At 38.0% G+C, this 132,841-nt stretch overlaps 1 protein-coding gene across 1 annotated transcript; it reads left to right on the top strand.

The window, feature by feature from the left end:
• Window positions 1–21,023: 21,023 nt before the first annotated feature.
• Window positions 21,024–119,262, top strand: LOC124796127 (protein scarlet-like). The gene is made up of 14 exons (XM_047260218.1): window positions 21,024–21,144; window positions 33,419–33,467; window positions 33,559–33,608; window positions 34,965–35,098; window positions 35,215–35,367; window positions 41,137–41,375; window positions 53,089–53,266; window positions 59,247–59,278; window positions 84,502–84,607; window positions 88,849–89,070; window positions 96,767–96,905; window positions 104,142–104,247; window positions 116,312–116,412; window positions 119,081–119,262. The coding sequence occupies exons 1-14, from the start codon at window positions 21,024–21,026 to the stop codon at window positions 119,260–119,262; spliced, it is 1,812 nt and encodes a 603-aa protein (XP_047116174.1).
• Window positions 119,263–132,841: the final 13,579 nt, after the last annotated feature.

Raw genomic sequence — 132,841 nt, 5'->3', positions numbered from 1 at the left:
GGTGGCACGTGCATGGTGAACAGCTTGTGCCTGCATGGGACGATAAATAGTGGCAGTGACAGCTGGGCAGCTAGATGGCCTAGGCTCAAACACTGGTCCACCAGGAAGGTGGCCAACAGCAGATGAGAGTCACTCGGCTGGTGGTCTCTTTGTGAAAAGATGCAGAGTTGGTAGCATCCGAACTTAGCACAGGCAGCGGGCTCTGGCTAGTGAAGAAGGAATCTGGCACTGCCCACCTGGTGACTCATCTTAGCCTGAAGATCACCATGGGCCTCCCATCATGCCCAGTAGCTGGCAATGACTGTATAATGCTTGTTTAAACTGGATGGTATATATGCAAGCCTGACCTGCAAGTGTTTCTGAGATGGCAACATTCCTGGTTTCTAAGCTACAACATGCTGGAAGTGCTGGATGTAATTGTTGGGCAACTGTGACATCACTGGCCTAGCTTTCCCACACGTCAGTGCCTCCAGAAGCACTGTCAGTGGTGTAATGTGGTGGCAACTCCTCCTTACAGAGGTCCTGATTGTCATATTTTGCCCTGTCAGCTTACTAAATAATTTTTACTTGTGTCAGTGTGCCTAGTTACTTAGGTGTATTGTGACACCCTCATGTGATGTCATTTTGCTGAGTTGGTCACAGCAACCATCTGCTTTGTCAGATGAAACCATGGTGCAAAAAAGCATTTTAGTAGTTCTGTTGTATTTCTTTCCCACCTGTATTTATTATCAAGTTATAATTCCAAGAAGTTAACACTGTCAGTCTCTCTTATCTGCATGCCCTCACATTTTATGCATGTGAAATGCTTGTCCTGAACTGTGTATAGTGATCTTTTTCAAAGTTTAATGACAGTGATTGGCTAGAAAACATCTATTAATGCCCATGTAAAATCAATTTGCAGCTATTTTGATAACTACACTTGTTTTGCTGATTGTTATCCAGACTGTTAATTTTCAGAAACAACAGAGGTCTTGAAAGATGATTCCAAAGATTTATTTTGTCTTCACTTGGAGACTTCTTCACTGCTATCTACAATATCTTGGGAGTGGGTTGATCTCTCTTCCTGGGCTTTATCAGATTGGGTGCACAGAAGTGCCTCTAGTAGGCAGCTCTCTAAATTTCAACGTCTTTGTCGCAACAATTGATATCAGGAAATGATACTTTTCAACGGACTGTGATTAATCTTACATGTAAGGAACTGGATGATGCCATGGTTTCAGTGTTGGAAAAACGTTTAAAGTTTGCACCCACACCTAGATGCATTCCCACCATGGAATTCATTTCTTCTGTTGAACAAGCTGTGTTTCGTCTTCCGGAAGAACAGGTGAAAGAGATTAGACAGGAGGTTTCTCACCTTTTGCGTCAGGTTTGCCCTCCTATTGTTTCTAATTTGGGTGCACCAACTTATGACTTGTCAAAATGTTTAGCGTCAGCTCTCAGCCCTCATGTCGGTAAATGTGAACATAATATTTTCAATTCCATGGATTGTATTCAGTGTTTAAAGTTGCTTCATCTTGGTCCCTCTGATTTACTTGTTAGTTTTGATGTGGTGTCACTTTTCACTCAGGTCCCTCTAGAAGAGTCACTCATTTTAATTCATGAAAAACTTGACATGAAAATGACAAAGCTCTGCTGTCATGTTCTGATGTCCACCTGTTTGTGATTTGATCACAAATATTTTGAACAAACCGATGGTGTGACTATGGGAAGTCCTTTATCCCCCATAGTCACCAATCTTTTTATGGAGGACTTTGAGGATATGGCCCTGAATACATTTTTTTTAAGCCTTCATGTTTTCTGAGATATGTTGATGATATGTTTCTTGTTTGGCCCCATGGAATAAACTCTTTGCTCTGGTTATTGGACCATTTTAACTGTCTTCATCTGAGCATCAAATTCACAACAGAAATTGAAAAGGAGGGAAAGTTACCTTTTTTGGATGTACTAGTTTATAGAAAAGAAGACGGAACTCTTGGACATAGCGTTTACAGAAAATCGACTCAAACTGACAGGTATTTACATGCCATCCACCATTTCAATGTATAGGAGTCCTTTGAACTTTGGTTAAATGACCATATGCTGTCTCAGATGCTGAGAATTTACCCCAGGAGCTGCAACATCTTAAGGACATGTTCAATAATAACGGCAATATGGACCGACAAATTCGACATGCTTTTGAGTTTGGACCTCTACCTGAACCTTCTGAAGACACATTTAGGTCTGTGTCTTTTCTTCCATATGCTGGGAATGTGTCTGCCAAGATAGGTAGACTTTTGAAGAAATATGAGATCAGATATATTTTTCATCTGCCAGCCAAGATTTGAGCACTTCTTGGCTCGGTTAAAGATGATTTAGGTCTGAGGAAGTCTGGCGTTTACAAAATACCATGTGAGTGTGGGAAAATTTACGTTGGCCAAACTATTTGTACCATCAACGACAGGTGTATTGAACATCATCACCATATGTGATTATTACAGCTAGATAAATCTGCGGTGGCTGAGCATTGCCTTACAGAGGGACACAGGATGCTATACAACAAGTTACAAGTAGTTGCAAATTGATTCATGGTACTGGGATTGTGTTTTAAAAGAATCTGTCGAAATCAGACTAGCAGCTAATATCATTGATCGTGGTAATGGATACCCGCTAAGTAACACCTGGAATCCTGCTTTATCAAATATGAAGAAACAACGGCATCTGAATCAGCCGGCTATGAACAATCATTTGTAATGATATATCATTTTCAACAGTATTCACCACCACAGGCGCTGAACTCTTTTTGCGCCAGAGGGCAGCAGGAATGATTGAGCGTGTGCATACTGTATCTAGCACATGAGCTGTTGTACTTATGATGCATATAAAGGTGCAGTCATTTGCGAGTGGAATCAGTTATCAATGAGAGCAGCGTAGCTTTTCTCACCTGATGATGGCAGCCAGAGGACCACTGAAATATTGTGTTCAGATGACAGTTTGATCTGGAAGGAAACCCAACAAGAATTTGATAAACAGAACCACTGCTACAGTTTAAAATTAGTTTAAAGCAGCATACCTATGCATCAGTCATGAAAAAATACAGGCTCTAGATACTGCGTGGAATCTTAAAGTGCTAATTGGACCAATGTTGGTAGTGTTAATTTCTTTTTGATAAAAACTGATTCTTAACTGTCTTGAGATATAGAAAAATGATTTATAAAAACAGTAAGGGAATACTATTTCAGTGCTCAGTTGAGTATTGTGCATTGACTGTAGAGAGCAAGCAATTAATATTTTTCAGTTACAAAAGAAGGCTATGAGAGAATAATATGCTGCAATAGCTTGTTGTAGGCACAGCTTTGGACACACACACACACACACACACACACACACACACACACACACACACACACAAACACACACATTCTCTCTCTCTTTTTTAAATAAGTTATTTGTGGATTCTAACCTACAATAAAACTGAAAAATTAAAGAATTTAAGAAGTAACATAGTACAATAAATAAAAGTGGATCGCTGATCACTCTCTAAAAAAGAATGATTAAGGTACTTGTCAATACACAGAAGCCTCCTGCTAGCTTTGGCCAGAGTCCGATACTATATAAATTTTTTGAAGTTTTACCACTTGTCTCATTGGCAGTTAAAATAGAAAGCATATCCTCATGTATTGATTGCTTCTGACCTCCCATCAAAATATAAGATAAACTCAGTGAAAATGTCACACAGAGTGATTCATGTGCCACAGGCACCACAAATGGAGTGGTCCTCCTTCTGGAACATGGAGCAATGTGTAAAAGGACAGTGTCATATTTGAAGGAAAATCAAAATGTTTTCATCCTACTGGAGAGAACAGTGAGAGGTACATCACACTGGATAGCTGGTTTTACCAAACCAAATTTATTGTCCCTCAGTGCTTGTCTTTCTACTTTCCATATTTGCATGGCTCTTTGACTCAGTAATTTGATGACGGAAGAAGGATCTGGAAGGTAGCAATTTTATGCTTTTCTATACATTTCCATCTGCTGTTGCTTCCTTGGGTAGATTTTTCTTTACTAAAAATCCTCGCAACACTAATTACTTTCATCAATATTTTCTTTTTTTCGTAAGTTTTGCCTGTCACTAACTCTTATCATTAGTTTTCTGTCAGTGAAAGCCTCAGTGGATTTTGACTACTCTTTTGTTTTTAGGTGAGTGCAATACTTAATTCCATGAACTGAGTAATTTCTTTTTGTACATTTTTTAAGTTTTTTACTTGATAATAATTACTTTTAAATGGAATTACTTACTTAAATTGTTTTATACTCTTTACTATGAAACACAGTGTAAAAATAAATGAATGAATTAAAGAGTGCACTATCTACAGTTTTGATTGAAATATTTTCACAGTCACAATAACATGTATACTTGCATTGTATGTGACAAAGTTATACAAAATTTATGCAAAGTGCATAACATTCTTGTAAAGCCTCATCCTTAGATAAGTCAATGGTAAGTAAATTTATTTTCTCTTATAGTGTCTACTGATATTGGCTATAAGTCCCAATATTTCAGAAATATTGTGTTCACACTTGTCTCTAAATTTCTTGATTTAATGATTAAGATAAAAATATTCTTCTTCTGAAGAGGAGTAATGTAACTGAACAGTGTGGCCCCAACATGGCTTGTTGCTCAACACTGCTTGAAGTTCATCAAACAGTACCTATCTTATCTTGAGGTTTACATTTTATCTGACAGCATAAGTATGCAGCATTCTTCAGACAATGTCACTCATCTCACAGCAAGTTAGCTGTGCTTCATGAGTGTTAACTTAGTGTATTTGAAACCCACAGCATCTATCTATACCTGACAAAAGTGCATGCATGTCATTTATTGTAGAGTTTCAACATTTTAACCACTTTTAAAGACTGAAAGGAGGCATAGAAGGGGGGACTCTTCACTCCTCAAATTATTTAAACAAGTAAAATTCTTTTTAAAAAATGCATCTCAATCCTACACAGCAAGTCAGCAGGGCACAGTGCAGTGAAGCAGTTGTTGTCACTGTAAGTTAAATCTAACTAAATGTAGAAACCAAAACATTCACTGTTATTTTATTTCTTTGGTGCCCATCTGCTTAGAACAACTGAATTTCACATGATAAACTGATGTATATGTATGTGCTTTGATTGTAATACACATAACATTTAAAAGACTTTATAAGACTGTATTCTAGAGCTTTTTTTTAGCTTCAAATCTTAGTTATGGTAAAGTGACAGAGAAATCTCTGTTGCTGTTGTGAGACATGAAATGTTCTAGAAGGCTTCATTGATGACACAACACTCCATTCTTTGACACCAAGTGTTCATATTTATATGAAGGCAACACTAAGGCAACATAAAATTCCATCAGGATAACTGTTCTTGGTTCATCTATGCACGAATACATCTACAGTGTCAAATATATTTTCCTAAGAATCTTAAAAAAATCCAAACTGGAAGTTGATTATAAATTAGTTCTAGTATCTGAATAATACTACATACTTGCTCTACATACTTGTTTCCTTAATACACAATAATGGCTTGTCATTGCTGGTCCATAAGCCTGTATTCCTGGCAACACTAATGTCAGATCAGTCATTATAAATGTATCCACCAAAAATTCAGTTTGAGACTTTAAAAGAAAAACAGACACTGCAGTGCACACTATATGAGTATATCAATATTACAAAACTGTATTAAAATGCAATATACTTCATCTCTCACAAATAATATATTATAATACTTACCCTACTATTTCATAATGAGCAAGTATTAAGTGGCTGAATAGCTCTGATTCTTCTAAATTATGAGAGGCAGGACATTACACTAAAAGTCAGAGTTCCAAAATCACCTACATCAGCTTAATAATGCTATTTTCTGTCAAACAATGTCTCAAGTCAGTGACTATAGTACGTAAAATTGTACACTTTACATTTTCCTTTTACTAATTTTAGACAAAAACTTACTAAATCTTAATTATGGTACTTCACATAGGACATATTTAACATCAAAGCAAGCCACAGGACCACTGCATGGTATTCGTCCATGGTTTCAGAATACAGTCTTAGCAGATTTGGTACTGTTACACTAATACAAACACTATCATGTTATTTGTGACCAAAAACAGTTATTCTATGTTTATTTAGAAAATTGAGGAAAAACAATGGAAGATTTTCACTTTGCTGCTGCTTCTCTCCATATCCATCTCCCTCTTCCTCTCCATCTCCCTGTTTATACACATTCCATGAACAGCAGTTCTGGCACAACAGTAACAGAAATTTGTCTGTCACCTTACCATGAGAGTAAAATTAACTGCAGTATAAAGAGAAATTTAGAGTGTAATGATTCATCACCAGCAAGATCTTTGAAAATGAAACACTAGCCTAAGTGGCCAAGGACAGGAAATCAGCCATTTCATTATTGATGCAACTATTCCAGAAGTTGCTGGAAGTGGTTTACAGAAACCACAGAAAACCTAAATTAGGTTAATTGAATAGGAATTTTAATCCTATTTCTTTCTAAATAGCAATTCAGTGTTAAACTCTGCCCCACCTTACTAAGTAAAACAGGGTAATGGAAAACAGCAGGTGAGGTGCCTCATCCTTGACTACCTTTAGTTTCAGTTACATAACTGATTCCCTAAATATGTTAAATTTCATTTTTAAAACTGTAATGATGACTTTTGTGTAATGACCACTGAGTTAACTCAAGTATATCATAGTCAGACATGATAGTAAGCATAGAGGCTAATAACTAATTCACAATTATCTAGGCTTCAGAATTGACTTTTATTTTGTGATGCAAAAGTCTGTAGCTGACTATCAGTAGACATCAGGTAAGATATTGGAAGTCTCAGACATTCAGAAACAATGTAAAAGAACACTTAATTAACCACTCCTTCTACAATTATCATTACTTTAAGTTCTATGTCATTCACCAGCCATGGCTGGATGGACAGCATTAAGCTTATGATAAAATTTAAAAAGTAAAAAAAGCTAAACTCCTCCCGAACAGGCCATGAAGGCCCAATTGTACCGACCGGCCGTCATGTTAACCTCAGCCCATAGGCGTCACTGGATGCGGGTATAGAGGAGCATGTGGTCAGCACACTGCTCTCCCAGCTGTATGTCAGTTTCCAAGACTGGAATGATGAAATTACAACAATAAAATTAATACAGAACTGCAGACAATCAACATTAGAAGAGAGTGTAGTAAAATAATAGTTACCACTGTTTACATTGGCTCTGAGTTGCTGCCTAGGTAAACACTATTCTATCACCAGAGAAGTATTGTTCAGTATTAAACTAAGTATATGGACTCATGAATGTAAATTCTGCATAACTCTAATTTTGTATTAAACAGGTTTTGACTTTTCCAGCATATTGACAACTGATAGTCTTTTGAGTGAAGTTATGTAAATGCTTTGTTTGAAGTATCAGAACTAAAGTATCTTTAACCCTTTATGTAGATTTTTCTTGCTCATAGTACTGATTTTGCAAACTGAGCTGTTTGGAGGAAAAGAGATATATTTTTTACAACAAATTTTGTTGTAAAATAAATAATTGAGAAGCAATAGTTAGCATATCAAGATTTTTGAACAGTTTTCTACATGAGGTTCATGAATGCACATGACAAATGATGTGTGTGACATGCTTTTAGACTCTGAAAATTTTTGTTTGACTAAATGTATAATGTGATTCATTCCACATCCCTGAAAGCTCCTATCATGATGAGATTCATGGAATAATGTGTGTTAACAAATGAATATATGAATGAGTGAATGCAAGCATATTATTTCTTGATATCAGCAGAAATGTTAATTTTCTGATAGGTGACAGAAATATAATACTGATTATGAAACACAATGGCTGTTCAGCAATCACTGAAGCAACACAAGCAGTTAGACACAGAAATATGCATTGAATCTGAGGGTTTATTTTTCGTTTTTTAAAGCCTTAATAAATTCAGAAACAGTAAAAACAGTGATTAAGTAGACATTCATTTATATACAGCTAATAAATTACAATAAATTCATATGCAAGAAGAATTAAAATGCAGCAAATATAGTTATCATCTTACGACCTAATAATCAGTGTACATAGGAATACTAAGTAAGATCATGACTATAATTATTATATTGCAAACTGATATTCGTATTGCTCAGCTCACAGAATTCTTTTATATGATTTAGATTGATTGAATGTTAATCAGTTTTTCAGTTTTACTTTATGAAAATTTAATGGGATGGTCTGAGCAGATTTGTGGCAATTTATTGTAAGTTTCAAAAAGATTTAGCAGCAAGGTCAAATGCACTGCAAAGCTCTAGCAGCAAGGTTAAATGCAGTGAACAATTAAGTTGTGATATTCAGTTGATTGAAAATTTATCAATGTAATCTGAAACCATAAGTGCTACAGGAGAGCCACAGGACACTTGTAAAGTATTGGAGACATAAAAACCATTGAAGGCACTTGATAAAATTAGGTGAAACCTGTTTGGTTAAAATAACAATAAATGTTTTGTTGCAAAAGATGAATTGACTGGCATAAGTCAGTCAGTGTATATTATGACGGAAGACCCACTGATATCAAACTCAAACCATTGTTTTGTTCATCTTGTATGTAAAAAGAAGAAAAAATATGTAAAGTGTAATCAAGAAAATGTTAAAGTGTACAGGTAATTAAGAAAATGTTATTTCCCTTAATGGAATCTTTTTTGTATACACCTTTATATAAACCTTCTTTTTTTATTCATTTTCATGTAAAAAGGAGACAAAATGTGTGAAGTGTAATCAAGAAAATGTTATAGTGTAATTAAGAAAATGTTATTTCCTTAATTGTTAAAAATATAATTTGTGCTTTCTTTCTCTCTCTCTCTCTCTCTCTCTCTCTCTCTCTCTCTCTCTCTTTCTCTTTCCATATGACAATTCCTGTGTCTTGCTATGATAAAATGGATGATAATAAATTGAATTGAATTGAATTGAATTGAACTGAATTGTTCTGTTGTGGCATGCTACATATGGATCATCATAAAGTGGCTGGAAACGTTTTTGAATAGTGTTGTGTTCTTCAAAAATCTGTTTGCATGACTGTAAGCTATAGAAAATGAACTCTCTTTGCATAGAATGTTCTTTTGAAACAATTGGGCAGGCTTACAAATCTGTGAGCATAGATACTGTGCAAAGTCTGAGGCAGCAGTATTATTATTTTACATGTAATGATGAACTCTCCAGGCAGTTGAAATGTCTTTTCATACACTAAGGTTGAAATCTAGTAAGATAGTAGAGGGGCTGCAAGTCCAATGCACTGCAGCATGGCATCCAAGTGAGGTGTTAAACTGTCGGTAGAGCCATTCCAAGGCAGCATGGTTGTAGGAACAGTTTCAAATTCAGTTCATGACAAGTAATGCTGAAACTGATTTAAAGAGGTATAGCTTGAACTGTTTGTCTTTTTTTATATTGCTGGAGAGGGGATGCCAATGTGGGCAATCCACTCACCAAAGAAGTAGGGTTTGGTAATTATGGTGTGTTTATTGTTGTAATTTGACTCCAATGGCAGTTGATGATGCATCCACCATAACTGAAAGAGTTGTGTCAGGATGAGGATGAACTAATGACGCAGCCTCTGAAATAGCAGCTTTCACTCTGATGACAGATGTTTTCTGTTTATCAGTTCCCTTCAAAGTGTCTCCACGTTTACATGAACCTTTCAGCATTTTGTGGGGAGCCAGTACCAACAAAGCATGATTGTGCACAAAATGTCAATAAAAATTTGGAAAGCCCAAGAAACTGTGTAATTCACCTATTAAAGTTACAGGCAATGTACAATGTAGCTCTTTACATACAATGCACTTAGCTTTTCACTCCTCTTAACTAGTTTACAATGTTTTAATAGTAATCTCTGTCTTCCATATTATCCTGTCTTCCACCTGAGAAGGTTTTCAAATCTCGTCCAGTGCAGTCCCAACAATCAGCCTTTCCTTTTCATCCCATCCAGTAAGTCTCCCCTGACCTGGGACTCTGGGTGACTTTTCTGAATTGTACCCCTTTCCCTAAACCTCTCCAGTCCTTTTCCTTCACTCCTCTTCCTTTCCCTTCAACTCTTTTGCCAGAAGAAGGAGCCACTGGCTCTGAAAGCTTGTAAAAGTTAAATCCCTTTGTGTGTGTGTTCCCCTCCCGCCTCTTAGTGGATACATTTTACATCTATCTATTTACATTTCATTATTTCATTTGTTTTGTACACATACCTTCATTAATTCATCATGTTATACAAACCTCATCATGAAGAAGAACCTTGAGGGATGAATAATGAATCAAGGAAAATTATCTGAGGGTAACATTTATCAGAAACATTTAATTAGATACACTATTATTCACAAAAATGCCATACTCATTTAGGTTTCCCTAAATAATTTCAGGCAAATGCTAGGATGATTCCTTCAGAAAGTTCATGGGTGGCTACCTGTACTATCATTGCAAAAACATACTTATATAATCCATGCATACCTATATCGCTATTGTGTGAGTAGACTGCTGTGACATGTAGGAAGTTTGGGACATTGAAATCCACTTACCATCCTTAAAGAACATCGCTAATGACACACCTGACCTGTTAAACACCCATGGCATTACATCTGTGTGTGGAAAGACTGGTAAAGACACATAATGTAGCACTGCATCGATCATTGCTGACACAAAGTAAAGCAATTCAGCATGACGATGCTGTAAATAGGGAGACATGATGGTCCACTGACAACAAAGAGTTCAGTAACAGAGTTTAGCAGAGCCATGCATCATGTGGGACAGCCTCTTCCAGCCAGCCACTGGACACATTATTTGGGGTCCAAGGACTGATGCTACTGCATTACCCAAGGAATCCTAGGAGCCTATAGCAGGTTGCTGCTGGCTATTGTAACTGCAGTCAACCTGCATGAACGCTACAATAGCTTCAGTTGGCCACTGCCAGCACTACTCAATGCTTTGCCAATGTGCTGCCTCCCAGCAGCATGCAATGCCTTCAGGGATAGCTGCCACCACCACACCCATAAGAAGATACTGTAAATCAATTCCAGGCTGTACTGGCAAAATGAGAGTGTGCATCTGTATCTTACCTGGATTGATAAAGCAATAAAGAGTTTTCCTGGACTCCATCTATTTTGCTATGGCTATCCTTATCTTTGACAGGTGCCTGTCTGTCTTGCCTGCCAATTAAACCCACAGTGCCTAGGTTGGAGAGCAGGTATGATATCCTGACACCAGAAGTATGGCTCTCCCCACCCCTCAGTAACAATCATATCACAGATGATCATTAGAATATACTGAACTATCAGGGTTCATTGTATTTTGATGACAAATGCTTATCATTGTGAGATAATCTCTGGATGAATAAATAAATACTAACAATTTGGCTGTGATACAACTGCTTCAACTGAAACTTTTACTTAATTAATTAAATATATGCTGTTTATTAATGAAATAGTATAAAATTAATTTAGTTTCATTTTGTAAGAGTTTCCTTGAAATTTAACACTATGTATTCTGTTTTTATTTCTGTTTGTCATATTTTACTTCATGGTGTTCAACAATTGCAGCATTCTTTTGTGTATAACTTAAAACGTGTTGTTTCATCGATAAGACCGGCACTTGTATTCTTTTTGTTCTAGGAAGCCACAGGATTACTCAAACAAGAATCTACTGAGTCCTTTGATTTAGCTTGGTACAACATCAATGTCAAATACAAGAAAGATATTGCTGACAGTAAGACATACATTAAAAATCTAATCCCCTGGAGGAAGAGCATAAACGATTATACTTGTGTGTTGAATAATGGTGAGGCACATATATGTGATTTTATTTCATATCTTTATTACACTACCGAAAAGTCTTTGGTGGACTGTAAATAATGGCTGAGATAATATGCCACACTCATCTTGTAGGCATGGCAGCAAACATCACATAAGCACATAACAAGCAGTGATAGATTGGAATCTCTTTTCTTCAGACCAGAGACCACTTTTATACACACATACTTTTTGATGCTGTGGTGTAGCTGTATTATTACACTGCAGCATTAATTCATTATGTTACATAGGTCCAACCACAAAGGAAACTCTCCAGGGAAAGGGAACGAATCAAAATGTACGTTAACATGTAACATATTTTTCTTATCCTCCTTCTAGAAATTATTTGAATACCTAGATTCAGGGACTGAAAGTTTCTGTTACCAACATGGAAAGTAACAATATTTGTTGTAAAGCTAGGTGACAGGTAGTAACATACTGTAAATAGGATCCATTATTTATAAATGCAAAAAATATTTCTTTGAAAAAATAACATTGTAAGGAAGTAAATATTAACTACTAATAGGAGATAAACAAAAACTATACAGGGTGATTCTTATTAACGTTTAAAACTGCAGAAGCAATGTAGATGATGCTGCGATACTTACTTTAATACAAGACACATGTGGTTGCAATTGTTGGGAAATACCCCAAAAGTGGATGACAAATGTTGAAGCTTTTCTTTTTATCACAAGTCAAGTATTTTATCACAAGTCAAGTATTTTGTCACAAGTCAAGTAAGTATTTCTTCTTGACTTGGGTTGCAAGGATCAGGTGTGGCAGACCAAAAGTTTCAACTGAGGCATGTATGGCGGTGTGGCTCTGAGCTCACATGTCCAACATTAGCACGTGTGGCTTAAGGTTCAAGTCTTTTATCTGGCAGGCAGTATTTTTCTCAATGTGTTAAATAGCTACATGTTTATATTGTGCTAAGATTTATTATTTTATTTATTGCTCTCATGGTATCCATTGTCTTATTGCAAAGTACAGCACAACAAAAATCTACCATACTGTATCATAAATATACTAACATAAGCTTTTGAATTGCATCACCCGTTAAATGACATATGTTTTCTTTGCTAAATGATATTTGTAAATAAAAATAAGGTATAAAAGGAAAGAAACACAAAATAAGAAGAACTTTTTCTTGATTACAGTGAGGACAATCATTTTGCAACTTCTTTATTTAAAACAGATCACATTTAAAGAAGGTGTTCAAAATTTGCACTGTTTGCTCAAATGCAAGTATTGCATCACTCAGTCACTCCAAACCCAACCACTCCATGTGTGGTGAGGTGTGTCATCTAGTGACATCACATGTTCAACATTTCTCATCCATTTTTGGGGTATTTCTAGACATTGGTGACTCCATGCATCTTGCATTAAATTGTCTCACCGTCATCTATGTCACTTCAAGGATTTTTAAACAATAATGAGAATCACCCTGCATAATAAAACTGATGAGACAGCAGCTATTTTCAAAGTAGCAACTTCTGTACTAATTTATTTGATTATATTTAGATGGCATAAGCGTGCACAGAATAAAGTACTCTAGTGATAGTTTATTGTTAATATTGTGTACAGACTAAATTTCTATGATATCTGTGTCTTATGTTAACATATAACTTGACTTGCTCCATATCTATAAAGATTCTCCTTCTTAAGGGGATCTGTGGGAATACAATGAGTGAATAAATAAAATGAGGTACACAGTCAGTAGAATCACTAATTGACCGTCCCCTTTGGATTAAGTTCTTATTATTAGTTCATAAGCAACTTTAAAAAGTGGATGAACTAGGTGAAATGTAGTAGTTCTTACTATTCAAAGAAAATAGTCATAAATGAAATAACTAGCTCAAAAACTAGAGCAAAACTAACAGTGTAGTCAGGATATGTTCCTACACATATGTACAGTGTGTGTGTAATGCTCATAAAGTTGAACACAGAGGGTTGAAAAGTGCAGGAAACATTGACACAGCTTAACAGCACTACCACATAAAATGTTATATAAAAGAAAACACCTGATGAAGACTGACACTGATCACAGGGGTAAGAAGACAGCAGAAAGACATCAGGCACAGAGCATCTGAAAACATCCTTTAGAAACTCCCAGAGGAGAAGGCACACTAGGACGTACAAATATTTCAATTACTATTCTGCCACACTGCCAATCGAAACATCTTTGTGTGCTTCATATTACAAGGAAAATAGTTAGATACAACTGCAGTCATTGTGTAAGAATTTTTTGTCATACAGATTACATTGATGAGACCAGATCAGTGGCCCTTTGTGTGAATTTTGTATTTTGAAAACAAGAGTTTTAGAGCATTGTAGACTACTCTGAGATGTCTTAAGCTGTTTTTAAAGACAGTTAAAAGATGTTTTACAAGAGTTCATACCTTTTAGGTATGCGATTAGTTCTCACACCATTAACTCATTCAATGTATTTAGGAAATGTAATATTCATAAAGGTTTAACTCTAGAATTATATCTCAGATCACATGTTTCAACTTCTGAATATCAGTCACCTTCAGAAAAGACCTTTTACAACTGATTTGTAGAATTTCATCATGGTATTATTTATGTCAATGATGAATTTCACAAGTGTCACCCAAAATAATTTGTGCACATCATGAAATGGATCACTGCTTGCCTTACTATGGTTCAGACATATGAGCATGTCAAAGTTTATGGTACATTTGCTTCTGAATTCTTATTTAGCTGTGAAAAAGAGTTATGTGTATGAGCCACAAACTAAGAAGCACTTGGGTATTCCAACATGAAGTAAGCCCACTTGTATCTTTGTTTCATCGAGCATGTTACTGCCATTGGTTTAGAAGGTTGAAGCTAGATAATATACAACAATTTCTTTGTCCTAAGTCATCAATGAAATTAGCTAAACTAACTGAAAATGTTGCAGCATTCTTTGTCTTGACAATGGCACTTGTCCATGTGACATCTCTGACAACTGACTAATTGATGGAGAAAGTATAAATGCCTCATGCCCTGTATTCAACTGTTTTATTGCCTAATGACCTCCTATTGTTCCCTTATGTCAAACAAATAATAGAAACTGTGTGGATGAACCATGGACCTTGCTGTTGGTGGGGAGGCTTGCGTGCCTCAACGATACAGATAGCCGTACCATAGGTGCAACCACAACGGAGGGGTATCTGTTGAGAGGCCAGACAAACGTGTGGTTCCTGAAGAGGGGCAGCAGCCTTTTCAGTAGTTGCAGGGGTAACAGTCTGGATGATTGACTGTTCTGGCCTTGTAACACTAACCAAAATGGCCTTGATGTTCTGGTACTGCTAACCGCTGAAAGCAAGGGGAAACTACAGCCGTAATTTTTCCCAAGGGCATGCAGCTTTACTGTATGATTAAATGATGATGGCATACTCTCGGGTAAAATATTCTGGAGGTAAAATAGTCCCCCATTCGGATCTCTGGCCAGGGACTACTCAAGAGGACATTGTTATCAGGAGAAAGAAAACAGGTGTTCTACGGATTGGAGCGTGGAATGTCAGATCCCTTAATTGGGCAGGCAGGTTAGAAAATTTAAAAAGGGAAATGGATAGATTAGAGTTAGATATAGTGGGAATAAGTGAAGTTCAGTGGCAGGAGAACAAGACTTTTGGTCAGGTGAATACAGGGTTATAAATACAAAATCAAATAGGGGTAATGCAGGAGTAGGTTTAATAATGAATAAAAAAATAGGAGTACGGGTAAGCTACTACAAACAGCATAGTGAATGCATTATTGTGGCCAAGATAGACATGAAGCCCATGCCTACTACAGTAGTACAAGTTTATATGCCAACTAGCTCTGCAGATGACAAAGAAATTGGTGAAATGTATGATGAAATAAAAGAAATTATTCAAGTAGTGAAGGGAGACGAAAATTGAATAGGGTGAATATGGATTAGGGCTAAGAAATGAAAGAGGAAGCCGCCTGGTAGAATTTTGCATAGAGCATAACTTAATCATAGCTAACACTTGGTTTAAGAATCATGAAAGAAGGTTGTATACATGGAAGAATGCTGGAGATACTAAAAGGTATCAAATAGATTATATAATGGTAAGACAGAGATTTAGGAACCAGGTTTTAAATTGTAAGACATTTCCACGAGCAGATGTGGATTCTGACCACAATCTATTGGTTATGAACTGTAGATTAAAACTGAAGAAACTGCAAAAAGGTGGGAATTTAAGGAGATGGGACCTGAATAAACTGAAAGAACCAGAGGTTGTACAGAGTTTCAGGGGGAGCATAAGGGAACAATTGACAAGAATGGGGGAAAGAAATACAGTAGAAGAAGAATGGGTAGCTTTGAGGGATGAAATAGTGAAGGCAGCAGAGAATGAAATAGATAAAAAGACAAGAGCTAGTAGAAACCCTTGGGTAACAGAAGAAATATTGAATTTAACTGATGAAAGGAGAAAATATAAAAATGCAGTAAATGAAGCAGGCAAAAGGAATACAAACATCTCAAAAATGATATTGACAGGAAGTGCAAAATGGCTATCCAGGGATGGCTAGAGGAAAATTGTAAGGATGTAGAGACTTATCTCACTAGGAGTAAGACAGATACTGCCTACAGGAAAATTAAAGAGACCTTTGGAGAAAGGAGAACCACTTGCATGAATATCAAGAGCTTTGATGGAAACCCAGTTCAAAGCAAAGAAGGGAAAGCAGAAAGGTGGAAGGAGTATATAAAGGGTCTATACAAGGGCGATGTACTTGAGGACAATATTATGGAAATGGAAGAGGATGTAGATGAAGATGCAATGGGAGATATGATATTGCGTGAAGAGTTTGACAGAGCACTGAAAGACCTGAGTTGAAACAAGGCCCCTGGAGTAGACAACATTATATTGGAACTACTGACAGCCTTGGGAGAGCCAGTCCTGACAAAACTCTACCATCTGGTGAGCAAGATGTATGAGACAGGCGAAATACCCTCAGACTTCAAGAAGAATATAATAATCCCAATTCCAAAGAAAGCAGGTGTTGACAGATGTGAAAATTACTGAACTATCAGTTCAATAAGTCACAGCTGCAAAATACTAATGCGAATTATTTGCAGACGAATGGAAAAACTGATAGAAGCCGACCTCGGGGAAGATCAGTTTGGATTCCGTACACATGTTGGAACACGTGAGGCAATACTGACCCTATCACTTATCTTAGAAGAAAAATTAAGGAAAGGCAAACCTACATTTATAGCATTTGTAGACTTAGAGAAAGCTTTTGACAATGTTGATTGGAATACTCTCTTTCAAATTCTGAAGGTGGCGGGGATAAAATACAGAGAGTGAAAGGCTATTTACAATTTGTACAGAAACCAGATGGCAGCTATAAGAGTCGAGGGGTATGAAAGGGAAGCAGTGGTTGGGAAGGGAGTGAGACAGGGTTGTAGCCTCTCCCCGATGTTATTCTGTCTGTATATTGAGCAAGCAATAAAGGAAACAAAAGAAAAATTCGGAGTAGGTATTAAAATCCATGGAGAAGAAATAAAAACTTTGAGGTTCGCTGATGACATTGTAATTCTGTCAGAGACAGCAAAGGACTTGTAAGAGCAGTTGAATGGAATCTACAGTGTCTTGAAAGGAGGGTATAAGATGAACATCAACAAAAGCAAAACGAGGATAATGGAATGTAGTCAAATTAAGTCAGGTGATGCTGAGGGAATTAGATTAGGAAATGAGACACTTAAAGTAGTAAAGGAGTTTTGCTATTTGAGGAGCAGGATAACTGATGATGGTTGAAGTAGAGAGGATATAAAATATTGGCTGGCAATGGCAAGGAAAGCATTTTTGAAGAAGAAAAATTTGTTAAAATTGAGTATAGATTTAAATGTCAGGAAGTCGTTTCTGAAAGTATTTATATGGAGTGTAGCCATGTATGGAAGTGAAACATGGATGATAAATAGCTTAGAAAAGAAGAGAATAGAAGCTTTCAAAATGTGGTGCTACAGAAGGACGCTGAAGATCAGATGGGTAGATCACAATACTAATGAGGAGGTATTGAATAGAATTGGGGAGAAGAGAAATTTGTGGCACAACTTGACTAGAAGAAGGGATCGATTGGTAGGACATATCCCGAGGCATCAAGGGATCCCCAATTTAGTATTGGCGGGCCATGTGGAGGGCAAAAATTGTAGAGGGAGACCAAGAGATGAATACACTAAGCAGATTCAGAAGGATGTAGGTTGCAGTAAGTACTGGGAGATGAAGAAGCTTGCACAGGATAGAGTAGGATGGAGAGCTGCATCAAACCAGTCTCAGGACAACAAAGTGTGGATGTTTATTTTTCACCCCATCAAAAAGCTTTTTTATCTTTCCAAAAGCATATTTTCCAGGAATCAACATCACATGGGAAAACATTTACAGAATTAATTCTGATGCATGCAAAAGTGGGAAAATTTTAAAGGCAAATAATTGTTCGTACTACACAAAATTTTAGTTGTTTTTGTAAAAACTTAAAAGGTTGCTCTCACATAACTATAAACACTATTATAACATTAAACGTTTTTCTATTTTAGTGATTTAATTTGTATTTTTTGTTATGTCCTGTAGCCATTATTTTGGCATAAAATTACTTAACAAGCTACAAACGAATACAAAGTGCATAACCAGAAGCCATAAATATTCCGGTATAAATTTAAGGTATACTTTATTAAATATCATTAAAGGTAGTAGAGATATTAGACAGTTAAAGAAAAATGTGTCTACTGTGTCTACTGTGACCATAAACACGTACAACAAAATAAGAAACAACAAAAATACAAACAATACCATGGACAAAGACATCTGATCACTATATGTGGAGAGAGAGAGAGAGAGAGAGAGAGAGAGAGAGAGAGAGAGTTGAGCAAATAATACAATGAACAATATACACACATCAAAAAAATTTTTGCATCATCCCGGTTCCCAGAACTCCTGAAGATAAATGTTAACTATGGATGTTGCATCACAGGCGCAGTCCCTTTGACTGCTCAGAGATGTCACTAAATCCACCCAAAGATGTAAACAACCATGCATGAGCAGTGCCTACTAGATGGAGGGGGTCTGACAGCTGATCAGTTCCAGTCATTCCACCAGGAAGGAGGTACATGGCTCATGTTGTCTGAAGTTCAACCATGCCTAGACAGTCATTACCGCAGTTCAATTGCATCTGCATTGTTACTTTGTGCCAGGAATGGCTCTCAATAAGGGAAGTGTCCAGGTGTCTTGGAGTGAATCAAAGTGATTTTTATCAGACATGGAGGAGATACAGAGATACAGGAATTGTTGATGAAATGCCTCGCTCAGGCCACCCAAGGGCAACTACTGCAATGGATGACTGCTACCTACAGAGTATGGCTCAGAGGAACCTGACAGCAATGCCACTGTTTTGAATAATGCTTTCCATGCGGCCACAGGACATTGTGTTATGACTCAAACTGTTCGCAACAAGCTGCATGATGCACAACTTCACTCCCAACATCCATGGTGTGGTCCATCTTTGCAACCATGACACCGTACAGAGTGGTACAGATGGGCGCAACAACATGCCAAATGGACCCCTCAGGATTGGCATCACATTCTCTTCACCAGTGAGTGTCACATATGCCTTCAACCAGACACTCATCGGATACGTGTTTGGAGGCAATCCAGTCAGGCTGAACACCTTAGACACACTATCCAGTGAGTGCAGCAAGGTGGAGGTTCCCTGCTGTTTTTGGGTGGCATTATGTGGGGCCAATGTATGCTGCTGGTGGCCATGGAAGGTGCTGTAATGTCTGTACTATATGTGAATGCCATCCTCCAACCAATAGTGCAACCTTGTTGGCAGCATATTGGTGAGGCATTCGTCTTCATGGACGGCAATTCACGCCCCTATCATGCACATTTTGTGAATGACTTCCTTCAGGATAATGACATCATTATAGTGGCCAGCATGCTCTCCAGACACAAACCCTATTGAACATGCCTGGGATAGATTGAAAAGAGATGTTTATGGAGGATGTGACCCAGCAACCACTCTGAAGGATCTACACCAAATCGCCATTGAGGAGTGGGACAATCTGAACTAACAGTACCTTGATGAACATGTGGATAGCAAGCCGCAATGAATACAGGCATGCATCATGGAAGAGGACGTGCTACTGGGTACGAGAGGTGCAGGTGTGTACAGCAATCTGGACCACCATCTCTGAAGTTCTCGCTGTATGGTGGCACAACATGCAATGTGTGGTTTTTATGAGCAGTAAAAAGAGTGGAAGTGATGTTTATGTTGATCTCTATTCCAATTTTCTGTACAGGTTCTGGAAACCTCGGAACTGAGGTGATACAAAACTTTTTTTGAAGTGTGTAAATGCAGGACTCTGACTACACATGTCTGGTTTTGCTGCTAATGAGACAGATGGCATGCCAAAGAAGAAAAAAATGTGGACTCATCAGAGAGTAATGAGAGATAAGTATTAGCAGTATGATCACATGTAAAAAACAAGTTACGAGGTCCATTTTTTTTCAACCTCAGATAGGCTATAAATAAAAGACATGTTCATAAAAAGCAATTATTTTTTTACCAAAAGTGTGGTACACTTATGGTTACTTTTCAACATTATCACCGAAAAGATTGAGACATTTAACGTACCTGTGGACAAGCTTTGCAATACCCTCTCCAAAAAATGTTGCCACCAATGATTGCAAATGAGCATTGACATTGTTTTGAAGATCTTCGTTGGTTTGAAAGTGCTCAGTCAGTTCTGAATGTGATTCCAGTGTGCTAATCACTGAGCCACCTTGCTCAGTGGTGACTATGATACTAAGAAATTATTTATCTTTTATTTTCATATGTTTTTCTATACAAACACTCAAGAATTTTGTGATGCTGTAACTGGTTTTGAGCAGCATACCATCTTCAAACTAAATGCACATGCTGCAGAAGTTTCCATTGTGACATGTGCCTTTAGTCTGAAGATGACCACTTTCCAATGAAAATCTGTCGCAACAGTGTGAAATGCTTATGTGTTTGTATCCCAAAACCTATCTTTATTTTATCTTCAAGGCACTATGTCATTTTTCAGATACTGACTTTGGAGCTATTGAAGTATATAATATATAGATACTAGAACAAATAATTAAATCACTGGCAAAATTTGTAACTATGTATGCAGTACAGAAAACTTGCAGTGAAAATGAATGATGATATAGATTGTGAAGAAAATGATAATGAGGATGCTACCCATAAGATTAATGATGCAACATTCAGGTTACTAATGGGGAAAAAAGATTTGGGTTCAGAAAAAAATGATAAAAGTAAATAACAATGCAAATTTTCGCTATCATTTCATGACACTGAGAGCACTGTTATGTTGTTTAGGGTGATATCAGTAGAGATACAGTTGGAAATTAGATCTTTCTGGGAAGACAGCATTTTTTAATGGTGCGAAAACAAGAGCTGATGGCTGGGACAGCCTCTTTCTTCAGTGAAAGAAGGATCTTATACAGTGGGCTGCACTTAAGAAAGCTTTGCAAGATGAATTTGACATGAAGATTAGTGCTGTAGTATTCACAGACTTTAGTCTCTGTGAAAGAAGAAAAGAGAAGTTATTCAAGAGTATTTTCTATAATGAAATGAACTGCCAGTTAAGGCAATATTGACTATGATACTATTCCAGTATGAGAAAGATGACAATTTGAAAACAGAAGTTCTGTTTTATAGCATAGAAATGTGAAATAATTTCAGCAAAAGCAAAAATTCTGTGGAATAATTGGAAAAAATTGTTGGCACAGATTGGGAGTTGTGCCTGGATAGCTGAATCAGTGGAACACATGCTTGCAAAAGGTAAGGTTTCAGGTTTGAATCCCAGTCTGTTACACAATTTTAATTTGCCAGAAAGCTTCAAGAAAATCACAGTTTGTGGGATCCAAACTGAAAGATTTTAAACTTTAGTGTGCATGTCCATAAGTCAATTGGTTATAACAAGAAGAGCAAGGGTAAGTGAGACATCATTTGCTACAAAATTGCCCATATCCCAAATGAATACATGAAGAAGCCAAGCGGTGAAAATGCTCATTTACTTTGGAAACCAACTTTATTACAAGTATTTTACAAAACAGCAGGTGCTTGATGGTTCTGGGGTACAGATTTAGGTAGGATAAGGGAAAAAAACTTTTAGGAAGCTGAAAGGGGAAGTTCATCTCATGCATCTCTATAACAAAAAGACTATAATTAGCTATTGAAAGCTCAGTTAGTGAGAATACAAAGGAACATGTTCAAAGTTTAATGACTAATTACTTTCTTGCAAAGGTAAAGTCTACCAATGCGAGACCCAGAATATTCTCACCACGAGGGAAAGAAAGACAACAAATAAGGGAACATTTTCAAGTGTAAAAGGTTATCTTCATGAAACTTGGTTTGTATATAGAGTGGACAAAATAATGCAGTATTAAGGGGTAAAACAGATACTGAACTGTAATTTGGCATATTTGGTTCAGAGGGAATGTCTTAAAAATGGTGACATACAAAAAATAATTTTTGCATAAAAGTTGATACCCAGTCAATGTTTCTGAAAACTGTATAATCAGCTTTTGTGATGATTTGAAATTTTGCAAAATAACCCACCACCATCAATTCATTTTGAAAAATGAACACAATGTTACAACTTAAATCAAAGAAGCTTTTAAGCCACATACATCCATGTGTAATAAAGGTGGTTTCTGAAACATTATTTTTGGAAAATAAGCTGTACACAAAAAAATGAATGTTTAAATATTTTAATGAGTTGTACTAAAAATACTCTGACAGCATATTGTGTACAGCTTGTTTTCCAAAAATGGTGTATAGAAACTAGCCTAATTACAGGTGGCTGTATGTACAAGGGCAGTTCAATAAGTAATGCAACACATTTTTTTTCTCGGCCAATTTTGGTTGAAAAAACCGGAAATTTCTTGTGGAATATTTTCAAACATTCCTGCTTTGTCTCGTATAGTTTCATTGACTTCTGACAGGTGGCAGCGCTGTACGGAGCTGTTAAAATGGCGTCTGTAAGGGATGTGCGTTGCCAACAACGGGCAGTGATCGAGTTTCTTTTGGCGGAAAACCAGGGCATCTCAGATATTCATAGGCGCTTGCAGAATGTCTACGGTGATCTGGCAGTGGACAAAAGCACGGTGAGTCATTGGGCAAAGCGTGTGTCATCATCGCCGCAATGTCAAGCAAGACTGACTGATCTCCCGCGTGCGGGCCGGCCGTGCACAGCTGTGACTCCTGCAATGGCGGACCGTGCGAACACACTCGTTCGAGATGATCGACGGATGACCATCAAACAACTCAGTGCTCAACTTGACTTCTCTGTTGGTAGTGCTGTCACAATTGTTCACCAGTTGGGATATTCAAAGGTTTGTTCCCGCTGGGTCCCTCGTTGTCTAACCGAACACCATAAAGAGCAAAGGAGAACCATCTCTGCGGAATTGCTTGCTCGTCATGTGGCTGAGGGTGACAATTTCTTGTCAAAGATTGTTACAGGCAATGAGACATGGGTTCATCACTTCGAACCTGAAACAAAACGGCAATCAATGGAGTGGCGCCACACCCACTCCCCTACTAAGAAAAAGTTTAAAGCCATACCCTCAGCCGGTAAAGTCATGGTTACAGTCTTCTGGGACGCTGAAGGGGTTATTCTGTTCGATGTCCTTCCCCATGGTCAAACGATCAACTCTGAAGTGTATTGTGCTACTCTTCAGAAATTGAAGAAACGACTTCAGCGTGTTTGTAGGCACAAAAATCTGAACGAACTTCTCCTTCTTTATGACAACGCAAGACCTCACACAAGTCTTCGCACCGGAGAGGAGCTCACAAAACTTCAGTGGACTGTTCTTCCTCATGCACCCTACAGCCCCGATCTCGCACCATCGGATTTCCATATGTTTGGCCCAATGAAGGACGCAATCCATGGGAGGCACTACGCGGATGATGAAGAAGTTATTGATGCAGTACGACGTTGGCTCCGACATCGACCAGTGAAATGGTACCGTTCAGGCATACAGGCCCTCATTTCATGGCGCAAGGCCGTAGCATTGAATGGAGATTACGTTGAAAAATAGTGTTGTGTAGCTGAAAGATTGGGGAATAACCTGGTGTATTTCAATGCTGAATAAAACAACCCCTCTTTCAGAAAAAAAATGTGTTGCATTACTTATTGAACTGCCCTCGTACCTTCAACACTTCTTTAAGTTTTACTATAACAAAGGTTTTCATTTATCAAAGTTAATTAATAATGGAGAGGTATTTTGCAAAGTTACTGATAAGCAAAAAATTGATTTTATATAGTTTTGAAAAATGTTAATTACACATCAACTTTTATATGAAAACATTTTTTATGTACCATTGTTCCAATGATATTTCCTCCAAATATAATATGTCAAATTATCTTTCAGTGTGAGTTTTACCCCTTAGAAGTGAAATTGTGCTCAAACAAAAAAATACATGTCGCATTATTTTACCCCTTCTACACACTCACCAAGTTCCATCAAGATCATTCATTTACACTTAGGAATGTTCCCTTGTAAGTCTAGGTGCAACTTGATAAAAGAATTATTGAACCAAATTCATTTGAATACATTACTTAAGTTGGAGGAAAAAAAAAGAGATAGAGAGAGAGAGAGAGAGAGAACATTGTGTCTCTATGCACTATAGAAAATTAATCAGAACTATGATCCACTGCCCCATAAACAGTAGGACGAGTGTTTTTCACACTAGATCTCAAGAACAGCTTCTTTGACATTGATGTTGAAGAGAAATCCCAAAAGCATACTTCATTTATGACAAATCTGGAACAGCTTCACGTTTAGAAAGATCCATTTGGATTATCAAATTGCCTGCAGTTTCCCAGTACTTTATAAATGCTGTTTCTTAGACATTATCTCCCGAGAAATTTATATTTAATTACATGTTGAAAGCTGCAGCAGAATGTGGCTAGTAGATTAGATTAGATTAATACTTGTTCCATAGAACATGAATACGACACTTCGTAATGATGTGGAACGTGTCGGTTAATAAAAGATGTCTGTACAAGATATTACATTACACAAAATATTGCATGACACTAATGTTTTTTTTTTTTTTTTTTTTTTTTTTTTTTTGCCCCATTAATTTATATCTAAAAATTCAGCCAATGAGTAGAAGGAGTTGTCATCTAGAAATTCTTTTAACTTATTTTTAAATGTTAGTTGGCTATCTGTCAGGCTTTTGTTGCTGTTTGGTAGGTGACCAAAGACTTTTGTGGCAGCATAATTTACCCCTTTCTGTGCCAAAGTCAGATTTAACCCTGCGTAGTGAAGATCATCCTTTCAGTAAATTAACTGTGCAAAATGCCAGTTCTGGGAGGAAACAGTTGAATTTTTCACATATGTCACACAACATGGACCAATTTGACTTCTGAGATAGCAAGATTTATTCAGACTTTCCAGACCAAAGCCTATCACAGCAATACAAGTTTCCTAGGATGAATAGGATACTTTCAGAAGTATATCTTGAATGTGTCTACAACTGGCAAACTCTTGAGTGTTTTACTGTGGAGTAATCAGGTATATAAGTTCCAGGGAAAGAAGAAATGAGTGTTTGAGGCATTCGAAGACATAATCTATCTGCCCCATTTTTAAAAATATACAAGAAAAAATATGAAACTAAACTGCAAAATGATGAAGACAAAGAAGGCCTTGGAGCTGTGTTTTACAAAAATCTCCAGATCATGATAGATTTCAATTAACCTCTTATGTGAATAAATAAACAATCCCTGTAGATGAAAATTACAGAAGTTACCATCTCAAAGTCATTATCATTGTTAATGCCTTAAAGAAATTTTGTGTATATTTACTTTGTTTGTATTTTAAAATTGTAACCAACTAAGCTGTGTTCCAAAAGACCATGAATGTTCTCAGCAAGAATTGCTAGATGAACTTTAATCTCAGAAGAGTATTCCTATGAAATCAAGCACCGTTCTGACACTAGGAAGAAACATGTAGAGCTTTATGTTGCTTTGTAAATATGGTATTTGGTTTCACAGATGGTTCAATAGCTAGAATCAGAAAACCCCAAGAGCAATTAACAGAGTACTGCAGGGTGGGAGGTATTGAATAAATTTTAACAATTACAGAACTCTAAGATTATTATTTACAATCCAATTACACGATACAAAATGGTGCAATGTGCTACCATTTCAATGAGACACAGACACTTCAAGAAAACATCATTTACACTTTTGATTAGAGTAAGAATGCTTACAGAAAATGACCATCACTCTGGGAAATTACTAGAAGAAGAGACTATTAATCCATTTGGAGAGAGACACAACAAAACGAGGGACAGTAATAAATGAAAAATCATTGAGGATTAAGATGAAAACTGCACTAGCCCAACTAATGTCATTTCCTAGTACAAACCTGCTGATTTTGTGCTGATACAATGAACACAAACTGGATTATACTTATACCTATGAGCCAAGAATCTTGACTTCGCCGACTAGATGATAATCATAAAGGTCCCATAACAGCCTAGTTCAGAAAAAAATGTGTTGTGTGTGTGTGTGTGTGTGTGAGAGAGAGAGAGAGAGAGAGAGAGAGAGAGAGAGAGAGAGAGAGAGAGAGAGAGAGAGTATATGTGCAGAGCCATACTGAGGGAATTGATTCTCTACCCTTGGTAGCCTTAGCAGAATTGCAAAAAGCTTCATTTATTTTCAAGCACTCCACTTAAACTGTTTCACTACAGTCTTCAGTGGGGAGAAACTGGCAAAATTCAAAAGCCTTTGTCAAAAAGCACACTTACTTCAGTGCCAGCTCACCAACCTTTGAGACCCTACAGTACTGTGGCCAAGTAGCAGCAAGAACTCAATTGTCGAGCATGAGCTACCTGCATAGTCAGCAGCTGTGCATTGTTGACACACAACCCAAGTGGTGCACCTGTTCAGTTGTAGCCATGTCTTTAAAATGCTACTTGGAAAAAAATGGCCATGACAACAGCATGAGTTTAGAGTCTTGGGTTGTCAGGCTGAGAGAAACGTCTCCTCTCTATGGCAGAAATCAGTTATAGCCTAAACGTGCTCAGGAGAACTAATGTACCTCTGGGTGTTAATTCTTAAATCATTTTTTCTTCTTGTCATACTTTGCAATCCTCTGGGCTGCACCCCTTGGCAGGGCCCCATCTCATCATGGTCTCGGTATAGCACTATATATATATATATATATATATATATATATATATATATATATATATATATATATATATATATATATATACAGGGTGGTCCATTGATAGTGACCGGGCCAAATATTTCATGAAATAAGCATCAAACGGAAAACTACAAAGAACGAAACTCGTCTAGCTTGAAGGAGGAAACCAGATGGAGCCATGGTTGGCCCACTAGAAGGCACTGCCATAGGTTAAATGGATATCAACTGCATTTTTTAAAATAGGAACCCCCATTTTTTATTACATATTCGTGTAGTACATAAAGAAATATGAATGTTTTAGTTGGACCACTTTTTGTCGCTTTGTGATAGATGACACTGTAATAGTCACAAATGTGTAAGTAAGTGGTATCATGTAATATTCCGCCAGTGCAGACGGTATTTGCTCTGTGATACACTGGACCATTTACCAATTGCGGCAAAGATTGATATTGTGTTGACGAATGGCTATTGTGATCAAAATGCCCAATGGGTGTGTGCTATGTATGCTGCTCGGTATCCTGGATGACATCATCCAAGTGTCCGGACCATTCGCTGGATAGTTACATTATCTAAGGAAACAGAAAGTGTTCAGCCACATGTGAAACATCAACCACAACCTGCAACAAATGATGATGCCCAAGTAGGTGCTTTAGTTGCTGTCGCGGTTAATCCACACATCAGTAGCAGACAAATTGCGTGAGAATCAGGAACCTTGAAATTGTTGGTGTTGAGAATGCTACATGAACATTGATTGCACCTGTACCATATTTCTATGCACCAGGAATTGCATGGCGACGACTTTGAACGTCGTGTACAGTTCTGCCACTGGGGACAAGAGAAATTGTGGGACGATGACAGATTTTTTGAACACATTCTATTTAGCAACGAAGCATCATTCACCAACAGTGGTAACATAACTCGGCATAATATGCACTATTGGGCAATGGAAAATCCACGATGGCTGCTACAAGTGGAACATCAGGGACTTTGGCGGGTTAATGTATGGTGCAGCATTATGGGAGGAAGGATAATTGGCTCCCATTTTATTGATGGCAATCTAAATGGTGCAATGTATGCTGATTTCCTATGTAATGCTCTACCAATGTTACTACAGGATGTTTCACTGCATGACATAATGGCGATGTACTTCCAACATGATGGATGTCCGGCATATAGCTCACGTGCGGTTGAAGCGGTATTGAATAGCATATTTCATGACAGGTGGATTGGTCATCGAAGCACCATACTATGGCTCACACATGGGGAAAGTTGAAAGATATTTGCTACCATGATCCACCAACAACACCTGACAACATGCGTCAGTGCATTGTCAATGCATCTGTGAACATTACGGAAGGCGAACCACTCGCTGTTGAGAGGAATGTCGTTACACGTATTGCCAAATGCATTGAGGTTCATGGACATCATTGTCAGCATTTATTGCATTAATGTGGTATTTACAGGTAATCACGCTGTAACAGCATGCATTCTCTGAAATGATAAGTTCACTAAGGTACATGTATCACATTGGAACAACTGAAATAAAGTGTTCAAACGTATCTACATTCTGTATTTCAATTTAAAAAACCTACCTGTTACCAACTGTTCATCGAACACTGTGAGCCATATGTTTGTGATTATTACAGTGACATCTATCACAAAGCAAAAAAAGTGGTCCAACCAAAACATTGATATTTCTTCACGTACTACACGAATATGTAATAAAAAATGGGGGTCCCTATTAAAAAAAAACCAGTTGATATCCATTTGACCTATGGCAGCAACATTTAGTGAGCCAACCATAGTGCCATCTTGTTTCCCCTTCAAGGTAGACAAGTTTTGTTCTTTGCAGTTTTTTTGTTTGACACTTATTTCGTGAGGTATTTGGCCCGGTCATGATCAATGGACCACCCTGTATACAAGGAAAAATGTCTGCTTGTGTCTGTATATGTGCAGATGGATATGTGTGTGTGAGTGTGTATGAGTGTATACCTGTCCTTTTTTCCCCCTAAGGTAAGTCTTTCAGCTCCCGCAATTGGGATGACTCCTTACCCTCTCCCTTAAAACCCACATCCTTTCGTCTTTCCCTCTCCTTCCCGCTTTTCTGATGAAGCAACCATGGGTTGCGAAAGCTTGAATTTTGTGTGTGTGCTTGTGTTTATTTGTGTGTCTATCAACATACCAATGCTTTCGTTTGGTAAGTCACATCATGTTTCCCTCTATAAAAACAAAGATGATGTGAATTACAAAACGAAAGCGCTGGCACGTCGATAGACACACAAATATACACACAAAATTCTAGCTTTCGCTACCAATGGTTGCCTCGTCAGGAAAGAGGGAAGGAGAGGGAAAGGATTTGGGTTTTAAGGGAGAGGGTAAGGAGTCATTAAATCCCGGGAGCGGAAAGACTTACCTTAGGGGGAAAAAAGGACAGGTATACACTCGCACACACACACACATATCCATCCACACATATACAGACACAAGCAGACATATACAGAGGCTAAGAGTTTGGGCAGAGATGTCAGTCGAGGCGGAAGTGCAGAAGCAAAGATGTTGTTGAATGACAGGTGAGGTATGAGTGGTGGCAAATTGAAATTAGTGGAGATTGAGGCCTGGTGGATAACGGGAAGAGAGGATATATTGAAGAGCAAGTTCCCATCTCCGGAGTTTGGATAGGTTGGTGTTAGTGGGATGTATCCAGATAACCCGGACGGTGTAACACTGTGCCAAGGTGTGCTGGCCATGCACCAAGACATGTTTAGCCACAGGGTGATCCTCATTACCAACAAACACTGTCTGCCTGTGTCCATTCATGCGAATGGACAGTTTGTTGCTGGTCATTCCTACATAGAATGCGTCACAGTGTAGGCAGGTCAGTTGGTAGATCACGTGGGTGCTTTCACACGTGGCTCTGCCTTTGATCGTGTACACCTTCCGGGTTACAGGACTGGAGTAGGTGGTGGTGGGAGGGTGAATGGGACAGGTTTTACACCAGGGGCGGTTACAAGGGTAGGAGCCAGAGGGTAGGGAAGGTGGTTCGGGGATTTCATAGGGATGAACTAAGAGGTTACGAAGGTTAGGTGGATGGCGGAAAGACACTCTTGGTGGAGTGGGGAGGATTTCATGAAGGATGGATCTCATTTCAGGGCAGGATTTGAGGAAGTCGTATCCCTGCTGGAGAGCCACATTCAGAGTCTGATCCAGTCCCGGAAAGTATCCTGTCACAAGTGGGGCACTTTTGTGGTTCTTCTGTGGAAGGTTCCAGGTTTGAGAGGATGAGGAAGTGGCTCTGGTTATTTGCTTCTGTACCAGGTCGTGAGGGTAGTTGCGGGATGCGAAAGCTGTTGTCAGGTTGTTGGTGTAATGGTTCAGGGATTCCGGACTGGAGCAGATTCGTTTGCCACGAAGACCTAGGCTGTAGGGAAGGGACCGTTTGATGTGGAATGGGTGGCAACTGTCATAATGGAGGTACTGTTGCTTGTTGGTGGGTTTGATGTGGACGGACTTGTGAAGCTGGCCATTGGACAGGTGGAGGTCAACATCAAGGAAAGTGGCATGGGATTTTGAGTAGGACCAGGTGAATCTGATGGAACCAAAGGAGTTGAGGTTGGAGAGGAAATTCTGGAGTTCTTCTTCACTGTGAGTCCAGATCATGAAGATGTCATCAATAAATCTGTACCAAACTTTGGGTTGGCAGGCCTGGGTAACCAAGAAGGCTTCCTCTAAGCGACCCATGAATAGGTTGGCGTACGAAGGGACCATCCTGGTAACCACGGCTGTTCCCTTTAGTTGTTGGTATGTCTGGTCTTCAAAAGTGAAGAAGTTGTGGTTCAGGATGAAGCTGGCTAAGGTAATGAGGAAAGAGGTTTTAGGTAGGGTGGCAGGTGATCGGTGTGAAAGGAAGTGCTCCATTGCAGCGAGGCCCTCGACGTGTGGGATATTTGTGTATAAGGAAGTGGCATCAATGGTTACAAGGATGGTTTCCGGGGGTAACAGATTGGGTAAGGATTCCAGGCATTCGAGAAAGTGGTTGGTGTCTTTGATGAAGGATGGGAGACTGCATGTAATGGGTTGAAGGTGTTGATCTATGTAGGCAGAGATACGTTCTGTGGGGGCTTGGTAACCAGCTACAATGGGGCGGCCGGGATGATTGGGTTTGTGAATTTTAGGGAGAAGGTGGAAGGTAGGAGTGCGGGGTGTCGGTGGGGTCAGGAGGTTGATGGAGTCAGGTGAAAGATTTTGTAGGAGGCCTAAGGTTCTGAGGATTCCTTGAAGCTCCACCTGGACATCAGGAATGGGATTACCTTGGCAAACTTTGTATGTGGTGTTGTCTGAAAGCTGACGCAGTCCCTCAGCCACATACTCCCGACGATCAAGTACCACGGTTGTGGAACCCTTGTCCGCCGGAAGAATGACGATGGACCGGTCAGCCTTCAGATCATGGATAGCCTGGGCTTCAGCAGTGGTGATGTTGGGAGTAGGATTAAGGTTTTTTAAGAAGGATTGAGAGGCAAGGCTGGAAGTCAGAAATTCCTGGAAGGTTTGGGGAGGGTGACCCACCAACAAGCAACAGTACCTCCATTATGACAGTTGCCACCCATTCCACATCAAACGGTCCCTTCCCTACAGCCCAGGTCTTCGTGGCAAATGAATCTGCTCCAGTCCGGAATCCCTGAACCATTACACCAACAACCTGACAACAGCTTTTGCATCCCGCAACTACCCTCATGACCTGGTACAGAAGCAAATAACCAGAGCCACTTCCTCAGCCCCTCAAACCCAGAACCTCCCACAGAAGAACCACAAAAGTGCCCCACTTGTGACAGGATACTTTCCCGGACTGGATCAGACTCTGAATGTGGCTCTCCAGCAGGGATACGACTTCCTCAAATCCTGCCCTGAAATGAGATCCATCCTTCATGAAATCCTCCCCACTCCACCAAGAGTGTCTTTCCGATATCCACCTAACCTTTGTAACCTCTTAGTTCATCCCTATGAAATCTCCGAATCACCTTCCCTACCCTCTGGCTCCTACCCTTGTAACCGCCCCTGGTGTAAAACCTGTCCCATGCACCCTCCCACCACCACCTACTCCAGTCCTGTAACCCGGAAGGTGTACACAATCAAAGGCAGAGCCACATGTGAAAGCACCCATGTGATCTACCAACTGACCTGCCTACACTGTGATGCATTCTATGTGGGAATGACCAGCAACAAACTGTCCATTCGCATGAATGGACACAGGCAGACAGTGTTTGTTGGTAATGAGGATCACCCTGTGGCTAAACATGGCTTGGTGCATGGCCAGCACATCTTGGCACAGTGTTACACCGTCCGGGTTATCTGGATACATCCCACTAACACCAACCTATCCGAACTCTGGAGATGGGAACTTGCTCTTCAATATATCCTCTCTTCCCGTTATCCACCAGGCCTCAATCTCCGCTAATTTCAATTTGCCGCCACTCATACCTCACCTGTCATTCAACAACATCTTTGCCTCTGCACTTCCGCCTCGACTGACATCTCTGTCCAAACTCTTTTTTCCCCCCAAGGTAAGTCTTTCCGCTCCCGGGATTTAATGACTCCTTACCCTCTCCCTTAAAACCCAAATCCTTTCCCTCTCCTTCCCTCTTTCCTGACGAGGCAACCGTTGGTTGTGAAAGCTAGAATTTTGTGTGTATGTTTGTGTGTCTATCGACGTGCCAGCGCTTTTTTTATATATATATATATCTGTGTGTGTGTGTGTGTGTGTGTGTGTGTGTGTGTGTGTGTGTGTGTGTGTGACTGTGACTGTGACTGTGTGTGTGTGTGTGTGTGTGTGTGTGTATTATGTATCTCTGTGTCTAGTGTGCAATAACCACTGCCTGCAACATGGAAAGACCCATCTGTATCTGTCCTTTATTTCTAAACCCTTTTGCTCCTGTCCCTTCCGCTCGATACAGCCAATCCCCCTCCCCCCCCCCCCCCCTCCCCGTCTGCTCTTTCACTTAACACTTTAGTGCACATAGCTTTGGCCAAGATGACTACTTACTTTAGTTGGGTCACAGAATTAGGAGAATGTAGCTCTGTGGGTGTGTAGGAGTCATAGCTTTGTGCCCTGCAAAAGAATATCACTTCAGATATTGAGCTGTAGTTTATATATTAGTTTGACATGTGTTTGTGAAAATAAATGTACTTAGCAGGATAAATCATGTCAAATAAAAGCTTGATTAATTTAAATAGAAAAGTAGGCACTTTGTCTGATAAGTAACATGTTACAGTGTACATTTTTGAGTACAAAAGAAGTTATCAACTCTAAAATAACTTGAATTTTACAGGAAAAAAATTTGAAGTGTGTATTTATTCTTGTGTTCAGTTACAGGCAAAGCTGAGGGAGGACACTTAATTGCTCTGATGGGTGCAAGGTATGCAATTTGTTATCTAATTCTACTGAAATATTCTGATATTGAATTACCATAAGAATGGTTTCAAATATTTCTTTTAAATTCTTAACAGTGGAGGTGGGAAAACAACATTACTTGCAGCAATAGGAAATCGCCTAAAAGGTAAGAAACTCTATGAAAAAATTCCACTCACATTATCCATCAGTAGCAAACATAAAGTACAGTGAAAGGATAATAGTTTGGTGTTCATACACTGCAAGTTATTAGTTTCACATAAAATTGAAGTTTCACAGACATTGTCCTAGTAAGATAAAGTGTTGGTCATTTGACACAGTGTTTAATGTCCATTGGTGACCTCAGACTCTTGACAGCATTGACATGTGAAAGATGCAAGTTCTCCATGACAGAGGTGGAGAATGGTTGAAATCCATGTCCCGCCATCCTGGTTATGTATTCAATGTTCATATAAATCGTTTTATGCATATGCCACAGTAGTTCCTTCCTATACAGTGTTCATTTCATGTTTGTGCTCTGTCTTCAGTTACCTCAATGACTGAAGCATTTAAAACCTCATCTCCCTTTTTATTCAAAAATCCGCTCCTAAGGCAGTGAAATCTGGAATGAAAGGCCCTTTGAAAATATGTCACTACTAAGGCAATTTTGAAGACAGAACTACAGAAAATGGTATTTGGTTTCTCTTCACAAATAAAAATTATGTGTTCCTGCATTTTTGGAAATTCAGCCACTAAGGAGTGAAATGTGGGTGAAAGATTTTTTGAAAACAAATCATTATTAAAGAACTACTCAAGTATTTTAAAGCTGCATCTATGAAAACTGATATTTGACTACTTGGTTAGCGTTTTTGGGAATTCAACTCCTAAGGGAGTGAAATAGAGGATGCAATACTTTATGAAAATATTATTTTGTTATGAAAGCGTTTACAAAGCTAACTCTATAAAAATTTGTTTTTGCTTTTCTGTTAGAAATAAAGAAAATACATGTTTCACTGTTTTTGGAAATTTACACCCTAAGGGAGTGAAATGAGGGTTGAAAATTTTTAAGAAAAAATTTCGTTCTATTAAAAATTTTTAAAGCTAAGTTTCTGAAATCTGGTATTTCACTTCTCTGTTTGCTATAAAGAAATTTGTGTTAGGGGATGAAAGTCTGTGGAAATGAGAAGGCATCATTAACAAAAGCCTTGGACTCCAGCTATCAGAACTGCTCTTTGGTCAGAGGTACATTCAGAATAAACCTTACTTCAAGGGCCTTAACTAATCTAAAAAGTTTAGAAAGTGGTGAACAGCTTAAAAATTTGCTTAAAGGAAAACAAAAAAACTCATTGCTTACCATACAGTCTACATCAGTGAAGTGGTGGGTGCTAAACTAGTTAGTTAAATATATATACTTAGAGTGTGGACATCTTCTTCTTTCTTCCTTTACCTGAGAAACTTTTATACGTGAAGGAAGTGCTGCTTACCACCTGATGATGATGATCTACTGTGGGCTTGAATGTTGCAGGTCAGATCAGTGGGGAAGTTTATCTAAATGGTCATTTGGTTACCAGATCACTGATGATGAAAGTTTCTGGTTTTGTCCCACAAAATAATATTGCTTTTAACACACTAACTGTGAACGAGCATCTGTTATTCATGGTATGTAAAAGTACTTAATCTACCATTACAATAATATTTTTAAGTTTATTTATGAACCACAAGCAAAGCAACATGAGAAAAATATTTAAGAAACATTGTTAAATTCTTTTGATAAGGCACGTATGCGAATGGACAGCAAAATTAGTGCAAGTTCTCGAAAGACATGGATAAACAGTCTTGTCAGTGAGTTAGGCCTTTCCACTTGTGCTGATACTGTACTCAGCAAGATATCTGGAGGAGAGCTCAAAAGACTGATGCTGGCTATTGAGGTAAGTTTTCAAGTGTTATGTGTTGTCCTGATTGGAACATTACAAATTGTGTAGCTGGATCGTACTGTCTATTGATATAAATTATCAAATCTTGTAGATACTGAAATAATTCTGATACTTAAAAGTAATGAATAACTGATCTGCATGTAATGTACTGATAGATGTAAGATTAAAACATTTAAAAAAGGTGCAGCTTAATAATTACACTTTTGATTGTTCATGAAATCACTTTTTCATGTGGCAAGTGGAATTAAGTCTTTTACTAAAACCAATACTTACAGTGATGTTATAGGAGGGAATAATGGTATATCAATGGAACTGGTTAAAGTAGGGGGAAAATGATACAAAAGGCACTTGCAAGATAACTTAAAGAATTTCTATGGGCAATGTTATGAAAAGGAGGTATTTCTGCTCATCAGATAAGGGAGACGTTGAGTCACAGGCAGGCATAAAGACTGCTATGCATTCAAGAATTTCAGCCAAAAGACCTTCTTCTAAAGTAGAAAACATGCACACATTCACAAAAACACAATTGACACACACATAACCACTGTCTCTGGACACTGAAGCCATACAACAATCTTTTCAGTGTGCTGTCTGCAACTCAACATCTCTTCTAAACAGTTAGCAGCCATCTGTCCTTTTCATAACACTGTCATGATTCCATCCTGGATTTTACATTGTTAGAATTTCTATAGAGTAACACCATTCTGAAGTGGAAAACTATTATGATTACTGTTGATGAAGAAAGAGTACAAATAAGACATAAATACCTACAGACTTACCAGACTAATCTCCATAATTTATTAGATATGGACAAAAATCATTGGCAGCTATGTAGAAGAAATGTATTGGATGTTAGTCAAAGAAAGAAATATGCTGGGTTTAGATGAAGATAGGTACAATGCATAAACTGCAAGCTTTGAAGGTTCATAGAAACAGTCAAACTATTTTTCTTTTAACAAGTAATTACAAAACCTAACACTAACTGCTAGGGACAAGAAATAACTGTTAAAATACATTTCCATCTGTAAACTTTCTTGCTGATCACATAGACAACAAATTGAAATAAAATCAGTACATTGATAAGATTATATAAAAAAATTGGTATACTTTGTATATAACAGCATATCTCATTGGGCTGATCAGAATCATCCAATATTCTCTTCATATACAAAATCAACCAGACCTTGAAAAACTCAACTACTGCCTATGACAGGGCATTGCAGACCTGCCGACATACTCCAATGAGGTATATTCTGTGTAACATCCTGTTTTCACATCGAAAATAGTAACCTATCATCCACTCATGCATAAAATTTCTCTACACACCAGCTACTGTTTTATACTTAACAGAATAATCAATAAAGAGTATCCAATTCATACCTCATGCAACATTGGCCACAAAATGATGTTTGCTTCATGTTTCTTTTTGGTGTAGGGTCTCTAGCTCCAACCCCACTGTTGTTTCTACTGTTTTAGTTTTTGGGAGGAAGTAATTAACTTTCGTTTCATTCCTATAGCAATTAATTTTCACATTAGCTTCTGACCATTTCATAAACATACTGCTCATCTTCCATAAGCATTTGCCTGTATAATTTGCTGTACTTTCCTTCAATAGGCCTTAGTGGTAAGCAATTTTACACACTTTTAATCACTGATCATTCAATATGATGTTGTGCATTTTCTTGGTATTTTCACTTGTGGTTGCAGTTTTGTCAAGCCCTTAATGAAGATTTGAACCAATTTTGAGTGTATTTCTCTTGGCTGTAAGTAAACCAGAACAAAGTATTTTATGACAACATATTAGTTTTTGATAGGGAGGATGCAGCAAGTTACCTTGGATGTAGACTCACTGACATACGTAGAAGTAACGTCAGGTGTGTCCCAGGGAAAAGTGTCGGGACCCTTGCTGTTCATGTTGTGTATTAATGACCTTGTGGGCAATATTAATAATATCAGACTTTTTGCCAATGATGGCTATCTATAATGAAGTACTGTCTGAAAGGAGCTGCATAAATATTCCAATCAGATATTGATAAGATTTCAAAGTGACGCAAATATTGGCGACTTCCTTTACCTTTCAGAAATTTAAAATTGTACACTGTCTGCAATGGAAAAAAATTTAGTATTCTGTGACTATAATACCAATGAGTCATGGTTGGAATTACCCAATTCACGCAAATACCTGTGTGTAACATTTTGTAAGGAGATAAACTGGAATAGGCTCAGTCATGGGTAAACCAAGTGGCAGACTTCAGTTTATTGGTAGCATACTCGGGAAATGCAATCAGTCTAGAAAGGAGATTGCTTCGAAATCATTTGTGCAACCTGCTCTAGAACATTGCTTAATTGTGTAGGGCCCATACCAAACAGGACATGTATGGAGAAGGATAGCAAGAATGACCACAGGTGTGTTTGACCCATGGGAGAGTGTACAAAGATGCTGCAGAAACTGAATGGGCAGACTCTTGAAGATAGATGTGAACTATCCTCAGAGAGACTACTTGCTTTCAAGAACCCACTCTAAATTATGACTCTAGGAATATATTACAACCCCCTGCATATTGCACACACAGGGATTGTGAGGACAAGACTGGATTAATTACAGCACACAGAGGCATTTAATCAATCCCTATTCCGATGCTTCATACATGAACTGAATGGGAAAACACTTAATAACTGGTAAAATGGGACATACCCTCTGCCATGCACTTCACAATGGTTTGCAGAATGTAGATGTGTATGTTTATTTTATTTATTTTGTTTATTTCTTACTCCATTGATCCAACTGTGATCAACTCACAAGGACATAGAGTGTGTAAATGCAAATATTCCAGTGTGCCTCTGCCATGCACTTCACATTGGTTTGCAGAATATAGAGGTGTATGTAAATGCAAATATTCCAGTGTGGGCTTAACAAACAGATGGAAAGACTGACCAGAGAGAGAGATCAACTTGTGAGAACAATCAAGATACACCTTGAGTGAAATGTGATCCAAATAAAATGCAATGTTGAAGTCTCAGAGAAAATTATATTTACAGTTTGAGCTCTCTAAGGTGACCCTATGAGTCCAGTGCTGTTTAACATCCATAAAGCAGATGAGACAAACATAATAAAGGGATTCTGTATGCAGAGGATATGGTGATAGGATCAACAGTAAGAGAGGAGGCACAGAAGACGCTACAAGAACTAGACACTTGGTCAAATGAAAATGATCTAAAAGTAAACAAGGGAAAGACAGTTCAAATGACATTCAGGAAAGGTGGGAAAACATTACCAAAAGCTAATATAGTCCTATACAATGAACCAATACAAATAAGAGTGTGACATAAGTACTTGTGAATTATGTTATGAATAACAGGAACATCTTTCAGCATGCATATTCAGGAAAGAGCATCAGCAGTCATAAAGCATCAAACAGTATTCAGAACATAACCAGTCTGTCTTCTATTGATAAAAAGAAGGAGACAGACCTAGAGTTCCACAACATGCCAGCCATGCTGGATGACATCTGGACCAAAGAATGTAGGAAACAGAGGCAATTAATAAGACTCACAATGCATGCGTTTCATCATAATATGTTTGTCAACAATAAATTCAACAGACTGACCTAAGAGTGTAAATCTGGCTATGTGGGTAAGAGCATAAAATATTCCACATCATAATATGTATGAAGAGAATGAAAACCATAATTGGTTACAGCAGAGACTAAAAGAAACTTGTTAAAACTTGTACATTAATGCTCAATCTGGCACACATTTCTCACTAACAAATTGTTCCAGTTTATCCATAAAAACAAAACACACAAACTGGGACTGCTAAAAAAAGCTCTGTAAGCAAACCAAATTGACACTAGTTAGGCAAAACTTAACAATGTGGAGAAAAAGTATTCACTGATCTCAGTGCTGAGTCATTTTCTCCTTGTCCTTATATATGGGGTGTCACAAAAAGGTATGGCCAAACTTTCAGGAAACATTCCTCACACACAAAGAAAGAAAATATGTTATGTGGACATGTGTCCGGAAACACTTACTTTCCATGTTAGAGCTCATTTTATTACTTCTCCTCAAATCACATTAATCATGGAATGGAAACACACAGCAACAGAACGTACCAGCATGACTTCAAACACTTTGTTACAGAAAATGTTCAAAATGTCCTCCGTTAGTGAGGATAGATGTATCCACCCTCTGTTGCATGTAATCCCTGATGCGCTGATGCAGCCCTGGAGAATGGCATATTGTATCGCAGCCGTCCACAATACAAGCACGAAGAGTCTCTACATTTGGTGCCGGTGTTGTGTAGACAAGAGCTTTCAAAGGCCCCCATAAATGAAAGTCAAGAGGGTTGAGGTCAGAAGAGCATGGAGGGCATGGAATTGGTCTGCCTCTACCAATCCATCGGTCACCGAATCTGTTGTTGAGAAGCGTACGAACAATTTGACTGAAATGTGCAGGAGTTCCATCATGCATGAACCACATGTTGTGTCGTACTTGTAAAGGCACATGTTCTAGCAGCACAGGTAGAGTATCCCGTATGAAATCATGATAACATGCTCCATTGAGCGTAGGTGGAAGAACATGGGGCCCAATCAAGACATCACCAACAATGCCTGCACAAACATTGACAGAAAATCAGTGTTGATGATGTGATTGCACAATTGCATGTGGATTCTCGTCAGCCCACACATGTTGATCGTGAAAATTTACAATTTGATCACGTTGGAATGAAGCCTCATCCATAAAGAGAACATTTGCACGGAAATGAGGATTGACACATTGTTGGATGAACCATTCGCAGAAGTGTACCCATGGAGGCCAATCAACTGCTGATAGTGCCTGTGCGCGCTGTACATGGTACGGAAACAACTGGTTCTCCCGTAGCACTCTCCATACAGTGAAGTGGTCAACGTTACCTTGTACAGCAGCAACTTCTCTGACGCTGACATTAGGGTTATCGTCAACTGCACGAAGAATTGCCTCGTCCATTGCAGGTGTCCTCGTCGTTCTAGGTCTTCCCCAGTTGCAAATCATAGGATGGAATGTTCCGTGCTCCCTAAGATGCCAATCAATTGCTTCGAATGTCTTCCTGTTGGGACACCTTCATTCTGGAAATCTGTCTCAATACAAACGTACCGTGCCAGAGCTATTGCCCCATGATAATCCATACATCAAATGGGCATCTGCCAACTCCACATTTGTAAACAATGCACTGACTGCAAAACCACGTTCGTGATGAACACTAACCTGTTGATGCTACGTACTGATGTGCTTGATGTTAGTACTGCAGAACAATGAGTCACGTCTCAACACAAGCACCGAAGTCAACATTACCTTCCTTCAATTGGGCCAACTGGTGGTGAATCGAGGAAGTACACCACATACTGACGAAACTAAAATGAGCTCTAACATGGAAATTAAGCGTTTCCAGACACATGTCCACATAACATCTTTTCTTTGTTTGTGTGTGAGGAATATTTCCTGAAAGTTTGGCCGTACCTTTCTGTAACACCCTGTATATCTCAGTATATACTATTTTTCTTGTTATCAATATGTAGGATGAAAGAAAAGCAGATATTTATTTGTGGTTATATTGTTGCCCGTATTGGTGCTTCTTCTGTAACCTAAGCATTTCTACAGTTTTACCCTTTTTGAGGTGTTACAAATTTGATAACTGTTTAAATTATTTTGCTATTTAAAATGATAATGGTCATTCAGTAACAATGTGAAATTAGTTTTTTAAACTTAAATTGGCATTGTTTCAAGTTGTTAACAGATCCACCTATACTTCTTTGTGATGAACCTACCACTGGGCTTGACAGCTACAATGCTCAACTAATGATACAGAAGCTGAAATCTCTTGCAGCAAGAGGCAAGATAGTTATCTGTTCTGTCCATCAGCCTTCTTCAGAAGTATTCAGATTCTTTGATCACTTAATACTCCTGGCAGAAGGGAGAGTTGCATTTCAAGGAACTCTTTCTGAAGCAGCTGAATTTTTTAAAAGGTTGGTTTTATCAAGTTTTCTGCAGTGTAGTTGGAATAATATGTTTACTGGAGAAAAAGAAAAATCCATCACATTCAAGAAAAATCCACAAAGGAAAATCCAAGATGTAATGTAACAATATTACGAAAAGGATAGTTTCTCCTCATCCTAAAGCGGAGATGTTGAGTCGTAGATAGGCACAACAAAAAGACTGTCAGAAGTGAGCTTTTCGCCATTGAGGCCTTTTTTGGAAACACACACACACACACACACACACACACACATGACTGCAGTCTGGTTGCTGAGACCTCAGCAACCATAGATTGCAGTCATATGTGTGTATTTGTGTGAGTGTGTTTGTGTGTGTATGTTGTCTATTTAAGATAAAAGGCTTGTTGGCTGAAAGTCTTTTTGTTATGACTATCTGCAACTCAGCATCTCCCCTGTATGATGAGTAGTGACTACCATTTTCAAGAAAAATCAGGCATTAAGAAAGGAAAAAAGTAAATTTATTATATATGGTACACAAAAATGACTGACGCTAACATATGTGCTCCGAAGTGCAGTTGAAGTAAAATGTTTATGGGAGAAAAATATGATATATTCTAGAAAATTTAGGAAAAAAGAGAATTTATTATACATGGTACACAAAAATGGATGTTGATAACATACTGAATAAGGAGATTGGTTGAACAGAAATACATGATGTAAACTACTCTAAAAAAACTGACTACAATTTACTCTAGTGCACTGAAAAGAATTAGTTCATCAGGGAAGTGATCAAAATGTATCATAGTCTACAAAGCAAGAAATAAACAAGAAAAAATACACTATTGTGGAGCTGACAGGTTTGAAAAACAACACAGTTGTATCAACATAAGAGTATATTCATTAAACTTGCTGGACATATTGTTGGGTCAAACTGAGCACTCTTCATTAATGTTAGGCAGCAAACATGTTTTTAACATGTTAAAAAGTATTTGTCCTTCCATTCCATCATAATTTCTTCTTGAATGTTACCTGCTGCCTTTCACTATATTATGCCAATTTTTTAAAATCTAGACCTCTGTTTTTAGTGTGTCCTAACCATATCCCTCTGCTACCAGCTACTTCTTAGTTTCCACATTTTCAGATCTCATCTATTTCTAGAAATTTTTTGTTACTTTCCTTCTCATTGTGTTCAACTATTTCTTTCTTTACCTGTGGCTGAGGATGAATTTCGCTAAAAATTCATGAATGGCTTTACGCCTAGGACTATTTCCTCTCTTTTGTCTGACAAAGGAAGCTCTCTCTGGTTCTGAAAATATCTACTTGTGCGGCTGTTTGTCCTTTTGTTTACTGTCACCATTAAAAAGAATTTTCTTTTTGGCTGATTTTACTGCCCAGTCCACACAATTGCAGAGGGTGGATATGCTTCAATGTAAGCCTACCAGGGAAATAGTAGGCAGTTTGGGAAAGAATGCCAGTGTGCACTTGGTATGTTTGCTGGGAGTCTCACATGAGATGTGAATCAGGCTCCACCAGTGGCTGTGGAGCAGGCTCCGCTGGTGGCTGTCGAGCACTGTGGGTACAATTGGCTGCAAATTGTGTCTGATTTTGGCATGAATGATGCTTTCCACTTGGGTTCTGAGGCCGTCATTGGTTCCTTTTGGTGGATGTCTGAACTGTTGTAGAAAGCCACCATCACACACAGAACGCAGGCTAAGTTCGCTACTTGTAACATCATACTCAGGGCTAATTGAAGGTGTCTGACTTACAGCAGAATGGAAGGTCTAAACCAAAGAATCAGATGATTCTGCTATGGTATTGTTTGCAAATTTCTTGACCTCCACTATTGGGTGGAGAGTTTTAGGGTCCCTCTTAATAGAACTGTATGTAGGAAGCAATTAATAGGGTGACAGAGTACATATGATGTGAACATGGGGGTTCTCAGGTTCATCCACTTGGGATCACTGATGAATTGGCTGCTGAAACTGAAGACAGATCAGTGACATTGTTCAAAGTGAAATTCATACTCACAGATCAGAAATAGAAAGGTTTAATATGATGATAGTAAACAGCTGGAGCATCCTTGGGAAGGTCTAGAATTAATATCATTTATTAAAATAGTAATAATGCTCAGATAATGTTAGGAACAGAAAGTTGGTTGAGACTGGAAGTGAACAGCAATGAAATCATAATTCACATTGGAATGTTTATGGTAAGAATTGGTTAGGCATCAATGGTGGTAGTGTATTTACCGCAGTAGTGAATTTGGTAATATCTGGTGAGGCTATTATTGATTCTAAATGTGAATTAAGCATTAAAAATGGGTCAAAAATGGTAACTAGATGCTTTCATACATCATCTGTATCAGATGATGTAGTGCTACACCACTTCACAGAGTACTTGCAGAATTTTGTGAGTAGGTTTCCTAATTATTCTACTGTCAAGGGGGGGGGGGGGGTACTGCAAGTTTCCAAGTATAGAGTGGGAAAGATATGCAATCAAAACTTGTGCCAGAGACAAGGATTCATGTGATATTGTTCTGAATTTTTTTCCCACAAATTACTTCAAGCAGATAACCAGCTCATCAAGGTAATGTCTTAGACCTTCTAGTGATAAACAGACCTGAAATTTTCAAACCAGCTAACACAGAGGAGGCATCAGTGATCATAGGTCACTGGTAGAATCAGTGACTGCAGGTGTTACAAGGACTGTTAAGAAAGGTAGGAATATGGTTTTGCTTTACAAGAGTGACAGGATACAAATTGCTGAGTATCTTAGTAGTCAGAACAAAATATTTGGTGCTGAGGATGAAGATATAGAACACAACTGGAGGGAATTAGAAATTATTGTTCACTATGTCTCAGACAAGGACATTCTGTGCAAGGTGTTAAAGGGAAGGGAAAGGCACACCAGGGTTTTTATAGCCATTAGAAAACTTCTCCATAACCAAAGAGAGCTTCATCACAAATTTAAGAGACATCAAAATGTAAATGTCAAACAAAAGCTAGAAGAAGTGACAATGAGATAAGTGATCAATAATTTGAAAAGTGCAAATTTGCCAACAAAGAGGTTTTGGTCTTATGTGGAATCAGTAATAGGTTTGAAATCATCTGTTCAGCACACAGTGTCCATACCAGTGCCGAAACAGAATACAGAATTCAATCTTCCAAAATTGTTTCACCATGAAAAATCATAATACAAACCCTCCCTTTAATCATCAAATGAATGCTGAAATGGCAGATATTGAGATAACTGATCACAGAATACAAAAGCAACTACAGCTGGTTTCATTTGATTTTATCAGGGAAGCAAAAACAACATTGATCAAGCCCGCTGCTGCCTGCACCGAAACAGAGCTTATTATGCAGTATCATTCCTTGTGTCTCTAGTAAAGCCACCCAATGCCCTTGAACAGTGCAAGGAGATCTTTTACCAGTGCTTTGCTAGACAGAATTTCTTCAAGTCTGTTGATCCAAATATTCTGTATCTTTTAATCTCCAATGCCTTGCATTTAAAGATCAACTGTGATGCAGTTCCCTTGCCACATCACATATCCTACATTTGGGGTCTTCTATTATCCCCAATAGATGTAGGTGTTTTTTGAAATTCCCATGGCCTGTCAATAGTCCAACCAAGAGTTTCATTTCTCTCCTGTTCAAGCCCGGGATTGAGAGACTTCTCTTAGAACATGGCTTCAACATCAATACATTGCCAAGTTTTTGCCTTTGGACCTTAGTCCAATTTTCTATGTGCGGTCTCCTTGTCCAGTTTCATAGTTTTATTTTTATCATCACTTTGGTGGTTGTCAGGATAGGATTCAGTCCAATAAATGGTGTCATTGCCCCTATCCTGACCAACCTATTGGCTTACTCATTACCACTAATTCCTGAGTGACCAGGGACCCACAATAGGCTTACCCTACTGTATTCCCCTAGCTCCACAAGGACTTTGTGGTATTCTGCCATGATCTTTGATCTTGTTGCAGAGGCTGCCAGTGCTTTCAGAGCTGCTTGGATGTCTGAATAAATGAAATTGCAATGACCTCTGTAGCACCTCCGCAAATTCTCACACACCTTGATAACAGATATTTCTGCTTGAACCACTGTGGCCATCTTCCCTAGAGAGATTGCATTTTCTAGCCTTGGCTACACTCTGTATACCCCAGCCCCAACACCTTGGTCTGTTTTTGAACCATCAGTGACCCAGACTATGTCCCCAGTATGATGTCAAAATTTGTTCTCCCAGAGCTCTCTACTTCCAATTACTACATTGAAAGGCTTATTGAAGCAGCTGGGAGTTATTACATAGTTGGCTGGGATTTCCCCAACCATATCTATGTCTACCTCACTCAGTATTTTAGTGTGAGATCCTGGATACCCTAGTGAGTTCCAGTTTTTGTCAGTCTTTAACCTCTGTGCTCCAGCTGCTGCCTCCATCTTTACCCACAGGTGTAATGGGGGCATGTCCAGCATGGTTCCCATCCCAGCAGTGGGTGTGTTGCTAATTCCACCTGTAATGGCTAAGCAGGCCAATCTCTGCACCTTAGCAAGCTACTTAGCAGCTGCCTGCTGCTCTACCTTTTTTCACCACACTGTAGCTCCATAAATGATTACAGGTCTTACTACTATGGTGTGTATCCAGTACATCCTCTTGGAGCTTAAGCCCCAGTTTTTACCACAAGCTCTCCTGGTACTCATTAGAGTACCTTTTGCCTTGGAACCGGTGCTCCTTACATGAGGGGTCCGCAAAAGTTTCTCATCCAAGGTTCTCCCTAGATATTTCACTATCCCCTTCACTGATAGAGTTTCATTGAGAAGCTCAAGATTCCAATATGTGTGTTGGATCTGATTCCTCGTAAATGGTACTACAACAGCCTTCTTAGGATTGATCCTTAGATCCTGTTTCCTGCACCAGTTTTGCACAATATTCAATGCTCCTTGTGCCCTAGCTATGACTGTATTTGAAAATTTGCGAAGTATTACTACAACAAGTTTGTTTCCATATCTCTGAAAAAAAATACTGTCTAGAGTTTAATTCTACAATGAGTGCATTCACTACAAGGTTCTGCACTAGAGGAGACAGGGCCCCTCCTTGTGGACAGCCTCTGGTGGTGTGGATTATCATTTTTCCTAGCATCATGGTGGCTTCTACCTTTCTACCACTAAGCCTGGCTCTAATCCTCCTGCAAATGGTGGTCTCCAAGCCATGCACCTCTGCTCCCTTAATCATGGATTTGAAGGTCATGTTGCTAAAAGCCCCTTCAAAGTCCATGAAGATGCAGAGGGTTATTTCCTGAAAGTGTAGTGCTTTCTCCACCTTCCCACCAAGTTGGTGGAGTGCTGTTTCACACTGTTTTCCTGGTTGGTATGCATGTTGGTGCATGCACACTGAGCAGTTTTTCTCAATTCTCCCTGGATTTGGAATGAAGACAAACTTCACTGCCCCCCAGACATTAGGAAGGATTCCTACTGCTAGGATAACCCTCAATAATCTGCATAGGAATCATATTAAATTCACTCCTGCCCTTGTTGCAGGAGCACTGGAAAAATTCCAGTTGGACCATTTGACTTGAATGGTTGGAATGTTCCCACCAACCGCTGGATTTTACTATGGTCAACACATTCTCTGGCAGATTCACAGTTCTCTCTTGAAATACCTGAAAACCGATACCTTACGGGGATCTCATCCTGGTCTATGTTGTCTGTCAGAGTACATTGAGGAAAATGAGTCTTGAGGAGTAGTCCCAGCATTTCATGTGCTGCCCTTGTATACTCCCCATCCTCTTTCCTTAAAGTTCCTTCTGGATTAGTAGGTATCATAGTGAGGATTTTGTGAGGTCAGGTCTGAACAGCCATACCCTCTACCTCCTCACAGAATACCTTCCAGGACGCCTGCTTTGCTTGCTTGGTTGCAAGATTGTATTTGACAAGAGCCTCCCAATATTCTGCCCATTGTCCTTTCCTTCTCGCAAGGTTAAACAGTCTTCATACCTGTTTCCTCTGTGTTTCCAGGCTGTTGTTCCACCAAGATACGTTCCTCTTTGTGCACTTCTTGGTGCTGTTGGTTAGTAGTGAAAAGGCTTCTGGACTAGACAATATTCCTATAGGATTCTACAAAGATTACTTGAAACAACTTACTTCCCTTCTAGTACCAGTTTATTATGAGTCTCCAGAGCAGTTAAGGGTATCTAGCAAGTGGAAAAAAGCATAGGTCATTCCTATTTTCAAGAAGAATTGCAGGAAAGACACTCATAATTGTAGGCCTTTATCACTGACATCAGTCTACTATCGAATTCTGAAACATGTTTTATGTTAATATATTATGAAGCTTTTGCAGAAAGAAATCTCCTCTAGTAAAATCAACATGGATTCCACAAACACAAAGATCTCACACAATTCAGCTTGCTCTATTTCTCATGATATGCAGCACATTACAGCAGTGTAGACAGCGGCACTCAGGTTGATGCCATGTTCTTGACTTCAGGAAGGCATTTGGTAAAAAAGTATGAGCTTACTGATTATTGGACCAGATTTTTAACTGGATTTAAAAGTTATTTGCTGATAAAAACTAAACACATCACGCTTAACAGAACAGAACTGACAGATGTAAAGGTAATTTCAGGAATATCCCAAGGAAGTGTGTTTGGGCTATTTCTGTTTACAATATATGTAAATGATCTGGTAGATAATGGCCATAAGGCTGTTTGCAGATGATGCAGTTATCTATAAGAAGGTTGTAATGCCAGAAGACTGTATTGGTTTGTAGGAGGACCTGGACCTGCAGTGCATTGATGAATGGTGCAGGGATTGGCAGTTGACCCTGAACATAAATAAATGTAACACATTGTGCATATGTAGGAGGAGAAATCCACTGCTGTACAACTGTACTATTGACAACAAATTGCTGAACACAGTATATACTGTAAAGTATTTATCAGTAACCTTCCAAAGTGACCTTAAATGAATTGACCACATAAAACAAACAGCAGGAAAAGCAGATGCTAGTCTGAGATTCATAGGGAGAATCTTAAGGAAATGTAACTCATCCATGATAGAAGTGGCTTATAAAACATTTGTCTGACTGATTGTTGATACTGCTCATCTGTCTGATACCCATGCCAAATAGGGTTAATAGAAGAGATGCAGAAGATCCAGCAAAGTGCAGCACATTTCATCAAAGGGTCATTTAGTCAGAATGAGAGCATTACAGAGATTCTTAACAAAGTCCAGTGGAAGATGTTGCTAAGAGGCATTGCACATTATGAAAAGGTTGACTATCAAAATTCCAAAAGAGAATGTTCCATGAAAAGTTGGACAACATATTACTCATCCTTCATACAGCTCACAAAATGATCATAGCATGAAAATTTGTGTCATTAGTGCTAATACAGAGGTTAACTGACAATCATTCTTTCCACACACCACTCACAAATGGAACAGGGCAGGGATGATCAGTTACTGGTTCTGGAAGTACCCTTCATGAGATACCATCAGATGGGTTGCGAAGTATTGATGTAGATGTTCAGAAACTTTCCTTTGAAATGGAAAGGCTGCAAGGTCTGAAGGGATATTTGAGGAACTACACAAATACTCAAATACTGTGGATCTGCCACTAAATGCTGGATTGCTTCTTTTTATAGCTGCATGTTGGAATGGGAACAGACTATAGTCAATCTTCAGGAAAACTGAAATTACTGTAATGCTCAAAGCAGGGAAGAGACCCAGACCTTCCACAAAGCTACAAACCAATGGCACTGATCTCCATCACATTCCCATTGTTTGAACTACAGTATTGATATTGTACAGAACAAGACTGGCAACTGATGCACTAACTCTAGTGCAATGAGTTAGATTCCACCCCAATTATAACTAAAATGATCATGTCCTGTCCTTAATTCCTTATTTAGAAACCGATTTAAGAAGAAAGAAAAAATATGTTTTCTTTATAGGCTACCCTATAGCATATGACAACATCTGTAGTGAGGGATTGTAGTGAAGTGCCCTTCCATACATAAAGATCATCTCAGCAGTGTTAAGTGTATAGCAGCACAACCACATGCTAGGGTTTCTTCCTGTTCCAGTTGTATATATGGTGCAAAGAGAAGGACTTCTTAAAAGCCATATGTTTGCTGAACTTAGTCTAATCTTGTCTTCACAGTCCCTGTGGGAGTGATAGGCAAGAATCTGAAGAATATTCTGCACTTATCACTTAAAGTTGGTTCTTGAAACACTGTAAGTAGATTCTCTTGGGGTAGTTTGCATCTGTACTAAGCATCTGTCATATCAGTTTTTTTAGGCATCTCTGTGATGCTCTCCCATTGATGAAACAAACCTATCACCAGTCATGCTGCTTTCTTTGTGTACATTGAACATCCATCTGTTAGTCCTATTTGGTATGCTTCCCACACATTTGAGCAATATTTTAAGATGTAATGCAGTCTTCTGGAAAAAATGAAGTCAATCTGTAGACTGAATGTTTTCCAGTATCTTGCCAGTGAACCAAAGTTTGCTAACTGCCTTACCTACAATTGAAATTATGTGATCATTCCATCTCATAACCTATGAATTGTCACATCCAGGTATTTGTGTGACTTGACTGATTTCAATTGTGACTCACTGATGCTACAGTCAAAGGCTACTAATTTTCTGTGTTTTGTGAAGCATACAATTTTACATTCCTGAAAATTTAAAACAAAATTGTCAGGCTTTTCACCACATTTTAATCTTATTAAGATCTGACTGGGTATCTGTACAGCATTTTTGGGATATTATTTCATCATAGTTAATTGTATCATCCACAAAAATGCTTGAGTTTACTATTATTGTTTGCACATCATTAACATACAACATAAACAACAAAGGTCCCATACACTTTCCTAGAGCATGCCTGGAGTTACATCTTCTTCTGTTTATCATTTGCTAGAAATCTCCTATCCAGTCACAAACATTAGTGGGGCACTGAGTGACACACTTTTTGCAAGTCAAAAAATACTGTATCCACCTGATTTCTTGATCCATGGCTACCAGGCTGCCATGTGAAAAAAGTGCAAGTTGGATTTGGTGCGACTGATGTTTTCAGATTCCAGGCTCATTGATATAGAGTGGAGCAGTCTGTTTCAAATAGTTCATTATATTTTAGCTCCGAATATGTTCTAAGGTTCTACAAAAGATGAGATTTGGCAGTAGTTTTGTGGATCACTTCCGCTATCTTTGTTATTCTTGATTTTGATTTGTGCTTCCTTCCAATCACTGGGCATAGTTTTTTATTTGAGAGATCTGGGGTTTATTATTGTTAAAATGGGAGATAACTCAGCTGCAAATTCCATATACACTGGTGTCCAAAATTAAAGCTACAGTAGAAATTTTGCAAGGTTGCTTTTATTCTGCCACAAAACACTATAAAAAGGTGATATCAATGCAGAAACAATTTAAAGAATACAGAACGTAAACAATGGCAATATGCACAATGGTAGGACAAAATGTTCTTCATTTTTTCCAACTTAACTGGTTTGAACACACTTTACCACGACTGGTTAATCAGCTTGATATGCAGTGTGACCACCTCTGGCAGCAGTACAGGTCTGACAACAAAAGAGCATACTGTATATGATGTCATCAGTCTTATGTTGAGGCAATAAGGTCAATTCTTCTTGCAGAGCTGCTCACAAGTCTTGGAGAGTGGTTGGTGGATGCTGACATGACACAGCTATGGGAGTCAAATCAGGAGAGCAATCAGACCATGCCAGTAACACAATATCTTTGATTTCCAAGAAAATATCAACCACCCATGCTGTATGAGGTCAAGCATTATTCTTCTTCAGTATGAAGTCTGAGCCCACAGCACCTTACAACAACTGTACATGAGGTCACAAGATTTCATCACAATACCTGGTAGCAATCAAACCTTGCCAAGAGATGTTAGAGTGGCTAGCATAATCCGTGCCCATACCATTAAGGATGCTCCTCGATATCGGTATCTTTGCACAAAGTTTGGGTCCCAAAATTATTTCCATGTTCCCTCCAGATGCAAATCCATTGAGAATCACTCACAACACCAAATTGGGACCCATCTGTGAAAAGAATGTTGGCCTTCTGTTCAACCATCCAGATGGCATGTTGACAACTCCACTATAAACGTTCCTTCTGTGAAGATGTGTCAAAGGTACACATACAGCAGATCTCTGACAATAAAGGCTACTATGTCAAAGTCTTGCATGCACCATTTTGCCTTGATACAACATGTCAAGTGGGTGGTGTGAGGTAAAATGCCAGTTGCTGTGTAGTACTAAGGTGGTATCATTGTGCCCTTACAGCCAAATAATGCCCCTCTCAACCATGCCCTGGTCTCTGGGACACAGTTTTGATCTCTGTAAACTATAGATGTATCTGAGAAATAACAGAATGATTCACATTAAGCCATTGGGCCATATCAGTTTGAGACTGTCCTGCTTCCATTCTTCCTATAGCCCTCCATTGCAGAGTGTCCGGTAGGTGTCTCCTCTGTGCCATACTGCACCATCTGTGACTGTGCACACAGGGATTATGACTGTGGGATTACCCAGCAAACACTACCCCATTTGATAGGTGCCCCAACATCATGGTTGGCATGGTTGTCTGTTGACTGGAATACTATCTTCCGTAGTATAGAACATGATGATACAGACATCTGCTGACAGTTTGTGTGATTATATCATGCATAGGATGGGAAAATAGTGGTTTGTTGCTTTAATTTTGGACACCAGTGTAGAATTTTGAAGGAATTCCATTGGGTCCTGCAGCATTGTTTACTTTTAGAAATTTCAGCTGTTTCTCACCATCACTGACACTAATATCTATATCACTCATATATGTAGTGGTGAGAGGAGTAAACTGTGATTAACTGTGAAATTCAAGATAGAACACTAGTGCTTCAGAAAAATTTCCACCAAAGGATTTTGTGCTTTAAATGTAAGTAAATATAATAGTTACACAAATGCTAAATGTGAGCAAAAATATCAATTTACAAAAGGTGATTACCAGTTGTGCCAAAAACTTACAAAGGAGAATTGTACAAATGAGATCATCGCAGTGTAAGTACATAAGATCATATGCCTGAAACATGAACATAAATACTATGAAAGGAATAAGAAGATAGTGAAATGAGGCTCACAAAATGTGTACAACAAACAAAGCATGTAAAGGGAAAAACTGGCCATGCATCTCTCAAAAATACTGCTTTCAATCTCTTTGTCAAAACTGTATAGAAGTATGAAGAATTAAGTATAAACAGTTCAGCAATAATAATCCTCAATATATAACTTATTGATCATTTCCAAATATGCCAGGAGATGTTCTTTACCCCTTCCAGCCTAAAGTGCTGTTCTTCTTCCAACAGATTTTGATTTTCTCTAACACTTACAGAAATTTTCTGTCTACTCAACATCTTCACAGGAGATGCAGATGTTTATCACAATTCAAGGTTGTAGACATTTATGATAAAAGAATATAAAAATTGATATCACAGTATAACTATTATTTAAATACCAATGGTGAATGTACTGAAACATAACTCAACAATTTCTGTATATATTTCAAAAAATGTTTCTGTAAATAGCGCAAAGGAATCTTAGTTTCTAAATGAATCTAAGATATCTTTTTGTAATTTTTGCTGTATTTGTCTGTGCATGTTGTACCATCTAATGTGTAATAATGGCTCATTACCATCAGTACACATGCTTCACTAACTAAATTCATGTATTTCTTTACAGATTAGGGTACATGTGCCCAGACTCTTTCAATCCAGCAGATTTCTACATAAAACAGCTCTCTGTAATTACTGATTATGAGGAAGAATGCTTGAAAAACATCAGAAAAATTTGTACTGCATTTTTACAATCAGATTATTCTAAGGCCTTGGAAAAGAAACCTGACACTACCCCAGCAGAGGTAAGAAATCAGTGTTAATGTAAAAATTATCACTACATGAAAAGAATCTAATGTATGTTTAACTAGCCTCCATACCCTCAAAAAATCAATTTAGCAAGTACAATCTGTTGAACATTACATTCCAAACAGAGAAGTAAGGTAGTAATTTAGAGTCTAATTGTCTCCACACATAATGTATTGTAGTTAAATTAAGAAAAAACAGGGACAACTAAGCAAATTATTTCAAGCAGATAACCCAAAGCACTTTGTATATTAATATGCAGTATCTAGGCATAAAGTCAACAAACTTCCATGCTCATTGGATCACTTTAATTTCAGTGGTAGTATGACTGTATAGAATGGTAGTGCATCTGCTGAAGTTAAGAGAAGTGTGATTCTATCCATAAAGGTAAAATTAGAAGCTGCAGATACAAGGCTACCAAGAAAAGATATTCCAACTGCTTTGTATCATTTGTAAAACTGCTGAAGAAGCTGATACTCTTGCTGCTTAAACATAAAGACTGTAGAGTATTAATATTTGATGATATCAATATGGATAATATATTTAAGAGTAAAATGTCAACTATCTGCTAAATACATTAAGATTTCTTAACTTTTATTACACAAACAAAAATTCTACATGGCAGTTAGGGTACCTGGATAGTGTAATACAAATTTTCTTTTTAACAAAACACAACTTGCTATAGTCAAACTGTGCATATAGCAAATTTGGAAAAACTAGGAGACTGGTTAATGATTTAAGCATAAACTAATTGTTAAACATAATGAACCCAATTAAACATGCATAAATAAGAAATATCAAAAAGCTGGGCAATGGCGGATAGTTCCAAATGAAGTGGTATACAGAGAACTGGAGCCCATACGAAAGAAAAGGATCTCTTTTTGTGGTCACATTCTGAGGACACCAGAAACCAGATTATCAAGGAAAATTATTGAGAAACTCTGGAATTTGAAACAACAAGGAGGATGGCTTAAGGAAATAAGAGAGGATATGGAAGAACTGGAAATAACTCTGGATGATTTGCAGAACAAAACGCCAAATTTAAAGAAGTTGAGGGATACAGAAATAAGATTTTAACCAAAAATTGACAAACGACATACAATGAAAAGGGTATTTACAGATAAGGAACGACAAAAAGCATCGGAACGAATGAAGAGATACTGGGCCACTCGGAAGGGGAAAATACCAAAGAAGAGGACCAGAAATGATTGACTGAAGTGGTCCAATCAGGCCGTAAAAGCAGAAGAACCCAATTAAATAGGGAAAATATTATGACTTATAATGCAGGTATCATAAATGAACAAAAAATTCTTGGGCTTGTTAACTGAAAATTTTAATGCATGTTGTCCTAAATATTACAAGGAAACATAAAATTAAAGTCACTATACTAACATACAAAATCTACAAGAAATGATGTACCTCACATCAGAATAAAATAATAATAATGATGGTAATCCCTTAAGGGTCAAAGCGTACCAATGATGACAAGGAAATGTATGTGAAAGGGGCAAAGATTTAAATGCCTGAAGTTAAAGTAGCAAAATGCAAAGGAAATGGCGTATACATACTGAACTCTGTGAATATTTGCAAAGTTAAATTGGATGACAATGAAATCCATCAGATACCAATTGTACCTAACATTCTAAATGCACATTTCCTAGTCACAGTCAACTGATACCAACATAGAAGATAGAAGTAAGGCAGAGACACTACTGTCAGGACTAAAAAACAAACTAACAGACAGCTTTCACTTGATTTGTGTGTGGAGAATGTAAGTCAAATGGTCATTTGCTAAGCTCAGAAATTCTATATTACAGGATTACCATGGTTCCTCAAATTATCTTATTAAATACATAAGAAAATAAATTTTACTTCCATTGACTAAGCTAATTTGTAAAATATTAAATGAAGACAATTATCTACAATGTTTCAAAATATCTATAGTTCTATCAGTTTATAAGACAGAAGATGTAGCATCTCTGGATAACTATTAACCTATTTCACTTACGCCTATAATATAAAAAATTTAGAATACAGGAAGTATAAGCAGCTAAGAAAGTATTTTGAATTTACAAATATACTTACCTCCTCAGAGATCCAGCCTGTCAACAGTCAAACCAGTTGAAAAGTGGTGGCAAATGCATTTATTTTTAAAATAAATATATAATCTTTGCAGCACTTTTTGATATAAGAAAAGCAATTGATGTGATACTAGTATCCCATAATGATTTTGTCAGAAAACTTCAGTACTTTTGAGTAGGAGAGAATTCAGCCCTTCTTAAGCAACAGCAAGCATCTAATGAACATAAAAAGTAGTTACAAACAGTGTACCTCACAGATAGATTCTTGGATCTATCCTGTTCATTATTGATGTAAAAGATTTACTTACAATTGTGTCATCTACACTGTGCTACACTGAAATCACAAAATACTAATCACATGTGATACCATCCTTAAAAATGTGCAACACAGAATGATGGTGCCGATGAAGAAATATATCAGTTGGTTTCAGGTTAATGTATTACAGATAAAGACAGTAAAACTAAAGGCATTGTATTCAGTCTGAATCATTCCAGTCATGATAATAAAACAATCACACTACCAAAATTTCCCATAGGCCAACACAGCTGGGGTATTAATGCTGTAAAAGTATGTGACAGACTGGTACATGTGGTCTGTCTGCATTAGTAAGTAACTAATATATATGCATATTTCTTATTCTCCCACTTCCATTGGAACTATGGGATATCAATATAAATTCCCCATCAGTTCTGTTTGTGGACGATACTTCTGTTTCAATTGAAGATGATGCAGAAAAAATTCAGAGCTCCATTGTGAACACAATGGGTGCTCTAGAAAACTGGTTCCAGTTAAATGGCTTGAAACTGAACATTGCAAAAACCAATATGGTACATTTCAAAACCAAACATTTGAAATGTGTAGATCTTAAAATACATCATCACAATAATCCTATGGAAGAAGTTAACACAGTCAAATTCCTAGGACTAAATGTGGACAACAACTTAAACTAGAGTAAACATATTGAGTTCCTATCAAATAAACTAAACAGCTTGGCATTTGAAATGCAAATACTAGCAAACTCTACTGACATGAGTACACGAAAAATAGCATATCATAGTTATTTTGAATCTGTCATTAGGTATGGTATCATTTTCTGTGGAAATTCAAGTAGTGTATCTCGAATACTGAAACTGCAAAAGAAAATTATAAGATACATGTGTAGTGCACAACAAACAGAATCTTGTTGCCCATTATTTCGGAACCTGCAAATCCTAACAGTTCCCTCCATATACATTTATGAAATTATAATCCTTGTACACAGCAGACAAAAATTATTTGAGGAAAATCATTTTAACCACACATACAACACAAGAAATAAAAATAATTTTATGTTATCCACACACCATTTTAAATTATATGCACGAACTCCACAGTATATAGGGATGACAATATATAACAAGCTAATGGGCAAAAATATATTTAATATGAAGCCAGAGAGTCTAAAAATAAGGCTACAGCAGATTCTGTGGGAGAAATGCTACCATTCAGTAGAAGAATTCATGGAGGATGACATGATAATTTGAGCAAGGGGTAATTAATTGTTAGTCTTTTATTGTATGTGTAACAAAATTGTATTATTATTATGATACCATTTGTTAAAATCAGTTCTTGTAATTAAGTGTTAGTTTTTTTATTATATGTGTATTTTTATATTGTATTATTTTTATGGTACCATTTGTTAAAATCAAATGTTGGATGTATATGGTAAAACTTCACCAAAATTTTGACGTGTCCCCTGTACCTGAATCAAATGATTTAGATTATGTACATTATGAGACTAATAAACCACAATTCATAATTCACAAGATAATTCTGTAGGTTTGAAGTTTGTGTTGATGTGATAGTAGAAAGCTATCAGGTGCATCACAGCACCTAGAGCATGTAAATCATGTAGGTATTATTTCAGACAAATGAATATGACAGTACCTAGTCCATTTAGACACCTGTGTGCAAAACTTAATTATGATAGTAACTTCTGCATGATGTGTCACTGCCGAGATGCATAGTTCAATGAAACTTGGACCATACATAAGAAAGGACTACCACAGTATAGTACAGAAAGTAACTGAAAGAGATATGCAATGAGACTAACAGATATGACACTTTTATTCAAAGACAACAATTCACTGAAGTCACAATACAATGATTTATGATGGCCCTCTGGACATTATTAAAGGTGGGATATGATTCTTAATAGCTTGTGTGATCACCTTAGGTGGCAATGCATGCTCTGTAATGTGCTACCATGTAACCACAAAGATGGTAAGAAGTTCTTATAGTAGGACATTACATTTCTCCACCAGCAGAGTTGAGAAATGCTGGATGGTCATTGGTGCATGCGGACATGCTGCAATACATCTCCTCGCTGCATACCACACATGTTCTGTGGAATTTAAGTTGGGGGAACGGGCAGGCCAATCTATTCGTCAAATACCTCCTAGTTCCAAGAGCTCCTCCACCCATACAGTTAGATGCAATCATGCACTGTCATCCATAAAAATGAAGTCAAGGTCAAATGCACCCATGAAAATATGCACATGAGGAAGCAGTACAGTGACACAATCGTGACTGGTGAGTACACTATGTTCAAAGATTCAGAGGTCAGTACATCCAGGCGAAATTATGCCTCATCACAAAGTGACATCTGGACTGCCAAAATGATCGTTTTCAAAAATGTTCCTAGGTGCATTATGTAACTCCATATGGCAAGAGGTAGCAACGTGTAATGCACCCAGAAACATTGTTGAACATGACTGTTTTGGTGGTCCAAGTGTTGTGGTGGGGAAGCTTGATGTTACATGGGTGTACTGATCTCCAAATCTTTGAACATGGCACACTCAGTGGTCCACATTACTATACTCCTTTATCATTCAACCCTGACTTCATTTTTGTGGATGACAATCTCCAACTGCATTTAACTGTGCAGGAGAGAACATACTTGGTGAACAGATTGGCCTTCCCATTCCCCCGCTAAAATCACATTGAGTATGTGTAGGATGAATTGGGGAGACATACTGCAGCATGTCCACATGCACCAATAACCACTAAGCAGTTGTCAGTGGTGCTGGCAGAGGAATGGAATGCCCAACTACACAAACTCCTCACCAACCTTGTGGCCAGCATGGGAGTACATTACAGAGAATGCATTGGCATCCATTGTGGTCATGTACTCTATTAAGAACTGTCTTCCACCTTTTGGATTGTCCAGGGGACCATTATAAATTGCAATGACTCCAGTGCAGTTATTTTCTTTGAATAAAAGTGTCATTCCTGTCAATCACATTTCACATTTATTTCAGTTACCTTATTTACCATATTGTACCAGTTCTTGTTATGTATGGTTCAAGTTCCTTCAAGCTATATTACTTGGCAGTGACACATCATGTGGAAGTTATTTTTTGCACATAAGAGTATGTAAATGCTTTGCGTTTGTTAAAAGCAACAGAAATAAGTATAAAATAAGGATGTCAGTTTGCAACATTAAATTTACGTGCCATATGCTAGGCTAACAGAGACTTTCATAATGTTGTCATATACTTGTAATAGCTACAAATATCTTAGGTTTTTATACTTCAGCAAGTATTGTGAAAGTGCCTACACAGCTTCAGTAAATAGATTTAAAACTAGAGTTGCAAAATGGATGAGAAGTAAAAGTTGTTAATTTACTCAAGCATTCTAGGAGTTATCTATGTTTTTATGTTAATGAACTAAGGATAAACCACAGACTGAATTATGTAACCATATCTTAATTTATGTATCTATTTCATACTAATTTTTTGTACTTATTGTCATTCACTTAGGTATTTAACTATCTCTTGGACAAGGCAGATTGAAATTTAAAATGTTCAAAGGTGAATAAAGTTTTTGATATTAATTTTTTACCAATTTTATTTTCAGCTTCCCATGGAACTTAGTAATTATACAAAAATGTAAGTATAAAGCGTGCATTCTAACTCTTTCTTTCAAGACTAAATCAGTTACAATACAGAACTGTGTTAAATTACCTGAGACATAATGACTGAAATTATTTTGAAGGTTTTGGTACTAACTTTTGATGATATCTAAGCAGTAATGAAACAAATTGTTGCAAGTGAATAATTTGTTCTGAACTGAGACTTAATCAGAATCACCTGCCTTTTACAAGCAGTATGTTCCCTATAGCACTATCTGAGCACACCTAATAGTTCAGGATGTTACTCGTTTTTCTACATTCCTTCAAAGTTCCACAATCACTTTCTCGCTGTACTGATGAACTAGCACAATTTGGAGAAAGAAAACAGAAAGTTCAGCTTAAACACAGTCTAAGGAATCTCACTGATATCATATGTCCACTAGGTCATTTACGAGGGTCACTCCAAAAGAAATGCACACTATTTTTTTACAAATCCATCTTTTATTCTACATGTTTGAAGGTTTTACAGTGTGCAGATACATCCTTTAGGAACAATATTTCATTTCTCCACATAATTTCCATCCCTCTCAACTGCCTTATGCCATCTTGGAACCAGCACCTGTATACCTGCACAGTAAAATTCTGGACCAACCTGCTAGAGCCACTGTTTGGCAGCATGCACAAGGGAGTCATCATCTTCAAACCTTGATCCACAAAGAGAGTCTTTCAGTTTCCCAAAGACATGATAGTCACATGGAGTCACATCAGGACTGTAAGGCAGGTGTTTCAGTGTTGTCCATCTGAGTTTTGTGATCATTTCCGTGGTTTCTTTACTGACATGTGGCCGAGCGTTGTCATGCAACAGCAAAGCATCCTGCTTTTGCCGATGTGGTTGAACACGAATCAGTCAAGCTTGAAGTTTCTTCAATGTCATCACATATGCAACAGAATTTATGGTGGTTCCACTTGCCATGATGTTTACAAGCAAGAGGCCTGCCACTGTGAGGACAATCCTCAATATTGCTGTGCCCGCTTTCATCACGTAACCTGCTTGCTCACCAACTAACTGTACTGCAATCGACAGCAGCATCTCCATATACCTTTTTCAACCTCTTGTGGATGTTTCCCACTGTCTTATTTTCACAGCACATGAATTCTATGACAGCATGTTGCTTATGACGAATGTCAAGTGTAGCAGCCATCTTGAAGACATGCTGTGATGGTGCCACTCACGGGAACAGGTTGAACTAAATTTGAAAACAAGTGGGAAGGATGTATCTACACACTGTAAAACTTCCACACACGCAGAAAGAAAACTGTATTTTCACAAAAATAGTGTGCATTTCTTTTGGAGTGACCCTCATATATATAAATACTATGAATAATAAATGCTGTATCACACATCCCTGAGGCACAAGTAGTGGTACTTTCACTTCAGTCCTAATAGATGTCTAATCTGTTAGTAGTTTATGTGTGGAATTGTGCTGAAGCCTTTCTAGAAGTTAAGGGACGTGATAACAACTTATTCATTGGTTTCTACAGCCTTCTGGACTGGGTGGAATGACAAATGAATGAAGTCAGCTGTAGGTCACATAGCCAGTACTTGTACTATCTATCACAGATGCCACACTTTCTTAATAGAATCACTGATTTCCTTCGTTACTTTATTCTAGTTGATCAGTTAGATCAAGCTGGGCTCATTGCACGGTCACCTCAGTCACTGAGCCCTCTTTTTACTTTTGGAGATTTATTGAAGCTACTTTTTGTACCAACTTAATTAACTACATATGCTGAGAGCATAACAAGATTTTGTGGATTATCTAAAGAAGTTACACCTGACATGCTGCAGCAAGCCTTGAAAGAAATTGAACTGATTTAGGATATCTGCTGAATTTCCACTTTAAGTCACATCAAAATCTTATGGAACTATACATTATGAAACTGATGTATTTTCTGTTTCTAGTATTTATTTTATGGGTATAGAGCCGTGGTGAAAGGCATAATCTCTGCCTGAGGTTACATTTTTAATGCGGGAGAAATCAGAAACTTTAATGTCTCAGAGAGTTGTTACAGTCTCAAACAAGCTCAGCAAAATGAACAGTTTGGCTTGCTGAACTTGTCTGACACTGTAACAGCTCTATGAGTTATTAAAGCTTTTTATGATGTCTCCAGCATTGGAAGACAAAGCTTCAGGCAGATGGCTTTGCCTTCGACCATGGTCTTATGCCCATAAGACGAATATCAGCAATAATGCAAAGACTGGGTGTAAAAGCCTACATTCTGTTATTGATGTACTTCACTGAAACTTGCCACCATATCTGTCTTTGTTGGTTTTCATAGTAAATTTATATACAAAGTCAAAGTTTTGAGATTCTTATTGAAGAAGTCTGTACAACTCTTGATCATTGTAATCCTTCCTATGATCAAGGTAACTGTTTGACAAATAACATTTATTTGAATTATTCATCAAAAGAAAAACTTTTGAGTGAGCTAGCTTCACAAATTGAAGGGGAGTCAGAAAGCTGATTTAGTAATATAATTTGTGTGATGTGTGGAATATTAACTGGCAATAATGTTGTATGAGTATTAGTCTGAAGAAACTCTCAGATTCAGAGCAAGAGTTAGAAATGGAGGCAGGGAAAACATGATGAATAGTTATAGAGACATCACTACCTCATAGGACCACCTATATCACTAGTACACCACTATCATTCCCAGAGTAGTTACCTGAGCTCTAGCTATAATTGGGGTGTTTAAAGTATGGTCATGATAGCATTGATTTCATCAATACAATTTAAACTCACTGAATCTCCTTACCGAGTGAAGTGGTGCAATGATTAGCACACTGGACTTGCATTCAGGAGGATGAAGGTTCAAACCCGCATCCGGGTATCCTGATTTAGATTTTCTGTGATTTCCCTAAATCACTTCACGTGAGTTCCAGGATGGTTCATTTGAAAAGGGCACAGCCGACTTCCTTTCCCATCCTTCCCTAATCTGATGGGATCAATGACCTCACAGTTTGATCCCCTTCCTCAAACCAACCAGCGAAGTCTCCTCAGCATGCTGAAGCCTTCATATACATGTATCAAACCCCATGGAAGTTTAGTAGCCAATTTTACCAAGTCAAAATGATTCCTAATGCAAACTGACATTGTGTGTTCATAGATTCTCCCGGCAAATGAGATGCTTGAAGGTCTCTCGGGCATGCAGCCGGGTTGACTGGTCATTATTGAATGAATTTTTGACAGCGTAACATGCCATCATCATCAGGTTACTCCTGTTGACTGACATCCTAGGCCGGCGGGTGGTGTGGTATATATACCTGTCGCCTCTCCCCTCCACTGACTCTGCCTCTGGACCGAGGGATGTGCAGGCCGCAGTGGTGGGGGTAGCTTGCACTGACGAGATGACTGATGGGCGTCAGTACGCATGCCGCCTTCGGCGGGTGTGGTGCCCCTTTTCCGTTGCTCCTGCAGAACTTTTATTGCTGGATTCCACGCTTGGCTGAGTTGAAATCCGTTGTCCTTGTTAATAAGGTTCTCGCGCAGACAGATTTCAATTGCTTCCTTGTATACACAGTCTCAAAAGTGGGATGTGTTGTGTAGGACTTCTGTGTTCTCATATTCCATACAATGATTTGTCTCAAAGCAATGTTCTGCGATGGCAGATTTTGTAGGCTGTTGGAGATTGGTGTGCCGTTTGTGTTAAGTACACCTTTCCTTGATGGTGTGAATGGTTTGCCCCACATATGCTTTCCCACACTTGCACGGTATGAAATAAACTCCAGATTTCCGGAATCCTAAATCATCCTTCACTGTCCCTACAAGGGACTTTGGCAGCGGGTGGTAGACGCATTTGATGTTATGACGTCCTAGAATCCTGCCTATTTTTCCAGATACGTTGCCCGCATATGGTATGTAGGCTGTCGCTTTTGGTGGATCATCATCAGGTGTCGGCTGTGGTGTGGTCTTCTGCTTGAAGGCACGTCGAATTTGGCGGTCACTATAGCCGTTCTTCTGGAACACATCCTTGAGGTGATCTAGTTCCAGTTATAAGCTTTCTTCGTCGGAGATCACACGGGCTCTGTGAACCAACGTATTTAGTACTCCTTCTCTTTGTGACGGGTGATGACAGCTGGAGATGTTATGCCGTCGAAAATTCGTTCAATAACGACCAGTCAACCTGGCTGCATGCCCGAGAGACCTTCAAGCAAAATGACATTATTTATATTGCAAAATGCTGGAACTTGTGACACTACAAAATGCAGAAAGGCAGTAATATATTTCATTACTTCAATTTTGCTTATCTATGGTATGGACAGTTCTGGCAGAATACAAATATATTGTGAGCAAAGGTGAGCACACACTGAATAGTATATGAAATGAATCATCACCAGACACAAAACAGAATGAAGACTTGCTAGCTTTTGGATAAATTCTTTAAATAACTAGGAAACACATTCCTACATGCGCGCACACACACACACACACACACACACACACACACACACACACACACACACACACCTGTTTGTGCAGCTATGTTGTTCTGGCTGAACACACAATTCCGGGATTGCAGTTCGGGTGGTGGACATTGTTGGTCATAGCCTAGTCTCTCATGTCAAAGTTACAAACCATTTCTACTATAATGATGGAAGCTGAAAAATTAATTAAAATTTGTGCTGTGGCTAGGACTTGATGCCAGATCACCTTGCTTGTTAACCACATATGCTAGCCATTACACCACCACAGCATTACAGCTAACATAGTTGGATGGACTAACCTAGTCCAATGCCCTCCATAAGACAAACTTCGATTCATCACTATTGCTGTAGACATGAATTGAAGTTTGCATTAGGGAGGGCAGTGGACTAGAGTAGTCTGCAGGTATGTTAGCTGTAATGGTGTGGTGGTGCGACGGCTAGCATACCTCGCTCCTAAGCAAGGAAACCCAGGTTCAAGTCCTGGGTACAGCACAAGTTTTAGTTCATTTCTCCAACTTCCATCATTATAGTATATAAAGATGAGATATAAATGTCATCAGGAAAATGTAATCACACCAGATCCATAGATACAAACCATTTCCTTCACCACCTCTCCATCACTTCCACCTTATTATCACATGAACCTCACCCATGTGGCACCCTCCTGTGGGCTCTAGAGGACACCTTACTAGCCTCCCCAAACCCCAAACCCTTCATCTGTTTTAGACTGAGTGATGATATCTTCATGATCTGGACCCAGGGTCAAGACACCCCGTCCTCCTTCCTCCACAGCCTCAGCATCTTCTCTTACTTCACCTGATCCTCCTCAGCCTAATTTGCCACCTTCCTCAACATTGACCTCCATCATCTCTGATGGCACCATGTATACCACTGTCCATACTGAGCCCACTAACCATCACTAGTATGTGTATTTTGATAGCTGTCATCCTTACACACCAAAAAATTACTACCATTTAGCGTGGCCTCACATGGATGCCATATCTACAGTGCCAAGAGTTCCCTTGCTCTGTATGCCAAAGGACCCACAAAGTCCTTTAAATCTTTGCACCAGCCCCAGGAATCAGCTGTAAAGCAACCCCCTCACCACCAATATCAGTCCAGACTGGAGCAACTGAACCATGTCCTTGACCAGGGCTTCAACGATCATCATCCTGAGAAATGAGGGACATCTTAACTACATTCATTCTTACACCTTCTAAAGTGGTATTCCACAACCACTCATCCTATACAACATCCTGCTCCATCCCTCTGCCACTTCCACTCCCAGTCCCTTGCCATGGTCATCATATCTCTGTCAAAGAGCTCGGTTCAAGATTTGCCCAGTTCACTCAGCCAGCACATTCTACTTTAGTCCTGTCCCAGTCTTATCCTATCCCACCAGGGGCAGGGCCACATTTGAAAGCAGTCATGTCATATATCAGTTCTCCTCCAATTTTTGCACAGAATTTTGTATGGAATGACAACCAATCACCTGTCCACCAGAATAATGGCAATTGCTAAACTGTGGTCAAGAACAGAAATGACCAGTTATTGGCAGAATGTGCTGCTGAGCACAACATGCTCAAGTTCAGTGGCCACATAACAAACTTGTGCCACCCAGATACTTCCCTCTAGCGCCACCTATTCTGAACTACACAGATGGGCATTATCATTGTAACACATCCTTCCATGCCATAATCCTGCAGGCCTCAGTCTCTACTAACCCACTGCACCCACAGCTTCTATCTATTAGTGTTCCCTTCCTGTCCTCTCCCTCCTTCCCAGTCCATGCCTTTGCATTAGTGTCATCACGTACCACATAAACTCACTAATACCAGCACTGTTTTGGGACCAGCAATGGTAGGCTTTCAGTGTCAGAGTGAACCATTAGCGATGGTGCATTTCAGTAGCTGTGGATGGAATTGGTTGATACAATGGTGCCCCAAACCTCTTGATGTGTCAACAGATGTAAGGAGCCACCCATGGTTGTTAGCCACTGTAGCCAATGTCTACACGACATTTGACATATACACTTACCCACACTGTAGAGATCAAGAATATTGTCTGACATGCTGGCCCTAGGGTCCTTCAGACTGTGGGACCAGAAGATGAAGGAGATTTCATGGTTGTTTCCGTTGGAAGAAATACACTGGGCTATGGTCAAGGATGGGAGTGGTCCTGTACATAAGGAACATCGTGAGCACTGCTGTCATCATAGTGGTTCTCATTTCTTTTAACATTTCCTGCTTAAATGCCTGCAACATATGCTCTGCTTCATCATTGGAAGATGGGTGAAATGGCAGACAGGAAAGGTGTGATATGATGCTGGTAATGCAGGATCATTTGAAAGTTATTGCCATGAATTGGGGCCCGTTGTCCAATATGGTAGTTTGGGGAAGCCCTTCACTGGATAGAACTAGAACAAGCACATTAATTGTGCTGTCTGTTGTGCTGGATGCCAAGCTGATCAGTCATTGGTAATTAGAGAACGCAACCATGACTAGTAACCACACAGAGTCCAGAAATGGGATGATTAATTCCAAATGCATATGCTCCCAGGGGCAACTGGGGATAGGCCACAGGGCAAAAGATTTGGTTGATGCAGCCTGATGCCAGGCACAAGTGAGACAGCTGCACACCATGCTTTCGACACCCTTGTTTATACCTGGCCAGTAAGCATGTTGTTGCATTAGGCCTTGACACTTCCCAGTGCCCTCAACAAGTAGTTGTAAGACTTGAGGCTGCAGGGTGGCCAGGATGATGACACAGTGAGTATCTGCCTCATAGGTCATGAGGAGGAAATCACTGATGACTAACAGATGGTGGTAGAGGCCAGCGTAGGCCCAGAGCACTGGATTAATGTTCTTTAAAAAGTACACAGGCCATCCTTGGAGCACATAATGCATGACTCACTGTAAGATCGGGATACAGTGAGTGTCTGCAACAATTTTTGCAGCCATAATGGGAAATCCATCCAAGGTCTACATCCACATCTGCATCTACATACAGGTAGATACTCTGCAAGCCACCATATGGAGCATGGCAGAGGCTAGCCTGCACCACTACTAGTCATTTCCTTTCCTGTTCCACTCACAAATAGACTGAGGGAAAAACAATTCTCTATATGCCTCCATATGAGTCCTAATTTCTCGTATCTTATCTTCATGATCCTTACACGTGATGTATGTTGGTAGCAGCCGAATCATTTGGCAGTCAGCTTCAAATGCTGGTTCTCAAAATTTTCTCAATAGCATTTCTCAAAAGGAACGTTGCCTCCATGGATTCCCATTTGAGTTCTCAAAGCATCTCCATAACACCTATGGGTTGTTCAAACCTACCAACAGAAAATTTAGCAGGCTGCCTCTGAAATGCTTCAATGTCTTCTTTACAGGTCAACCACACTTTCCTAAAATTCTTCCAATGAAGCGAAGTTGACCATTCACCTTCCCTACCACAGTTCTCACATGCTTGTTCCATCTCATATCACTTTGCAACATTACACCCACAGATTTAAATGAGTTGAGTATGTCAAGCAGGGCGCTAGCAGTGCTGTATCCAAACATTACAGGTTTTAGCTTCCTACTCACTTATATTTAGGGCTAGCTACCATTCATCACACCAACTGGAAATTTTGTCTAAGTCACCTCATATCTTCCTACAGTCACTCAACTTTAACACCTTACTTTTGCATGGGCTTCAGCATCTTTGATGCATAGGTAATCAGTTGCTCAGAACCATCAGCATTCCTATGTGCCTTCACTGTCCCACTGCCATATGAAGAGAAATCTGCAGTTATGACCAGTGGACATGATGATGAAAATGGCTTAAGACAGGGTGCTGAGTGCAGTATATGCTTCATCTGTGTGGCAGCATGTTCACAGACAGCCATCCACCTGTACTGAGTGCCTTTCTTCTGCAACTGATTTAGTGGGTGTGTGATATGGGCCATTTGTGAGAGGAGCTCTGCATAATAATTCACCTCTGCTAAAAAAGTCTGCAGCTGCTGTAAGTTTTGGATGTTGGCATAGAAAGTTGATAGTTGTGATTTTGCAACCAGTAGGATGGATATCTTCTTTGTTGAGCAAGTGACCAAGATATTTCTCATGAGAATGGAAGCACTGGTTTTTGTCTAAGCAGAACTTCGGCTCAGCATCATGCAATGTAGTGAATAGGGTACATGGTCCTGATGTGTAGCACCCATGTCATTGAGACAGTTAGTGCAAGTTGGTATGCGTATGGTGAACTGTCCCAGATAGCTCTGGAAGATTATAGCTCTGGAAATTTGATGAAATGGAAGAGATATCAAAAAGCAAATGATTGTACTTGTATAATCTGAAGGGGGTGTTGATAACCATGATGCTTTGTTACTCCTAAACCAACAAGATCTGCAAACATGTGTCAGCAAGGTTAATTGTAGAAGAATGTTCTCCTCCAACAAGCTTTGTGAAGAGGTCTTCTGGGCATAGTACAGGGCAGGTTTCCACTCATGCCTGGGCACTGATTGTTGTATTAAAGCCTCCACATAGCCATAGGGAGCCATTGGGTTTCTTTACCACTACCAGAGGCATGGTCAAAGCACCAGTTTTAACTAGTTGAATCACCTGAAACTTGTTTAGCTGGTCGGGTTCCTGCTTAACTACTGTCCATAAGAAAACTGGAATGGACTGTATTCAGCAGAAATGAGTCACTGTTTATGGATGCAAGGATATATGAGCCTCAAATTCAGAAATGCACTCCAAGCCAGGTTTCAAAACAGTGGCAAAAGTGGCACAAGATCATAGAGTTCCTGAAAGGGAACCACATCAGACACAACCTAAGCAGTGATGCGGAAGCCAAACAATGAGAAGATATCTAGACCAAAAATATTTCAAGCTGAGTGACTACCAATAAGAAACAGCATTATCAACCATGTGACCTTGTAGGCTGTAGTCATTGTGAACTGACCCTGGAGGTGAACTGAACTGTCACCACATGCTACCAATGTGCATGATGGTGGTGGTAATTCCGAGGAACCCAGATGAGCAATTGTTAAAATGTAAAGTTACCAAGAAAATGGTAGTTCCTGTTTCCAGCTGGAAACAGTTGTCTGTTTCATAACTGTGGATTCTATAAACAACTTGTTAATAAAAGAGTCACCAGGGGAACTACTGCCTTAAAGTTCATGCACTATCTCCCGATGTGAGGAGCTGGATCTAATTGCCCAGACAGTGAACTGAGTAATGTGGAAAACCTGCATGTGTTTGTGTTGTGAAGCAGTCTGAGGATGATGGAAGACCCAGATGTCCACACTGACAGGGAATGACTGGCTCTTCAGAAGCCATCAACACATCTGAAATTGACAGATCATGACACCGCACTCTGGGAAGTGGTTTATGAGTATTTCACACTCCTGGGCATGATGTGGCATCTGAACTCCTGCTAACTGTGGTCAAGCCATAAAGTGCTCATTAGCCACTTGTGCAATTTGAAAAGATTGCATGACTGTCACAATAACTTCCAGTGGTGGGTTTTCTACCTTAAAGATTAACATGCATGCTTCCAGGTTGTGCGCCAACTGGATCACTTGGTCTCAGATTAAAAGGTCTGCATATGAAGATTTTCATACTGGGTTTGTACAAGTGAAATCACAATGATGACTCATCACTCATAAATCAGTCACTCAAGAGCAATATGACTGATCAGGTTGCTTCTGATATTGATGAAATCCGAGCTGCAATGTGATTACATATAACTGCTGCCAATAATTATTCAAAAGTAACATTGATGTCTCCATGAACGTAAAGATGACTGGATTTTAGATAGGTGCAAATTTCTTTAGTAAGAGTGACCATTGGAAGAATGATAAGTGGAGAGCATCATCATTGCCCTGAATGACATTGAAATGCTACTTCAGCCACTGTCAATACATGTCCCAGTCCTCTTTGGTACTGTTAAAAGGAGGAAATGCAGCCTGGGAACTTGCAGATACGAGTCAATGTGAATAGGCTTCCTATAAATGACATGTCTCAATGTATTCCAAAGCAAAGTCCAGTGCATGCCATACCTAAGGTCCACCTATGACAAACAGAGTCCACAGTGTAAACACCTTAGTCAAACCCTTAGCACACTCACCATACACTCCACAAATTTCATCACAACTGACTCACACTGGCCCTGGACCAGCTTATATACCAGGTTATGGCATGGTCTTATCAAAGGGCACTCCTAATGTTAAGCTCCCTCTGGGTAAGTGTTGCCACAGCAGTCAACGGTAATGTTGCAGCAGCTACGCAGTTTCCATAGTGATGTTGGATGGCATCACTACATCTCCTCCTCACCAAAAAATGACCCCTGAGTGATAAGATGCAGATGGTGGGTGGTCAGAAGGGGCCAGCAGTGGGAAAGGAGATGAGTCAATGTCCATGGGCATCACTGTGGAAGGCCGAAGCAGGATGAGGCTTGATGGAAGATGTACAGAGATTGTACAAAAATATGAAAATATAGCAAGAAATGCATGCTTGAACATAAATGCAGATGTTAGCCAAGCCTATGGGTTGTGCTTTAGTAAGTGACCAAGAACAGCACCTATTCAATGTTCTCAATGTCTTGCTAGTATCAGTCCTGGTCAGAACAGTGTTCTGTGTAATTGTAAGTGTGTTACAGTACAGCTAATTGAATTTGAATGTGAACAAATTGTTGGTGCTCATATGGTTAGTTCTTTCATAATGAAAGTAACTGAATTGTGTAGTGTTTCAATATGCTCCATATCAAAGATTTATACCACATACAACATGTTCACTGTCACAACACAGAAAAAATGTGTGTTGCATGATTGTGACAGACAGTAATCAAAGAGGATTGTGAGAAAAACTTAGCTGACGACAGCTACAAAAATCACTGCAGAAGTGAATGTTGCACTCGCAAACCTGGTCAGTGCCAAAAAAACATGAAGGGAGCTCCAGAAGAAGGAAATTTTAGGGTGAGCTGGAATTCCAAAACCACTCATCCATGATGCAGATGCACATAACAGGAAAATGTAGTGCTGAAGCCAGAAAACATGAGATATTTAGAAATGGAAGAAAGTTATTTGGTCAGATGAGCCTTCTCTCCACACTGTTTCCAACTTCTGACAAAGTTTGTGTTTCAGTGATGATGTAGGCAGCTGTATCAAGGTATTCCATGGGCTCCATGGGTACTCGGCAGTGTCACTTTACTGCCAAAGATTGTGTGATCATTTGGCTGATCAGGTCCATCCCATGGTACAATGTTTGTTTCTTTGTGGCGAGGCTGTGTTCCTTGGTGATAGGGTCCCTGATCACACAGCTTGCATTGTACAGGACTGATTTATTGAGAACAAGGAGGAATTATTGCATCTCCCTTGGGCACCACACTCACCAGATCTCAATATTATTGAGCCTTTGTGGTCAGCATCAGGACTTTTATTTATCCATTCCAAGATGACAGGGAGCTATTTTGAACACCAACAGTTTTCCTACAGCATGTTAATCATGGTAATTTGTTGGGTTTTTTGTTTTTCCATGTTTCTGTCCACTCACTGTAAAATGCTGGTATACAGCAGAGCTGATGAGTTTCTAAAGGTAACTGTTTATAATGTTCAAGACCGTATGGCACATTCAATGCAAAGTATGCTTGTGGCATTGCTTCTAAGAGATTTGAAAATATGCTTCTGCAAGGTCACAACATAAATTTGTAAAGACTTTATCTGGGGTTGGTAGGGGTGTAAGTTTACACTTCAGTTTGTGCACTTATCTTTACTTTAAAATCAACACTAAGTCTCAGGGTGTCATTGGGTTTGCTTACTGTTACCAGGGGAGAGGCCCATTGACAATGGGGAGTATGTGTTAAAATGTTTTCATGAGTGAGTCCGTCCTGCTGTGTGTGTGTGTGTGGGGGGGGGGGGGGGGGAGGGGGGTTTGGGGAGGGGGGGGGGGGCTTCAGAGCCAAGTGATATATTCCATCCCAACAGAAATATCACATGACAATTTATCAGACTCTCACTTACAGAGCTTTATTGTAAACAAAATATATGTCACACAGGTACTTCCACTGGCTCTATCATAGTGTAATCAGTAACTTCCAAAGAGAGAAACTTGAGTCTTGTTGAAGAGTGTGATCAACAACAAAAACAACTCCAGAGTTCCATGCTGTTTAAGTTCATAATTTTGACCACATTAAAGTCTGAAGCATAACATAAAGTTTCCCAATTATTTGATAAAGTTAAATTCTGAAACAGAAATCAGATATTAAAAGTGTGAAGTCTTAGTGAGATGTTAAAGTATAAAAGTTGTAACAGGATCACAGCACCTGGAATTTCTGGCTTCATAGTCCCGATAAGAGAAGCAGGGAAATTGTCTAAGTTCAGCCAAATACTACCAGCACTAGGTCTGACACTGTCAAAGTGGTGAAGCAGTAAAGAAGCAGTGTGCCAACACTTCCTGGCATGGGATCATTATGTTGAAAAAGTCTAGTCCCTCAGTGATGTGCAGAGTGGATAGGCATCCACCTTGTAGGGAGTGATGTCCTGGCAAGTCTTTCCAATGTTGCTTGATGCATTGGCACTGTATTCTGGAGCCAGACCATGAGCCTAAATAATTGCCTCACATAGTGATACCTCATGTGTGATTGGTTCCAGTTGATTTCTGTGGAAACAGGAAATAGTTCAGTCTGCTTGCATTGATCTTAGCTGCACACATGTCTTGGTGTGCTGACCTGGCTGCTGGTGTCGTCATCTGTTGCCCTGGCAGTGCAGCTCATTGGTTTGAGCTTCCACATCCTATGGTCTGTCAGCATGCAGGTCTTGGTACTGCTGCCATGATATGTGTTGTATTGGTAGTTGTTTACACCTGCTGTTCATGATACCACAGCACCAAGGGCCCTGGGTGAGCTGTGTAAAACAGGGGGAACTGTCACTTTAAGAGTGTCAGTTTCAAAACTAGTTCTCCTTCCTGATCCAAGTGGGAAGATTTGAGCCTATCTGTCATTAGATTAGATTAGATTTACTTTCATTCCAATTGATTCATAGTGAGGAGGTCCTCCAGGATGTGGAACATGTCAGAAAAACAACAATACATGACAAATATTTACAACTAAAACAAATAAGCTAATGTACCATTCCACAGGTCCCAAGTGGAATGACCACGATTTTTTAATGAACACTATATGAAAGAGTGATTTTACAAATACTAATGCACTGAATTTAAAATAAAAAAGTTTTTTATTTATTTATAAGGTAATAAACATGTAATACAACTACTATAATACTTATTTACAATGAACACATTACACACACACACACAAATTTTCAATGAACACATTACTGCACTGAAATTGTGCAGAAGTTATATTGTACTTATATATACAAATTAGTTGGTTTTACTGAGGAATTCATCAATGGAGTAGAAGGAGTTGGCCACCAATAAATCCTTTAGGCTTCTCTTAAACTGAATTTCATTGGTTGTTAAGCTTTTTATGGCTGCTGGCAAGTTATTGAAAATGTGTTTTCCTGAATAATGCAAACCTTTTTGTACAAGACTAAGTGACTTTAAATCCTTGTGAAGATTATTCTTATTTCTAGTATTGATTCCATGAATTGAGTTGTTGGTTTGAAAAAGTGCTATATTTTTAATGACAAATTTCATTAAGGAATAAATATATTGGGAAGCAGTAGTTAGTATCCCTAGTTCCCTAAACAGGCTTCCGCAGGATGTTCTTGAGTTCACACCACATATAACTCTTACTGCACGTTTTTGTGCCCGGAAAACTTTAGCTTGGCTTGATGAATTACCCCAAAAAATGACATTATGGAATGAAAGTAAGCATAGTATGCCAGCTTTTTCCTTTTTATATCCCCTATGTCTGACAAAATTCGCATTGCAAACAGAGATTTGTTAAGATGCTTCAGCAGTTCTGTGGTGTGCTCCTCCCAGTTGAATTTATTATCAAGCTGTAATCCCAAGAATTTAACACAGTCCACTTCTTCTATCTTCTTGTCATCGTATGTTAGACATATACTCATGGGACACCCCTTACAAGTTCTGAACTGCATGTAGTGTGTTTTTTCAAAGTTTAGTGACAAAGAATTGGCAAGGAACCAGTGATTAATGTCCACAAATATTTTATTGGCTGATCTTTCTAAGACTACACTTGATTTGGTTTTTATTGCAATGTTTGCATCATCGGCAAACAAAACGAACTTGGCATCTGGTAATGTTACTGATGAAAGGTCATTGATATACACAAGAAAAAGTAAGGGCCCCAAAATGGAACCTTGTGGGACCCCACATGTAATTAGTTCCCAGTTGGATGATGCCTGATAGCTTGATACATGTCTCTTTCCTAATAACACCCTTTGTTTCCTGCCAGAGATATAAGATTTGAACCATTCTGCAGCATTTCCTGTTACACTATAATATTCTAATTTACTTAAAAGGAAATTGTGATTTACACAGTCAAATGCCTTTGACAGATCACAAAATATACCAGTTGCCTGCAATTTTTTGTCTAATGAATTAAGCACATTTTCACTGTAAGTGTAGATAGCCTTCTCAATATCAGAACCTTTTAGAAATCCAAACTGTGACTTTGACAGTATGTTATTTGAGATAACATGGTTATAAAGCCGACTGTACATTAGTTTTTCGAAAATTTTTGAGAATGCTGGCAACAGTGAAATTGGACGGAAATTTGATGCTATTTCTTTATCTCCCTTCTTAAACAGTGGCTTAACTTCAGCATATTTCAGCCGTTCAGGAAATATTCCACTGATAAAAAACTGGTTACACAGATAGCTTAATATGTTACTTAGCTCAGAATCACATTCTTTAATTAACTTTGTTGATATTTCATCATACCCACTAGATGTTTTTGATTTTAAAGATTTTATGATGGACATTATTTCTGTTGGGGTACTGAGGGTCAAATTCATATTATGGAAGTCACTTGAAATGTCTGGTCTGAGGTATTCCATAGCAGCATCTACCGAACCTGACAACCACATCCTTTCAGTAACAGTTATAAAATGTTTGTTAAAAAGTTCTGCAACACTATACACATCTGTCACCAATGTATCATTTACTCTTAATGCTATTTGTTCCTCTTCATGTCTGGTTCTACCGGTCTCCTCCTTCAGTATATCCCATGTTGTCTTTATTTTGTTATCTGATATGACTATCTTTTCCTTGTAATATATTTGCATTGACATCTGTATTACAGTCTTTAATATTTTGCAGTATTTCTTATAATGTGCTATAGCATCAACATTGCAAATTTTTCGGATTGACAGATACAGTTTTCTTTTTGTTTTACAAGATAGCCCTATTCCTCAAGTAATCCATGGCTTCTTTGTAGACTTTGCTCTAACCTTGGTAAGTTTTGGGGGAAAGCAGTGTTCGAATAAGGTAAACACTTTATAAGCAAAAGTGTTATATTTTTCATTCATGACATGAGCACTGTAAACATCAGTCCAGTGAATTTCTCTGAGGAGTGTCCTAAAATAATTAATTTTTGGCTTACTGATTACCCTCTTGAGCTCAGATTTAACAGATTTTATATCCCGTTCAGTGTTAACATTTAACAGAAGGAACTGGATGTCATGGTCTGAGAGGCCATTGACTATTGGTTTTGTAATATAATTTTGTTCATTGGACTTTTCTATAAAGATATTATCAATGGCTGTTTGTGAGCAAGTGGCTATCCTAGTGGGGAACTTTGCATTGGGAATTAAGTTGAATGATAGTTTTACTAACTCAAATGAGTTCTTATTGGGAGAGTCTTTAAGGAAATCTACATTGAAATCACCAGCAACCACTATTTCTTTGTTTTTGGTTGTTAAATGGGCCATTACAGCTTCAAGGTGGTTTACAAACAGATTACAGTTACCTGCAGGTGCTCGATATACACTTAATATTATGAAGGATTTTTTGTGAAATTATAATTCTGTTGCACAATCTTCCATATGCTGTTCTAGGCAAAATTTAGGAATCTCTATGTTCTTAAATTTATGACAGTTCCTGATGAATGTGGCAACTCCTCCTTTCTCCATATCTGATCTACAAAAGTGACATGCTAACCTAAACCCTGTAACACTTAAAAGTTCTATACCAGTGGTCACATGAAGTCCAGAGAGGCAGATTATGTCAGCTGGGTTTGAAGACTCTAATTCATCTATGCAGATAGTTAATTCATTAATTTTATTTCTCAGTCCTCGAATATACTGATGTAATAAAGATAGCTGACATTTCACATCGACTGAGTTAAAATTGGGTAGAGTTAAAATATCTGCTGACTGTTGAAAATTCTTAACCAATGGCTGTTTATGTTGATGTAATAAGCTGGAATTATGTTTTTTGATTTCTTTCTCAAACTGAAGGTTTGTCTCAGTTCTAACCTCTCTTAAAATTTGCTTTCTTTCTATCCTCCCTACCCTAAAAAGTCTTTCAGGGAGCACAAGCCCCTCTGGAGTGTATGGCATGCACTGTTTTATGAACCATAAATCCAAAAGTGTAGAAAGAGTCTATCTCAAAACATTGCTATCCCAAAGGCCAGGGTGGGGCTGTCGACATGTAACATCAGAAAGAGAGAACCATTATGTGGCTGTAAGGGCAGGACAGTACCATCTTGGTACTGCATGGCAACTGACATCAGACCTCGCAGCTTTAACTGGACTTGTTGTATCAAGCCAAAAAACATACAGAAGGCTTTGGTAGAGTGGCCTTCATTATTGCAGATCTACTGTACATGTATCTCTGATGCGACTTCACAGAAGGGAACATCTATAGTGGAGCCGTCAACAAGCCACCTGGACAGTCGAACAGTAGGCCAACATTCTTTCCATAGATGAGCCCGGATTTGGTCTGGACAGTGATTCTTGATGGATTTGCATCTGGAGGGAATGTGAAACATGATTTTGTGATACAACCATTATGAAAAGAGACTAATATGAAGCATGTTCACTAATGGCATTGGAAGGGATTATGTTGACCACTCAAACACTTCTTCATGAAATTGGCAAGGTTTAACTGCTGTCAGGTATCATGATGAGACCTTCAGACCTCATGTGTAGTTGTTGCAAGGTGCTGTGAGCCCAGACTTTGTGATGTTCGATGATAATGCTTGACCTCATAGAGCACGGGTGGTTGATGTTTTCCTCCATGCACCATGCGGCCTGCTCACTCTCTTGATTTGAATCCCATATAGCACATCTGGGATGCACTAGGGACATGGGTTTCATCATGTCAGCATCCACCATCCACTCTCCAAGACTTGTGAGCAGGACTGCGGGGAGAATGGGCATTATTGCCTCAACATGGGATTGGTGACATCAGTCACAGCATGCCCCATCATTTGCCAGGCCTGTATTGCTGCCAGTGGTGGTCACGCCTCATACTGAATGCATTAATTATTCTCAGAATGTGTAAATCTGTTAATTTTGAAAAAAATTAAGAACATTTTTGTCTACCATTATGCATGTAGCAGTTGTTTATGTTCGGTATTCTTTATATTGTTTCTACTTCACTGTCACTTGATTATATTGTTTTGTGCCAACATAAATGCAACCTTGCAAAACTTTGGTTTATTGCTTTAATTCTGGGCACCAGTGTATTTGTCGTGACCACCTGCATAGTGGGAAATCCTAAACTTTAGTAAGTATATTGGCTTAGGAAGGACACAAAAGCACCACTGTCCAAGAGTAGCTTTGGAGCATGTTTGCCAATGCACACATCTAAGCACATGTTCTTGTATACATTGTGAGAAACCTGTACTTCTGTAGACTGTCACTCATTGGGTCCACTTGTGCAGGCTGGGGCACATTTACCATGGAACTCCTAAAATACCTCTCTTGCAAATGTTCTCTTTTGCCACACACATTCCTTGATGGGGGCACATGCTGTGTGCATGGAAACAACATTTACAGATGGACAATGGAGGTGCTGTTGGCATGGCCCATCACCACTGTTATAGTTGTTTACAGCCATCTGGACTGCAAAGCAAATGAGGTCCCTGCTGGAGGTGGTGTAACATACCACATGATGGTGGCATCTTCTTCCAGTGTAAATGAACTCTGAGCTGAGTTGGCAGTTTTGTAGGCATGAACTATTTGCATTTCTTCTATCATAGAAGGATCTGATTTACTCAATACATTTTTCTCACTTCTGAGTGAAATACTATAATGCCCTTGATTACAAAGTATGCATTGTTGTGTCCCCACAAACATTTTAAATTTACAGACCCTACTTATTACATGTAGGTTGGCAGCCTAATCATCTTAAAGCTGATGGGGGCCCCATTTTCTTTGTCTTGTTCCTTCCAAAAAAAATTCTTCTAATAAAGAAAACAAAGTTCTACTAGGCTTGTTAAGGGCTCCACTTTCTGTATTAGGTGAAACAATTAGGGATATCTGGACAATAACACCGTATTTTGTCTTTCTGAGTTGGAAATTTGAAAAACCAAAACATATAACAGCAATCTTTGGCAGTAAGTGTCCCACCCTTCATGTTGTCCACTAAACGTTGGAAAAGCCATAGACATGGGCAAGGACATAGCCAGGATTTTGTCAAAAAGGGGGGAGGGGACGTCCAATTTGTTAAAGATGACCTTGCAAAGGCTCATTTTTCATTTATACTGAAAAAAATTGTTTATTTTTTTAATTTTATGTACATAATTTGCTTTTGGGAGGCCTTCATACAAATAGTACATGCTATAAAAAATTAAGCAAGAAAAGTTTTCCTTAAAAAAGTATAACACACTTATTCTCAACAGTATCCTGTTAATCTCCACTCCTTTCCTTTTCATGTCCATCTCCTCCTCCCCACCCTCTCTCTGTCCATCTCCCCCTCTTCCCTTCCTCTGTCCATCTCCTCCTCCAACTCTTCCTCCTCCCCCCCTCTCCCCCTCCTCCTCCTCCTCATCCTGTTCATCTCCCCCTCCCCATCACTGTGCCTGCCTTCCTTCTGCTGTCAGTGTCAATTTCCTCCTCTTCCCTTTCTCTGTCCATCTCCTTCGCTCCTTGCTCTCTGTCCATTTCCTCCTCCCCTGTCTCTGTCCATCTCCTCGTTCTCCCTTCTGTCTATATATGATACTGGATGTACCTGCAAAATTATATCACCATACAGCATGTAGGCACGTAGTTGAGGAGATACATCACAAACAATGAGCTGCCTGAGAATGAAACTGGAGAGCAAAATTCACTAGATGTACAGGTGAGATATGTGTGAAATATATTTGACATATGCCTATGTAAGAAAAACCACGGGTAAAATCCCCATCCTAAACACATGGATTAATTTCAATCAGATTTGGTACACATATTAGTTACAATCTGGAAAGAAATACTTACAGGTTCAACCACCAGCCTCCTATTCAAGTGAGTGTGACCACTTGGATAGAAAAGGGAGGACAAGGAGATAGACATACAGGGAGGGGTAAGGATGAGACAGATACAGACAGGAAGAGGAGGAGATGGACATAGGTAGTGGGAATTGACAGAGAGAGGGGAGAGGAAGAGATGGGAGAGAAGAGGAGTATGAGGGATTGACAAAGAGAGGGGGAGGAAGAGATTGACAAAGAGAGAAGGAGGAGGTGGACAGAAATGTAGGAACAAGTTGATGGAGAGAGAGGGAGGAAGAGATGAATAGAGTGAGGACTGGAAGATGTGGGCAGAGGAAGGGGATGGTGGAGATGGTCAGAGAAAGGGGAAGGGGGAGACAGACTAATAGAATATTAGAATAAATGCATACTCCAGCAACACCAGGTACTCATCTAGTTTATTTATACAAGGGTCGAATGAAAAGTAATGCCTCCAACTTTGTTAATTAGGTTTGTATGGGGATATTTTAATAAATCAAACACAGAAACAATCCTCAGAATGTGATATTTAATTACCAATATTCACTTTGCCACATAATCACCAGCCAAGTGGATACATTTCTGCCAATGAAGAACAAGTTTTCTGAAGCCGACACAGAAGAAGTCAACACTCTGTTTCCACAACCATAGTCTCACAGTTCTGTCATAATGGTGTACCCATATTTTGTCTCTTGTCACAATTGAATGGAGAAAGATGTTGCCTTCATTCTAGTAACACAAGAGGAATTCCTGGCAAATTTCAAGTTTGTGCACTTTCATTTCAGGAGTATTTCTGTATCTAGGGTACCTGTCATGCACAGATCTTCCAATAGCCAAGCAAAGTAATAATGTGACCCATGTGTTCTTTCTAAATACCAATTGTGCTTGAAATTTCTCTCTGAGTGATATGACAACCATCCTGAATCAATCTCTCAACATTTTGGTTGTGAAACTCCATGGTTGCTGTCACAGGTCACCCAACTCTTTGTTTGTCTTGCAGGTCAGATGGTCCCACCTCAACATCTTTAAACTTAATCACCCAGTGACACACAGTACTCACAGCAACACAATCAACATAAACTGCTTTCATTCTCTGATGAATCTCCTTTCAGGTGACACGTTCTGCTGTCAAGAATTCAATGACTGCGCATAGCTTTAATCGCATTGACTGACCATCTGTGCAGGGTACCATACTTTACGCTGTAACAACACAACCGTTCAATGCTAAGGCTTCTCGACAACTGGAGTGTAGAGAAGAGGCTACTGAACAAGGCAGTACCTGCTGCATACCAATTCTGCCAACTATTGAAGAGTTATGAAGATGGAGGCATTACTTTTCAGTCAACTCTCATAAAAAAAAACAGAATTCACAAATTCAATGAGCTGCATTTTTGGCATCTTAACATTGATTCATACACTGATTTCAACTAGACTTCTAACATATGTAAACTCATTAATGAGTTTGTATTTATCCATAATAATATGGTTATATAGTTTTTGATGCTAATAAACGCCTCTACAACATACAGCATACAGTGTCATTAATATGACATTTATTTACAAGTGCGTTAGTTGTGATGGTTGGACTGACTGGTGGTGGTGGTGGTGGTGGTGGTTAGTGTTTAACATCCCATCAACAACGAGGTCATTAGAGACAGAGTGCAAGCTTGGGTTAGGGAAGGATTGGGAAGGAAATCGGCCGTGCCCTTTCAAAGGAACCATCCCGGCATTTGCCTGAAACGATTTAGGGAAATCACGGAAAACCTAAATCAGGATGGCTGGAGACGGGATTGAACCGTCATCCTCCCGAATGCGAGTCCAGTGTGCTAACCACTGCGCCACCTCGCTCGGTTGGACTGACTGTTCCAAGGATATTATGAATAACAAATTTCACAGCAGAATACTGATCTTGTACTAAAATGTGAGGAATGGATCTCTTTGGTCATCTCGTGTTTGGTTATCTGATAATGGATGGATGCATGCATGTTTTAAGATTTAATTGTGGATGGAGCTCCTAGCTTCAGTTATTATTGTATTACAAGAGCATAAATAGATTTTGGCCTTAAAAGGGGGGCAGGGATGTAAGGTGCAGTCAGCTAGGATTAATTCAAGCAGCCCACAGAAAGAAATTTTGGAGAAATGATAGGACAATATAATGTGTTATAATCACATACCACTTCAGCTCTCCATAAACATATTTTCATAGTTACATATCAGAAATGGTTTTCATAATTTAGGACATCGGATGGAAATGATCATCTGGAAAAGGACCGACAAAATCCACAATATGGTTTCGAATGATCAATGAATCAAAGTGCACGATACAGCTGATGTACACACATACTGCAAGGTACAGTATTTTCAGTTTTGCACAAAAAATTGGATATGAAACAAATTTCAGCTAGATGGGTGCCACATTTGCTCTCAGATGACAGTAAACACAATTGTATAGTCAATGCCGAGGATGTTTTGTCACTTGTCCATTGAAATCCTGTTGGGTTTCTGATTTGACACATGATTGTGGATAAAAAATGGATTCAACCACAGTCCAGAGACTAAGAAACAATCAGAAAAGTAGGTTTTTAAAGGCAAAGGGGTTTGAAGAAGGCAAAGATGGTGAAATTGACATGAGGTAATGGGCACGGGTTTTTGGGATGTATGTGGAATCATCCATGTCAGTTACTTGAAAAAAGCACAGACAACAACTGAAGAGTATTGTGTATCATTATTGCACCACTGAGCAAAGAAATTGAGGAAAACTATCCTCATGTGAAAAAGAAGCAGATCATCTTCTATCATGACAATGTACATGAGCACACATACACAAATTTGATAATCAGACAGGGAATAAACTTCAAATTATTGCAACATTCACCGTATTCACTGTATTAGATCCATAGTGTGCTTTTTTTCTTTCCAAATTTGAGAAAAACACCTCTGCAGATGGATGGTTCACATTAAACAATGAGGTCATTGCCCAACAGATGCCTATTTTTCAGATGTTCTGAAATTCTACATTTTGGATGGCTTAAAAAAGATGGAGCTACACTTGGAATAATGTGTAGAGTAAAAAGAGGATTATATTTTTTAAAAAATCCCCAAAATAATCTGTTTTTCCGTCTTTTTCTAAGAAGTTACTGAACAACTTGCGTAACTACAGAAATGACACAACCATTGGGGACTCAACCCAGTTTATTCACAACAGGAAATACATACAACATGCCCCTTGTAAACAGTGCAAGCAATCTTAAGTCGGTATTGCAAATCAAAATTCAGTCCAAACTGTACCTATGGCAACAGAGTCCATAATATAAACATGTTAGCTAAACCAGTGGCACACTCACTGTATGCTCCCCCAATCATGTCATAGTTGACTTAGACTGGCACTGGTGCAGCTTGTACAATGGATTCTGGTGTGATCTCATCAGATTCTGCTCCTAATGACAAATCCCCTCTGGGTAGTGCTGCCACTGAAGTTGACAGTAATGTTGTGCCAGCTATTTTGTTTCCATAGTGACATTAGGTGGCACCACTCTAGGTTACATAATGGTAAGACAATGATTTTAAAGTGGAAAATATTTACAGGGCTGAATGTGGACTTCAGTCATAATTTATTGGTTATGAAATGTAGTTGAATTAAATCAGGCTATGATTGGGGAATTGTATTAGGAAATGAGACATCAAAAGCAGCAGATGATTTTTGATATTTCGGCAGCAAAATAAATAATGGTAATTAAAAATAGAGACAATATGAAATAAATAGAGACAATATAAAATGCAAACTGATAGTAGCAACAAAACAATTTCTGAAATGAGGAATCTGTTGCCATTTAATTGAAATTCAAGTGTTAGGAAGTCTATTCTGAAAGTATTTGTCTGGATAGCCTTGAATGGAAGTGAAACATGGATGAAGCTTTTGAAATGTGGTGCTACAGAAGAATTCCAAAGATATTATGGATGGGTCAAATAACTAATGGAAGCTGCTGAATTGAATTGAGGAAAAAAGTAGTTTATGGTACAACTTGACTAAAAGAAGGACTCGATTGATAACACACTTCCTGAGGAATCAAGGAACAGTCATTTTTTTATGATGACAAGTAAAAATTGTAGAAGAGGATGTAGGCATGAATACAGTAAGCAGGTTCAAATGCGTATAGATTGCAGGAGTTATTCAGACATGAAGAGGCTTGCACAGGATATACTAACATGGATGGCTCCTTCAAATCAGTTTTACAACTGAAGATTACAACAAGAATGGTTTTTCCCATTATTGAAAAATATTTCTTATAACTGAACTTCTTTATTTGTAGTCTTTGATCACAATATTCACGTGGTCACTGTTGCTCAAAATGTTGGTGTTAGTAAATATGTTATAATATTAGAGTAGTTGCTCATTCTTGGTTGCACTGATTTAATTGATTCCATACCAGCACAGGGAAAACAGTGAACAAAGTTTACAAAAGTTTATTGACCAAAGAATCAAATGTCTGCTTGAACAATAATAACAAAATCATAATTACAGTGTCTCACAGGTATGAAGACTTGACAGTATGATGATTCCAGAGTCTGACAAAGTAACACAATTAGGATCTTCATAGACAAATATACTTGTATGGAAAATGTTCTGTCTGAATAAGCTGTTCTGAATAACACCAGCATATGAGCAGAAAAGTCTATCCTGAATACAGCCTGACTGTGCCAAAGGAACATTGATGAAGGCCGAATACAGTGGTGGCGGTCCCTACAATGGGCTTCAAGAGTGTCCTAAGATGATGGGGTGAATAGCACCCACTCGGAGGTTAGGAGGTTCTCTCAAAGCTGGATGCAATGACTTGTGTAGCTCTGGCACCGACCTTTATAGTGACCAGTGGTGGAATACTCATGGTACTATTTTCTGGTCCTGTGTGTGGCAAATGTGAATAGGTACCTTGGGATTTGAGGTCTCTGTTAGCACTAGTACCACTGCCTGGTGTCCATCTGTTACTGCGGCAGGGTGAGTTTGTGATGCTGAGGCATACAAGGGTCATGTAGGGTGTACACACATCTGAGCTACCAGAATGGTTGCCAATCGCTTTTGCGAAGATTGACAGTATAGCTCATATATTAGTGTTTTTATTGGAAACAGTAATGCTTTATGTTCCAAATCTTTCATAAAATTAATACTGAGGTCAGCACAGAACATATTTTGCTAAGCACACCAAACAGGTAACATGATAGAGTTTAGTTATTTCAAGAAACAACTGAAAATCTCCCATTAGGTATCCCTAATTCTTGAAAGTATACGAACAGATTCCTTCACTGTGCATCATATAATTTTAATGTAATGAACTAACTTTATGTTACCATATAAACTCTTTGATATTCCAGGCATCTAAATTATATTATTTTAGTTTATTTTGAACTGTTTATGGATGAAATCATTTTGTTTGTAGATCCCACTGTAATTGGCTGTCTCAGTTTTACTGGTTGATATGGCGCTCAATGAAAGATTCCAGGAGATCATATTTTGGACATGCTCTCCAAATTATTATGTTCTTGGTTAGTGTCAGCATGTTATTATGATTATTTTAAGTGGCTGCTACATTTTATAATCTTTTGTTTTCCTGTCAAGCTGTATAATATCATAGAATTCCTATCAATTGTCAGTTCCTTCCACAAATGTTTCCCTCTTTTTCTACTTTTTTAAAAGTATTCCCATCCCACCATAAACGTCCTGATTATTCAGTGAAACATTATATATTTCCTTTCTTCTCTAAATGTCCATCTTCTATCTAAAAAGGAAATTACAGTTTGTGCCTTATGATTATTTTAGAAACAGTACTCAAGATGTTTTCTATAGTGAGAAATTTTTGCAGTATTGTATTGTATGAATTTCTGAAGGAAACAAAGTACTAAGAAAAAAAAGAAAGAAAAAGCAGTTCATAAATTTATAAATAATGGAATATCTTTACAGCTGACATCTGCTTGTAGAACCTTTTATTGTCCATAAAAAAAAACATTAGCACATGTCTGTGGAGCACCACAGATAAATTTAAGTGATACTAAAACTGGATGCAGAATGCATGCCTGCTGTCAATATAGACTGCAAGATTTCATTTTTCAGGAGACAATGCTCACATGTTAATAGTCTTTTCATAAAGCTCTAGGTGCCCCCTCAATCATTATAAATGGCAAACACAACAGAGAACTCTGCTAGCCATTTGGATTTGGATTTGGTAGTCATATTCTTCCTGCATTTGTGGATGGTTTATTTTGCAAGTATCACAGTTTAATGAACTACAGTAACCTCTGCGAGGTATAACATAACAAAGTTACATGTCTCAGGGAATAAGGAACTTGAGTTATCCAAAATGATTGTGAAGACAGAACAAACCACTATTAGGTTAAAAAAAGAAGGAAAAAGCCTACTTTAGTCTTTTAGTGTTTCAACCGCAAATTGTGTGGAAAAAATAACATTTGGTTTATAAGAGGCCAGCTTAGTGTGGCAACAGTGCCAAAGCTCACCACTTACTAGGTATCACATGCACAACTCCACCTACATATGTGAAACGCTCCAACAGTCACATAGTATGGAGCCATGACTTCCCCATATAAATGGAAGTGCAGGAGTTCAAATTCAATAATGTAGCGCTGTATAATGAAGTGGAGAAAGTAATCAGTTCAAAAGCTGCCACCTCAGTTCATTTCACTTGTCAACAGCTAAGAAGACTGTGTAATCACTATACAGGGATAGAAAAGTAGTTCAAGAACAAATAGATGGTTCGTCTGAGGTAGTTGGAAGACCACTGCTCCCAAACCAGTAGCCACCAGATCAACTGTTGCAAGGTCTAACAACACAAAAAAAATATCTGTCTGCACCAAAGCAATAAAAACTGCAAACATCAAGCCACCAGTGTGACTATGTATTTAACACCAGCAGCATAAGAAAGACTGACACACAAATTTGTGGAAACAAAGAAAAGGGAGATCTCAGTATGTCCAGTTATGTTTCACTAGCACTGTCAGACAAATCTGAAGAGAACCCATCTGTTGAAGCAAAAGACTACAGAGTCTGTCAAGGGAATTGAGCACCGCACCGCCTCTAAGTCAACTGCTACATGCCTACAATCTCAAGTGCAATGTAAGGCAACAGATCTAGTAAAACCTCACCAATAAATGCAGTAGTAGTTGCAAGATTTATATAGATGACCTGGGACTCATAGCACATGTAAAGGTCTCATCTCCAAGACACAGATACATCTGTGCTTAGAGAAACAGATGGCCTCAGTTGGGAGAGAACCGCATATGGTACAGCCATATTTGTCAACAACAAATACTATGCCTAAACTTGAGTTATAATGTATTTTCCAGTCATTCAGAGTGAGAATGGTCCATATAAAAGTGGATTTCTCCTGGGAAGACAACAGGAGGCAGATATTCACATTGATGTAAACATTAGAAAAAAGAATTCGGTTTGAGACTGGCAACAGCATTGAAACTGTATATGATAATGTGAGTAGAGAAAGATTTTACTAAGAGATAAGAGAAATGGTAACTCCTGACAAACTGATGAGATTGTTGTAGGTGGCATTGAGCAATATAAGAAAAATGGTAAGTATTTGTAGTAACTTGTTTGAGTCATCGGATATTCACAGTGAAGTATGCTAACACTAGCTCTAGAATATGTGATATGTAAAATTAAGCTGCTGAGCAAGGGGTGATCATCCACAGATCAGTGCAAACATTGGCCTATGTTCCCAGAAAGTATTTGCTTTCTGTAATGGTGTTTGCACTGGTTTGAAACTCCCTGGCATATTAAAATTGTGTGCTGAATTGGGACTTGTACCTATGACCTTTGAATTTGCAGGCAGGTGCTCAGCCAACTGGCCAATTATTGCCCTTTAGGGTCTCCCAAACATTTACACCATACAACTTTACTTTTTTTACCTACCCTCATCGCTCTTCTTTAACCAGTTGCCTATCAAAATTCCCAGAAGCTTTTCTGCTTACCTTTCTCAAAGTGTTCCTACAATGTCATCAGGAGAACTTCTATGAAGTATGGAAGGTAGGAGAGAGGTACTGATGAAAGTAAAGCTGGGTGTGCAGGTCATGAGCTGTGCTTGGGCAGCTCAGCCAGTAGAGCACTTAGCTGCAAAAGATGAAGGTCCCAGGTTCACATCCCATTCTGCCACACAGCTTTGATCAGCCAAGAAGTTTAATTGTCCTCCATTACTGACATAAATACAATCAAAAGAGCTCAAAGGCAATGGAGGAATTATTCGTTACATGGGATTGACTATCAGTGAATATAAGATCAAAAACTTGGTTTGTGACAGGATTCACATAGGGAAGATGTTGATTTCAGTAACCATAACTAGGGGGTGAATTTGAGAAAATTGAGCTATTTAAATACTTAGGAGTTACTATCAACCACAGCAATGATAAATAAGTTGAACTACTAGTGATAGCCAATGGAACTTATTTTGCCCCAACAAAATCACTTTCTCAAGGCTTCTATGTCACACCTCTGAATTAATCATGTAGAAAAACATTTATAAGATCAATGCTCCCATCTGAACAAGAATCTTGGCCACTAACCATAAGGCATATCAATATTTTGAACAGCTTTGAGAAGACATACTCCACCAAATAAAAGCTTCTGCTGTGAAGAAGGACGTTGGATATGATTGTATGACAATGAATTTTACACCAGCTATTGTGACTGACATATTAGCATAATAATAAAGTTCTCTGCCCAAACTCTTTGCCTTTACAAATGTCTGCTTGTGTCTGTATATGTGTGGATGGATATGTGTGTGTGTGTGTGTGTTCGAGTGTATACCTGTCCTTTTTTCCCCCTAAGGTAAGTCTTTCCGCTCCCGGGATTGGAATGACTCCTTACCCTCTCCCTTAAAACCCACATCCTTTCGTCTTTTCCTCTCCTTCCCTCTTTCCTGATGAAGCAACGATTTGTTGCGAAAGCTTGAATTTTGTGTGTGTGTTTGTGTTTATTTGTGTGTCTATCGACCTGCCAGCGCTTTTGTTTGGTAAGTGTCATCATCTTTGTTTTTAGATATATAATAATAAAGTTAGTAAGACTGAGATTGGTAGTGCATGCAGTTTTGTGGAGTAATAAAGAGTCACTATAGCATAGCTGTGCACTTAACATCATCAGAACTAATGTGAACTATGGTGAACTGATTCTGTAAGTGAGCAAACCACTGCATGGAAAAGCAGCAGCATCTTTGCAGCAATCATGTTAACTATTACATCCACGGTAGTAATGCCTGAGCTTGGCAGAGCATCCCTCATGGTGAACAACGATGATGGATAATTGAACATGACAGTTATTGTTACAGAAACTACATGACATTATTTCTGCTGCTGGTCTCATGCTTAGTGCCTTAACAAATAACTGTAAGCAGTGAAGTTGTCACATATTAATGTGTAGGTGCTCATTTCACTTATGTGACCCAGGTCACCAAAAATTGTGTTCCTAAGGGTAACTTTACTAGACACAGTGTTTGCTGATTACAAATAGAGCACATGTACTAAACTGGAAAGAGTGTATAGCTGTTTTCACTTTATTTTGAAGAGAAAAATTGTAACAATAAAATCTGGAGAACAGAAATGAAGATAATAGTCTCACATTTTTCTGAGTATTTCATTATTTGCCAAGCAATGACCGAACAAAACTATTAATGATCTCATATATATTGAACATTTAAAATAGTGTTTTGGGTTAATGGTTTGAGTGCACAGTTTTATATAACTGCATGATTCAATATGATCTGTTTCAGACTACCACAACAGTTGTAGCCACTTTCTACCAGGGTGTCAGTCCAGAAACTCAGGAGGGAATGCAAGACTTCAGGGGGCTGCTGTATCTTCTTTCTAGTGAAATGTTCTTCTATAGTGCATACAGTGTGCTCTACACTTTCCCATATGAAATTCCTATATTTCTAAGAGAAAGCAACTTATACTCCTCATCAGCATACTACATTTCCAAGGTCATAGCAGCGGTGAGTAGTTTGTTAACTTCTAGTTGTTACAATGTGTGCTAAGTTTGTGAGAAGTGTAACAGCAGTGCATTCTGATTCAGCTTATACACGTAAAACACATACTAAATATAGACTGCAAATTGGAAGAATGGAGTAATATTCATTCATTACCAGGATTAGTCATGTTAAAATGTAACACCCCTTTTATTTCATGAGCAGCCCCAGGTAATGGAATGAGGTTTTTGGCAAATTATAGTATGCTAAGTGGCATGTACTTTGGTGTGTGATAAAGCATCTTAACTTTTGTATCAATCAAGGAGGAGCTTACGGGTGCTCATTGCAGAGATTGTCAGTGATGTATCAATTGAGAAATTGAAGCAAGTATTATTTTTTAAAATGGAATGACATATGTTTTTTTAACAACACTCAAAAGTGCTTGGAAAGATGATTCCAATGATGTAAGGCTTGTTAATTTTGAGGTTGAAACTCTTCACAAAAGAATCCCACAAATCTACTAAAATTGGAAAGCGATGTGGCCAGAGTCAGCTACTGTGACGTAAACATCACCAAGCAGAGCTCTCATGCAAAGATCTGTCACTATATGCAGTAAGACAGGCCTACACTACTAAGATAAAACCTCATTTCCTATATGATGTAGATACAGGATCAGCTATGATTTTTGTATATGAAACTATGGCATATGCTAGCTTCTGGTGCACCAGATGGGACTTAGGAAAACTATTTCAAATGTGTGTACATTTCCAGGTTTTTGTGTAAACAACTACAGCTTCATCAGGAAATTTTCCATTTAAACCATCTCATTACTGCTGACTTGTCCAAGCCAAAGCAGAAACATTGGTATTCATACTTCACAATGATTGACAACCCTATTCAAGGGAGAAAGGAAACTACACTGTATTATCTTCCTTAGATTTGGAATGATAATAATAACTGTATCAGACCTGTCAGTGCATGGAGACACCTGAGTGCTACTTAAAGTAAATAACCTGCTGTCAGACCAATGTGTCTATAAATGTGTCAGAAAAATGTGTTACAAAATTGTCATACACTTAAACAGCTTATTCAGAATGACTGCCAACTTGTCACCCACAAAATAAATACTTCTCTTAAGTAGGTGCTCAGATTGTTTTTATTAACTGCAAGGCACATTTTTAGTCACTGTTTGAGAGATAGATGAACAGATGAAAGTACACTAGATGATATGCCATTGCATACTGTGGTGATTCAGTAGCACATATCATCTGGCATAGTTTGGGCTTTAAGATAAACTCATTCTTTCAGTGCTCCCCATAGAAAGAAATCAAGAGGAGTTAAATCAAGAGATCTGGCCAGCCAATGTAGTCCAGCACTCCATCCTATTCAATTTTCAGGAAACTTCTCATTCAGTGTTTTTGTTGCAACATAGGAAGAGTGATCTGCGCAGTGGTCATGTTACAACCACATACCATTTTGCTTACCCAGTTGTACCTCTTCTAGAAGAACAGACAGAATGTTATAAGAATGTGAATGCATGTTTTTCCATTTAACAAAGTAAGGTCATGCAGTGGAATTTACTATTGTACCTTGTTAAAGTAATTTTTTTTTTATTAATGTACCGTATTTAAAAAGAAATTTTGTGCTAAATTGTTAATCAACATCATGTATGAGCATAATGTTTAGTTCATCTCTGTTTTTTTTTTATTTTATTTTATTTATTTATTTTTTTTTTTTTTTTTGAGTCACAACACTCGCACCTTTACCCCCTGGTCAAGTGACTTCTTGTGTAAACAGAGCCTCCAGATTCAGAAATAAATCTAAGTATTTGAAAACCAAACTCACCACTTTTTGCCAGCATCTGATATATATTGAGAATAAATGAGTTTTTTTCTCAACAAAATACAATAGATTATGGGTCCCAGTTACGTATGTAAAAACGTGTGCAAAAAGTGACAGATACATTTTTTTAATGCATATTTGAGAGTGTGTTTTTGGTTTTAGAGTTGAAATGGATCTGGTGAATAGTGAAACAGATTGGCCAATGTGGAAGAGAAAAATACAAGATTTAATTGACTATCATGAAGGAGCTTTAGATGTGATTGATGGCAAGTTACTAAAACCTGAACCACTGTCTGAAGGTGCTAATGATGCAGCAATAAAGGATCCTAAAGCCAAATCACATTTTTATTGTAAAGCGAACAGTTATGCCAAGTCGATGATTACATGTGCAGTTACAGACACTGTGTATCAGAAGATCATGGACAAAGAAACGGCTCTTGAAGCATGGAAGGCATTGAAGCAGAATTTCAAAGCATCATCAAAGGACCAGGTTCAAGATTTGTTCAGATTTCTTTGCATTTAATTGGACTCGGTGGGGAAGACATCTCCACACACATAGTGAAGTTAACAAGTCTGTGGAATGAACTGAACAACAATGATACTGGTATGTAAAATTTTACATATTCTACCTGTAAGCTTTGATTCCATTAAATTAAGTTGAATGTTATTAACAAAAGATGATAAGAAAACATTGATGAATTAAAGGAACAGTTGTGCATGTTTGAGAGAAATTTCACAGAGAGTAGTGATAAAATTGAACAAGAGGCATCAGTAGTCAAATCAGGCATACAAAACAAAATAAAAACTAACAAATTCAAAGTTAAAGGAAAATGTAACTATTGCAAAGAACCGGGCCACTGGATCAAATATTGTAAGAAGTGGATTTTTGATGGAAGACCAGCTAAAAATACAACTGTGCAGAAAAACATGGACAAAACTGTAGTAATGAATGGTAGCATTGTTTACTATTTGTGGCAAGGCTTGTTCATTAAAAGTGGATGGGTACAATTGGTGGATTGACAATGGTGCAATGAAACATATGACAAATAGTCTTGATTACTTTGTCAGCTTTGAAGCACTCAACAATCCCTGCTGTATAAAGGCCACTAGACAGGAGTCTCTAGAAGCAACAGGAAGAGGATCAATTCAGATTCTGTCAACAGTTGGCAGCAGCTGTGAAGAGTTGACCCTGACTGATGTCTGGTATTTACCAAAAATTTCCAAAAACTTTATTTCTGTTTTAGGTGCCCAAGATTGTAGCAAATACAGTATATGTGAATGTATGCTTTCCTGGTGTATACAGCTGGCGAAGAGTTCTCAGGCTTCCAGCCAGGTGGCTGTGTCTTCAAAGTGCAGTTTGAAGACACCGCCACCTGGCTGGAAGCCCGAGAACTCTTCGCCAAATACAGTATGTTTCAGTCAAGTACTACATATTGCTCTTTGACAATTGGTGGCAGAGTGAGACCATGTGGAAATCATAAAGTTGGTTGCACTTTATACAAAACAGAAATTAAGCCCTTAGTGCCAGAAAGGGTGCAACTGTGAATCTTTCAGTGGAAGATAGATTTGATGTACTTCAACAGTCTTGTGAGAGATGGGGTCATCAAGACAAACATCATGTTAAAACAAAACTCAAAAAGGAATTTAACATTGATGTTAAGGAAGGGGCAGAGATTTGTGAACCATGCAAATGTGGGAAAGCGCATCGTCTACCATTTGGAACTACAGAAAAGTCAACAAGGCCTGCTGAGTTGATATCAGCTGATCTGTGTGGACCTTTTCATGAGTCATTCCAGAAGAAATGTTACCTTGTTTTGTTCAAAGACCATTTCACCAAGTTTTGCTATGGTTCTTTTGCCGCAGAAAAATCAGAGTGGAGTAAAATTCTCAAAGATTTTCTCTGGCGCACAAAGGCATTGGGGTACTCTGTTAAAGAGATGCTGAGTGACAATGGCAAGGAGTTTGATAATAAAGAGGTTAGATCCATCTTAAGTTCAAATGGTATAACACAGTGATTGACTGCTCCCTATACTCATGAGCAAAATGGTATTTGTGAGTGGGGTAGGACAGTTGTTGAGATGGCCAGGACACTTAAGTATTCAAAACCAGATGTCACTTATCCAGAGCAGATATGGGCTGAATTGGTTAACACAGCAATTTACACCTTGACCAGGACAGGGAAGTCATCTGTGGAAGGTGTCAGTCCTTAGGAGTTGTGGGAATGGAAAAAGGCCTCTAACTAAACATCTTAGGGTTACTGGCTCAACATATTATGCACACATTCCAAGTGAAAATTGAAGGAAACTGGACAAGAAAGCTGTGAAAGGATATCAAATTGATTATGATGGTGATGAACGCTTCAGGATTTGGATAAAAGAAAGTAATTCCATTGTGCTGACCAGAGATGTACAATTTGAAGAAAAACTGGGTTGGTGAACTGAACAAATTACACTACCATTTCAAGTTGTTGAAAAGCCCATTGCAGGTCCAGAGTATATTAAAAATCAATCAGAGAGTGAAGAAAATACACACTCAGAAGATAGTATGGAGCATGAAACTAGTTCAGACAAAGACTCTGATGATGACATTCTGGAAACTTGCAAAGAGGAAATAGGAGTAAGTTAAGAGATCATTCATCATTAAAGAGACCTTAATAATTATGCAATGATAACAGAAGATTTCTTTGTCACAACTGAGGTTCTTGAAACCTACAAGGGTACACTTAGACATGAAGACAGCATCAAATGTAAAGAAGCAATGGACAAAGAAATGGAATCTCTGATCAAAAATGAAACACAGGAGGTTGAAGACTTACCTAAAGGTGCCAAGGCAATACTATGTAAGTGAATGTTTTGATTTAAACCAAATGAAGACGGTCAGATCAAAAAATTTAAGGCTTGATTGGTTGCCAAGGGTTTCAGTCAATGAGAAGGTGTAGATTAAGAGTCAAACTTTTAGTCCAGTTGCAAAAATGACAACAATTTGGTCTAATCTGAGTGTTGCTGCCACTCAAAGAATGTATCTCAGACAGTTTGATGTGTCAACAGCCTTCCTGTATGGAAAACTTAAGCAAACCATTTATATGGCACAACCAATAGCTTATGAAGATGGTACCAACAGAGTTTGCAGATTGAAGAAAACGCTGTATGGTTTAAAACAAGCACCAAGATGCTGGAACTTGCAAAAGGAGTTCAAGATCACAATGGCACCTGCAAACTATTATTTAGGTTTGAAAATTGGACATGACAAGGATGGCTGTATCAAGATTCACCAGAAGGCTTATGCACAACGAATTTGAAAATGTTTCAACTTTTCAGAGTGTAAAGTAGTTTCTACCACAGTGTTGAAAGTTACAGATGTTTCACAGTCAGGGAAAGATGACATGGTAGAACAGTCTTTTCCATATAGAGAAGCAGTTGGAGCATTAATGTATATGATGCTTGGCACAAGACCAGACCTAGCCTTCAGCGTAAGTGCTCTGTCAAGATCTCTCAATAATACCACTGAAGATGACATATTAAGAGTAAAGAGGGTTTTTTGTTATGTATCAGGAATGACTGAATATGGAATCACATACAAACCAAGAGGAAAGAGCACAACTGTGGAATGCTCCAGTGATGCAGATTTTGGAGGCTTCTCAAAAGCAGGCAGATCAATATCTGGAGTAGTCATCAACTATGCAGGAGGGGCGACATCATGGCTAAGTCAGCGACAAACCATGCTAGCAACATCTACAACTGAAGCTGAACTATTTGCCACAAATGAAGCTGCTGAGGAGATTATTTGGTTAACTCATCTATTCAGAGAAACAACAAGACTATCTGAAATTCTGGTTCTCCAAATTGACAATAAAGCAATAGTGAAGTTGGCAGAGAATCCAGAATTTCATCGCCGAACCAAACATATAGCCATCAAGGACAAGTCCTATATCATTTCGATGATGTACTATAAGGACGCTAATAAATTGAATTGAATTGAATTGGATTGGATTTCTTTATTCATGAAAAACTTTATGAAGGAAGAATTTGAGTTCATCAAATTCCATCTGAAGAGCAGGTAGCGAACATCATGACCAAAGCTCTAATCTTCATAAGATATTGTGTAATCAAATGGGATTTTTGTAAAACTCAGTTTTGTTTTGTTTTGTGGGTTTTCCTGTTTGTTGATTTCAATTTAACAAGGTAAAGTGTTAAAGTAAATTCTTTTCATTAATGTATTTAAAAAGAAGTTTTGTGTTAAATTATTAATCAACATCATATATGAGCAAAATGTTTTGTTTATCTCTGTTTTTTTTTATTTTTTATTTTGAGTTCCAACTCTCGCTCATTTACTCTTTGGTGTTTTTAGAAGCTCCTTGGTCAATTAAGTTCTTGTGTAAACAGTACTTCCAGATTCAGAAATAAATCTAAGTATTTGAGAACTAAACTTACTGCTTTTTGCCAGCACCTGATCTCTATTGAGAAGAAATAAGTTTCTTTTCTCAACAAAATGCGATATACCTTATGAAGCCAGGGTGCATTTTCAGCTGCCCAGTAGTGCACATTATGTAAATTTACATTACCATGGTTCATAAAAGTTCCTTTGTTGGTATAGAGCACACTTTGGACAACATACTGACATCTCTTGAGTGCAGCAGAGCAAACCAACAAAACTATACACAACTTTTGAAATCATGTCCACCAAGTGCATTATTTAGTGACAGATGATATGGGTGGAATTTACGTTGATGCAAGATTCAAGTGACACTCCTCTGGTTGATCCCACATACCTTGGCAATATGTGCTGCCATTCACCATGTAAAAGTAGAATGTCTAACTTCTTATCATTGGTGTACATGTCTGCATGCAAAGTGTGTTGAAACAGAAATGACCTGCTGTTAGATGACAGTCCCTCCTGCTTCTACAGTGCAGCAAATAAACAGTCAAAAGGTTTGATAGGACAGCCTTGCCTGTGGTGAACATCTTTACAATGCAGTTGCTGATTCCCCTGGCTTCCTTTTCAGTTTCAACCTTATTATTACCAAGCATTGTATCACTGTGCTCATCTTTTCAAATGTTTTCAGATGCCATTAACAATATATCATTCTATTTAAAAAAAGATCATACTTGCTTCAATATCTCAAGTGAGACAAGAGTTAAGACACTTTCTCACATACCAAAGAAACATGATCCCTAGCATACTATAACATTTTTGGAAACCTCATTTCGATATCTGGAGCTGTTCATAAAATGAAAGGGGTGTTATGGCTTATGTGAGTCACCCTCTATGTTTTACGTAGGTTCAGTTAAGAAGAAAGACTTTCAGGGATCATAAATGAGGCAAAGTATATAGTAAGAGAGCTGTAAGAAACAAAGATTGTAGACAGTATTAATAGTTGATGATTGTGGAACTGCTTCATTCTAGTTTTACTGGCATAGACTATAAAAACATAAATAAATTAGTAGGGAAGATCCTCAGTTGTTTATCTTTACAGTCCACTTAATATTTACATTAATACACTAATAACTGTCAAGAAATAATAAGAATTCCTCCTATTTTGCCCACAGTGTTTCGCTACCTGGATAGCTCAAAATTGGTTTTTTAAATAAATGTTGGTCATGTCTAAGTTAAGAGATCCTATTCCTATTATACTGCAGCACATATAATGCCAGTTTTAGTTGTTATAAAGGCAAACATTTTAATAAAGCATTTGAAATATATGTCACTGCACTGCAAATTATGCCTATTGTATCATATGGCATCCTATAGGGTACCAAACTATAAAAGTTCCATTAAATATTGTAAAGCTTTTGAGTAAATATCATATTTAGTGTAAGACAAAATAATTTTACTTGGAAAAGGTTGAAACAGAAAATAAATGGGGACGTGTGTCCTATTTCAGATGCCAAGGACTGTAATTGAAACAGCAGTATTTTTTGGATTTATTTTCATACTCGCTGACTTCCCAGTAGGAGGACTGGTTGGATATTTCATGCTATTGGGTCCACTGTTGTTGATATCCATTGGTGCACTAGCCTATGGTAAGGACTTCCACCATTCTAATGACACACTACACACAGCAATTACTGTACTTAGCAAGTGCTTTGTGTATTATGACTGAATATAGATGAAAATTCTTTTAATCTGAAACTGTGAGTTGGTACAGAAAATAAGAATCTCAGTTGGAGGAAGGATTTTAAAACATCTATGAAAAATAAATAAATAAATAAAATAAAAATAAAAATAGAAATAAACCTTTCAGCTTCAGTGTAAGCTACCCATCAAAGAAGTGGATGGCTGTTGGCATGAAACTCTTATCACTGAACATCCTCTGAGTCATACTTCAGTTTTATTACACTTTCCATGAAATATGATCCTGTAATTAAATGGAATTATATTTCCATAGGTCTTCTTTTTTAAAAAAAATGCTAAGAAAAGCACTGTCAGCAGTTTGGGCAAGACACTGGGTAGTATTTATAACTGATTTTAAAAAATGTTTCAGTTGTATAGTCTTCAATATCAGATTTTTAAAAACAGGTTCTATAAATAATAGTTTTACACAATCTCTTTCAGTAAATCATCAGCAATGAAAAAGAACAGATTGTCAGGTTCAAATGGTTCAAATGGCTCTGAGCACTGTGGGGCTTAACATCTTAGGTCATAAGTCCCATAGAACTTAGAACTACTTAAACCTAACTAACCTAAGGACATCACACACACCCATGCCCGAGGCAGGATTCGAACCTGAGACCGTAGCAGTCCCGCAGTTCCGGACTGCAGCGCCAGAACCGCACGGCCACCGCGGCCGGCACAGATTGTCAGGCTTCTACTTCATAAAGCTTAGGAGAGTTGGCTGGGGACTAAAATTAGTTAATATTTTCGGACAGAACTGCACAGAACAACTTGCAGGAGCACAATAAACACATAGCTGCTCACTGTGTTCAGTGGTAGTAATGAAGGAAGAGAAGGAGTAGCAGAGTATTGTACTGAAATCTACAGCTGCACTACAATCTCCAAAAGAAAAATATTTTATTAAAAACAGTTACTGGCTCCAAATACCAGTCTCAAAGCCATCATATTCATTATATTGGTACTGCCTGTTGGAAGACATTATGTCTTACTTAATGAAGACGCAAATTTTGAAATTTGTCTCAAAGATATAAAATATCTTTCTAGTTATCACCTCAATTAAAAGATGTGGCAACTATAACATAAACTTGGGCAGTTAAGACATCTGTCATCTTATGGGAGTATGTAAACAGGTGTAGGATACATGTGGAGAACAGAATGTCTTAGTAATAAAAATGTCCCTCCTCCTACATCTCAGAACTAAACATTTCAAAGCTACAGATGTTTCTGCGCTGAGGGATAATAGCTTGCAAAGAAAGGATGACCTCAGTGGAGAGAGAGCTAAATGTTGAGTGGCTACATCTGTAATGGTGCTTAACATCTGTAACTCTTCCTCTCAACACTCATATACAAGAAACATCTGTTACAGTGCAAATGCTTTACTATAGTAACAAAGTGTTCATGTTACATGTAGCCAAATGAGACTCTTAAAAAATCTTGTGACATGGCTCCCTTAACTATTTGCAAGGACTGTAATGCAAACATTGTGCTATGAGTCTTTTCTCTAATCTTTCTGTTGTCACATTGAGTTAAGATTGAACACAGTGTGGGACAGCGGGTGGAAAAATTTTATTTTTATTGTATTGTTGTTCTCAACACAGGCTCTCTAACTACAATGTTGGCATTGGGATTCATAGAAAATGCAGTTTACTGTAACAATTTTCACTATATTCTGAAAATGATAAAGCAAAAAGTTTCAAATAAATATTTAACCAAGCAATGCCACTATCAGTTATTGTACTATCAGAGCTGTTCAGAGTCTATTGCGCGGATCCTGTTATCCCTAGATAATGAAACTGTTCAATAACCATTATCGATGTAAATGTTCAAAGTGAATGCTCACCAAAATTTGATGTTAACACTCATCAAACACCACACTAGTAATGATAGAAGGTCTGTCCTGTGGCGACATGTGAAAATACGACACACGCAAACTGAGAATAAATCACTGGAGTCATTCCACAATTAACACTTTACCCCAATGTGAACTCATTGTTACGTGCATACCGAGTTACATAATATGGCATCCAAGGCTGTTCCTTGCAACTGCACAAACGTGACACAGTTTCTGACACGGAGTGCGTACTGATACAAATCTAGAAGAGAACTGGGGCCTGACTCTAGCTCGCAGTGCTTTTATTTATATAGCCGCGGTGCTGACCGTCGAAGGCGCAGCTGACAAAATTTGCCTTCCTAACTAGCCGCTCATGCTAGTAAAGCACCACTCCAAGTTACTAAATAATTAATTGCTTCATTCACTGAAGGCCAATGAAGCTCTCAATTTAATTGTGCTATCAGCACACAGGTAAGTATCTGTAATAAAATTGTGATGTGATGAGGTTAAATACTTTTGGCAAGATAATTATTTTAGTTGCACTGCATGCAATAGATGAGCTCTAAACTTGCCCTTTGGAGAGACGCTACAGCTATGGTTTTATAGCTACCTTTCGGAAACTTCTCACATCTTTGTTATTATAGCTTATCTCCATTCTACCTAAATCTAAACATCCTAACTTTATCTAATCACTTTCTTAATCTATCTTGCTTCGATACTCTTAGGAGACAAAAACAGAAAATCATGAATTTCAACCAAAATATTACTTTGTGAGATCCTGCATGCTGTTTCCATTAAATTACAATGAAAAAGGAATCCGAATATAAACTTTGAAGTTTCTAGCTCCTTCCTGTTGCGCTGATAATTTTTACATAAAACATCCAAATTTCAAAAACTGTTAAAGTTAGTAAACTGAAACTTAACACATTATCATTTTAGCATCACTCCTAACACATTTTTAACTTTTCAGATTATTTGCTTTACTTTTAACGTATTGCACAACATTCGTGACATCATAGCTAGTTACAGTGGACTAGGCTGGCCCACAATGGAAAGCATATGAATTCTATATGGCGTGAGAAGACTGCTTCCCTAGAACAGAGATGAGCACTTTGTAATTGCCAAAGTGTAACTTTCTGTTAACGGTTTCACAAGATGCTCTTCTGGCCTTGTAAACACTACTCATGGGTAAATAGTTGATGGTTTGGTCTTCTAATGAAATTCTGGTTGCACTTTGAAGACAGAGCAAGACCAAAATGAAGTATCTGAAGCAGGGCCAGAAATGTTAAATGGTTCCCACATGACACCCAGGTGAGGGTGGATCACATTAAAAATGTGATATGCCACACCAGTGAAGAATCTGTCCCACAGTCTTCTGGACAATTATGGAGTCAATCTGTTTCTTATGGAGTGAGCAACATTTGCATTAAGGGACAGATAGTGCTAGTCACAATCCTGTGATATTATTCTATCAGTGTGGTTACATATGCAGGTACCTGTGGCATTTCTTATTTTGAATATGATTTTAACAGTGTTACATGAAGTAGAACTACTGTTCAGATAAAAATATATTACAGTGCCACTGTTGTGTTTATCATGAAGAAAATTATCATCCTCTCTGATGAAGAACTATTTAGATTGCTGACCAAACTGACATCAAACATAAAACCTTTAGTGATTTTAATTGCTTGAAGATGAAGACATCTAGTCTAATAACAGAAATGGGAAAAAGGAACATGAGTGAATTAACACAGAACTATGTAGATGAGAGGTTTGATGAAGAAAAATGTGAATAAATGAAGAAAAATTGTCATAACTGAACTTATGTGACTTTCAAATGACATCATCTTTGTTGTATACTATCTTATTTATTCTTTGTCAGGATGTACAGAAACCAGCAATGAATTTATTAAGCAGTTCTTTTCTAACCCACATCTGAGGTATATATCCAAGAATGCAATAAATTTTGTAGCTAAAGCCATGATAATAATTTGACATTCTGGGTGGTGGTATGGGGGAAGGGCTGAAAATAAAACTCATTACAGTATACACTGAGGTGATAAAAGTTGTGGGATATCTCGTAATATCATGTTGGACTTCCTTTTGCCCAGCATAGTGCAGCAACTTGACGTGGCATGTACTGGACAAGTCACTGGAAGTCCCCGAAATATTGCTGCCTCTATAGCTGTCAGTAATTGTGAAAGTTTCGCTGGTGCATAATTTTGTGTGCAAACTGACCTTTTGATTTTATCCCATAGATGTTTGATGTGATTCATGTCAAGTAATCTGAGTGTCCATATCTCTCACATGAATTGTCCGGAATGTTCTGATACAGCACACTGTCACCTGTAAAAATTTCATTGTTGCTTGGGGACATGAAGTCCATGAATGGCTGAAAATGGTCTCCAAGTAGCCAAACATAACCATTTCCAGTCAATGATCATTTCAGTTGGACCAGAGGACCCAGTCCACTCTATGTAAACACAGCTCACACCATTATGGAGCCACCATCAGCGTGTTGCACAATGCATTATTGACAACTTGGGTCCAAGGCTTTGTGGGGTCTGTGCCACAATTGAACCCTACCATTACTCTTAGTAACTTAAATCAGGACTCATTTTACTAAGCCACAGTTTTTCAGTTATCTAGGGTCCAACCGATATGGTCACTAGCCCAGGAGAGACGGTGCAGGTAATGTTGCACTGTTAGCAAAGTCACTTGCATTGGCTGTCTGTTGCCATAGACCACTAATGTCAAATTTCACTGCACTGACCTAATGGATATGTTTGACATACAGCCTACATTGATTCCTGTGGTTGTTTCACACAGTGTCGCTTGTCTGTTAGCACTGACAACACAGGCATTGCTACTCTCAGTCATTAAGCAAAGTCGATCAGCCACTGTGTTGCCTATGGTGAGAGGTAATGCCTGAAATTTGGTATTCTCAGCACACTCTTGTTATTGTGGATCTCAGAATATTGAATTCCTAAATGATTTCCAAAATGACATGTCCCATTTGTCTAGCTCCGACTACCATTCCACATTGAAAGTTCATTAATTACCACTGTGCAGCCATAATCATGCCAGAAACCTTATTTCACATGATCACCTGAGTACAAAGGACAACTCAGCCGATGCACTACCCTTTTGTACCATGTGTATGCAATATGACTGCCATCCTTATATGTGTATATTGCTATCCCATGATTTTTGTCGTCTCACTGTATTGCGGCATCTCGAGGGGTGTACTAAACAAATGTTTCTCACTTTGTTCAGTTTAGTCAAAAAGAATGGAGAGTTTACCTATGTGTAGAAGAATGAAATTTTAATACCTCCCCCCTCCCTCCCTGAACACTTCAAGGAGCAGTCTTTGTGTTGCCCTCAGTGCCTATGTATGATGATCTTTAAATGGATGACTGATTTCTATTTTATCTTGTGTCTGCACTTTATACAGCTGTGAAGTCACTTACAGTATTGTTTCAGGTTATTCCATCATTAATAACTTAATCCTACTCAAAACAGCTATACAACATGCACAGATTAGATTAGATTAGATTAGTACTTGTTCCATAGATCAATTGTTCGGATTGTTAATAACAAATTTCATAAGTGAATATATATATTGTGAGGTTACAGTGAAGTTTTCTGGCCCTTTAAATAAGTGTCTGCAGGATGGTCTTGGATGAGCTCCAGCAATTATTCTGATTACACGTTTTTGTGCAATGAACACTCTTTTACTCAATGATGAGTTACCGCAGAATATGATGCCATACAAACGCAGAGAATGAAAAGAGGCGTGGTAAGCTAATTTACACAGATGTATAATCGCCAAAATTTGCAATGACCCTAATAGCATAAGTAGCTGAACTCAAACGTTTCAGCAGATCCTCAGTGTGTTTTTTCCAGTTCAACCCCTCATCAATGCATACACCTAGAAATTTTGAATATTGTAACAAAATATTCAATCAAAACCTGATAGGTTGTTTGTTTGTGCTGAGAAACACTATGTCTGTCTTGAATGTGTAATGTTGCTGGATAGCTCCATCAATAGAATATCCAAGGATCTTTCCTCTCATAGTGCTAGTTGAGGTAGTAGATCTGTGAATTCCTATTTAAAGTGTCCATGATGGTAACATGTTACTCATAACTTACCTTACACCACCATTTACATATTTTACTGAAATCATTGTGTTGCCTTCTGTTAATTTCCTTTATCCATATATGGGTGTTAACATCCATACTGTAGTGCATCCTGACACAAACAATGACAACAAAAACAGAAACAATGAGGTGTAGATGGATCAGATGTTAAAAAAAATTACATTTCCATATTGTTTGCTTCAGACTTATTTCTTGTTTATTACCAAATTTATATCTGTTTCCTTATTTCCTCCTCCATTTATTTCAGCAATTTTAAAATGTTGATTGTCACACTGAAATTCTTCTGTAACATCTCAGTATTTCACAAAACATGCTAATTTATCAGCAGAGCAGCCTCTTCAGATGTCACTTAGCAGAAATTATAAATTGAGCAACTTAGCATTTGCAGTACAAATACTATCAACTGCATCTGAAATGAACACATAAAAATAGTGTAAACAAGTTACTTTGAATCTATTGTTAGATATGGTATTGGTTTTGGGGGAAAAGTTTGGCTAATATAATTTGGATACTAAAGATGGAGAAAAGAAATCATTCAGAATACATACATTGGCTATCATAAAGAACTATGTCACTCATTATTTAGAAAACTTCAAATATTAACTCTCTCATTCCCATAATTTATGAGATTATTACTTTTTTGTAGACAGGAATTATTGTAGTTCCACTGAACAGAAAATTATCTGAGATACTGATACTGAAATGCTACTGATCAGTTGACATTCGGACAAATTCATGATGCACAAAGGTATTTTTGACTGGACACAATTTATTACATATCCCACTAACTATACATGGCTGTTCACAGATATGTCATTTTACTTATACCATACATACTTTTTATTAGTTTAAAAGATTGTAACTGTAATGTAAATTTTTAATACATCTCCTGCACATGAACCAAATGGTTTGCAAATGTGCATTTTGAGACTAATAAACCGCAGTTCCACAACTCACAATAAAAAGCTATTTTTGTGTGCTACACAAAGACTACATTTAATAATATTTTGTTTTCCATGGTATGCATCTACTAGTATTTTGTAGTAATGTTTAAGAATTTATCAATAAAACAATATCAATTTTTCCATTTGCTGTCTGATCCTGTTTCTTTACTTTGCATCAATGTTTTAATCAAATCTTATTTGTCTTTCAGGTTGTATGATGTCAGCTCTCTTTGAATCATATGATCTCATAGCTACATTGACTGTTGCAATTGATCTTCTCTCAATGCTGATGGCTGGAATATTTTATAATCTCAGGTAAAAAAGGAAAGAAACATAGCAAGCTATAAATTTTGTCATGTTAAGGCACAACCAAGTACAAATCCAAAAGCATAGTCACCAATACGTTTTAACAGTTAGTACTGAAAGCACATTTATTACTGATGCCAATGCACAGTCAGAACAGAACTGACCTCCTGGATTGAGAGTGCAGCTTTTTATACAAACATTGAAAGTTCCAGAATACTCTTATATATGCGAACATTCAATATTCCACAATACACAAACATTGCAAATATAAGATATTTCAAGAATCTTTCAGAAATGATAAATGCTAAATAATAAATGGTTACTGGTTAAGCTGTCAACTCACAACATACTAAGCCAGTGACACTAACCAGTATGCCACATTGCATACACCACATCTCATAGCATTATTCCTTCTGCTCTCCTGGAGAAACTGTGACCCATTGTTTCAAAAGCTCTCACTGGAGCTGCCTACAACACCCTGGATCTACATCTTGTCAGTGGTCCTCTGCATGGTGGTTTTGGTACAGCTTCTCATTCTGGTTATGCAGCTACATCCTCTTCACTATGATGAGCCTCAAATGTAACTCCTCCCACTGAAGTTTCATGACAGTTGAGAGTGTCTTTAGTTTCCTTGAACCCCCACAGTTGACTGTACACCTCAACTGCAGTAAGGCCTTATATGGAGAACATGTTTGAGATCTGTGCACTTTTGTTTTCATGGTGAAGGATCATAATCCTCAATTTCATATGTGATCTCCAACAATCTATGAAAGATATGATATGGCTCAAAGCAGTGCTTTAGTAACTTTTCAAATAGTCCCACTTTCCACACAGGTGTAAAAACCCATACCAATTCTTCCAAGCTACATTTCACTCATTGCTGCTTGGCATTATATCACTCTTGGTCTTTCTCCTGGTTGTCCACCATTTGTATACGTGCCAACTGCTTTGCTTCTTTGGTCCTGATGACATGATCTTTCATGTATCATCCTCAGTAATGTCCTGTTGAAACAGGATCGTTGTATGTATTGTTCCAGCCTCATGACTATGGAGAAGAAAGAATAGTGTGGAGGCTGCAGTGTCTTGCTTCATTGTGTTGTATGCAAATGTTATGTCAGGCAACAGCATATTAAAGTCTCTCAGTTCAATATCATTGTATTAGGATGGAGCATAAGTTCATAAAGGTTTTGTTTTGCATATTGGTATTCTTGTTGGCAAGGGTTTATTTATCAACTGTCATTTTTTATTTGTAGTTTGCTGTTGCTATTCAAGTTTACATATTGTCATTTGGAGATAGTGAGTAGAGTTGTGGATGTTAGAAAATAGAGGGGCAAGTGGAGAAATCAGAACATTTCTGATGTATTATTCTGTTTGAGTTCAATAAAGGAGTGACAGCAGTGGAGGCCGACAGAAACATTTGTGCCATATATGCAGATAATGCCACTGGACAGAACATGACAAGAAGATCATTTTCTCATTTTAAGGAGGATTGTTTTGATGTTAGCAACTCTCCACATTTAGGAAGACCATTGGTATTTTATGAAGATCATTTAAACACATTAATTCACAATGGTTTATCTCACTGTACTCAAGAATTGACAAATATGATGAACTGTGATCATTCCTCCACCATGTGACATTTGCATGCAATAGGGAAGGTTCAATAAACTGGTGTATGGGTACCATATGCCCTAAGTCAAAATCATACAAATCAACAGGTGGTCATATGTGCATATCTGCTTGCTCATCATCAATTGGCTTGTGAACAACATGATCATTCCTATACTGCATCATAATTGGTGATTATAAATGGTGTCTTTATGCTAACATAAGGAAAAGAAAGGAATGGCTGAACCCAAAAAAAGCAGTAGTGCCCTGTACAAAGACCTGTGAGCATCCACAAAAGATAATGTTGCACACCTGTTGGAACAGTAATGGTGTGATGTACTATGAATTAATTCCCTGAAATGTAACCATCACTACTGACATTTATAGCCAGCAACTGAGACATCTTGCAGATGCAATCCAAGAGCAATAACCGGGAAGACTGTATGAAGAGATGTTACTCCACAATAACACCCATCTCCAGCCAACATTCTGCTAGACTGACAAAAGACACTATGCAGGAGTTGGGCTGGGAAGTTATTCCACACCCACTTTATTCACCTGATCTTGCACCCTCAGACATGTCAAAATGTCTGCTTGTGTCTGTGTATGTGTGGATGGATACGTGTGTGTGTGCGAGTGTATACCTGTCCTTTTTTCCCCCTAAGGTAAGTCTTTCTGCTCCCGGGATTGGAATGACTCCTTACCCTCTCCCTTAAAACCCACACCCTTTCTTCTTTCCCTCTCCTTCCCTCTTTCCTGATGAAGCAACCTTGGGCTGTGAAAGCTTGAAATTTGTGTGTATGTGTGTGTTTTTTATTGTCTCTATCAACATATCAACACCTTCTCGTTTGGTAAGTTACAGCATCTTTGTTTTTATATATATTTTTCCCATGTGGAATGTTTCCCTATGTGTGTGTGTGTGTGTGTGTGTGTGTGTGTGTGTGTGTGTGTGTGTGTGTGTGTGTGTGTGTTCTGCGGCATCAAGAGATCACAAATTTAGTTTTGGAATGCAGCGTGAAGGGTAAAAGTTGGAGAGGGAGACCAAGAGATGAATACACTAAGCAGATTCAGAAGAATGTAAGTTGCAGTAAGTACTGGGAGATGAAGAAGCTTGCACAGGATGGAGTAGCATGGAGAGCGGCATCAAACCAGTCTCAGGACTGAAGACCACAACAACAAGGAACAATATACTGCTTGTATTCCAAATGCTGTCTACTCAGTCGATGGCTCTTTTGTTTCCAAATTGGGGACATGATGATGAAGATGTTTTAAGTACCTGGGGTCTCCACCAGACAATGTCACATCTAACCACAATCAACTCCACATACAAAGGTAGAGTCATGAATGAAGTTGAACACTCAGTACTAAAAGCAAGTTTATTACTGATATCAAGGCACAACCAGTAAAATGATTGACATTGATGGAGAGTGCAGCTGTTTGTACAAGCACCAAAAGTTCAGGAATTATGTTATTTACACAAACTTGAATGTTCCAGAATATATAAACATTACATACATAACATATTTCAAGAAGCTTCCAGATATGGTAAATTCTAAATAACAGAGAACTGCTGGTGTGTAAGTCTGAACTTATGATCTGCAGCTCTGTCACACTGCACACACCATAGCTAGTGACAATATGAACAGAAATATTGAAAATACATAAACATGACACATACTCATTAACAAAGATATGAGTGTCATTTCGAAGGGACCGATAGCCTTTGTAGTCTGGTCCCTTCAACCCCCACAAACCAACCAGCCATCATTTTGAAAGTAAAGAATTTTTACAAATATGTCCTCTGAATTAGTTTTATGATAGCCAATAATTTAGTCTCAGTGTTCAAAAGTTGCTGAGACTTGTTTAATGAAGTTAATACCACAGATTTATTCATACAGTGCATGTAATGAGCAGTAAGAGTAAACATTGTGGTTTTCAAGTTTAGTTGGTCTTAAAGTGTAAGATGTGATACAGTTCTTGCAGATGAAATATATTAGAACCCATGACTTTCAATGTAGACTCCTTCCAGACTATAGTGAAGATGATATGAGTGTGGTCAATTTTAAGAAGTGCTGTTGACAAGGGATCTCAAATTGATTCTGTATTTCTTGATTTTTGGAGGGCTTTGACCCTGTACCAGACAAGTGGCTTTTAGTGAAATTGTGCGCCTATGGAATATTGTCTTAGTTATGTGACTGGCTTCATGATTTCCTGTCACAGAGTTCACAATTCACAGCAATTGATGGAAAGTCAGAAAGTAAAACAGAAGTGATTTCTGGCGTTCCCCAAGGTAATGTTATAGGTCCTTTGCTTTTCCCTATCTATATAATTGATTTAGGAGGCCATCTGAGCAGCCATCTTAGGTTGTTTGCAGATGACACTGTTGTTTATCTACTAGTAAAGTCATCAGAAGATCAAAACTAATTGCAAGACAATTTAGAAAAGCCATATGTATGATGCAAAAATTGGCAGTTGGCCCTAAATAATGAAAAGTGTGAGGTCATGCACATGAATGCTAAAAGGAATCCATTATACATTAGTTACATGATAAGTCAGTCAAATCTAAAGGCCATAAACTCAATTCAATACCTAGGAATTACAATTATGAAACACTTAAATTGGTGGGAGCACATGGAAAATGTTGTGGGGAAGGCTAACCAAAGACCGCATTTTATTGATAGGACACTTAGAAAATGTGATAGATCTACTAAGGAGACTGCCTACACTATGCTTATCCATCCTCTTTTAAAATACTGCTGCATGGTGTGTGATCCTTACCATATAGGAATGACAGAATACATCAAAAATGTTCAAAGAAAGGCAGCATGTTTTGTATTATCTTGAAATAGGGGAGAGAGTGTCACTGAAATGATACAGAATTTGGGACAGACATCATTAAAACATAGGCATTTTTTGTTGCAAAGGAATCTTCTCACAAAATTCCAATCATCAACTTCCTCTTTCAAATGAAAAAATATTTTGTTGACACCAACCTACATAGGGAGAAATGATCACCATGATAAAATAAGGGAAATCAGAGTTCGTACAGAAAGATATAGGTGTTCATTCTTTCCGCACGCTATATGAGATTGGAATAATAGAGTATTGTAAAGGTGGTTCAATGAACACTCTGCCAGGCACTTAAATGTGATTTACAGAGTATCTATGCAGATGCAGATGTAGACACTGTTTGGTGATCTGTTGTATAATAAGCACCCTGCTTTAGCTAGGTCTTTATTGATCAGTTGTAGTTGGCTACTGTTGACCTGAAGTCATCTTTTACTATTGTGTTGTAATTGTGTAGTTCTCTGCTTAGCATTGGCATACAATTTAATTTGAGATACATGATAGTTTTGAATATATACATAGATGGTACAGACATAATTTAATATTCTTTGAATTTGGTTTTTACAAGACTCTCATGGTGATAGCCTTCCAATACATCTGATCCTTGTTTCTGTACATTGTCAATCCCAGGAACTTGCAACTGTCAGCTTCTGTTACTAGTGCTCCCCTAAGTGTTATATTTTGTTTCCTTTCATTTGTTGTGCTCTCTACAAGTATTTTCATGTGGGTTGTTTTCATATATTGTTTACACTTAAAATATTAAATTGCCCTATCTACATCCCTGATAGTTCTTGTTTCTAAATCAGTTATTGAGCTGCTACTTAGAATTATGAATGTATCATCTGCATAAATGGCTACATTTTCTTTTACTGACACTACCTTGTCATTTACATACAATATAAACATTAGTGAACCAAGTATTTAGTCTTGTGCTGAAAATCAGAGAAAAAGGTCTGCATCTTATTGTTTACAGTGTATCTTAACTTTATGCTTTGTTCTTTGTTTTCTATGGATGTTCTTATTAGATTGGCTGCATTACCCCTGATATCATATCTATGAAGTTTATCTAATAGAGTAGTATGGCATACACAGTCAAAGACTTATGAGAGATCAAGAAATATGCTGAAACTTTCTTTTGTTCTTCTAAAGCTCTGATCATATGTGTCATGAAACTTGCTGCAACTGTTTTTGTAGACTTCCCTTTCTTAAATCCATGTTCTACTTCATCCAGGATTTTTGTATTACTATGAAATTTGTAACTTTGTTTTTAATAGCTATTTTTACAATTTCTGATAAGGTGAATGTGACTGTTATAGGTCTGTAGTTTCCAGGATCCCCCTTGTTGCCATCTTTATAAATTGGCACCATGTTACTCTTTTTTAGACATATGGGGAACCATCTTTTCTTCATTACCAAGTTTAATAGAAATGTCAGAAGCTTAGCTAGATACTGTGAGTAGCATTTGATTACTTTTACAGATATTCTATCTATGCCCTCTGTGTCTTTGTTTTCCATGATCTGATTACATTTGTAACCTCTGTTTCATGTGTTGGAAATAGGAATAAACATTCTGTTATTTCTGGTGGAGCTATACTCATTTTAGTCAGTACTTTTATTTTGTTTCATTAGCTTCTGCACTATATTTATGTAATACTGATTTAAAGTGGAACACACTTAACTTGGGTCAGTCAGTTCTTTCCCTTGTACTGTAAATACTATGTTACCACTTTCTGTCCTATTATATTCATTCCTGTTTGTATTTATGTGTGACCAGACTGTCTTAGAAATATTTGATGAAGTTTCTATTTGATGTTTATAATAGCACAATTTTGCTTGCTGTATCATTGTACTGTATTCTCCCATCTTTTGTCTGTACATTTCACAGTCTGCTTGGCTATTATATTTCCTACTTCATTCATATGAATCCTTTAAATCTTCTCTATCATTCTTGATATCTCTGATGATCGATTTCTTTCCATGTCTACCATTTGTCTTTCTGTTGACCTTTCGACAAGCTATGTTTATGTGGCGACTTAAGGTTGAAATGAAAGTGTTCCAACTTTTTGTCAGCCTACACTCTTCAACTATATTTCCAGTTTCAGTGTTCTTATTCTGTAGCTCAGTTAACTGCCAATTGTGATCTAAAATGACTGTGTTAATTATGTGTATTTTTCAGTTTATTTAAAGGTACATTTCTAAAAACATCATGTATTATTGTGTCTGATGATTCAGTGCTCCTTGTTGGGCTATTTATATGCAGCTTCATATTATTAGTATTGACATCATGAAAGAATTTTGTATAGATACTCTGTTTCAATGTATTTATGTCACCAGCTACTATTAGTTATGGGAAGTCTTTAATAGTTTTTTCAAGGAGAACTTAAAGTTTCATTACAAAATCTTTTATCCTGAAGCTTGGAGAGTGATATATAACTAAATCTAGACATCTGATCTTCAGAAAATTTGTTTTAATTGCTTGTGCTTCAAAACTCATTTCTCTACAGTTGGTAACTGGCCATGGAACACTTTTACTTATATTGCTATCCACATACAATGCTACCCTACCACTTTTATGTTCTGTTCTGCAGAAATACGACCTTCTACCATATCCCTGTAAATTGTCCATTTTTATTTCATTTTCAGTCAGTCCATATTCAGCCCTTATGAAAATATTTGGTACCACGGGGGAGAGGGGGAAGTAAAACTTCTGTTTCGTCTGCTCTTTTGAAGCATACTGAACATTTTGATGAAATATGTGGAACTCAAAATTAGTTTTACTTTCTTTTCTATGTTGTGTTTTGTTTTCTTTTTTACCTGTTATACAGCTTACTCCCTTTTAACTTTAATCCTCTTGGTGCCTGTTTGTCAAGGAAGAGTATATTTCACAGGAACATTTGTCATTCTCCAGAATAAAAAATGCTTTATCACAATATTTTTTGACCATATAGTGTTATTCATTACTTTATCTCTATGTTCAACATCAACTTTGACTTTGAAATTGTTATTTAGCCCATTTTCTTAAAGTTTCTCAGTGGTAATGTTGTATGGTTAGGCTTTCAGCACACCTAGCTAGTCAAAGGAATTGTGTACTACTGGGTTGTCTTTGTTGTGTATTTCCATTCAGGAATCAAACTGCTGGACCTTAAAATTACAACACCAGGAAGGATAACAAATAACAAAAATTTACTTGCTGCGCATATAAAGTGCAGCTCAAAGAATACATGATTAAATTTGTAGGTGTTTTAATTTAGTATTCAGATTTTTATATATGTTGTCTATAGAAAGCTGAGTAAGTCACAAGGTAATAAGTAATTAAATGAATACAATATGACTTTATTGATCCAAACTGATGCCTTTCACCATCTGCTACTATCGGATAATCTGTCAAATATAGAACATTACACATAACGTAAGGAAAGGATAGATTGCTACACACTGTAAAGATGACACATTAAGTTGCAGACAGGTACCATTAAAAGATGTTTACACACAAACTTCCAGCCACAATTTTCATCATAAAAAGGAAGGAACACACACCACTGATTCACTCAAGCAAGCACGCCTCACACATGCAATTGCCAACTCTGGCAGCTTAGATCAGAATGCACCAACAAACTGTGGCCAAGAAACAGCTGTTGCTGAGCAGGCTGCCCAACACAACATTCTTATTTTCAGTGATTGCTTCATGACCTGAACCATCTGAATCCATCCCACTAACACCAGCTTTTCTGAACTGTGCAGATGGGAATTCTCCCTGCAATATAGGCTACGTTTCTGCAACCCTCCTGGCATCAATCTTCGTTAGTCATTGCCCTTACCTATCTAGCCCCTACCCTGTTCTGATTCAGGCACTACACAGCTCTCTATTCCACCAACACACCCAGTCTTCTTACTTCTCTCCTTTTCCGTCAACCCCCTCTCTCCCCCACCGTCTGTCTAACCTCCTGACTGCACTTAGCTTCCCTACTCTCCACCTCATCCCTGCACACTCCCAGTGGCATTTTACAGCCAACCCTACCCTGCTATCACTTCCCCCTTCCCACCCCAACCTCCTCCTTAGCCCCACCCGGTTGCCTCTCCCATAACATACTGCTGCTCGCAGTCTGGCACCAGTTGCCAGAAACTCTGTTTGTGTGTGTGTGTGAGCTGCATTTGCGTGAGTGTATGTTGTCTATTGTTGACAGATATCTTGTAGGCTGAAAGCTAAATTTCCATCCATCTTTTTGTTGTGCCTTTCTGTGACTCAGCATCTCCAGCGTGGTGAGCAGCAACTATCCTTTTCGTAATACTGGTTGAGTTAGGAAGTCATTATTGCAAGTATCTATAAGTTAACTTACGAGTTTGTCACCTAGGATACAGTTTCACTTGTTGCATCATACAGTTGAAAATGTAAGAGGTGACAACGTGAAAATGCTGCCTGTGTACAAATGCAAATCAGGCGAACTGAAGAATTATAACCTGGATGTTTTAGAACTGTGTCTCTCAGAAATTTTAAATGGAAAAATAAGTATTAACAAGGCTAGCTGAGCAAATAAAATTCACAAAGGAACGCTGATAAACAGCATTTGTCATCATGATGGTATAACACAACATGTTCAGCAAGTTTTTAGTGCTAAAGGAAAATAGTGTGTGTTTCATCAGGATTTCATAAAGTAAATTTGTGGTCACATTTTTTGCTGTAAACATTCTTTATATGTTACTCTAGAATTCATTTTAAAATTTAATTAATATGTCAGGTTTATTTTTCAACTATAGATGACTTTCAGAATATTTAGAGGCTCCCTAGAGTCATAAACAAACTACAGTTGTCACTTAACAGATAACTGCTCAACAAAGTTATACTTGAGTAGCTCAGATGGCAGAGCACTTGCCTGTAAAAGACAAGAGCTTGAGTCTCTGTTTGGCAAAAAGTTTTAATCTGCCAGGAGGTTACATAGCAATGCACACTCTGTTGTAGAGTGAAAATTTCATTCTGGAGGCAAGTGAGTGTTTCTACATTCTGTGTATAAGGCTATAGCTTGGTGCAAAGATTAGTGAATGGTACTAAATATCAGTAACATCTATTGCTGGCCATATTGTAAATCTTATAGCATGTAGTGTGTGCCTCAAAAGTAAATGAATCATAGTTGAAGCAGTGTTACAGAAAAACAAATAGTTTTAAATATTAAAACATGAAACTGTTGACTGAAATATCACAAACGTTCAGTCAGCGGTAAAGAAAGTGATAGTCTTTGGCTTATCAGTATCTGAAATTTATCAATGAAAAAAGAATTTCTGCAAATTGTTTGTCCTACTTAAACTCTAATACTATCAAATTGTGGAATCCATGTACATTTGACTAGCACAGAAGATCATCAGCTATACATAAATAATGGCAGTGTAGTTGGTAACAGGTTTAACTTGAAGTAATGTCACAGAATTATTCGTAAAGATAAATTAGCAGTAGTGAAATTATTAAGTTTTCCTAAGGAAATTCCAAGAGCTAATATGATATCATTGTATTTCTTGTTGCAGTAAACTGATATAATAAAATTTTTGTGTTTCCAGCCAGACGAATTTGTCAAAATGGTGCAGCGTTTTGATGAAGTTCGTTGAAATGGAGCACCATTTCATCTAATTTACTCTGCTGGAAACCCAAGAGCTTTATATTTTTTTCAATAACTAGTTTTCAGTGATAAATTTGACAATTTGATGAGCCGAATTTCAAAGATGGCCACTTTTTTGTACTAGCAGTATCAAGAAATCTGATTGAAAAATACTGTATTAAAATGTTGCCAGAATTACAGTTAGTTTCATAAATGGCTAACTGCAGAGATTATTTCCTAACACTGAGAAGTTCATTTCATTTTAGTCTTTCTTGATGTGCTCCAGCTGGACAGACATGTTATGAGATGTGATCTTACAAATCTAGTACACATTGGGCCACATGTGCTGAAAAAAAATGAAGGATTTAACCAGCTTTGAGACAAGAGGCATTTACAAACAGATACCATGGAGAGTAAGATTACACTCTTCCAAGTTTTTATTTGGTGGTTGTGTGGAGTTTCTACCTTAGCCTTCTTTGCCCAGAAGTGTTTTTGGTATCATGAAGCACTGTCACTGAATCTGCAGTTAACAGTTTTTGATAACAGTATGTCTGTGAGGACATACATCTACATTAGAACAAAAAAAATCAGCTTTTGTTTATGAAGCATATACAGATAAGGTACATATTTGTGGTTTCTACAGTGGCAGTACCACTGCTGTCACATAAGAATGCCCTTACTGTTTTCCCACATGTCAAATTTCTGACATTTTACAACGTTGTTTCAAAGTGGTGGAATGCCCAGCTCACACATTTCATCTGAATATGGAATTGAATAATTTGTGCAGAGAGAGCAACAGATTATTAAGAAGATTCATTGTAGTTTTTACAGCTAGTTTCTGAATGTCTCACTGTTCCATAAATGTGTGTATGACAGACATTACATGCTGAATGCTTGTGTGCATTTCATTATGTGCAACATCTTTATATCAGAGACAGCGCTGAATGGATGAAGTTTTGTGTTTGGCCAAATAACAGTTGTGACATGCTTTATCCAATATTTCTTGTTGACAAATGCACATTTACATGTCACAAAATCAGTAACATATTTAATAAATGTTGTAGGAAATTTATTGTAGAATGTAGGGTTAAAGGAAACCACTCACTGAAAAGCAGAGCCTCCACTCAACAGTTTCCCTTTCCTTCATCCTATCAGCCCCTCCGATTCAAGTCCCCATGTTACCTTATGTGTGTGTTGTTTCCCTCCAGCTGCTACAATCATTGCAGCCCATATACGTGCCAACGCTCTCTCCTGCATTCCTAGCCAGCAAACCGGCCACCTCCTCCAAGCCACTAGCCACCCACCCCCAGTCCCTCCCCCTGCCTCCCTCCCCCTCTACCCATCTCATCTGACACTATCCCCACCACAACCAGTCTCCTATCAAAAAATAGCATTGGCACTGTTAGTAAGGATGAGTCTGAAATTTAGCAAGTTGTATTTTTTTCAGCACTTTTGCTTTTCAGTGAGTGTTCTACTTTAATCCTAAAACAATCTAAAGTATTAACATATTTAACAAGCACTAAGAGCTGCAGGTGAACCTGGTTTAGTGGAAACAAATTTCCAAGTTACAGAGATTACCAGTGTGTGTTGCAGCATAATGTGTGATATGTTTATAAGTCCTATTATTTCAAATGCACAAATTTCAAGTCACAATTATTAACAACTTTTGAGAAATCTTAACTGAAGAGGCGAGTATTTTCAGATGAACATATATCGCACAATGTATCTCCAGCAGGTTGAAAATGTGTAATCAGCGTAAAAGAAAAAGGAATCACTTGTGTAACATGCAATAGAAAAATACAAAAAGGTGACAACAACCTAGTTCTTGATTGTTATTAAAATTTTTGTTTGGGGTTTACTCAGTTCTGAACTATTCTGTCCTACATGAATGCATTTTTTTGCAATGACTACTTTTCCATAGTATCTCAAACTTCTTGAATAACTGACGACATTTTCTCTTTTTTGAGCATAACAAATGACTGCAAATGTGCTGTGTGTAAGTGCTTAGCCCATATGTCTGATTACTGTTTCAGGGCACTGCCAAAGAGAATTGCTTGGTTGAAATATCTTTCACAGTTTTATTACTGCAATGAGCTGTTGGCATCCCTATTCTGGAAACATGTGGACCACATAAGTAAGTAATTCCCTTGAATAAATAAGATGCATTAGTTTTGAGATTACATAAAATATTAACTCCATTTAAGGGGAGTTGGAATGCCCTATCTCGCCAATGTTAAATTTGCTAACTTTGTGTACCTTTTTCTTTGGAACTATTATCTTCAGAACTTTGAAATTCTGGCAGAGGTTTTCAGCATATATTGTGAGCCCACTGAACTAGAACCAATGTTTTCTTTTTGTTGGTATAGTATTTATGAATTTTTTACCATTAAGCCATTTTTTATTGGAAAAAGTATAACATAAACTTCCCTAGTTCAGAGAATAAGCCAGTTCTTGTCATGATTCTAGTTCAGTGGCCTCTTTGAACTGTTTTGCAGCATTTCTGAAAATTTGAATGTTGTTGGTTGAGTGGTTTATGAGATAAAGGTACATGTAACACTAAAAATGTCAAATGCCAGAAAATGCGATTAAAGTAATTTATTATGAAAATTCACAAATACCTTTTATTCTATTATCAAAAGTGTCCAGCAGAGTAATCAGGGTCATCTTCTAGTTCTTCTTCTTCACCTAGAAGCTTTCTTCTCCTTGCTGCCCTTGCTTTTTTTGTATTAAATTCAGCTGCATACTGAGCCTTCCTTACTCGCACGCTGTCCAGAAGCTGAAGACCTCTGATGGTGTTGATACCAGGAGCAATGCCGAGCCTTGCCATGACCTTTAGCCTACCCATATGACCATCATTGAATGAAATAACAGCATCACTGACTCCCCATTTCAATGTTTTTATCCCAACAAATACATTCTTAGGTACACGAGTCCAAATGAGGTTGTTGAACGACTCGTTTTGATTCTGGGTACAACCATGAAGACATTTTCGCAGAAGATCAGGATGCCCCAAGTCTCTATATATTGGTTTAATTACTTCCATAACAGCCAATGGAATATAATTTTTATGGTGATAAGGATCCCCAGTAGCTTGAGATTTTCTATAATTGCACCATGACTGAGGACCATCTGGACAAGCAAAATGTTGAGGATTATCATCAGTTGATGATCGATGTAAATATGTGGCCCATACAGCTTGTCTCATTTCCTGCAAATTATTTGCATTATTTCTTATTGCCATACCATAGTATTGTTGTAATTCATTTATAATTTTATCTGACAGGCGACCTCTAATGGTTTTACCATCTGACAAAATTTTGTCCTTCAGATTCTGTTTCAGTTTCCTTAGACGAGTGCCCATTCGTTTCTGAACATGACCGACACATTCTAGTTTAGTTATTGTCTTATTGACATATGGCATGGATTCTGTAACACTTTTGTATGCCTTGGAGTCCCCATCTCCAAGGAATTTTGTGTAAAATACTCCCCGTTCTTTTTCTGATCTGCTAAACATTTTCACAGCAGCGGCAGCCTCCATGCCTCCACTCGTACCTTCATAATTCTTGCTACATATGTGAGCTGCTTCTATCTTACCAGATGCACAATGGTAACAATGTTTAGTGAGCACTTCATAGTCCAAAACTTTACCGCTGTCCACACTAGTAACAGTAGCAACAGCATTTTTGGATGTGTGACCCCTTTTCTGCCAGGTTCCATCAAAAGCAACAGGGATATCTGGGTTTCCTTCATTTATATATTTTGCTTCACTGGCAGCAGCTTTCATTGATAAATCTGCTACAGACTGAACAGCATCTCCTATCACTTCAGTGTAATTGTCAATTTTAGCAGGTGGAGGTGGAAGATTCATTATGGCACAAAATGTTTGAGCAGCAGTATGTCCTTTACCAATTGCTCTCATTGCATACATTAGCCTGATATTACTCTCAAACAAATTGCTACTGCATGTTTTAGAGCTCCAAAAACAGGTCTCATTTTCACAACTGGCACAAACTATAGCAATTTTGCAGGAAAGTCCTATAGATTTTGTTATGTTCATATCAAAAGAACCTCCACAAAGATTACAACACAAACATTTCTTCATAAACTCAGTAAAAACAGGAAAGTCGACTAAAACATATTGTTCATTAGAAGCTTCATCTGTAATTTCACTTGCACAGTTTGATAACTTCTTTTTTGATGCACTGGTGGGCGTGTCTCCTTCACACATCTCAGCTGTACAAACGTCAGAACTTTCACCAGCATCAACAGGTGCTGAAGCAGAATCACTTGAACAAACGTTATTTGTAAATCTATTACCGCGAAACTTTCGCTTTTTAAATAATGATGCACTCCTAGGCATCGTAGAAACTACGCACTCACCACTGAAAGTCAAAACAAGACAGATAACAAACTCCAAATGAGCGACAAACTAAACTCGAGGCTCAAAACAAACACTCACAGATCAAAAACTGAACAATAAACACAGCTAGTCGTAAAAACAATGGTACCTATGGAAGGATCAAAGATTCTACAACTGAAGAGTGAAATCCACAGCCTTCTATATGTAATGTTTTCGGAAATGCGAAGATTTAAATGTGTACAAATCACAAGATGGGTAACTTTGCTGGGCGCACATGTAATTTTGAAAAATTAAATAAAAATACTTCCAATTGGAATTTCTTAACAAATTTTGCACCATTTTAAGCAGAAAATTTCAAATTAAGTTATAAGGTTAAAAACTGAAAATGTGAATTTTTTCCATTTTCCGGCATTCCAACTCCCCTTAACACTTATGCCAACAGGTTGCCCAAGCAATCCTGATTTGCCTTGTCTGCATAATGGTGAAGAAGTACTGGATCAATATGGATTTAATCCACATAATACTATGACTGACATTATTATCCTCTTTGCATTCTTTGTACTTTTGAGTATGATTGGATTTATACAAATATGGAGGAGAAGTAGAAAGTATTCCATCTACTAAGTTTTATGCTGAACTATCATATGCATGTTTTTGCACATAACATTATGCCCAAGGATTTACTGAGTAAAACAGGGTGTATCATGATTAATGATGTAAACACATACAGTTGAAAGTAGACAAAACTAAAAGCAAAAAAGGCTCACTAAACATAGGGTCAAAAATGCATGCCTTAAAACCTACAAGCTGTTTTTCATCTTTGATACTGTGAAACAAATCTCTTCTACTGTAAGTTCTTTGCTTTCTATATTTTGGGAAGTGGTAGTATGGATCAAAATAAGAGATAAATGTCCAGAAAACATGTTCTCTAACACTAATACTTTAAAAGTTATGAGCACTTGATCATTAGAAGGGTTGTGTTTCAAAGTAGCAAAGTAGCAAAGATGAACAAGTGCTCATAGCTCTTAAGGAATGCATTTTAGAGCACATGTTTACTGGACTTCTTTTTCATGTTTTGGTCCATACCACCAGTTCCCAAAATACAGAAAGCAAAGAACTTGCAGTAGAAGAGATTTGTTTCAGAGTATCGAAGATGAAAAATTGCTCATAGCTCTTAAGGTATGCATTTTTGACCCTGCATTTACTGAGACCTTTTTGCATCTAGTATCATGTATTTTCAAAAGTATGTGTTTGCACCATTAATTATGATACACTCTGTATAAACAAACAAGTGATTATTAAAATCCTTTTCTCATTTTATAGCTTCCACAGTGATGCTACTTGTTGTTATATTACTCTCCTGATCAGAAATGGTCAGTTTTGGGAGACTATTTGTGCCTATGTGAAATACATATTTTGTAAATATAAATATAAATTTGTCTTCTTTTTTTGTGATGTATAAGTTAGTTGTAAATTTTGACATGCCAAAATGTAAATGGAACAATTAACTTTAAATTTTAGGTCTGATCTGGTTCTAGCACATGAAAGTATAATAATAGAAAGTTCACATTATTTCAAGCATATCATAAAAAGAGGAGACAGCTGTATTAAAGCTAAATCACATAAAAAGCTGAAGAGGTGATTTGGAGACCATTAACAAACACATGGAGCAATGCAACTAGATTGGGTGCAGTCAGATTATTGTGGCATAAAAGAACAAGACAATAATAGATCTTAGAATTTGTAAGAAAATGAAATAGGTACACTTGCTGGGTAAAAGTCAAGGAAAGGCAAATGTTCAAACGTCTTCTTAGATTTTCTGGATAATGAATAACAAGAAATCAGTACTTTTAAGCCAAGTATAAGGCTCAGTGGTGTCGTGTGTTGATATGAGAGAGAGAGATCAAATTTTTTGTCATTACTGCTGTTGCAACCTTTAGTACATCATTGAGTGTAACAGGAACAACATTGGAAATATTCTTTACATGCATATGAAGGTAAAATTTGAGCAATCTGGCAATTTCTACATAAAGAACTCTGTAAAATGAGAGTGCAAAAGTGTCAAATTGCATTAAGGGTATTGTATTGCATTGTATTATTATTAAATACATCCTACTTAACAAAAGAAAATTATATAAATTGCCCATGTTAAGAATTTCTTTTGTAAAACTGTTTATACTCAGTATCACAGTATCTTGCACACTGAATTTTGCAAATATACTGCAGATGTGATGCCAAGAAGCTCACTCCTGGAAAATCTGTATATACAAGTATTGTAAAAATGAGAGTGCAAAAGTGCCAGACTGCATCAAGTATTGCAACAAGTATCACACTTAACAAAAGAAAATTATGTAAAATACTCATGTGTAGAATTTTCTCTGTTGTAAAGTATGCTTGTGCAAACATCATAAAAATGGCCCTAGCAAATAATATTTGATGTAACGATGTTTAAATTAATGAAAGTTTGTCCAACATATAGGTTATAATATATGTACCTCAGAGATTTCAGTACGTAAATAAACTAAAATAAAACATCATTCAAAGGGTTACTAAGGAGAGAGAAGAGTTGAAGGGTTCAGTGGAAGAAAGTGCTAATCCACATTAGCCTACTTTAAGTTATTGCATGGTATAAGTTTCCAAGGGAAAAACATAAGTACAATTAGACCAAACAATTTATGTGGCAGTACCTACCGAACTACTTGTAACCTGGATGTCGTCCAACCATATTCAAAACTAATTACATGATAAGACTATTTATTACTGAGTGGTTAGCAGTTTCTTTCACCATACACTAAAGTTCAAATATGGGCATAACTATTGTGGATACAAACACAGTATTGGTTGGTTGTGAATACTCTGGGTAAGATGATACTTGCATGGTGTACCGATCTGCTACATATGGTGGTAAGAATGTAATTAACCCTCCGTTACAAGCACTGCGGACTGACCGCAGTTTTATCTTTCCATCAACAATCACTTATAAATTCAAGATTTCCATTAGCGGCTTTTTTTACCTTCCCCTCCTTCCATAACGAATTATTGGCAACAATTGAAGTTAGTCATTATTGCAAGAAGCAGCAGTCTTGTGAGCTGCGGAGTGTCAGTCCACGTATGTGCATTTGTGTGGCGCGGTTCTATCATCAGTTCTTTTACGATATATTGCAGGTAAGGAGGTTTCTTCCTTTATAATATTACAAAACATAGACAGTTACATTTAGAAACTTTATTTATTTATTTATTATCCAAACTGTCATACAATTATGAGCCTTTTCATTGACCATCACTGATTAATGAAATAAGTTAAACACTTTTTTTTTTCAGAATAACGGTGGATGACGATCAGGTTTTGCAGTGGTTGGACAAAGAGCTTGGTAATGAAGAATGTAGTGATCGGGAGTCAATATTCGAAAGTGATCACTATTCAGATAGTGAACAGTCGCTGGAAGAAAGTGATTCTATCGAAAAATTTGACTTGTATTTTGGGAAAGATGGTATGCAATGGAGCCATCAACCTCTAATCCAAAACAGAAGAGTAAGAAGACCTCAACATAATATTGTCAAACATTTACCGGGAGCCATAGGCGAAACAAAAAATTCCAAGCGTCCAATTGATTGTTTACAACATTTCTTCACAGATGACATTTTAGAAGAAATTGTTCATTGCACTAATATTTACATTGCTACCATCTGTTCTAAATATTCCAGAGAAAGAGATGCTGCAGACACTAACATTACAGATATCAAACCTTGTTTAGGACCCCTTTCCTTGGTGGTTGTGCTACGAACATCACACACAAATTTACTAGATCTCTGGGCTGCAGATATACATCTACATCTACACGCATACTCCGCAATCCACCATATGGTGTATGGCGGAGGGTACCTCGGACCACAGCTAGCATATTCTCTCCCTGTTCCACTCCCAAACAGAATGAGGGAAAAATGACTGCCTATAAGCCTCTGTACGAGCCCTAATCTCTCTTATCTTAACTTTGTGGTCTTTCCGCGAAATATAAGTTGGCGGCAGTAAAATTGTATTGCAGTCAGCCTCAAATGCTGGTTCTCTAAATTTCCTCAGTAGCAGTTCATGAAAAGAATGTCTCCTTTCCTCCAGAGACTCCCACCTGAGTTCCTGAAACACTTCCATAACACTCGCGTGATGATCAAACCTACCAGTAACAAGTCTAGCAGCCCGCCTCTGAATTGCTTCTATGTTCTCCCTCAATCCGACCTGATAGGGATCCCAAACGCTCAAGCAGCACTCAAGAATAGGTCATATTAGTGTTTTATAAGTGGTCTCCTTTACAGATGAACCACATCTTCCCAAAATTCTACCAATGAACCGAAGACAACTATCTGCCTTCCCCACAACTGCCATTACATGCTTGTCCCACTTCATATTACTCTGCAATGTTACGCCCAAATATTTAATCTATGTGACTGTGTCAAGCGCTACACTACCAATGGAGTATTCAAACATTACAGGATTCTTTTTCCTATTCATCTGCATTAATTTACATTTATCTATATTTAGCATTAGCTTCCATTCTTTACACCAATCACAAATCCTGTCCAAGTCAACTTGTATCCCCCTACAGTCACTCAATGACGACACCATCCCGTACACCACAGCATCATCAGCAAACAGCCACACATTGCTATCCATCCTATCCAAAAGATCATTTATGTAGATAGAAAACAACAGTGGACCTGCCACACTTCTCTGGGGCACTCCAGATGATACCCTCACCTCCGATGAACTCTCACCATTGAGGACAACATACTGGGTTCAATTACTTAAGAAGTCTTCGAGCCGCTCACATATTTGGGAACCAATCCCATATGCTCGTACCTTAGTTAGGAGTCTGCAGTGGGGCACCAAGTCAAATGCTTTCCGGAAGTCAAGGAATATGACATCCATCTGACACCTTCATTCATGGTTCACAAGATATCATGCGAAAAAAGGGCGAGTTGCGTTTCGCAGGAGCGATGCTTTCTAAAGCCATGCTGATGCATGGACAGCAACTTCTCTGTCTCAAGGAAATTCACTATATTCGAACTGAGAATATGTTCAAGAATCCTGCAAACCAACCGATGTTAAGGATATTGGTCTGTAATTTTGAGGATCTGTCCTTGTACCCTTCTTATATACAGGCATCACCTGCACTTTTTTCCAGTCATCGGGACGCTACATTGGGCAAGAGATTCACGATAAATGCAAGCTAAGTAAGGAACCAATGCAGTAGAGTACCTCTCTGTAAAACCGAATTGGAATCCCATCAGGATCTGGCAATTTATTTATTTTCAACCCATTGAGCTGCTTCATAACCCCAGGGATGTCTATCACTATGTCCTCCATATGGGAATCTGTACAAGACTCAAATGGCAGTATGTTTGTACAATCCTCCTGCGTGAAAGATTTCTCAAATGCTAAATTTAAAATTTCAGCTTTTGTTTTGCTGTCTTCCGTTTCCAGGGCACACTGATCAGTAAGTGACTGGATGGAAGCCTTTGACCCGCTTGCCGATTTTAAGTAAGACCAGAATTTCCTTGGGTTTTCAGCAAGATCTTTTGCTAAGGTATGACGGTGATAGTGGTTGTATGCTTCACACATTGCTCTTTTTACAGTAGCATGAATCTCTACTAACTTTTGCCTGTCCTCATTCTCCCGATCTTTCTTGTACTGCAAGTGCAACTGTCTTTGTTTCCTGAGCATTCTCCGAATTGCACTGTTAAACCACGGTGGGTCTTTTCCATCCATAACCTACTTTTTTGGCACATACTTCTCCAATGTGTGATTTACAATGTGTTTAAAATTTGCCCATAATTCTTCCACGTCCATCGTACCAGAAGTAAATGAAGTCGATTCATTTACTAAGTGGGATGCTAACAACTGCTTATCTGCTCTTTCTAGTAAGAATACTCTCCTAGCCTTCTTGACCAACTTTTTAACTTTCATAACAATAGTCGTAATCAAAACATCATGATCACTAATCCCTGTTTCAACACTGAGACCGTTGATGAGGTCTTGTCTGTTAGTGGCTACCAGATCTAAAATATTTCCATTATGCGTTGGCTGTCAATTTAGCTGCTCAAGACAGTTTTTGGATAATGTGCTCAAAAGTAATTTACATGATGGCTTATCTGTACCACCTGTAATGAATCCATAGACATCCCAGTCTATACTAGGTAGGTTGAAGTTGCCTCCGACTAATATAGCATGATCCGGGTACTTCTGCGATACAGAGTCTAGATTCCCTTTGAATAATTCTAGAACTGTCATGGTGGAACCTGGTGGCCGGTAAGAACATCCAGCAATTAACTTTATTCCTCCTAGCCCTGTTAAAGGTGTCCAGATAATTTCACAATCACACTCTACTTCGACCTCAGTAGACACAATATTTTTGTCAACTGCAATGAAGACACCACCTCCTACGGTGTCTAATCTGTCTTTCCGATACATGTTCCAACCCTCACTAAATAATTCAGAACTTCCTATCTCAGTGTTCAGCCAGGTCTCAGTCCCAACAATAATTTGCACGCCACACACTTCCTGGAAGGCAGTAAATTCAGGAACTTTATTCCAAACACTCTGAAAATTTACTGCTAATATCTTGATAGCTGAAGTGTATGTACACTGAGCACGTCCTGATTTCCCTGCCTGCACGTCGACTGGTGAGTGTTCATCAGGACCCCTCGCACTACTGCCTAGCCTAAAAACCCCCCATGTGCACGCCACAAGTACTCTGCTACCCGAGTACCTGCTTCCTTTGTGTAGTGCACCCCTGACCTATCTAATGGAGTCCTACAATTCCCCACCCAATAGCGCAAGTCTAGAAATCTGCAGCCAAGACCATCACATAGTTGACGAAGCCTCTGGTTGAGACCCTCCACTCGGCTCCAAACCAAACAACCCCGATCCACTCTGGGAACGATGCTGCAAATAGAGAGCTCTGGTTGCACCCCGCGTGCAAGGCCAGCAGTCTTCACCAAATCTGCCAGCCGCCTGTATGAACTGAGGATCACCTCAGAACCCAAGCGATAGGCATCATTGGTGCCGACGTGAGCAACTACCTACAGATGACTGCACCCCATACACTTGATAGCCGCATGCAAGGCCACCTCAACATCTTGGATGATGCCCTCAGGCAGACAAACCGAGTGCATATTGGAATTATTTCCAGCCCTGTACGCTATTTCCCTAAGGGGCTCCATCACCTACCCAATGTTGGAGCTCCCAATAACCAGCAAGCCTTTGCCCCCGTGTGCCTTCTTGGGCCCTGCTGAAGAAGCAGCCACCTGCCCAATGACAGGATGAACGGGTGGCCCCAATGCGCCGGGTACATTAGAAGGTGTCTCGGTGGCTGAGTCAGCAGACGCAGCAAGCGAAACCTGGGGTGTCTCAAGTGACGCGCCAGACCCTCCACCGTCACTGCACCTCAAGGCAGCAGCCTGAAGGCGGCTGATTGTGGCCAACAGCACACTCAGCTGCTCACGAACCGCAGCCAGTTCCTCCTGCGTCCGCACACAGCATGCACACACCCTATCCATCCTACTGCTAATATCTGGATGTATAGAGTTGCGACAAATAAAACAGCAATATGCAACTGCCAGATTGAGCTGCAATATGTGAACAATTACTTATGAACCAAGCAATCAAATGACCACAACTACACCACTATCAAGATTTTACAATGTGATCCTAACCCTGTCTTAGTACAAATGACAACTGCCTACACGATGTTACACTCTACCATTATTAAAATTTGATACTACCCTTTTCTAATTTGAAAATATGCAAAGATCTGAAAAATTTCACCACACAAACACACAAAGTAATTTTGAATTAAACCTGCGGAACTAATATGAAAAATTGAATATACGACTAGTTTCTGCTACTGCTGCACGCACATGTCACTCTGCAAGCACGGATGAAACTGCACTGGCCTCTGTCTGGATGTCCAGATGGTACTGGAGTGGAGTACTTCAGACTTTCAATGGGCATAAACCGTTTTCGTTTCTTGCTGACATGCCTGAGATTTGATGATGTCAGAAACAGAGCACATCAGAAAGAAACAGACAAATTAGCTGCTGTCTGATTCTTGATAGATCAGTTCAATGAAAACTGCAAGAAACGTTATAGTTTATCAGAACTAGTTACAGTAGATGAAATGCTGGATGCATTCAGGGGCGGATGTGGATTTATACAATACATTCCACCAAAACCAGAAAAATATGGTATAAAAATGTTTGCACTTACAGATGAATGATGTTCTATACCACCCGTTTAGAAATATACTGTGGAAAGCAAGTGGATGGGTCTTATCTCTGTGATAACACACCTCATGCTATTGTCAAAAGAATGGTGAAATGCATATCTAAATATGGCAGAAATGTAACATGTGATAATTGGTTCACATCAATTCCCCTTGCAGCTGACTTGTTGGAAAATGACATGCTGACAATGGTTGGAACAATTTGAATAAAATAAATGTGAAATTCCTCCATTTATGACAGTAGCAAAAGATCGTCCTGTGGAATCCAGCATTTTTGCATTTAGGAAAAATATGACATGGGTTTCATATAAACCTAAGAAAGACAAGGTTGTTCTGATACTATCTACTTTACATGATGATGACAATATTAACAGTGATTCGGAAAAGTGCAAGCCAGAAATAATAACATTTTACAATGAGACTAAATCTGGTGTGGATAAAGTTGATGAGATGATATGTACATACTCTGTGACAAGAATTACCAGAAGATGGCCATTTATAATTTTTCCTCTCTTCTAAATATTGCTGGAATCAATGGATACATAATTTACAAGAGCAATTCAGATTCAACAATTCCCAGAAAAGACTATCTAAAAGTTCTTGCCAAAGAACTGTTGCATGATTATATGACAATGAAGGTCAATCATCTAAGTACACCAGTGAACATCAAGAATCGTATCAAGGAAATTTTGGGATTACCAACAGCTGAAGCTCTTCCTAGACCTCTATAAACAGCAGCTCTAGGAAGATGCAACTTCCGTGATAGGAAAAAAAGAAAAAACCAGACCGACGAGATTTTCCTGCCATGTGTGCAATAAATTTGTATGCCTGGAACATGTCGGTGCATATCTGTGCAGTGAGTGCAGTGAAAATGAAAGAATTTAATTTATAGTATTTTAGAAGAAAACAAGGATTTCTAGCTAGTAAGTTAAAAGAAATATAGAAAAAGAGCACATCTTGTAAATTGGCATTGAAAAATCAATGGGAAATCTTCTTCAAGAGAATTGCTTGGTGGATGAAATATGCAGTGCAATTGTTGGTGAGATTAGATTAGATTAGATTAGATTAATTATTCATTCCATAGACCTACAAAAGAGGGGATCCTCCTGGGTGTGGAACATGTCAGATAAATACATTACAAAAATGTAATTCTAAAAACTGGAGTTTCATTAATTTTAATGATCCTCAGCCAATGAATAGTGAAATTATGTACATGAATTAAAATTAAGCTTCTAATACTTACAGGTTTAATACTAACATCTGCTTTCATTAAATCCATCATTCACACAGTAGCTAGTTACTTGGATATTACAACCAAGTATTGTCAAGAATTGAAGTAAATATTCATTTCAATGATCCTCAGTTAAGAACAGTCAAATTATGTACAAGATTTAAAATTAAACTTCCACTATTTACAGACTTAAGACTTACATCTGCTTTTTGTACATCCATCATTCACACAGTAGGTAGTTACTTGGCTGTTACAACCAAGTATTGTCAAAAATTAAAATATAATAAATTTTCATTAAAATGGTCTACTGCACTTGTTGAGAAATCCATGGATGGAACAGAAGGAGTTGCCCACCAAAAATTCTTTTAAATTATGTTTAAATTGTGCCTTGTCTGAAACTAAACTCTTAATGGTTGCTGGTAACTTATTGAAAATATGTGTTGCTGAATACTGGACTCCTTTCTGGGCAAGAGTAAGTGATTTTAAATCTTTCTGTATATTTTCTTATTCCTAGTATTGATACTATGTACTAAGCAGTTAGTTGGAAAAAGAGATGTATTATTTACAACAAACTTCATTAAGGAATAAATGTACTGGAAGCTGTGGTTAGAATGCCCAATTCTTTGAATAGGTTTCAACATGATGTTCTTGGATTTAAGCTACACATTACTCTTATTATACGCTTCGGTACTCTAAAAAATTTTTCTCGTTTTGTGGAGTAACCTCAATATATGATACCATATGACATAATGGAGTGAAAATGAGCAAAATGTGCTAGTTTTTTTAAATTTATATCTCCTATGTCTGACATCATTTGCATTGCAAACACAGACTTGTTTAGGCACTTTAGCAGTTCGTTAGTATGTCACTCCCAACGGAATTTATTATCAAGTTGTAATCCCAAGAATTTTACGCTCTCAACTTCTCCTATTTCCATGTCATCATATTTTATACACACACTAGAAGGAAATCTCTTTGAAGTTCTGAACTGCATATACTGGGTCTTTTCAAAGTTTAATGACAGTGAACTGGCTATGAACCACTTATTAATGTCAGTAAAAATTTGATTAGCTGCCCTTTCTAAATTTATATTTGATGTACTATTTAGTGCAATGTTCGTATCATCTGCAAATAAGACAAACTTGGCATCTGGTAATGTAACAGATGGCAAGGTCATTAATATACAGAAGAAAAAGTAGTGGACCTAGTATGGAACCTTGGGGAACACCAGCAATGATGCCATAATATTTTAATTTACTTAAAAGAATGCTGTGATTCACACAGTCAAAAGCCTTTGGCAAGTCACAGAATATGCCAGTTGCCTCTGATTTGTCTAATGAATTAAGGACATTTTCACTGTAAGTGTAAATTGCCTTCTCAATATCAGAACCCTTAAGAAACCGAAACTGTGACTTTGACAGTATGTTATTGTCACTAAGGTGCTTATGTAGATGCTTAAACATAGCCTTTTCAAAGGTTTTCGAAAAAGCTGACACAAGTGAGATTGGTCGGTAATTTTACAGCATTTCTCTGTCCCCTTTCTTGTGGAGAGGTATAACTTCAGCATATTTAAGCCAGTCCAGGAATGTTCCTGTGATAAGTGATCGATTACACAAATAACTTAAGATATGACTAATCTCACATGAACACTGTTATATTTTATCATAACCTCTAGAATACTTTGATTTCAAGGACTTTATGATGGATTCTATTTCTCTGGGTGAAGTATGTGTCAATTCCATTTTACTGAGATTGCTTGTGTGCACTGGTCTCAGATATTCCATTGCATTATTTACTGAACCTGACAACCCCATGCTATCAGTAACAGAGACAAAATAATTGTTTAAATGGTCTGCAACACAACATGCATTTGTTACCAGGATTTCATTTATTTTTGGAGGTATTTGTTCCTCCTCATTTCTGTTCCTACCTGTCTCTGACTTAACTATATCCCATATTGTTTTTTTTTATTGCTGGATGTATTTATCTTCTTCTCATAATGCAGTTGTTTAGATTTATCGATAACCTTCTTCAATATTTTGCAGTCATTTTTGTAATGAGCTATAATGCTAGTATCAAAGCTACATATCAGATAGTTTCCTTTTTGTCTCACATGATATCTTTATCCCTTGTGTGATCCATGGTTTGTTATTAGACTTCTGCTTAGTTTGAGTTACCTTCAGGAGAAAACAATTTTCAAATAAGGTGGAACTTTATTAATGAATGTTTTGTATTTTCCATTTGTGTCTTGAATGCTGTACACATCCATACAATTAATTTCTTTGAGCAATCTCCTAAATTTTGACTGTTTTATTGGCCTTCTGTACTCAGTTCTGATAGATGTTTTACCCTGAAAATTTTCAAAATTTGATGCTAGGTATTGCATGTCATGGTCAGATAGCTCATTTACTACTGGTTTTGTAATGTGACTTAGTTGCCTAGAATTGTCTATAAAGTTACTACTGGTTTTAAATGTGGCTTAGTTGCCTAGAATTGTCTATAAACATATTATCAATGTTAGTCTTGGAACATTTGTATACGCTAGTTGCGAAATTTACAGTAGAGATTAAATTGAATGACAATGTAACTGATTTCAGTAACTGTTCACTGACAGTGTTTTTCAGGACATGTATATTAAAATCACTAGCATCCACTAGATCTCTGTTTTTTAATTTTAGATGAGATAATAAATCTTCAAGACCATTTATAAACAGGCTGAAATTTCCTGAAGGTGCTCTGTATATGGCTACTACTATAAAGGACCTATTATGAAATTCTCTCTGTTGCACATGCTTCTCAATGCTGCCCTAAGCAATATTTATTAATGTCATTATTCTTAAATTTAAAACTGTTTTTACCAAAGGGGCAACTCCTACTTTCTCCATATTTTGTCTACAGAAGTAAGAGGCTAACTTAAATTCTGTAATGTTTAACATATCTATACCAGTGGTCACATGATGTTCAGAGAGGCAGATTATATCAAATGGGTTGGATGACTCTAATTCATCAATGCTCATAAGTAGTTCATTAACAACTCCAATTAACTCTCCTGACAGAAGAGTTTAAATGAGGTCAGCCATGGTGTCTCAGAACAGACACAAACTCAACACTGGTATGTCTCGTTGCTGATGCAATCTTTGCCAGGACACGCTCTATACTGTACCCAGGATCTCTGTCAATACAACTACCTGGCCCACCCACAATAACCACGGTGTCTTCCTTGGTAAAATCTTTAAGAGTGAACCTAAATCCTCTGTCACTTGACCCAGACCAGCAGTAGGTTTAAAAAAAATTGTGACCTGGTATTCTGATCCTAACTGGCCTGCAAAAGTTGGCCTACACCTCTGACATGTGAACTACCAAACAACAAAACTTTTTTCTCTTTGCTGACTTCCCTACATAGAACATGAAGGAATTCATATAAAGGAATCTGCAGATAACTAGCATTTTTCAGTCATGAATGTGCTTACCACATGTAATGTAGGTGTCCACAAGCTCCTCACATGTAGGCATAGATATTAACAAAAAAGGCTTTGAAACACTGCCTTAGGTTTTGGTTTTTACCTCCACTGATAAAATACTTGTGTGAAGACTTCTATGATAGAACAAAATTATCAGAATGTAGCAGATTTTTGTGGCATTTAATGGAATAGAAAACAAATATTTTCACATGTACCAACTTTGTAGACAAAAAAATGTTCTGTTTAGTAAAATTATATCATTTACTGTATTACACATACATCATATGAAGGGCTTATTTCAATAGTGGTACAAGTCCATTTTTGTTGATTCTGAGATACAGAGTCCTAAAGTTAAATGAGTGCTGAAAATTCTGCAGCTGAGATACCAGAAATATTCAATTGAATTTGCCCATTAGAATTTTTTCTGTCAAAGGCTAAAGGAAGAATGATGAAAGTTTTATGTCTTAACACTTAGTAGATAGGTCTGAATTGGTGAAATGTACGAGTTGAGATATTTTCAGTCATGTGTGTGTTAGTGTAAAGAAACTAACTACTTTGTACAATAACGTATATTTTGAAGTAAAAAAAGAAAGATAGAAAAGTTAATGTTATTGCCTTTGGTGCAGAAGGACCATAGTTTGCTTCCTGTTACTGCCTCAGAATTTTTCTGAGGTGGGGCAATCTGAAATGTGATCCACTCAGATTTGTAATGTCAAATGAGGAGCTGCTTGAATACAGAAGAAGCAGCATCATCAGCATTCATCTACTGACAGGAATGGATAGGGGGATTGGTAATATGCTGATCACATCCCACAATCAGAAATTGCTCCTGATACTGCCCTGTATGTAGCTGACCAGTTGGAACAGGCCTAAGGCCTAATACCTGAGTAGGGCTTACACTATGGTTACATTACGTCATTTTTGAAACATTAATTTTACATTACATTAGCTGTACTGCATCATAAAAATAATTATAATTTTAATTTGTACGTGCATACTACATTAAATAATAAACAACAAAATGTTAATTGTAGTTGCTTACTCATGACCTTTTATTAAGTGCATCAATATTAGAGTTTATTAAACTGTAAATTAAAGAAATCTCATGCAGATATTGCTATTATATTTCTACAGCAATCGCAAATGTGAATTATGACATTCCTTTCTAAATAAGAGAAACATGATTCATCACCTGCATCTGTCACATTACATAACATTTATCGTTTTCCATGCAT

Source organism: Schistocerca piceifrons, chromosome 4 (genome assembly GCF_021461385.2).
Source record: "Schistocerca piceifrons isolate TAMUIC-IGC-003096 chromosome 4, iqSchPice1.1, whole genome shotgun sequence".
Classification (NCBI taxonomy): domain Eukaryota; kingdom Metazoa; phylum Arthropoda; class Insecta; order Orthoptera; family Acrididae; genus Schistocerca; species Schistocerca piceifrons.
The sequence above is the reverse complement of the archived record's forward strand: the minus strand, read 5'-3'. Positions and strand labels throughout refer to the sequence as shown.

Bases quoted from the DNA above. Each gene is read 5' to 3' on its own strand.
- LOC124796127 (XM_047260218.1), top strand. From the start codon at position 21,024: ATGAATGATGATATAGATTGTGAAGAAAATGATAATGAGGATGCTACC. The intron at 53,267-59,246 runs GTAAGAAATCAG...TTTTATTTTCAG, and splicing joins CTGACACTACCCCAGCAGAG to CTTCCCATGGAACTTAGTAA. The intron at 89,071-96,766 runs GTGAGTAGTTTG...GTCCTATTTCAG, and splicing joins TTTCCAAGGTCATAGCAGCG to ATGCCAAGGACTGTAATTGA.